Raw genomic sequence first — 143,452 nt, 5'->3', positions numbered from 1 at the left:
ATTTTATTGAATAATTTTATTTTAAATATGAATATAAATTATAATATACGTTTTATATAAAATTTTTAAAAAGTTTACTACAGCATGGTTAGAAACTGAAAAATTTTTTTTTAAAAAAATTGTTAAATGTTTTTTATAAATTAAAAAAAATCATAATATTTCTTCTTTTAAAGCCAATTACAAAATTATTGAATCAAAATACAAAAAAAAATAAATTAAATTATTTATTACCAATATTATTGTTTCTGCAAATAAGTGTTAAAATTTATGGTATATATCCTACTCTTAGTAAGGGCCGGTCACCGGCCCTAGGGTATGACTCTAGTTTAAGCATAATTTCGTGATTATAATGATTACAACTTTTATCTTTTCTTCCAAAGCAAGAAAAAAAAAATAAAATAATTTCATATAAGTTTATATTATCAAGTTATTTAATATTCACTATTTACTATATTATCTAAAATGGAATATAATGATAGTGAAACAACTGAAACATCCAACTCTGAGAGTAGCTCTTTTAACAGTGAATATGAAGAAAATGAAACGTCCAAAAAAATTGCTGAACTTAAACAAGAAATTGCAAAACTAGAAAATACTAACAAAATAAAACAGAAAAAAAAAAAAAATTATTAACATTAAATCAACCAAAAATATCAGAAGCCAAATCATCTGATAGTAAATTAGCAATGAAAATAAAAAAAGGATCGTTAAATTGAAAAAATAATACAACAAAAATGAAAAAAAGATTATAAATCAAAAAAGTGATACTGCCGAATTCTCTAGCAATGAGCCTGAACAGGTAAAATTAACTAAAACATTACATATTTACATACATATTTTTTGGGTTTATTACTGATTATTACTGTATTTATTTTTATTGCACGTCATATAGCCAATTTCAAAAGGAAAATATAAACACCAAAACATTTCTTCTTATCTTCATATACCAAAAGAATTTGGCATGGTTATATGGTATTGTAATGTTTATAATTGTATTTTTTTTTAAAAAAAATTGTTCTCTAAAAATTGCAGGAGTTTATGAGACTTTTAGTAGCTGAAAAGCTCTATCCTTTATGCCCTACTACTGAATATCATGATATGCCTCTTAGTGAAATTAATAAATGTATTGATAGGGTAAATAATTAGCATGAATTTATTAGTTTGATTTTTTTTTAACTTAATGTTTATTTTTTATTTGTTTAATTTCGAAAAAAATCCATCTTTTCCAGAACTGTAAGTGATTGGGAAGAACGTGAGATGATCCGTCGGCATATTAATTATAAGCGTAAGTCATATGTTTAATTTTTAAATCGATCAGCAGAATTGTTTAACAATACTCTTTTTTTAAACATATAGGATCAACTCTTAGTGATAAAACTCAAAAGACACTTAAATCTCGTAAACCAAATGGAAATAGCAAAAGATTTAAGAGAAAAGTGGTTGAATCTAACGATGAAATCAATGAAGAAGAACAACAAACAAGCGGATCAACTTTATCAACAAAAAATTGTGGTAATTTTTAAATATTATATGAATTTTTTTTTGTAAATTAATCAATGAATTATATAATATTTCGAAATTATAGTATTATTACTGTAGAATGCCATTATTGGAATTTAACAGCTCAAATATAAAAAGTTTGGAAGAACTTAATAATGAACCTTCACAAAGTAAGTATAAATTATAATGCATTTTATAGATTCTTAACAAATAATTAACTAATAATTATATTATATATTGAAAGCAGTTGATAGAGTAATACAACAAAAAAGTGATGTAGAACAAGAAACTGATCAAGAAGTTTCACAAGTTAAAGATCATGGTAACAAGCATAAAGCAACACATAATAATGAAAAACAAAAAGAAACTTCTCAAGTAATACGTTCTAGTTGCAAGTGTAACGTAATACAACAAAAAGGTGATGAAGAACGAGAAACTGATGAACATGAAGATGATCAAGAGGCTCCTCAAGTAAAACATTGTGGTCGCAAGCATAAAACAACACAAAAATTACATAATATAAAAAGCAAGAAGAAATCCTTCAAGTAAGACGTTCTAATCGTAAATGTAATATAACACAACAAAAAAATGATGATAATAAACAAGAATATAATAAGAAGCAACATAAAAAATAGTTTTATTAATTATTTTTAGTATAGTACTATATTATCAATATTTTATAGCAAAATTAATACATATTTAATATATTATTCTTACAAAAATCTAATAAATAATATACGAATTTATTTCAAATGCTAAATAAAAATTCTACATATTTATCACAAATTTCGTATAAATGGATGCTCATAATTGTATTAAATTCATTATACTAACATATTTTACATTTTTTATACAAAAACTTGATAGAAACTTTTTACTGGGCTTGTCAATGTTAATAACCGTAGCTCAAAATAAATTATATGAATCTCTAAAGATGAAATCTATTCTGACTGTAATTTTCTTCATATTTAGTAGTTAGTACCACATTTACTGTTAAATTTAAATTTGTATATCTGTATTTTTTTTGAAATTAATAAAACATGTATTAATTAATAATTTAATTCAGATTGGGGATGGAATCGGTTCAAATGAGTTAACTCGAGTCGATTCTGGAACTGATTATAAATTCAAAGATTCTAAGTCTCCCGGATTTAGACCTACTTTTAACCATAAAAACCATTCTCACGATTTCAAGAACTGACTCAAGAACTGACTCAAGTCACTGTCATCAGTCAAGCTTTTGACGATCACATACCAACTTCGTTTAAAGGCCAATCAAAATTTTCTAATTGATCATAGATTTGATCATATTTTATTTAAGAGCTTAATTTGGGAACCGTATTAGAACCACAAACTGATTTCCATCCCTAATTCAAATTGAATGTATTTAATTGGAAAAAACGAATTTGAAAACATTTAAATTTATTTAATTCGATTTTCTGTCCATAATCAATTTAAATTTTAATATTCTCTTTATTAAATGATTTAATCAGAGAAGTTGAGATATATTTTTATTTTTATTTTTATTTAACAGTAATAGTTAGCGAATACAAATTTTATAAACATATCAAAAATGAAAAAGTAAAATAAAAAAATGAACTAAACTATCAGAAGAATCTACTTCAACGGTGGGGCAATTAAATACGAAACTATTAAAGATATAACCAACTACACCTAAAAATCATTTCTTTAATTAACCCACTACCTCCCATACACTAGCCGAAACTTGGTAAGTTGAAGCCCGCCCTGCAGAAGAAAGTAAAATTGACCCTATAAAATTATATAAATCAAACTACTAAAATCTACGATGGCGCTACGAAGTAAGATTAGTATAGAACTCTATTATATTTTTACCAAAATAAATGTAATTCCTAACACTATCTAAAGAATCATAATGAATAATATTATTATTACTACTATTATTACTAGGTAGAAGTTGAGATATATTAAAACAATAAAAAGATATTATTGGGCGTTTTTTATAAAACTAGTAACGATTTTGTTGATCATTTTTGTTGATCATTTATTTTAAATTTATTATAAATTTTGTCATGAGATTTTCTATGGAAATCATTTCTCAATTTGTTATTAAAACACCTGCTGAATTGCCTCGAAATTGAAAATCATTTCCCTTTTTATAAAAAAATTTCCTTTTTGGTAAAAAACTCTCAGATTAATCTTATATAACTTTATGTAAATGTCAATGACAATGTCAATGTCAGTGACAATGTCAATGTCAATGTCAATGTCAATGTCAATGTCAATGTCAATGACAATGACAATGAAAAAAACTTCTAATGCCAACTTTTCGCAAAAACTCTTCCTGTGCCACTAAAAGTCCCTGTTAAATTGTTGCATCATTCAATATTTGCATAATTTCATTTTTTTGTTGATCATTAAAATTTCATAAAATATTGCAAAAAAATAAAAAAATTGTAAAAAAAATGTTTCAGCGTTTTTTCATATAATATTATTAAAAAAAATGCCAAAAACTTTTTTTTTGCATTACTATTAAGAAAAAAACGTTTTGGAATTTTTCCATATAAAATTATAAAAAAAATAACGCAAAAACGTTTTTTCTTCATTTTTTATTTTTTTAACAAAAAATGTCAAGACTGACGTTTTTAATTAAAAAAACCAATATTTTTTTGATTTTTAATCACAAAAATGTCAAAGTCTGACGTTTTTAATTAAAAAAATCATTTTTTTTTGATTTTTTAATAACAAAAACGTCAAGTCTGACGTTTTTAATTAAAAAAAACCAATATTTTTTTGATTTTCATTTTTTAATCACAAAAATGTCAAGTCTGAATTTTTTAATTAAAAAAATCATTTTTTTGATTTTTTAATAACAAAAATGTCAAGACTGACGTTTTTAATTAAAAAAACCAATATTTTTTTGATTTTTAATCACAAAAATGTCAAAGTCTGACGTTTTTAATTAAAAAAATCATTTTTTTTGATTTTTTAATTACAAAAACATCAAGTCTGACATTTTTAATCAAAAAAATCATTTTTTTTGATTTTTTTAATTACAAAAACGTCAAGTCTGACATTTTTAATTAAAAAAAACAATATTTTTTTGATTTTTAATTACAAAATGCCAAGTCTGACGTTTTTAATTAAAAAAAACCAATATTTTTTTGATTTTTAATCACAAAAATGTCAAAGTCTGACGTTTTTAATTAAAAAAATCATTTTTTTTTTGATTTTTTAATAACAAAAACGTCAAGTTTGACGTTTTTAATTAAAAAAAACCAATATTTTTTTGATTTTTATTTTTTAATCACAAAAATGTCAAGTCTGACGTTTTTTAATTAAAAAAATCATTTTTTTGATTTTTTAATAACAAAAATGTCAAGTCTGACGTTTTTAATCAAAAAAATCATTTTTTTTTGATTTTTTAATTACAATAATGTCAAGTCTAACGTTTTTAATCAAAAAAATCATTTTTTTTGATTTTTTAATTACAAAAACATCAAGTCTGACATTTTTAATCAAAAAATCATTTTTTTTGATTTTTTAATTACAAAAACGTCAAGTCTGACATTTTTAATTAAAAAAAACAATATTTTTTTGATTTTTAATTACAAAATGCCAAGTCTGACATTTTTAATTAAAAAAACCAATATTTTTTTGATTTTTAATCACAAAAATGTCAAAGTCTGACGTTTTTAATTAAAAAAATCATTTTTTTTTTGATTTTTTAATAACAAAAACGTCAAGTTTGACGTTTTTAATTAAAAAAAAACCAATATTTTTTTGATTTTTATTTTTTAATCACAAAAATGTCAAGTCTGACGTTTTTTAATTAAAAAAATCATTTTTTTGATTTTTTAATAACAAAAATGTCAAGTCTGACGTTTTTAATTAAAAAAATCATTTTTTTTTGATTTTTTAATTACAATAATGTCAAGTCTAACGTTTTTAATCAAAAAAATCATTTTTTTTGATTTTTTAATTACAAAAACATCAAGTCTGACATTTTTAATCAAAAAAATCATTTTTTTTGATTTTTTAATTACAAAAACGTCAAGTCTGACATTTTTAATTAAAAAAAACAATATTTTTTTGATTTTTAATTACAAAATGCCAAGTCTGACATTTTTAATTAAAAAAACCAATATTTTTTTGATTTTTAATCACAAAAACGTCAAGTCTGACGTTTTTAATTAAAAAAATCATTTTTTTGATTTTTTAATTACAAAAACGTCGAGTCTGACGTTTTTAATTAAAAAATCATTTTTTTTTGATTTTTTAATTACAAAAACGTCAAGTCTGACGTTTTTAACTAAAAAAATCAATTTTTTTGATTTTTAATTACAAAATTGTCAAATCTAACGTAAAAAATAATTTTTTGAATCATAAAAATGTCAAATCTGACGTTTTTAATTAAAAAATCATTTTTTTTTATTTTTAATCACAAAAATGTCATGTCTGACGTTTTTAACTAAAAAAATCATTTTTTTTTTTGATTTTTTAATTAAAAAACGTCAAGTCTGACGTTTTTTAACTAAAAAAGTCATTTTTTTGATTTTTTAATTACAAAAACGTCAAATCTGACATTTTTAATTAAAAAAATCATTTTTTTTATTTTTAATCACAAAAATGTCATGTCTGACGTTTTTTAACTAAAAAAGTCATTTTTTTTTGATTTTTTAATTACAAAAACGTCAAGTCTGACGTTTTTTAACTGAAAAAGTCATTTTTTTTGACTTTTTAATTACAAAAACGTCAAGTCTGACGTTTTTTAACTGAAAAAGTCATTTTTTTTGATTTTTTAATTACAATAACGTCAAGCCTGACATTTTTTAACTAAAAAAGTCATTTTTTTGATTTTTTAATTACAAAAACGTCAAGCCTGACGTTTTTTAACTAAAAAAGTCATTTTTTTGATTTTTTAATTACAAAAACGTCAAGCCTGACATTTTTTAACTAAAAAAGTCATTTTTTTGATTTTTTAATTACAAAAACGTCAAGCCTGACGTTTTTTAACTAAAAAAGTCATTTTTTTTGATTTTTTAATTACAAAAACGTCAAGCCTGACGTTTTTCAACTAAAAAAGTCATTTTTTTTGATTTTTTAATTACAAAAACGTCAAGCCTGACGTTTTTCAACTAAAAAAGTCATTTTTTTGATTTTTTAATTACAAAAACGTCAAGCCTGACGTTTTTCAACTAAAAAAGTCATTTTTTTGATTTTTTAATTACAAAAACGTCAAGTCTGACATTTTTTAACTAAAAAAATCATTTTTTTTTATTTTTAATCACAAAAATGTCATGTCTGACGTAGAGGTTAGAACCGGAATCGGTTATCGGATTTATAACCGGGTTTAACCGATTCGAAATTTAACCGGTTTACGATTCAGTTAACCGGTTATATTCAAACCGGTTTAAACCGATTAACCGGTTATTTCAAACCGATCAAAACTGATTTTTAATTTTTGTGAATGGTGACATGCCTCCACCTGATCTATTTATCCCCAATCAACTAATACAATTTCAGTTAATGAAATTTTAGAATTTTTTTTTTTGATTAATAATTTTAAATTTTTCGTTTTTTTTTTCAAACTGAAAAAAAAATTTTCTTCCTTTCTTCTTTCGGTTTAGTTTTTTTTCAAACCGAAAAATTTGTTTTTTCTCATTCTTTTCCCGTTTAGGTTTAATTTTTTTTCCCAAACTGAAAAATATTTTTTTTTTGAATTATTGTCCTTTTTTTTCAGAATTTTTTTCGGTACTTATTTTTTTTTAGATTCCTTTTTTTTTGGAAATTTCCCTTTTTTTGAACCGATTCCTTTCTTTATCCTTTTTCTTTCCCCCAAATTTATTTTCAATTTTTTTTTCTTTCAATTTTTTTTATAACAACATGTAGGAAAGATGATTAAGATTTTCAAGTTTGATTTTCAAATTCATAAAAATCAAAAAAAATTGATATTTTTACAATATTTTACAATTAATTAATTAAAGAAATTATTGATTTAATAATAGACTATTGTAACCAAATCCATATTCGAAATTCTCTAAATAATCACCAGATTTTTGAATAAAAATTTTAATTCAAATGGTTTAGTTAAATTGATAATTTATTGAATAAAATGAGTATCAAAAGAATAATAATAAATGAAATGAACAGATTTCTAATATATTTGATTGTTCAAATATTTTTCCTAAGTTGATTATAAGTTTAAAATTGACGTAATATAAAATAATAAGAAATAATTATAAAATTTATAATTAATTAATAAAATATTTGAAACTTTATAGTGCTGGCCCGAATTACGAAATTTAAATCACGTGACTGCGGCTAAATAGTTTAGCCACCGGGTAAGTTATGTTACACAAAATTTTATTATAGATATTTGTGTCCCACAAAATTTCGAACTGTGTTACACAAGGGATGTAATTCCGGCCGGAATTATAACTTGGCAGGATTTATGCCGATCACATTTAATTCTGGCCAGAATTATCAAATATATACGAATCGGTTATTCGGTTTCAATCGGGTTTTGCGAAATCGGTTTGAAACGGATTGAACCGGTTGCGCCCGTTTTAAATTCGGTTTTCGAAAATAGAACCGGTTCTAAACTCTAGTCTGACGTTTTTAACTAAAAAAAACATTTTTTTGATTTTTTAATTACAAAAACGTCGAGTCTGACATTTTTAATTAATAAAATCATTTTTTTTTGATTTTTTAATTACAAAAATGCCAAGTCTTACGTTTTTAACCAAAAAAATCAATTTTTTTGATTTTTAATCAAATCTAACGTAAAAAATGATTTTTTAATCATAAAAACGTCAAGTCTGACGTTTTTAATAAAAAAATCAATTTTTTTTATATTTAATTATAAAAACGTTTGATGACCCGACCCAAAATTTTCGAGTCAATCTGACAGTATAATGATTATAACTCACTAATAATTACCAAGTTACTCTAGTTAGCTAATAATATTATTTTATTATAAGCATATATTCCCCACCCCTAAAATATTAGCTAATATATGTCACTGCACTTAAAGTAAACAAGTCGTTTTTTTTTTAAATTAATAAAAAATAATTATAATTTATAGGTTACTAATAATGTCATTTAATTCAAGCAGATTTTCTGTTTCTTTTCTTATAAAATACTTGTCCTCAAAAGCTTCTGGAACATTATTCATGTGAAATGGCAATAAATGATCCATTTTAGGAAAATAAATTCGGTTTTCATGGTTATTTCCTTCAGTAGATTTAGTAAATCTAACATAATCTATTTGCTATTATAAATAAAATAATAATGTTATTATAACAATATATATATTTCATATTATAAATATTGATTGTGGAAATATATAAATAAAATATCATACTATATCAATAGAATCCTTCTTTGTCTCAATTGAAAATTGTATCCATTTTGATCCATACAAGTATATAGAGAAAAATGACATATATTCAATCCAACCTAATCCTTCAAGTTCCAATATATCCTCATATTTTAATAAATATTCCTTTTTCTCATAGATCTAATTTGAATGATATAATTAGTTAATGAATATACAGTATAGCAAGTCAAATAATTAAACTTACATTTCTTTCAATTATAAATTTTATAAAAACATCTGGTGAATTTATTTTTTTGACATTTATTTTCCAAACTATATTATTGTAATAACAGTTGATGCGAGATGTTATATCATCAAAATACAATCTGGGTAAACTTAAATGGTTATCTTTAAAAGATAATACCAATCCCGACGTACTTAGAATTTTGAAGATACTATTAGTAATTTCTTTATTAAACAATTTAAATTACTATAATATTATAAATATATTTACCTGTTTATATTACTTTCATGAAATTGATAATTATTGACCAAATTATGAAGATTTGAAATAAAATAAACATTATGTTCTATAAGTAATTCATTAAATTAGAATATATAGTTATTTTTAAAAAACAATAAACAATAAACTTTAAATGTAAGTTTACCTTTAAACATGTAAATATTAAATTTATCATTATATCCAAGTTCAACAAAATCAGAAAAATAATCTTCACACAAGTAAGACCAAAAATCGGAATATTTTTTTAATAGATAAACAAATGAAATATCATCATTTAACTCAAATAGTCTATTTAAATCTAATTTTGCTTCATAATAATCTTTTAATTCAATATATATTTTACACCTCATAAAAAGTAATGATTTATCATGATAAATATTAGTGGATCGATTAATTTTAGTAATAAGTTCATGGTAGTTTGATAACCACTTTAGATCATAATCAACTTTGGAAATTTGGGAGAGATAATCTCTTGAATCTTTCAAATACATTTTTTCTAAATCATTATTAGGATATAATTCAATGCATTTTTTAAATGCTATCATAGAATTACTAATATCTTCCATCATATAATATATTAATCCTTTACAATAATATGCTAAAATATTTGAAGTATCCATTTGTATTATATTATTAAAATTTAATAAAGCATTATCATATTCTTGAAGGATGTAATATGTAACAGCTCTCTTAGTTAAATTATGAACATTTTCTGGATCTATACTATCTACCTTTGTAAACCATATTATAGCATTATCATACTCCTCAATTTTACTCAGAATTTCTCCATAATAACATAAAATTAATGAATCTTTCTCATTAATACTGAGCAATTTATCCAGCATCTTTAGAGTATCCAAGTATCTTCCTTGCTTTTCATAAATATAAGCACAATACTTAAGACATAAATAATTAGTAGAATCATTTTGTAACACAATATCAAAATTTTTTAAAGCAACCTTGTTATTATTAATATTGTGATAACTAATTCCAAGTACCATATATATATTATTTATTTTAGCCTTATAATTTATTGAAGACTTTAAATCTCTTATTGCATCATAATAATTGCATTGTCTAAAATGAATTTCTCCTCGAATATACCAAACAATTGACTTTTTTCCTTTCAATTTAATAGCTTCATTTATATATAAATGTGCTTGTTTATAATCATTAAGACATCTATAAGTATAAGCTAAAATACATTTCATAGAATAACTTGCTGGAAAAGTTTTAAGAAATTCTTTACACCAATGTTCAGCATTTTTATAATTTCTTACATCTAATTCTTTAATAGCACTTTGATATAGTATAGAATGTTGTTTTTTTGAATTTCTAATTTGAAATATTGATTTTAATGACATATTTGCTTTTAAAATTTTCTTTTTCTTAGTTAACATAAGATCAACTTCTGAATCACCTGAATCACTATTATACTGTTTATACGTTGAATCATCAATTTCAATAATATGTCCAGCTTCAAAAAATTGTGGATATAAAATTTTATAAATAGTATTTTGTGATAAATACTTTATTTCATTATCTTCAATATTAACTCGACATTTAGGACATTTTTTTTGTTTTAATCTTTTTAAATTATTAAATGATATTATATGTTGACATTTTAAAATACATAATTGATCTGTTGGTTCATGATCAATTGAACAAGTCATTTCATTTGCAACAATTTCTAAAATATTAATCGATTCTGATATTTGCTTATTTGTTGATGAAAGTATATTTTGATTTCCTATTCCCTTCTCTTTTACTTTTTCTTTTCCCTTTCCTCTTAAATTATCATTATATAATAGATTAAAATCATCATAACACTTGTTTTTAACAAATGTTAATAAATTTTGAAATTTTTCCGATGAACCAATTGTTGAATTATTTTCATTTAATTTTTGAATGTATTGACCAAAATCAACTTCAATTATTGAAAACATTTGATTATTAAATTTATATAAATGAAATAATATTTCAATTGCTTTAAATTGAATAAAACTACTTGGAGCTCTATTAAGTGATTCAATTGCCAAATAATAACAAAGACCATGTGTGGATTTTTGAGTAGATTTTTGTATAAGATTTTGTGCAAGATCTAATATTCCAAACCATAAAGTATGTGGTAAAGCGAGAGGTTCATTTCCAGCAAGATCATTTATGAAACTTCCAGTATTTCTTAAAATTTTAACAAGTTTATTTGATACTTCATCAAATTTAGATTGAGAATCTAAAATAGAATTATCGGCAACATCATTCCATTCTTTTTCCAAATAACTCTAAAAATATTCCATTAATATCATTTCTTGAAATTTTTTACTAACACTTTCAGACCAGTTGAATAGATTATATTGTATTATTAACATAATTCTCCAATTTACATAATAATTCGCTACCGGATATTTAAAATTTAATCCTTTATGTAATTGAGTAAGCATTGATAAAGTTGAACAATTATCATTTGGAAGAGTAACACCCGTTGCCATTGATAAAACACCGGGTGTAATATTTAATGCAGCTTTAAGTAAATCTTTAGTTCTTCGTACAATTTCTTGAAACCAAGTTTCATCATCACGCAAACTATGTAAAGTATCTCGCAAATGAATTAATAAGAAGTCAATATTATAATTTCGCTTATTAACAAAATTTTCATCATCTTTATCATGCTGCTGTAATCGATTGAATTGGTTGAAACTAGATCTATAATTATTATAAATTCCTTCTTGCATTACTTGAGTTGTTTTTTTATGAATATCTGCAAATTTTGCTAAAGAATTATAAACTTTATCTCGAAGTTCTTTACTTAAACGCATTGGCGTAACACAAATTTTTTCCAATACTGCCACCCAGGTACGTATGTGTAACTCTAATCTAGCAACACTCCGTTTTTCATAATAATCAAAAGATGTTGGATCTGCAAATGAAATTAAAGAATTGCGAAGAACTTCAGGTAAAAACTGGTTTAGTGGATTTTCGAAAAGTAGTTTAAGAGCAAAGAGATATTTTAATTTAGTTAAATCTTTAGTAAGTACTTCCACTTTTTCATTAGGAGTAATATATCCATCTTCTTCTAATTCTAGAAGGATAGAATTGTTGGACGCGAATTCATTATTTTCAAAGTTATTAAATAAGGAACTTTCGCTCTATAGTCATAATGTAAAATAAGTTTAAACGACCTTGGTTTATCAAAAATATTAAAATTTCATACATTTTTTACTCACCTGGATTGAATTTCTTTCCATTGTTTTTTTCATTAAAAAACAGAGTAGTACAAAAAAAATGAAAATGAAATTAACTTTAACTGTATTTATATAGAGCTTTCGATTACCTAGTTGTATTACTTATTTAAAAGACGTATGTGACGATTGTAATGTACAACCAACATATGAAACGCGAGTATGAATGAGGATCATCATCAGTGTACTGTACCAAGAATTGTTTGTTTTAAAGATAGTAAAAACCGCCAATATATTTAATATTATACACCACAATCGGTAAGGAAAGGCCGGAAATGACGTTATTTCTGGCCCCCTATAACTTTATTTAAAACGTACTAACCTCTAAAGGTAATTGATCTTCAAAAATTAAAATTAGTTTTTCCTAAAAATGATGGTCTGAAAATAGAAATTTTCAATTAAGTTTGAAGTTAAATTTAGATGATGTGCAAATAGTAAACTTATTGACGATCATTTATGAAAATAGCGATAATGGAGGTAATTATTGCTTTACTAATCAAATAATTAAGTATCCATATATAAATGTAATGTATTTCTTATTGGAAATAAAGGAATAAGAATGGGTCACACTTTATATACAGTATAAACATATCAGCATATTTACAGTATTAATAATTGTAGAATTTGAGATAATCGAAATAAGTTGGTTTAAAAATATGAAAATTATTAATAAATCTCTAGTTTTAATTAAAAATTTATTTTTAATAGAAAATTTCTTGGATTTTATTTCTTTATTTTTATTTTAAAGAATGTAAAAAATATTCTAATTATTTCACTTAACAAAAAAAAAAAAATTAATTAAAAATTTCAAATTAAAATTTCACAGAAGAAAATTATCGAGCCTTTCAAAGAAATAATCATCATTAAACATTGTTCTTGTTATAAGTATTACATCGAACCTTTCATATTACAAAAAATTACAATATAGGCGACTTAAATTTTATGTTCGCAATTATCCCAATTACCTAAAGGCCAGATACTTGCTAAATTATTGGATGGTTAGCATGGCGTATTTTACATCGAAAAAATGTCGGCTAGTATTTAATTTTGATAATGACAAAATTATTTATGGGTATTTTTTTTTTAAGACAAAAAAATTTGGTTTAAAAATTATTTTTTTATTTCTTTATTTGGAATCTTATATCATTTATTTTTTCTTCAAACGGATAATAATAAAAATTATAATACTTCAAAAAATTATCAAGTCATTTTACGTTTCTAGTTTTGGTTAAATTTGTTAAAATAGGCGTAATATTTGGTATTCCTTATATTTATTTTTTTTTTAGTGTCCAGCAATATATAAATAGGTCATAGGAAATTAGCAAAAATTTACTATTAACTCTACGCATTTTTCAGGGCCGGAATTATGATAATGTCAATCACCTACTAAAATAAATAATAAAAATTCTGACCAACATTATTGAAATTATCTAAAAAAGGAAAGATTTTCATGGGTTATTCTACGCGTTTATTTCTGGAAGTTTGCAGTTGATTAGCCGAGTTTATAAATGTCCGAGAATCTTCGTTTACTTATATTCCGATCTCATATAGATAGCCTCCAAATTCCCCATGAAGTAAATAATACTTATTTTGATTACTTAAATCATTTAAATCTTATCCATTTTTATTTATAAATTATATTATTTAAAAATCATTAAAGATATTGGTTGGTATTGCAACATTATTTAAAAAAACAATAACCAGAAAAAAGATTTGAATTTGCGTGATGCCCTTTAAATCTTATCCATTTTATTTATGACGATTAAAGTTACGTAATTTATTTAAATCTTTTTTTGTTCACCTACTGTATATGACATATATTAACGACATACTATTGTAAAAGCATTATAAAATTTTTTGCTTTGTATTAGTTTTTTGTTAAAAAAAGTTCCATGATATTTTTTTTCTAGAACAATAAGGAATTATTTAACGAAATTGGACTTAATCACTTTAGTTCATTTTTCTATTAGGTAGGATGTTCCTGCTGTTGTAAAATAAAGAAAAGAGTTGATTAATATTCGTTATATCTAATAAGTATCCCCGTATCCTCTTAATTCATTAATAAATCGTTTAAAATGATATATAAAATTGCTTATACCCTTACAAATATTCAAAAGGTAACATATTTCAGTTAACCAAAAGTACTATTATATTAATAATTATTAGTTAACATTTAAATAACCCTTACAAGTTATTTTCAGTTAAAAAAGAATATAAAGTGAAAATAAAGTAAATGAAAAAACAAAATTAAGTAGAGTTGAACATGATGACAAAAATAAATAAATAAATAAACAAATAAATAAACAATTGTGATTTTACTGTATTTTATTTTATTTTATTTTATTCCAAGAAAAATGGTCAGTGTGACTGACTATGTGTAGAGACATTACATGAGGTATAAATACATAGTAAAGAAACTAACTATAATCAATTAATAACCGCTCGTCCCATACAAGGTCCATCCTTTGTAATGAACTATGCTGCTAAGCTAACATCCAAAAAGTACAAGAGTATGTCCATTCATAGTTATTACAGTAGTATATTAAGAAAAAATTTTAATCATTATGTATATCGGTAGTCAAGGTATACCGGTAGTCAAGATCAGCCTGTATAACAATCTTTTTTTCTATTACATCATTCAAATTTTTTTTTTTTCAATAAAGTTTATATAATAAAACATATTTTTTATTCGATAAAACATAAAAAAGTTTAAGAGTTAATGGGTATATTTTTATGAAGCCGGTATTTCGATGTTTTTCAAACTTAGGATGTGCTGGGATTGTTTGTAAAAAAAGTAAAAGCCAATTTAATTATGCAATAGGGGTATGATGGTAAATTATCTTGCATATATTAACATTTTAACGATCAAATTATTGGAATTTTCTCACTCGAGGAACTTATTTTCATTATGGAGGACAAGCAGCATAAAATACCGTAGTCTTTGCCCAATCAAACAGCTTGAAAGTGCATACGAGACGAATAAGACTAAGACTATAAGAGGAAGCGAAAACGGATTAATGATGATTTTGATTATCTCTATGGCCCGGTGCTATATCGAAAGGCAGTAAGTTGCCTTACACCATCGAATTCACCGATGATACATTTGAAGGGTGTGAAGAAGGTTTTGAGATACGGGTGTTCATTAAGATAAAGCTCCCGAGAGTAAGAGGGTGTGAAAAAATAATCGTGCATATTAGTCTCCCTCCAAAAGAAACAACGTGTCTATCTTTTCAAAAATAGGAGTAATAAATAGAGCGTCATCATGTTTAATAGGCTGCGCCATGTAATTAACTGCGTAACTTCGTTGTTCTGCGACATATACATTTTTTTTTTCTTTTCTTCGGCCGAGGGGGGACAAAAAATAAAGAATAAAGTGTAATTTTGCTTTTAATGTAATAAATATCACTCACAGATCGATTCTTTCATTGTAGCATAGTATTAACGTAAGATTGGTATGAATCAGTCTCCAACCAATTGACAAGCTCATTATATTCGAACATACCCTTTGGATCTCTGGTGTGCTTGTTAATAACTACTAGTATATGATTTTTGTCCATACGCTCTATGCTTGTCAAAATCCGTCAATGGTGTGTATTGCGTCGGATTAATTGTGTACAATCCCATAGTCTTGCGACGATTGTTTCTTGATGATTCGTCCCCGTCCTACATATAGCCACAGAAACTATGCTAAATTCAATTTTCCCACATGATTACCTACACTTGAGTACAGGGTAAATGTCACTTCGCCGCAACTAAGAAACGAATAATCAAGAAAAAATAATCATGAACATTATATTTATTATTTAAACTTTTTTTCTTCATATTGAAAGTCACGAGACTTCTCTAATTGGAGCGCCCCGTGATCGTAACATTCCTATCATACGAATAATTTCTTGGCTAAACTTTTATCCGATGTCACGTGATAAGATTCTGAAAAATTTGGCCAGAATTATAAAATAGTTTTGGACATCGATCTCGTTTCGACCAGAGTTTCGTTTCAGATTTCGGAACTTTCGGATTCGGCCATTTCATTGCAGCAAAGTTTCGGATATTATTAACTGGAATGAGTTTCTAACCAATTGAGATTCTCGTTATAGTTGTTAAATATACCTTGAGATCACACTGGCGTGTTCGTTAATAACGAATTATACATCATATTTGTTAGTTCATGAATTTCACATTTGACAAAATAAAAAGTTGAATTTGAAAAATAAACAACAAAATCAGTAGCTTTAATTACACAAAACCAGTTACAGTTACAATAAATGTTAACATATGTTTGAGAATGTAAAAGAACGTAAAAGAGTGTAAAAGTTGTAAAGCTACATGCTATAGTTCCTTAGGTATTATTCATGGCAATTATGATACTCCCTCGCCAATGTATCATGCAAACTCTTCAAGCTATTTGAGGTTATCCCTCCATTATTTTTATGAAATTGATAACTAGGACATTCGATCAGTATTTCGTATACGTAATTTTTATTAGTTGTTGGATCAAGTTTATAAGTTACAGTATATCACGGATACAGACATCAAGCATTTTCTGTTGACCTGCTTGATTTTTTTGCTTGTAACACTTATCTTTCTTCTCATTCGGAATTCCATTGTATTCGTTTAATTGAACATCAACGTCTTCTTCCCAGTAGTAATAACAGGATTGATATCCCAAAAGACGATCGTAATCGGTAATTATTTCAAATGGCAATTCAGCAAGATATTGTGGTTGGCAAAATAACCGCGAGTACGAGATGCGCTTTTAATACAATTTCGGCAACTATAAACCCCATAGGCCCAATAAGTCTTTACATGTCCGGTCCTTTTCATGCAAAATTGACATTTCTTTTCTAGAACACACCGGATATAGAGAATTTCATTAATTTTTTTGGGGTTTGGTAAAAACGGCATAAATTTAGACCTAGAAAACTTCCAGATCTAAATAAAGAGAATTTGAGTATTAAAAAAGAAACAAAAGGAACAAAAGGAACATAGAACCAAGGAGAAAATTTAACTAACTTCTTTTGTCGTTTCGTTTTCAAGATAATAGAGTATGTCACGATAATTGTGACATGTACGAGAAAGATTCAAGAGATCAGCAGGGTGAAGATATTTACAAATCGCAATAAAGAGTTCAGTTGGTATCATGGTCGACCATCAATCCGGATCGAAGCACTAGCCAAGACGCTATCAAGATTATCCGGCCACTTTGTCTTGGCAAAATTATGCCGATCATGACATAATAATATGATGTAATCAATACATTGATTTGTCATGAGAAACATATCCCAAAACTTCATATTTTCTAGAACTTTCTAAAAAAAATATGAAGCCACTTACCCTAAAATCGCGTGACGCTATTGCTTATGGATAAACATGCTAAAGAGTTGGGATGTGAGAAAACAGCTATTAATGATATACTTAAACGCCTTCATGAACCACAATCCTTAACACCAAAAAACAATCCGGACGTCCACCGCTTCTTAATTCACCAGCTCAGTAAGAACTTAAAGATTTTGTTCAAGAAAATGGTGAAAACTGCCGACTTTGCACAAAAAAGCTTGCTACAGTATGGACAGCGCGTACAGAACAACCCATTTCTGTTATTACTATACGCTGTAACCTTAAGAAAATTAGGCTAACTGCTTGTATACCTCGTAAAAAACTTGCACTGTCAGAAGCACATCGTCAGGCTCATCTTGAATGGGCCCATGCACGTGAAAATTGGAGGGAAGGAAATGGAGACATGTTATTTTCAGATGCATGACGTAGTTGACGTACCGAATAACATAATGCCGGCTGGTATTATCCAAAAAGGTTATTCTACAAAAGTTTATTTGAAAATTTTACAAGTAAATTTGGTACTATTAAAATATAATATGATTTTTAAAAATGATTTTATTTTTTCCTTAAATTTAGCTTTATTATTGATCGCTATTATAAATAAATGATTACAATATAACCTAGTATGCGTTAATCTCTAAACTTAATAATGTCTCCACTTATTAAATTTAGGCTGCTGGGCGGGGTAGAAACTTTGACTTAGTCTTTATTATATTGCCATTTTGTGTCCTAAATACCTATCAATATTTTATATTAGTAATAATTATATTCCAATTTTTTCTTAGTCTATTATTTCTGATAACGTCAATTGAAAATTAGTCTCAATCTTGATTCTCGACAGATTCCTTTAGATGTCCAGCCGCCAATTCTATTCTGTTTTCAGATCATCACCTATTCTATGATCATTAATGATAATCATCATCCCTGCCACGAAATCATGTACTTTGCAATTTTTGTAGTATTAAGGTACAAAAGAAATTGACGTTTTGAGCTGTAGCTCAAGTGTTCGCTCAAGATTATACTGTTTTGTTCAGTAATAAGATCCAAAAGTAAATAGTGCTAGTTGTTAAATTAAGAACTGAAAAAATACAGCAGATCAGTAAATTACAAGAATTGGTTTATTTGTATTAGTAAGGCCCTAATATAGACTGGTAGAGAAGATACAGTATCGACAGTATAACTTTCACCAAAACGATAGGTTTTTATTAAATTTCAAAAATTGTCATAGTAGGTACGACTTTTTAATTCCCCTTTATTTATTTTTGATGGCGTACTAATATTGTGATATCCGAAATAATTTACCGTATTTATTGATTTCATTCGTCATAAAATAGCCGGGATGTTCCCATTTTCAGATTGACGGTCGTGTGATATAACGATATGTGCTGTCCCTACAAAAAAAAGAAAGAAAGCGTCCGGAAATTGTGACGAAAAGCGAAATTCCGGAATGAGGATAAATTCTAGACAAATTTCGGAATTCCTTTTTAATAGGATAATGTATGGCAAGCCAGAGCAGACAAATCTACGCCTATTTTCAACAAAATTTACCGCTTGTTTATGCGACATTTAGCATTTAATAAACTCATGATTTAGTGTATCACAAAATATTTACTATTTTAAGAATCTGGACTATTACACAACACAAGAAATAAGTAAATTTCTTGTTTGGTAATATAGAAAAAGGTAATGAAAATTTCGATGTATAAATTACCCGCATAATAAGTGTGAGAATAAGCGGTTATCATGTTGAAATAGGCGCAGATTTGTCTGCTCTGGATGTGGATGGTAACCATGTGAAATTATAAATCGGACCTGGTCTAGACCTTTCCTAATATGGTAAAAGGTTACGATATTGAATTATTTGTACTTATTATTATTAAAATTACTAGAAAGATTCATAATTTTTTTATCATTATAGATCTTTTTTCAAACAATATGAAGAAATCTTCGGTAACGTAGCATTAAATTCCATAGTACAATTTAGATAATAAAATTATTGAATATCTAATTAAAAAAAGGCAATGGTAATGAAAAAAAAATTTCTTTATATGGACGCGCACCAATTTTTTCCTTAAATCTGTTAACGAATCGGATTTTCTCCTGACATTTACTATATTACAAAATTCCTTAATTTTATTTCCAAAAAAAGTTTTGGAAGAATAAGAATTCTAGGAGAATGTCTGTGCTACTCCTTTAATATTTTTTGATTACTTGATTTATCAATTTCAATGCGTACCAAATAATAGTATGTCGATCAGCTGATCAACATTTAATTGCACGAATTGTAAACAATATGGATGATTATAAAATTACTTTTAAGTTAACGTTAATGATTCAATAACATTCTATCAGCTTATAACAATGTAACAATGACGATCAATATATGGTATTAGCATTATCATGAGACGAATGTTAATAAGCAAATATAAACAATGATATGGGTTTTCGCCACGAAATTTCAACGCCTTTATGTGTCCCGTTCCTAAAAAAAAAATCTTCGATAACGGAAAATCTCGGAATTATTAACTTATAAATACCGTATGATCGTTCCTAAATTTTTTTTTTTTTCATTCACCTTTAACACATAATTTCGTTCTTCTACTAATACTATTTAAATTTTAAATTTAAAACACTGCTTTTACCATGGTTCCTTTTCGACAAGAACTTGTTAACGATGCAATTAAGAATGCATTCACATTAATTGATCCTGTCATTAATAATAACAACAACACAGAGGAAAAACATAATTTTTTGCGACAAACTATCCTTGCTAACAAATCCCTTACAAATGAAGAAAAATCAGAAGCAACGAGAATATTAAATATAAGACGTGACCGGGACAGAATTCTTTTTATTAATAATGAAAGAAAAGAAATTTGTGAAAATTGTAAATTAGAACGTTTATGTGCAATGTATTGTGAAAATTGCATTCGAATTCATTTAGAAGCAAATTTTTCAAATTGGACATCTGGAAATAATGACGTCGATAATTTAATACAAATATGTCAAAGAAAATCGATAGCTCCACATATGGTAGTTGAATGGATTCCATACAATAATTTAAAGAACATCAAATATTTAAAAAAAGGTGGATGCAGTGATGTTTATACGGCAGATTGGATTGATGGGAGATATATCGAATGGGATTTCCAACAACAAGAATTAATAAGATTTGGTACACATGAAGTAATACTTAAAAGTTTAGTAAATCTTGCTAATAGAAGTTGGTTAGAAGAGGTATGTAAATTTAAAAATCATAATACATAAGATTAAAATGAAATAAATAATAAATATATTTAATTATATTTTGTAGGCTGAATCACATTTAACTATTGGTTCTAGATGGGTAGATATTGTTACATGTTATGGTATAACTCTAGATCCATTAAATAATGATTACATGCTCGTATTGCATAAAATGGATAATGATTTAAGGACTTATTTACGACAAAATCATAATCGATTGACATGGAAAGAAAGAATTCAAATTATTATATATATAGTAGGCGCGCTATATAGGATTAATATTGAAAATGCCATTTATAGAGATTTACATTCCGGAAACATATTATATTATAAAGAATTTGATACTTGGTATATTTGCGATCTTGGATTTTGTGGACCAGCCAATAGAACATTAAATTGTGTTTATGGAAATCTTCCTTACATAGCACCTGAAGTTCTATCTGAAAAAGGATACACATCTGCATCTGATATTTATAGTATTGCAATGATTATGTGGGAAGTTTCTTCTGGTCAACCACCTTTTTGTAATTCAAACCATGATTATCAACTTGCATTGGACGTTGTTAATGGTGAGAGACCAAAATCAGTACCAGGAGTTCCTATAAAATACAAAGAATTAATGGAACAATGTTGGGATGCTATTCCAGAAAAGAGACCTGATATTGGTACAGTTTTAGATAGAATGAAAGAAATAAGAAAAACGTATTATCAAAATATGCCAGAAGATAAATTTGATAAAAATATAAATCCCATCACCGATTTTTTTAATAACTTATCGATTAATAGTTTAAAAATAAATGAAATCGATGGTACAAGTAAGATTTACCAATTTAAAAATTTACCTGAACCGAGAAATGCAACAGAAGGTATGATGTTATTGTTTTAACATAAAATAATGAATAATTTTAATAACTTTATTTTTATTCAAATATTTTAAATAGAGGAACAAGAAAGTACAGTATATAAATAAACATATAATTATTTTATCAATAATGTAAATCCTAATTTATTTTTCAACTTTAAAAGTATTCCATAGTAGAATTTATAGCTACAACATTCCTGATAATAGTAAGTATTAATTTAATTGTTTGATTAAAACATTTATTAATTGTTATTTTATATATAGTTAATGACTTTAGTAATCAGAGCAGCGGTATGTCAAAAAAATTATCAAAAGTATTTAAATGGTTACGAGAAAGTTCAAGGAACAGTAAGTAAATTTATACAATTGCAATAGTACAATGACAAAAAAAATTTTTTTTATTAATTTGCTTTATATAATAATCTTGTAGTTATTCAGCTTAATTTTAAAAAAGACGTAATACAACGACATATTGATGGTATATAATATTTTAAATGTTGTAAAATGTTTCAATTATATTATACTAATACCACTCTAATTACTTTAAAATAGATGAGATTGACTCTTATAATAATCCAAACCTTCATTCAGAGGAACAAGATAAATTAGAAATTTCTGATGGTAAATTAATTTAAATATTATTTTAATTAAATTTTTATAATTAAATTCTAATTTTATAATCTTTATTACATTCTTTATTAGATTTTTTATTAGACAGATTTTAATATTCTTTATGTTATAAATTTTATGTAGCAATATTTATTTTATCATTATTATTTACCATTTATAATTATTTAATCACTTAGATTTGAATAACAGATTATTGCAAAATCATTTCATTTTAAAATCAAGTAATTGAAAAAAGTAAAGTATATAAAATTTTAGTCTTTAGTTTTATTTCTTTATCTTTGTGATTTAAAAAAAATGATAATCCAAAAAAAAGAAAAAACATTCTCAATTTATCATTATTTACTAAGAATTAATTAAATAATAATACATTTATATATTTATGACTTCTTTCTTAAAAATAAAAAAATTCCATAACTTTATTATAAAGTTTATATATTATATTAAAAAAAACTAATCACTATTATTTTTGCCAGTAATAAAAAATATCCAATAGTATGAAATATAATTACAGCCAATAATATTATTTGGGCATTGTTAAATCTCACCGCTGGTGATTTTCACCGCACCAGCATTAACAAATATTAATGGGCGGAGTTTTATGACATTTTAATTCTGCCCAAAATTCTACCCTAATTCTAGTTACCTTCATCTCCATCAAGAAAAACCGCAAGACTGAAATTTATGAAACATTAGGGAAGCTTACCAAAGGATCCATGAAGAATGTGACACTTTCTTGCAGGTAACAAAGAGGTTCAACACTAGCGGTTCAGGATTATTAGAACAAGATGAATTTATGAAAATAGATGGAGTAAATGAAAATGGTATTAATTTAGAAATTACTTCTCAGTTCTCATCATTTGAACTCAATGTTGCTTTTATAATATTTCTCAATCAATAATCTTTTAATTTAAGTAATCTATTTCTTTTATGAATTTTTCTAACTATCACCGGGGCGATGATCACTGGTGACTGAAACTATGACGATCGACCAGCATTAAAAAAATATAGTGCCGGTAAAAATTGATAATTCTGGCCAATGGTGATCACCCCCGGTGATTAATCTTCTTTTATTAAAATCTTTGATATTGCATATTTTAATATTTTTTATAACCTCGCATTTCTTTTATAACCTCCAAAGATTCTCTAATTTCTTTCCTTAATACTTTAATATTCTATCTAACAACCTTGTTCCTTGTTGTTTAAATCTTTAAAATATTTTACAACTTCAATCATATCCTGTTTATTACATCGTTCTATTGTTCTACAATTCCATATTGTTTTCATCATTTTATCTTTCCCAATTTCTCCGAATAACTCATAAATTTTTACTGCATTTCTTGTACTTTCTTTTACATTATCTCTCTCTTTTCCTTTTCTCTTATGTCCTAACATCTCATCATATAATTTCTCTCTCACATCCTTTTCAACCTTATAACTCCTTCTTGGATATTTACGTAATCCTTCTTTTAACCTTTCTTTGAATTCTTCTCCTATATCATAATAATCTTCTCTTACTTTTCCTTTATATACTTGTATTCTAACATATAACTGCCTTAATGATAATTTGTTCCCACTTTCACTCATACTAAGATAATCTTCCGTTATTTCTCTTTCACTATTCAATTCTTCTATTAACTTTTGTACTTTATTATTCCTTACTATCGTATTATTATTATGTGGTAGTAAAAGTATCAATAGCAGAATTAATAGAAATATGTGATGATAATGGAAAATAAAGGAATAAAAAATATTCAATATTAAGGAAAGAATGGCTAAATAATATCTAAGTAAGAACTAAGGTTAAAAATGAGAGAATTATGATGCTAAAGGAAAAGATGTTTACTAAAGGAAATAGAAGTTACATTTATAGAATTTAAAGAAATTATGGATTGGTACAGTAGAGAATATTAATAAAAGAAATATTTTACAGAATAAAAGGAGAAAATCCAAGAGCTTGGACGGATAAAGTAAAAAAAAAAATTAAAATAAAATAATATTTGTTAATAAAAGGAATTGAAGATGATGAAAGAATATTTAAAATTGTGAAAACATACTTATTAATGTATTAAAAATGATTTGAAACTGAAGGAATTTGTATTATAGATGAGAATAAAAATGAAATTGAGTGATTAATAAGGTTAACTTTTAGAATAATAAGGAACATTCAGATAATAGAGGTGAAAAATAGGAAAGATATATTAGTAGAAATCAAAGGACAAAATAATTGTTTGAAATGATGTTAAACTAGCAGTAAAATGTCAAGGAGAATTTATATGCTAAAGAAATTGTATTATGGAATTATAAATTAAAGTTATAAAATAAAAGAAGTTGTATGTTAAAAGAAATTAATAAAAAGATAAATAAAGAGTGATATTAACAATTGAATGCTCGTTAATATATAAATAAGTGAAATATATAAATAAAAAGAAATTTGAGAAAAGGAATTATTTGAAAAAGGATAATAAGAAATTGATGTTGTAAAAATAATATATAAGAAGATTATTCTTGTGAATTGGAAAATAATTTGAAAATGGCTGATATATATGACATATTGGAAGTAATTAAAAATAAACATGAATTAGAAAGACATATTGAGCGAAGAGAAGAATATCAGATGGATCCTTCATGTCTGAAATGTTATAGTATTGATAAAGAAAAAGAACCTGAATAGTTCAAGAAATTTTGGAAAATTTATCAGAAAGTAATCCCTATAAAAAAATTGGATACGTTTTTATAAAGTTTTATACGATTTTTTTTCCTTAGAAATAATGTATCATGAAAGGATATATACAGAAAAATGCACAATTCAGTATCACTAAAAATATGGTTTGGATACAGAATTTACATGGGATTCGTATGGAATTTACATGATTTGATCACAGATTTTATCATGAAATTTATATGATTTGGTACTGAATTTACCATTTATATTACAGTTTATTATAGTCGTATTTACGTTAATTTAATTCTACTTTATTAAATTAAATAAAAATTAAAAGTTAAACAAAGAAAAAATGTTTTTTAAAAAAAGGAAAGGGTGGTGAGTGGGAAATAAAAGAATAAAGTCAAAAAAAAAAATTTTTTTAAGGAGTGATAAAAAAAATTTTTTTTTAAAGGAGAGTGACAAAAAAAAAATTTCTTTTTAAAGGGAGGTGACGAAAAAAGAAGAAAGAAAAATTTTTTAAAATAAAAAAAAATAAAATAAAAAAAAACAAAAGAAAGGAAAGACAGAAAGGAAGATCAAAGTAATTGTTAAGGGTTTATATAAAAAACAAAAAACGTATCATAAGAAAAGGAGAGATCTACAATAATTATTATTCAACAATCAATGATTAAAAAAAAAAAATAAACAAAAACCCCTATAACAAAACAATAAACAATCATGTAATCTCATGTTATGATACAAGATTTTTGTAAAATCATCTTCTAAAAATATATTAAGTTTAAAAATTCTGTATACATACTGCATGATTAATTTTTTCCATATACATTTCATATACATTAGTTTTTTTAAAAATATTCAAAAATGAATTGCTTATTAAATATATGGAATTTGTATATGGAAGCTATAGAAACGTACATAAAATATATACAAAATATATCCTTTCTGTATATATATTTCTTATAGGGGATGATTCAGAAAAGATTGGAGAAATTTTAAGTTAAGGAAAACATGAAGATTGGAATGAAATACTAAAGATTTTGAAGAAAATGAAACTTGAAAACAAAGTTGAAAATGTTATAGAATTATTTGATTATAACTTACAAAAATTATTTTAAGAAAATATAATGAATATGGCAACTAAAGCACAAATAAGAAGAATATTAGAAAATGCTTTAGGATTAATAGCTAATGCATTGGATAATGCATTAGAAAAAGAACAAAAAATAGCAGACAGAATTGAAGTTGCAGGAAATGAGACTGAAATAGTAAATATGCTAATGTTTTACAGAAAAGAAGATGAAGATATCAATGATTAGATTGAAATAGCATTCACAGTGATAAAAAAGGCAGTAGGAGCCAATAGTACGAGATAAGTGGCATATACAGCAACTTGTTTGAGGGTGCAGTAGCACAATAATATAATAAAATGAAAGAGGCAAATGTTGGCCATTTAGTAAATTGGACAGATGAAGATAATGATAATAATTTAAAAGATAGAATTAAAAAAAGATTTACTAGAGAAGATATTAGAGGAGAAAAATGATAGAATTGGCAGGAATTAAATAAAGAGTAAATGAAAGTATTGAAGAATATACCAAAAGATTTAGAGCAGTATTAAGAATTACAACTAGAGGTTATATATTAAATGATGTATACCAAGTAAATTATTTCATTTAAAGATTAGAACCTATATTAGGATATCAAGTTAGGGGATTAAATCCAGAGAATTTAAATGATGCAATTGATAAAGCAAGAAAGAAAGAAGCCAAAAGCAAATTATTGAGGAAAACAATTGGTTTGAATATAGGACAAATTGGACAAAAGAAAAGTATGGAAGATATTTTGAAAGAGGAAATGAATAAATATAAAAAAGTAAAGTAAACCTAGTTATTAATTAGTGGATTTAAAAGAATAGAAGTATATATGATGCAAATGAATGGAAATAATAGAAGGCTAATGAGAAATAATAATGGTCAAAGAAATAATAATGTTAGTTGGAATGAAATGACTTGTTTTACATGTGGAAAATAAGGATATACTTCTAAAATTTGTAGAAAAAATCAAGGAAGATCATATGGAGGAAATAATCAAGTTAATGGAGGAAATAATAGGAAACCATACAGAGAAAGCAATTAAGTTAACTATATAGATGAAGAATATTATGATAATGTGTATAATATTTATAATGTAAAATACAATGAGTACAATAACTATGATAACTATAATGATGAAACATGAGGAATATAACAATTATGAATTAGATAATAATGAAGGTATAGAAGAAATGATATGTATCCAGCACCACCTAGAAGAAACAAAAGAAATAAAGACAGAGTTATAAATAATGAAAGAATTAGAAGAAGAAATGAACAATAGCAAGGATAACAACAGAAAGCATAAGGAATAAAAAGAGGTTTCACTTAAGAGCAATTATGAAAAGCTCAAGAAACTAGGAGAAATAATAATAGATGTCATAATTGTAGACAATAAGGGCATTTTACTAGAGAATATACAAATGAAAAAGCAAAATTGAACTGAAAAATACCTAATGTTGAAGAGTTTAAACCAGTAAAGAATTTATAAATTTGAATGTACCAATTACTTTGAGACAGTACTTTAATGAAACCAAATACAAAAAAGAAGTTGAAAGATGGTTTAAAATATTGATTACACTTGGAAGAATTAAAAAATATTAATCAAAAAGAAAAAAAATCATGAGACAAGATGTAATATAATAATTGAGAGAAAAATAATAAGAGTATTAATACGGGAGCAGAACCTTCAGTAAAATAAATGAATTGAGAAAAGAATTAAATATACTAATAACAAGAAAAAGTAGTGTTGTACTAACAATAGCAAATAGGAAAAATATAACTTATTAGGAATAGTAGAGATTAAAATAAAAATCAATGAAAAATTTAGAGATACCTTTAGAATTTGAAGTGATTTGATTCAAAAAGAAAAGATTTGATACTAGGAACTGATTTGTTAAAATATGGGATAATAAATATGAAAGAAGGTTTGTTAACAATAGAATTAAATGATGAGATATATGAAATACCAATTGATTGAAAGAAAAATGTTGAGTTTGAAGAATCAGAAAGCAAATTTAATGAAGGTTCAAAGGATACAAAAGATATGAATAATGATTTTAATGAAGAATCAGAGAGTGAAGATGAATATAAAGAATTTGAGAAAGAAGAACTACTCTCAAGTATAGAGGAAGCTCAAAAGAAAAAGAAAAATAAGATATGAATAATGATTTTAATGAAGAATCAGAGAGTGAAGATGAATATAAAGAATTTGAGAAAGAAGAACTACTCTCAAGTATAGAGGAAGCTCAAAAGAAAAAGAAAAATAAAGTAAAATAAATAGCCTTGGCTTTCTAAAAGAAAGAGAGATGATAAAAATGCCAAATAAAAGTAAAGAAAAAAGATTTGAAAAGAAAATATGTTTAGAGAAAATAAATAATGAGAAAAAAAATGTTTAAAAATTTAATAAGAAAATATAAAGATATATTTGAATATGATAAAGAAAAATTAGAAAAAGTAAATACAATAAGTATAAAATAATAATTGAAGGAAATTAAGAATTAATATTACAGAAAAGATATAAATAAAGAAACTGATGAAAAAGGAAAATTTATAAAGAAAGAGATTGAACAATTATTAAAATGGAAAAAATAAGAAAATCATGAAATCCTTAGGGATCACCAGTAATATTAGCAAGAAAGAAAGGTGGTAATTATAGATTCTGCATTAATTATAAAAAGTTAAATAGCGTAACAAAAACAGATAGATTTTCATTACCACAAATAGATGAATTATTAGAAAAATTCAGAAAGGGAAATTGGTTTACAAGTTTATATTTAGCAGTAGGATATTATCAAGTAGAAATTGCAGAAGATAAAAAGGAACAACATTTATATGTTTACAAGAATTATTTGAATATAATGTTATACCATTTGGTTTAAAGAATGCACCAGAAACATTTCAAAGATTAATAGATAAAATATTAGAAGAATATATTGAAGAATTTGTTACAGTATATTTAGATGATATAATGATTTATTCAAGAGATTTTAAAGAACATATAGAACATATTGATAAAGTATTAAACAAATTAAGAGAAAATAATATAATTGTGAAATTGAAGAAATGCCAGTTTAGATTAAAAAATATAAACTTTTTAGAATATATAATAGGAAAAGATGGTTTATAACCAGATGAAAGAAAATTGAGAAGTTAAAAAGCATAAAGAAACCAGTAACTGTTACAGAAGTAAGATTATTTTTAGAATTATGTTCATATTATAAAAGGTTTATAAAAGATTTTTCAAAGATAGCAAAACTATTACATAATCTGACTAAATTTATATTAATAACTGATTAATCTAAAATAGGATTAGGAGTAGTATTAGCTCAAATGAATGAAGAAAACAAAGAAACTGTAATAGTGTATGCAATAAGCACAGTCAGAGCAGAAAAGAATTACTCACCAATAGAATTAAAATGTTTGGCAGTATTTTGAGGGATAAAATATTTTCAGAAATATCTAGTAGTAATAACAAATCATACAGTATTAAAAGGATTAACAGGAAAAAAACAAACAAAAAAAAGAATAGGATGAGTAATGAAATTACAACAATTTGATTTTAAAATAGTTCATAGAAGTGAAAAGAAAATTAAGAATGCAGATGCATTATCAAGACTAAGATTTGAAGAAAAAGTTATAAAAAGTGACATTGAAAATGAAAATCAAGAAATAATAAAAATGGATTATAATAAAAGGAAATCAAAATATATTAAGTTTAAAAGTCAATAGTATAATATCAAAAGATTTAAAGGAAGATAGGATGAAATAAGATATTTCACTGATAAAAAAACAATACTTCTAAATTTAAAAGAAAAGATAGAAAAAGAACTGTTAAAAAAATTAAAAAGAGAAAATAAACTGCAAGTTATTATTATTGATAAAGTAGGTAGTGTAAAAAAATCTATGATAATAGAAAATGATAAAAGTAATATTTAATACATTTAAAAGAAGAAAAAATGATAATAAAAGATTCAAAGAACCTTTAAAAGAATATGAATGGTTATTCAAAAAATAAGTTGCTAAAAAAATTAATAGAAGGATAGTTGAATTTACTGATAAAGATATTATAATATTAGACAAATCGCTGTATTGTGAGTATTTTTATTAAATAACTAAAAGTTTTAATAGAAGATATATCAGTTTATATAGAAATTATAAAATGGAAAGAGAAATATTTAAATATAAAGATATCATAGATAATGCAATAGTAATTTTCTTGGAGAATAAAGAATGTTGGAAAAATTAGAATTAATATTAATACTATCATATATATGTAAGTGCATAATTCCTAAATTCAGGTCAGTTTATATGTTAAAATTATACACCCATACTGTACATTAAGAAAGCCTTTTTAAAACAATAAAATTATATAGATAATTTTAGCCAGAATTATAATGTAATTTTTAAATAACTAGATCATTTATTATTCAATATTGAAATAATTCAAATAATACATGACCAGTCATTTAAGAACATTTGAATTACTAACCATTAATTACTTATAAATCATAGATTAATTAATATTTTAAATTAAGAAATAAATTGAAAATATATTAAGAAAATTTTTGCATTTTTTTATAAAAATGAAATTTATTAAAAAAAATAAGAAATATATTCAAACTAAGCAAAATAAAAAGTTAATTCATATAATAACAATTTATATAATAAAAAAATTATAATTTAAATTGTACCAAATGGCAAAATGACAAAATGGCAAATAGTGGTGATAACATTATAAACTTTTTTTAATTTTTTTAAAAAAACGTTATCGTATATTAATATTTCTTTTTTTTCTTTTATAAAATTTGATTACCATTATAAAATTTTACTTTTTAAAGGAAATATTATATTAATACCTTTTTTTTATTTTATAAGTTTCAGAATAGGTTTATAGTAAATTTCATAATATATCATTACAAAATTATTTTTTAAAGAAATTATTCTAATATTTTCTTTTATTTTATAGATCTAAATAAATAAAATAGTAAATTTCATAATATTTTATTTTATTATAAAACTTAGTTTTTTTATTAAAAAAGGTTTATTTATTTATTTTTTATAAAAATTTCAGATTTAACTTAAATATTAGATTTCTAAGTAAATTTATTTTAAGACAAAATTTTGAAACTTTATTTAAAAAAAATATTAAGCTTTTTTTCTTTTGATAAAGAAATTAACTCAAAAAAAAATATTTTAAATATTTCTTTAATTTATTTTTTAATAAGAATTTTTTTTTCTTTTAATAATAAACTATTACTATCAGTTTTTTTTTCTTTTATAGGAAATTCTTTGATTATTCAAGATTTCTTATCTAAAATTATTGATATTTATAATTAAAAAGTATAACTTATATAGAAAAAATTTATTTTTATATATAAAAATGATATGCTGATTATTTGCAAAAAAATAATGTAATTTTTGACCAAAAAAAAAAAATTTTTTTAAATAAAACTTAATATAAGTTTTATATAATTTTTAAAATTATAATTTATAAGTAATTTTGCCTACTTTATAAGTTTATTTAATTTATAAATATTATTTTTAATATTTTTGATAATTTATAACTTATAAATAAAAAAAATTATTTAAACTAGTATATTAAAAAAAAAAAGCCTGGTTTCTTATTAATAAATAGAAATCAGTTATTTAAAGTAATAAAAACTATTTTACAATATTTAAAAATAATAGTTTAGATTTAAAGAATTTCTAAAATACTACTTATGTCCAAGTAGTTATAATTAATAATATCTTATTATATTATATAATACTGTACTATTTTACTATATATTTCTTAAAGAATCACCGGAGGTGATGATCACCGGTGACTGAAATTATGATGATCGACCAGTATTAAAAAAATAAAGTGCCGGTAAAAATTGATAATTCTGGCCAACGGTGATGATCACTCCCGTTGATTTGAAGTAAAAAACTTAAAAGTTATATCTTTTTTTACTGAAAATTTTTTCAGTCTTATTAAAGTAAGATCCTTAAAGAAACCTTAATTTTAAATAAGGTAAAATTTATGGTAAAGTTAAAAGTAATAATTTTACTATATTATATAAAAAATTATTTTAATAAATTAAATTTTAATATTAAGGAATAAGATTTTATTTTATGTAATTTTGGATAATAATAAATAATATTACCATAATAGAATTATTATTTTTCTAAAATTACATTTAATTCTGACCAAAATTGCAGAATAGATTAAATCTTAATTTAATTATCAGGAATTAAATAATGTACATATGCCAAAATATAGTTTTTGCACTATACCAATATGCCTAAATTCCAGACATATGTTAAACAACAAAATGATTAATGATGTAATGAGTTTATTAATGATTGTATATGTGCAGTATGTAAATAATTAATATATAATAAAGATTTGGTAATCTATATTAAAAAAATTAATACATTACAGTTTAATAAAAAAATTATATATATATAAATAGTTTGGAATTTGAGAGTGGTTTGGGATTTGGGATTTTGGCAATCAATAAATGCTGAGAACAGAAATATTTTGACGCAGGTCTTGGCACTCGAGTTTAGTGTCACGATAAGAGATGTGTACGCGCATCTGACACTTTCGTTTGTATTCATAAGTAAAAGGATTAAGAAGTACAGTACTAATAAGACGCCCACAAATTGCCACCCACACAAAACTAACTACGACAATACTTGTAGTTGTGTTAAATATGGTATTAGACGGTTTCGTTAAAGGATTTTAATTGAATGATGACACTAATAAATTTTGTGCAGTATAATACGTTAATCAAAGTCTATAGAATTTATACTCTTTATACATATGAAAACTTCTTACCATTTTGAATTTCCGGAGGTGTTTCAGTGATGTTGAAGATTTGGTTACGTTTAGTACAAGAAACTGACCGGCTAGCCATATCCGAATTAGGGATTAAAAATGTACGTCTTAAAAGATTAAAAATTCCGTAAAAATATCATTAATGAATTTTTAAATAAATCTTTGTTGTGGCATTTAAGAACAAAAGAAGAAAAATTCCTGATTAACCGAACTATCGGCTTGATCTCCGAGTTAAATAACAATTTAATTGAGATCGCCTGCTCGCCGCAGCCCTTTAGACGTGACAATCGTGACATCATGTTAATATGAGATCACGTTGCATCATAGGATTGATCCGCGTATCACATTTTTTATTTATACTTATTTAAATTTTTTTTTTTGTTATGATTGCTTCTAAAATGAGAATCATCCAGTTACACATTCCTAAAAAGTCTATAAAGTTGTACACTCTTTAACCCCTTTCGGTGAATTTTTTTTTTTTAAGAGTTTATAAATTTATTTCACAAAGAACAATTTTGAGAACGAACTTAAAATAATAAAATGTCATACAGTTATCAAAGACTCAATAAAACTAAAGCAGCACAATCCGTGTTACAAACAGGAGAATTATTACACTTGATCTTTTCAGAGTTTGAACATCAAGATGATTTATTTTCTTGTCTATTGATTAATTCGCTATGGGCAATGGTAAGAACGACTCAGCCACCTTGTTTTGTTATTCTTTTTCTTTGGATCTAGGTTGTTCGAGGGATAAAATTTATGATTTACAATATGTGAATGTTATTGGGAGAATAAGAGGATGATGAAGTCTATTATTTAATCAAAAAATTACGAATTTTTTTTCTCAATTTTTGCATTATTTATAATTATTGATTTTTTTGTGTCACTGACAAATCAGATGTCGTCCACGTGTTCAAATATAATTAACGCTAATATTATTTTAATTCTTAGACGATTGTAAGAATTTTATGGAAAGATCCTGAATGGAAATTTTACGAATCATACAAAAAATGGTTTAGAACTTTGAAATCATCAAATACTACGTTTGATTACGCAAAAATGGTTCAAAGATTAAAATTTTGTCCTCATCCTCGATGCGGGAAAGACAAGTATAATGTTAATGAGCTCAAACATATCGCTAACCATTGTACTAACGTGAAGCATATTGAGTTTTATTGCCTTCATGGTACTTTTGAACCCGTACATGTAGCGATGTTTTTGAAGATCTTGCCGGGGTTGACTTCTTTCAAAACAGAGGCAATTTGGCAGCACGCTTTAGATTCAACTTTAATGCCAATTGCTGAGGGATTTTGTCCCAAATTAACGTCTTTAGAAATTCCTGGAAATGGTGATACTGATAAATGCGCTTGGATTCTTCAACGGATTGGCGAGCACTGTCCAAGGATCAATAGGCTCAAAACCCGTTGGGAAATCAAAGGATTAAAGATGGCACAAATTATTGTCAAATCTTTTCCGAACATTGAAGAATTAACTTGCCGTAGTGTTAACTATGATGGTTTGAGAATTTTATTATCGGGATGTCGAAAGCTAAAATATTTTGATTTTACATTCGCAACGGAACTGAATGATGAGATGGCCGTTTCTATCGCTCATATTTTTCCCCAATTGGAAACTTTCAACTTGAAGATTTTCGGAAAAAATAATTTTCCTCAGTTCATATCATCATGGTCTCAGAATCAAACAAAGCTTCGTGAATTGCATCTTTCATTCGGAGAAGGTCTTAGTGATGAAAGTTTCATTCCAATCACTCAAAATTGTACAAGTTTGGAAGCCATTACTTTGTGGTGGTGTGGTGGATTTACAGATGCGTCTTTTGAAGCACTTGCTTGTAATAGGAATGTCGCCTTGAAGAAGTTGCAATTTTATCATGTAAAAGATTTGAAGGATGACGGATTAATAACAATTGCTGACAATTGTCCAAAATTACAGGAACTACATCTGGTACATTGCGAGAGTTTAACGCAAAATTCTTTAGTTAAAGTTGCTAGAGATTGTAAAAATTTGGTGACGGTTAAAGCCGAATTCTGTAGCAGGAGATATAATTGGCAAATGACGGCAGCTTTTCTTTTTACCCTAGCTAATCGTAATAGAGGGACTCTTGAAGTACTAAAGTTTCATGATAGAAATACTTGTATAACTGATACGGAGTCATACGATAAATATAGATTTGATGGTTATTTGTTTGAAAGGTTAGCAAAGAGATGTCCGAAACTAAAAATTCTGGAGCTTCATACATATCATCAAGAAACAAGTCCTACGGTAAGTTATTGATTATTCCTAACGAGACGTTCTTTTGTGATTTAATATAATATTGACATTATTTCTATTATATTTTTTTCATAAAGTCATTATTCCGTGCATTATTGAAATTCAAAAACCTTGAATCATTAACAATATATCCGGGTGAAGATGCACGACGACAACATTTAGAAAAATTACAAACGCATCGTCGGCTTAAAGACGTAGTGTTTTATTTGGGGAACACTGAAGACATGAAAGCGTATTATCAAGAATTTAGTAGGAAAAATAGAGGGTGTATAGCAGCACAGTTTTGGCCCGGAAATTTCATTACTATGGGTTCACATCAGGTACAGGCGATGTAATTTTGAATTTTATTTATTCATATGTGTATTTTATTACTTTCTTTTAAAAGATTTATTATATTATCTTTATTTTGCAAGAAAATTATTTAAAAGAACTTATTTGAGCTTAAAATATCGTTCACATTCTTCGTCTTGATCAAAAATGAACGTCGGAAAAAAGAAAAGCTCCAATATATTATGCAATTGTTTTATTGAAAAATGAATTTTTCTCTCGTACTGATCTTCATTTAAAATCATTAATCGTTTATAGTTTATTGAGAAAATGTTCTTTTTTGTAGTTTAAAATATGCTCTTAATGGAGTTAGAGAAGTTGTGAGGAAGGATTTAGAAGTTTTATGGATCTCATAAAATTAGCAAATGGGAATGAATAAAAATTTATAGGGATTTAGGGAAAATTGTACGCTATATTAATTTATAATTATTAGTCAACTAATAACATAATGAAGTAATTTTACTAAATTCTTAATTATTGTATATATAAATGTAAATTTGGAGTGGATTTGTTGGGTAAGAATAGAGTTTTTTCAGTGAATTAAATAAAGTTAAATTATGATTCTTGTAAAAAATGTTTTTTAATAAAAATTATTAATATTACATCTTAATTGATTAACCTCTTAAAAAGATACATCTGTAAAATTGGATAGGTTGAATAAAGTAGTTAAAGTACAATCAACTCCCTTCTTAATGCACACTTCAGTCTCAAGTATTAATTATATATTATATAACCTCTAATTATTTACTCTCTATAAATGCATACCTTTCGTATTTTTCAGTTCCAAGGAGGTGCATTTATAGTAGTTAGTTATTTTTTTTTTTTTAAAAAAAAGAAAAAAAAATATTGATAATATATATTTAGTATTTATTTTTAATATTTGCAATATAAAAAAAATATTACTAATTAAATCTTATAACTTTTAAGAAAATACATACTATATATATATATATCCAGTAATATAATTTAGTAAAGCAATAATACTTTTATACTTTCAATATTATTTAATAAAAATCTTGATAAATTTTTATATACTTGTAATATATTATTAAGTATTAAAAAGTATTTAAATTAAAGAAAAAATCATTTATCTGTTATTAATTTAAATTAAATTAGTTTAATACTAATAATTTATACTAATTATTTTACAAAAAATTACTAATTTTATAAAACATTATTATAAATTTAAATAAAGTATTTTTAGTATTTTTGAAATTAATATATTAAAATAATATTGCAAAATAATTATAAAAATATTAAACAATTATTGTGATATTATTTTGAATTATTTTTATAAAACCAGATATAGTATATATAATTACAAAATAATAATAAATATATAATAAAAGTATTTTAATATTTTAATTATATTTAAAACTAATTCAAAAAAAACAACATTTTTAGTTAAATAAGAATAAATTTAATTAAAGTTTAAATATTTATTAAAATTTATTAAATCTATTACAATAATATGCCAAATATTATTTTATTAAGCAATTATAATAAAAAAAATCTTATAAATAAAAAAATCTTTTTAATAAGAAAGATTTTTTATAAAAAATTTTATTAAAATTTTTTTTAAAATTTTTTTAATAATATTAATTTATTATCATAATATTAAAAAAAAGATTAAAATTTTAATATTTCAACAAAATTAATTAAAATTTAACTAAATAAGAAAATCTTATAAATTATATAAAAATTATATTAGTATTTAATTATAAAAAAATAATTTTTATTACAAATAATTTAATTCTTTATTAGTTCTAATAAAGTTTTAAATATACTGCAAAAAAAATAAAAATAAAATAAATTCTTATTAATAAATTTTTTTAATTATTATAGTGGTTGTCAACATTTGAAATTTTATTTATAACTTATTTTTTAAAGTACTTTGTTAAAATATAATAATTGCCATATAAGTAGCAAAATTTTTTTTGCCATATTATATAGAATTCTTGTAGATTTTCATGGAATTTTGTAAAATCCATAAAAATTACATGAAAACTAGTCCAAAATTTTATGTTTTTATTATTGCTACTTATTAAAATTATCCCACTTTAACACATAATAAGGACCTTGAAACATATATAAAAAGGTAAGGTGACCTTCGAACTTTTACTAATAGCTGTACGCAAGGATTTTCTATAAGTTTAGTATGCAAAATTATCTCCTTACTTTGGATAATTATAAAAAATACGCAAATTAATTTTCTAACCACAAATAATCATGTGATTTACATATTGTTTTATTGATCAAACCACGTTTATCAGAAAATTATTTTTTAAAAAAAAATTTAATAACTTTATATATCACATAATTATATAAATGTATTTATTAATGCACAAGCATTATGCATTTTTTAGCACTATATAAAGTTTTTTTGCACTAATGGTTATTTATATTTATTTTTATTTATTTCAATGAAATATATATATATATGATCAGTCAAATTACTAAAAATACGCAAAATAAACCCTTACTTAAACAAAAACCTGTTAAAAATATGCATTTTAATAGTCTGACCGTGGCTAAAAAATCTTCAGGTTGTATGCAAATCAATACCTAATTCCATAAAATTTCTCTATGCTGGCAACATAATTATGCACCTTACCCCTACATATATATTTCAGAGTCCTGCATAATATTAATTAAAATTTTTATTAAATTTTATAAAATAATCTGATAGAAATGTTTAGTATAGTCAAACCTTGATATAGCGAACTCTTGATATGGTGAATTTTTCAGACAACTATAATAAATTTCCCCTTTCTATAATGAATTAACTAATCAAATCTCTTAAAATCTTCACTATAGCCCTATAGTAAAGTTAAGGTTTAAAACCTAGGATTCATTATAACAAGGATTGACTGTACATATTGCTCTATCATTTTATTAGTTTAGTTTTTTCTTTTTATTATTTAATTTACAATTTATAAAAATTTGAAGTCATACAATATTAGTGTGGTTTATAGGTAACAGAGGACCCAGAAATATATATATAGGGGTCAGGTGATGAAAAAAATTTTTTACTATGAGTTGTATGCATTTTTTCAGAGCCAGAATTATGATAATGTCAGTCAGTTACTATAATGGGAAATAAAATTCTGACTGGAATTATCAAAAATTATCTAAAAAAGGAAAGATTTTCATGATTTTTTTAGTTCAAAATACGCAAACTCAAACCTGACCCTTTTATATATATTTCTGGGTCCTGGTAACAGCAGGTAACTCACAAATAAACTTTAAATATTAAAGTAAAAATACATTTTATGACATAACTTTGTCAATATTAAAGCTAGAAATGTGATTTTAATATCATTAAAATCCTCTCATTGAGATAAATTCGATGATATAAATTTTAATAAAATCAAATCACTGGTTGTGTTAAAAACAGGGGTATGTAGGATAACAAAATTTTGAAAATACCCCTGTAATACACAACTTTTGAAAAATTTTAATATAAACTTTATGCAAATTCAAATATGAGTTTGTAAGAGGATCTTCGTAACTCTTTCTCCGTTCCCCTCTTTGGGGTAAAATAATTAAAACAAATTTAAATATTTTTCTTCATCTTTATAGGGTTTCTTGGCAGTTACCTGAGACAAATTTTTCTCCTTCCTTTTATTTACTTTTGTTTAATATTATTTTATTTGATAATATTGAGTGGTTATGCATCTCGACAAAGGTTTACATGAAGAAGATTCTGACGATGACAAGGATGACCCTTGCCTTATCTTCTGGCTTATTTCTCTTCAAGTTCAATATAATAATGACCTTCCTTACGTCAGAAAATATCTTTTATTCCATAGAGCTCGTTATGAGCCCTTTATTAACACTCCTTTTTGGAATACTTAATCGTTACCTACTCGGAATTTTATTTCTGAAGTATATACTGAAAAAATGGATATTCAGTTTACTCTCTACGAAAGATCGACTTCTGATTATCCTGTTACACCAATCAGCCCATCTACAGCTCTTTTTGTTGATCACTCATTTGAGAGTCCCCTTCCTGCCAATCTGAGTTCCCATGATGTAAATCATTTGGATAGCTCCCTTGAAAATACGGGTTCTTCAGATAATTTTTTTGGTGATATTATTACTCCGACTATTAATTGGAATAATTATCTTGATCCCAATGTTAATGAAGATGAATTAATTGAGGATGACCTAAAAATGGATGAATTTTTGGACTCAGTGTATGCTGCATTTGGTCTTCCTTCGGTTTTATCAACTATTTCTTCTTCTTCTTTCTCGGTTTTAGTTTCTTATGATGATACGAGTTTGATATTTTTATCCGATTCGGATGATGAATTTTCAGATTCTGATGATGAATCTTCTTTCCTGCCTTTTGATGATGAAACTTTATTGTATTATGAAACTGAATGGATAGAGTTATTTTTCCGTTCAGTTTGTTTTTCCTTTATTCCGCTTTATTTACGGCCTCCCTTTATTAATTTGGATTTGACTGAAATCTCTTCGAAACAACTTCCTGCTTCTTTGCCTCCGCTCTCCTTCCTCGACTTAAGGGTCACTCATGGACGTTGGTTATTTTGGAAACTTTTTGTACGATTTTCAGGTTTTGGAGCGGTCTTAGTTCCTCCTTCTTTTTCGTCTGCAGATTTTAAATTTTATGATAGACTGTATCGTCTTCATCCTTCCATTTATGATCAAATAGCTCGCTTTACGTGTTTATTTGAAATATATGCTGGACTTTTTGTACTTACTTGCAGAATATGTGGTTTTCTGCACAGTATTTATATAGTGTCATTTTCTTTTAAAATTCTTTTTATAGCTAATATGCGTTACTCTTCCTTAGCCAATGTGCTTCCTTCCTCGCTATAAATTTGTGACTCTAGCCTTTCTAGGATTTTATTATCTGCTGGAGTCATTAGAGTAGTTGAACAGTCCTCGTTTGAACTTATATATTAGCCTTCGTTGTCGTGGGTTGAGATTGTTTAGACTTGGGTAGTTGACTTGAAATTTTGCTATTTGTGGTTTAAAGTTGGAGTATACAATTTAGGAATTTATAGTTTAGTTTTCTTCTCTATATGTACTTTTTTGTGCGACTATTTCATTTTTGTTTTTTCTTATGTTTGTTATCTCTTATATATTTTGAGTGCGCATAAAAATTAATAAACTTTAACTGTTAGTACTATCAAATATGAGTTGTAAGGGTTGATCACCCTATCTCAGTGGTATGTGACTGAGACCTTCATTAAGCCTGAGTATGGTGAAGTCACAGGTTCAATTCTGCCGATCACGGAAATAAAACGAATTTTACTGCAGACGCTACTACCAATAGCGTGAAGGTACAGGGATTAGTTGGATTGGATTGCATCTTAGTATATTAGTATGTACGGTAACGGCCGCATATTTCAACAAAGAGCCTCAATGTCCTTTCCACGTTTCCTAAGAGGTCATTGGTATGTTTGGAGTCCTGTCTTGATGGTCACTGCTTGCATACCATCGGAAAGGTGTCTTGTCTTGGTAGCCACTGGTAAGAACTATGCCACTGGGGGTGTGGCTAGCTTTACTGCGTGAAGTTAGTTGTGCTAGATGGGTACCTTAGATGGTAAAGTCAGGTTGCAATGTCTTTATGGTAGTTTACTTTCTAATAGGTTTAGATCAGCCTGTATGTTCCTGAACAGATGGTATTGGGATAAGGTATGGGGTTCGATTCCCCACCATACTCAGCTCCTGGTTGGTGATCCTTGGTGGTATGGTAGCCACTATAAAAGGTGAGCCTGGAAATTCCTTGAGGTTTCCTGTCCTGGTAGTCACGGTTTGTGTTGTTAGTTCTTCACAGCTACCACTGAGGGGTTCACAACTATACCATCGGTGGTAGGTAATCACGGGCTGTAGTGGCCTTTGAGTGAGACCTAGTACCTAATATGGTGGTATGGAAGGGTTCTAGATGGTTGCCTGATATCACGAAAGCCACCACTGTACCATTAGCTGAGGAACTCGTGAATAAATATACTGGCTAGAGGCTACTTTACAGTGGGTGAATGGTTAGTAGGGAAGGCCACATGGAGTTGGGTCTTGGCCCAAGATAGTTTCAGGACGTGTTATACAGATCCCGTATAGGTAGTGTAGTATCATAAAAATGGTGCTACCCCTGTGGGAATGTGACATGTGCGATGGGGTCCTTCTTAGGATGACCATTCCTTCCAGAGTATAATCACAGGTCAAAAAGTGAAAAATCAGGCACCAATCGGTCATCAATCAGGTAGCTGATTGGTGCCTGATTGGTGACCGATTGGTGCCTGATTGGCATTTTCGCCAAATACTGTCACCAATCAGGTAGTTTGCTAACTTTTGATCCAGTGATCAGAAAAGGATGAAATATAGCTCATTGGAATCGTTTCAACATGACGAATCTAATGGTAGTAAAATCTCATTTCTAGGATTAATACTTGATGAGAAATTAAGTAAAATATAAAAATAAAAATGTATCATTTATATTTTATTTAATTTTTTATTAACTATTAATCCTAGAGATGCGTTTTTACTACCATTAAATTCGTCTTGTTAAGACGATTCCAATGAGCTATGTTTCATTCTTTTCTGATCACTGGATCAAAAGTTAGCAAACTGCCTGATTGGTGACAGTATTTGGCGAAAATGCCAATCAGTCACCATCGGTCACCAATCAGGTACCTGATTGGTGACCGATTGGTGACTGATTGATACCTGATTTTTCACTTTTTGACCTGTGAATAATATATCTTCAAATATGAGTCGTAATAATATTGTTCAGGATTCTGTAATAACCACCATACTATTTTTAATTTAATGCAATTCTTTTAATTATGTAACTAAATAAGAATCCTAAAAAATACATATAGAGATTATAAATAACTAGCAAGATTTTGGCCTAAAATAAACAACTTTTTAGAATCAAAATAAGATCCAAAAGATTACTAAATCCTGTATAACTAAAATTTTAAAATGCAATATTTTAGTTAATATTACATCTAAAAAGATAAATTATATATCAAAATATTTATCTTATTAAGATAAATTTTAAAAAAAAGATTATTAAATCTAATTATTAAATTTAAAAATAGCAAAATTTGAAGCTAAAATCTATGTATAACTTTATATATTTAAAATAGAAATTAATTATAAAGTTTATACAAATTCAGATTTGAGTTTTTTTAATAATTTTCAAAGTTTCACTAGAATTATAATAATGCCAATTAGTATCAAAAAAAGACAATAAAATTTAAGCCAATATTATTTAAAAAAGTTAAGATTTTTATGAAAATTTAGTTTTTTTAAGTAAACTCAAATATAGCCTTTTTATATATTTTTAGGATTTTACTAAATATAAATCTAATTTAATTTTTCCGATTTCTTCTATTTTTTTCAATTATTTCTAATAAAAATTTCTTATTATCGCCGTTTTCGAATTACTGTGATCAGGTGATGTCGATCATTTATAATTAAAAAATACTGAAAACACCGAAAATAACCGAAAACAACCTAAAAATAAGCCAAAACACATGCAAATATTCCTTGTAAAATTTTCTAAATAATTATTGGTCAATTTTTTATAAAACTGGTCATTTACTTAATATAGTAATTAGTAAATAGATTATATAATACTTACGCGAAAAAGAAGTTGAAGTAATTTTTCGCGTTTGGAGTTATTTAAATGGCGGAAAATTTAACTTGCAATTACCTTCCCGGTATTTGTTATATATGTCAAAAGTGTTTGCGTTGTTTCAAACTTCCACAAGAAAATCCGTGCAAGTGTCAGAAAGATAAAATATCAAGAGTTAAAAAACCACTGCATGGACAACAAATATATCAACGTGCTTATACTACAAACCAAATTTTTCCAAAACTCAATAATTTTTTACTAGATATAAATACTAAATTTGGTTACAATAATAATTTTGAAAAAAACTTTTCCTATACTACTTGCAGTGCTTGTAATAGTAAACTTCAACGATTAAAAACTAGTGATAAAAAATCTCAACTAAAAAGTAACAAAAAAAGCAATAGGAAAGCTCAGATAAACAATGAAGAAATCATTTCAATAGATGATTTGCCAACAGAAAATAGTAAAAGAAAAGTGGGAAGTTATAATAATAAGAAAGAAAACGAAAAAGACAATGATAATGAAATAGAAGATGAAGGAGACGATGATAAAGATTTTAATAATAAAGATGATGATTATTATGACAAAGATAGTGATGTTAATGATGAAAACTATGAAGAAGACGATGATAATGGAGATTATGATGAAGAAAGTGATAATGACAATAAAAAATATGAAGAAGTTGATATTATTGAGGAAATAAAAATACAATTAGTTGTAAAAAATAATAATATAAAAATCCCTACAGCAAAAACTCTAACTATTCGGCCTGCTAGTTATAAAAATTTTACAGAAAAAATAAATTTAGCAACTAAAAAAATTCTAGAAAAAGAAACAAAATCAAAATACAGTTATACTATTTCGTATAAAGCTGTAAATGCACGTGGACCATCAAATACACTTGAAGATAAATTGGATTTTCAGGAATTTATTAGTGAATATCAAAAGGTAACATTAACTGGGAAAAAAATGTCAGTGATAGTGGTAGTAATTGTGAAGAATAACGTGACAGAAAAAAAAAATAGGAAACATAAAAAGGTAAAGTATTTTATGTATAATGCGAGATAATAGGCAAAAATATTTAACATTTATAATTTTTTAGCATTCTGATGATAATATTAGATCATCTTCTGAAGAAATTGAAATACAAACCAAAAAGAAAAAGAAATCTCGTTCACTAAGAGAAGATGATTTATCAAAAGAGGAGAAAAGAAGATCTGAAGTCATTGCTGATTTGGTTGAAATGTATAAATGTGATTTACATTCTACTCCATGTTTTATTCAAGATGGTCGGCATTTGCAGCTTAATCCTTCTAGATTACAACTTTGGGCTCGTGAAATTGTATGTAAAGTATGCTTTTTTATAAATTCAAATGAAAAATGATACCTACTAATTATTAATTTTGTTTAGATAAACAAAGGAACAACCTATGATATTCCTCCATCTTATCCAGTATTTGATATGAAATCAAGTGTATTTATCAATAAAAATAATTCTGCAACGCAAATGCAAAATAGTCAAACATCCAATACGCCTACTCCTATTTTTATTCAATTACCAAGTCAAGTTTATCAAAATCCGACAAATACTCATTTGGAATTACCTTCATCAAGCAAATTACCATCAATTGGTGAGTTTCTTAATAACTTAGACCTGAAATATAATTGTAATAATATATATGCTAAATTTGAAGATGCATTTCTTGAAGAAGAAATTACAGTTAATGCTATAAAAGATTTAACAGATGAGCAATTGCAAAAGTTAGGCGTGGTGAAAATTGGATGGCAAAAAAATATTAAACAAGCAGCGCAACAATATTGACCTAATGTATTTTGATTATCATATAATATAATAAAGATAATATTTCAAATATAAATTCTTGTTCCAGTTTTTTATTTTATTATTCTAAATTGGTTATATTTCTATTTTTTTTTATTCTAAATTGATTATCAAATATAAATTGATGCTTCAAAAAATGCTTGTGCCATTTGAGACGTTATTTGACTACATGCAACTAATAATGCATGTATAGGATCATTATAAGCTTCCATAAAATCACGATTACGCCTGATCCATGATTTGATAGTTGAAAATGCAGTTTCGATAGGATTGAAATCAGGTGAATATGGTGGAAGAAAAACAACATGGCATCCTAATCCTCTTAATAGTGCTATTAATTCATCGTCATGGTGTATTTTTGCATTATCCATAATAATTACACTATTATTATCTGGATATGGGTTCATTATTGGTACCTAAAGATAAATTTATCAATTAGAATATAAAATAAATAAATAAATAAACTTGTATAATTATTATTTACCACTTGATCAAGAACAAAATCAACAAATCTTTTTCTATCACATGCTCCTTCAAATATATCAACAGCAACAAATCCTTCTAATGTAAGAGCAGGTAAAATTGTATATCTTTTTCCTCGTACAAACACAACTTTTTTATGTGCGCGTATATTGCGAGGAGAATATCCATATAATCTTGATAGACTCCTCTCATCTTTAGCACTTTCATCAAGGAAAATCAACTGGTTTGGGGTGTAATGTTCACCAATAACACCTAAATAATGTGCACGTATAATATCATTTCTTTCCAGTGCTGCCTTATGTAACTGTATTGAATAAAAAATAAATATTTATTTCAAAAATTCATAATATAAATAAATTACTTACTTTTTTTCGAGTAATTCCCATGTATTGAAGTGAACGCCAAAGAGCTGCAATAGATGCTCTTTTTCCAGTTAGACACTCCATTTCATATACTAATTCGTCCAAATACCAGTCTGCTTTTTCTGCTACAAGATTTCTAAGTACAGCCATATCTGCTCTACTAAATAGTTTTCTACGACCAGGAATACCTTTGAAAGGATTTTTAACACATGCCCAACGGTTATATCTCCTTATTATCTTATTTACAAAACCCTTACTCACGTATAATGTATTAGCAATATCTGCAGTAGAAAATCTATCAATGTGAAGATAAATAATACGCCAGCATAAATCTTCGCTAAATTCTTGAGGCATGTTTGAGGTCTTTTAGCAAAAAAAAAATATATTTATTATGGTTTTTGTCTGTAAATATTTTGAAATCGGATAGAAGGGTTGGAGCCGATTAGGAATCAGTTAAAATCGGTCTCTAAGTTACTTGTAAAAACACGAAGCGAATAGCAAAAAAATACAACGAATGTGATACAATAATGGCTTAACACTACGTAGATCAAATTTACACAATTTTATATGTATAACGTGATCAATTTTTTTTTGAAATTCTGGAAATCAATTTTTTTTATTAAAATTAAAAAATTGCCGATCACAGTAATTCGAAAACGGCGATAAATTTATTTTTGTAAATTTTTTATGATTTTATAAACTTTTTATAACAAATTATATACTTATAAGATTATAAATATAATATTTAGTTATTTACCAAATAAAAGTTAGTTATCAAGTTTATATGAGGTTTTACAGGACCCTGAAATATACATAAAAGGGTCAGGTCAGAGTTTGCGTATAATGAGTCAAAAAAATCATGTAGATCATTCCTTTTATGGATAATCCCAGCCAAAATAATATTTCCTAATTTAGATAATGGCTGAAATTATCGTAATTCCGGCCCTGAAAGAATGCGTATTTTGGACTACTTCTGGATCTGACCTCTATATATATATTTCAGGGTCCTGGTTTTACAGATTTCTTCTAATTTTTTTTTATGCAAAAGTTGTTTTAAAAGTTATATTTTTAAATAAAAATTTTATTTTTATTTAATTATATAAAAATAAATAAATGTTAATTAAGTATTTTTTATTAATATTTTAATAAATTTAAGTTTTATTAAGTAAACTATATATTTTATATATTTATAATACTTTGATTTAGTTCATCAGAAATATTTACTGGTTAAGTGAGATATTTTAGAAGTTTATATTTATGAATATATAAACTAACTACCATAATAAAATATTGATCCCTATGAGGATAAATAAAAAAAAAAAGATAATAATAATACTTTAATTAGTATTAACCGAACAGGTTATATAAATGTTATAAAAAGATAAAAAAAATTATTTATTTACTGCAATACTACTGCAATATATGTGATATTTTAATAAAAAGATATATGCACAAATTATTCAATAATAGCAAAATATCAAAAAATATAATAATTCTTTATATCTTTTCATCTTCTTTATTTTACTATTTGCTAAATTCTTTTTTTTTTTGGTAAAGAATTTATTATAGATATTTTATAAATAAATAGAATCTAACTAACAAGTTTGAACAGGTTGCAAATAATATTTTTAAAGTCTTCTACTACTGCATTTTACAGTATGAATGCCATCAACAGCTAATTTGGCAGTATTAAACATAGCCAGATGAAAATAAACTATCTATATATAATAAATACGATAATTGTATTTATAAGAGAATTGCCAATAAACCAAAATTATTTGATAGCAAAAAAGAAATAATAAAATTATTGGAAATAGTAGAGTTTCTTTTACAAGAAGAATAAGTTAGTCCAGATGATATGATTAACAATTTTAGAAATGAAAAAACAATAAAAGTAAAATAGAAAAAATGTAATACATTACTTATCTACTTATCTGATCAGGATCCCAAACAATACTAATACAACTATCAACAGTCATACTTTATGCGCACTCAAAACATATACAAGAGATAACAAACATAAGAAAAGTCAAAAATGAAATAGTCGCACGAAAAAGTACATATACAACTATCATTTGAGAGTTTATATTAAAATTTTTCAAAAGTTGTGTATTACAGGGGTATTTTCAAAATTTCGTTATCCTACATACCCCTGTTTTTAACACAACTAGTGATTAGATTTTAATAAAATTTATATCATTAGATTCGTCTCAATGAGAGGATTCTAATGATAGTAAAATCAAATTCTTAGCTTTAATATTAACAGAGTTATATTATAAAATGTATTTTTATTTCAGTACTTATTAAAGTTTACTTGTGAGTTATATTAGTATTATTCGGGATTCTATCTGACCTATCTGAAAAAAGAAAGGTGTTAAAAACTAAAGAATTGGTTCAATTTGCATTAGTAAATTTAGTTATACTGGTTTAGTAAGACCCCGGACATCTCTTATAGAATTTACAACTGACTTTTTGCCAAAAAAGACCCAATTTGCTCTTTTATTATTTTCCATTTTTTGCGATTATCTCAGTATCCAGTGATCTGATTCATGCGGATTTTTTTATTTTGTAGAGCTCAATGAGAGCTACAAAACAAAAGAAAGTTTGTACAAATTGGACCACTGGATGCTGAGATAATCGCAAAAAAATTGATTTTTTTTTTGTAAAATTTAGGTCAATCTGCGAAAAAGTTGCCACTGAGTTGTATATGTAATGTTTGGGGTCCTGGTTTAGTTCTAGAAAAAATAATTTTGTGAAAACTATTTAAAGATGGTACAAGTTTATCTAGTAGTATTATAATAACTGATATCATATAAGAAGTATAAGCAAATGTTAATACAATGCAAATCTGAAATTATTTTGTCAAATAAATTAAAGCTTTATATATCTTTTAAATTATGATTTATACTAGATAATTTTGATTGTTCTACAAATTTACTTAATACCTTAAGAAAAATTATAAAATATTATTTTAATATTTTTGACAATTTATGGCTTTAAAGGATAAAGAATATTAAATTTTACCTAAGGTAAAAAATATTTTCACCTTTTATCAGTTATGAAATTATGAAAAATTTTTTTTTTAATGATTAAATTAAAAGGTTATTGATTATATTAATTTTTAATATTTGTTTTTCTTTTAGAATTTATCACATTTTTTTTTCATTAATTTAAAAAACTTTTTTTACTAAATTAAAATAAGAAGATAATTTTCTTATTAAGATTAATTACTTTTTTAAGAATATTATAAATAGTGATGCAAATTTGTATATATCATAAAATTATTATTAAAAAAAAAATATTATAAAAAAAAAAGGGTATTGCTAAATATCACCAGTGGTGATCGTCACTACACCACTTAATTCTGGCCGAAAATTATAATTTTGGCCAGAGTTAAAAAACACATCGTAAATTTTTTTTTCAAAAATTTCAATTTAAATAATAAATGTATAAAACAAACCTGAGTAGATAGATACTAATCACACTAAAATTTTGAAAATTTGACTAAAAAAAATCTTTTTTAAAACAAAAAATTTTATTTTACTTATAAAATCAAACCTTCCTATTTTTCTTAAAAACTATTTATATTATAATTAGAATAATATCTCAGTCAAAAATTTTGAAAATTCAAAAAATAATTTACATGTGGTAACGATCACCACTGGTGATATTTAGCAATACCCAAAAAAAAAATTAAAAAAAATTATTATAAAAAAAAAAATTATTATTAAAAAAAAATATTATTAAAAAAAAATTATTATTAGGCCAAACAAATTAAATTTTATGTTTCTTATTTTTAAAATCACATGATTTGACATAAAAGGCCAGATTTTTTTTTTATTTTTATATATGTAAATCAATTTTATTGATCCAAATTATTTCTATTTGTGCAATAAAATGGGATGTACAATATATTTATAAAGTTATTGGATGTTCTGTAATCTTTTCATTTAATTGTTAATAAAAATGTACAAAAAAATGTGATAAAACCACATTTCACAAATTCCACAGTTGTTTAAAAAATGAGTGTAATCAACATATTATAAAAAGAGGTCTAAAATAAATATATAGATAGATGATCCATTCATTTAATGCCATGGATAATGAATATACAATTGAACAATTTTATAATGATTTACTATTAAATATTTTGCCTGAAGAAAATCGGGAGTTAGAAGTTAAAGCTTTTTTAGGAAAACATGTTAATAGTGTTTCTAATGGGTGGTTTTAGATTGTTCAATTGCTAATGCTACAAAAAATTTTGGTCAATACATTGAATTCCGATTGCAAGATATACCAAGACAATCATTAGTTAAAAAAAATGCTTTTAATATTTTATTACAAGAATCAAATTAGCGTTATTTACTGATAATGAAGGAAAATGGTAATGAAAAAAAATGTATGATTTTTGATTTTATTGATTATCTTCAAGAAAATAATGCAGGATGGGTTGAAAAAGATGTAGTTGAAAGTCTTGGACAAGAATTTGTTAAATATGTAACAGAAGCAATCTGGTATATTGATATGTGTGGTGTTAAAAAACTTAAAAATTGAGGATATAGCATTTCCAAACAATTGGATAATTTTTTTAAATGTGCTAATCCAGTAAAATACAAAAAAAAAGACCCGATTTTGATAAAGATATATTAAATGAGTATATTGGAAATTTGATACCCTATAAAGAAGCAAAATGATTTAACAAACCTTCATTTAATTGGTTCAAAGAAATATTTATTGAATTTTTAGATTCTTTAGTATCATATGTATTATATTTAGATAATCAAACAAAGATTATAAATGAAAATCACATCCTGGATAAATCAATTCATTCTATTGCAGATTCTGGAACTACTATCATTTATAATACTAATAAGTTTCATCTAAGTGATGTTATAAATAAATATGAAACATTAGTTAATGTTTTGCAAGAATTAGAATATTGGATTCTGTTAGATTAGTATTCTGCATGAATCAAATTTCTCCTCTGAAATTCGATTTGATTCAGATTCAATTCAAACTCGATTTGACCTCTAAAAATTATTATCTCAGGATCTAGTGATCCAATTTTGATGATCTTTTTTTTTAATCAATAGGTCTCATTGTATTGATCAAAATAAAAAAAGATCATTGAAAATGAATTGCTAGATTAAAGTTATTTGCAAAATACGTTTTTATTATTTGAAAGCAATCAGGGTCACACCATGTCATGAATCAATTCGTGCAGAACACTACATTATCCTACGTAAGTAATTAATAATTTACTAAAATTAATTCAATAAAAAATTAATATACAATTAATTTGTAGAAAACGATATGTTTATATATCTTAATGGTTTTGAAAAAGCATTTCCTTTTAAAGTTAATCGTTATTCTTTTAATTCTGGCAATAATACATTTAATGTCACTTGGATATGAAAGGTTGATATACATGTAACAGCAGAATCAGAAATAATGAATGAATTACGAAAGATTATTTCCAATCTTAAAGAATTTGTACCATAATACCAGGACCCCGGATATCTAATATAAAGGTCATAATGGACTTTTGGCCAAAACACCCTTTTTGCTAAAACTCAAAAAATTGTTTTTTGTAAATATCTCAGCATCCAGTGATTCAATTTTAATGAATTATTTTTTATTTTGTAGCCCTCATTTAGCTCTACAATTTAAAAAAATGTTCATCAAAATTGGACTACTAGATGCTGAGATATTTACAAAAAACGATTTTTTGAGCCCCTGAAAATGGGCCAATCTGCCGAAAGTGTGACTTATGACCTGTTTTGGAGATATCCGGGGTCCTATAATACCTTTTCAGAAAACAAAAATATGCATTTATTAATATAAATACAGTAAAAAAATTAATTTTTCGAAATATTTATAAGACACTTTTACAAGATAACACTGCAGCAAATTGTGAAAATGAGGCAGAAGTTGTAGTGTTTCAACCCATTTACCCGCAATTTATATCCATGGATGGATATCTGCTATTTACGGTTATCCAGATAGGATTTTTTAAACGAATATGGATGATAAATGAATATAAATGAGAGGATTGAAGGTTATCTGTAACAGATTATCTAGATTATTTGTATCATTAACAGATTATCCTTTAATTTTGTTAGACCTTCAGTTTTTTGACCACTTGGCTTCAAAAACAATAGTTAAGTTAACTTTTTTTATTTCTTTTTTTTGTTACTTTTTTTTTGTTTTTTTCACTAATTTTGTTTTTCTTCTTTAAATCGTTTGATTTTTCAGCCACTTAAATTTTGGAGACATCGTAGTAAATTTCCATATATTTAGATTATTAAAGAATATCCAGATGGACTGTTAAGATGTCTGGATAATCTTTAATTTGTCACTATGAATATCTGGATTGTATTTTATTAGACGAATTAGTTTGATGGGTGATAAATATTAAACAGATCAGATTGAATTTTCTGCAGTTGAAATACTAAAAAGTTGATTTTTGTATAATAAGAGCATTACAATTTAGTAATCCAAAAATTGTAATTGATTTGCATGAATTAAATCTTAGTCAGTTAGAAAAGTATAATGTTTTCTGGAAATATTGTCAAAAATTTCTGGATGGTACCATAAAAAATTCAGTAGATTCTTTATTAGCTGTTGATGAATGATGCCATGACACAATTGTTTATCTAGCAAAAGCAATATTAGTAAAAGATTTACACAATCAAATTGCTGCAATTTATCCAGAAAATACACCACATAGCAGAAACTTATGATTTTAAGACAACACTTTCACTATGATGTAACAGGTCCCCGCCTACTATTAAGATAGGTCACCCTGTGGCCTAAGGTAAGGTTTACATATAAAACTCTTTGAAGATCCTACTATAAAAGGAAATTTTATGTTACATTATTATGATTTTTTTTCCTTTTTAGTCAATTAACCAATAGAATTTAAGCAAATCCTAAGGTAAGGTTTCATATGAAAGTGAAATTTCTACCGGTAACATATCTTAGTAGTAGGCGGGGTCCTGATGTAACATCATGGTTGTAATAATGTGACAATGCATTTTACATTAATGCAAAGTTACAATACACTCACGATGCTGTGACAGTGTTGTTAGGTATATCGTAATGATACTGTGAATTTAAATTTTTCAATGTTATAAAACGGTAAACTATTTTAATATTAATAAATTTCAGAATTGTCAAAAACATAGTTATAATACTTGTAATTGCATAGTGATAATATTGAAACTGTATTAAAACCGTGTGATACACTGATACTATGCTAAATTATCATTAAATAATCATTAGTAATTATATAAAAAACAATGTTTACTGAATAATATATGAATTACTTTATTAATTTAAACATAAATTTAACCATCTTTTAACATTAAATGTACATAATTAAATGTAAATATACAGATAATTGATTTAACAATTTTATGTAAATTTGAAATTACAATGAAATAAGTATAACATTTATTATAAAATGACTTGTACAGAGACTTTTATACATGTATTAAACAAAAACATAAATATAGAATCATAAACTTCGTAGCCACGCTCAATTAAGGCAATGTATTACTAGACCTACACTAAAGATGACTTTAGCAAGGCTTTCTTTGTGATTTTAAAGAAATTTCATACACTTTGCCAGCTGGTGAGTTAGCTTATGACTTCTAACCTCAAATCAGTTTATATTTTGTCTAATTTTTATTGAAATGCATAATTACACCAAGTCCAAAGAGTTGAAGAACAAACCATCTGAAAAAAGTAAGATGAATATTAGTACTATTTATTAAAAGAAAAATCAAAGAAAAGAGTTAAATATCTTACAAAATTCGCGTTGTCACCCCCATCTGCTACCCGGCGGTAAACAAAATTCCCTACTTCTATTATATGTACTCTCGGCGAAACATTAATATTTTTGCTTGGTTTAGTTTTACATCTTTAACTTGATTTTCACCCATTTCTAAGTCACACATGGACTTCTTAATATACATTAGCCACACTTGGGCTCTAAAGTCACTGGTCTCGGACTTTCTTAATATACAAGCCACACTTGGGCTTCTCAATAAACCACACTCGGGTTTCTCAAAATAATACGAGTCACACTTGGGACTCCTTAATTCTTTATATTCATATTCATTCCATCATTTTAATACTTATTTAACATTAATTAAAACTTAGGTGAACCATAAGTATATTCGAAATAACTTTAATAATTAACATTTTTACAAACATTTATGAACCCTTTACCCATATGATTGTGTACATTCCGACTAACCGAACTATTATGTTCATGCGTTTCTCATATATCAAATGGTAAAGGAATTCATTATTTAACATACTTTTTCATCATAAGAAAACAGTATAAAAGAGTCGATAATCATTAATTAATGGGTAAAAAGTACTTTATTTATATTTTGATCTTCATAAAATTCACAACTAACTAAATTACCTAAAATTCAAAATCCTCACTGGCGACTGTGGAATTCCATTCCCATTCCACTCCTATTTTAACAAACTTTCTTATTCTTTCTTTTTCTTACTTCTTATCTAATATTTTATGTTATGTGTTATCTTTTATGTACTATCTTTTATGTACTATCTTTTATGTACTATCTTTCTAATATACTATTTTCAATATGCTATCTTTTTAATACACTATTTTTAATATGCTATTTATATACTATTTTATATGTTATCTTTTCTATCTTTTAAATATTACATCATAAAGAAATAATTTATAACCCATCTTTTATGGCTGTGCTATCTTTTCTTTAAAATAACATAATCTTTCAAATATTATATCATAAAGAAATAATCCATCTTTTGTGGCTGTGCTATCTTTTTGTATCATCTTTTTATATTATCTTTTATATTATCTTTTCATATTATCCCATAATCTATCTTTTGTGGCTTATAGTTACTCCTCCTAATTATTCCTATTGATGAACTTGATAAACTGGTTGCTAAGCTGCATCGATCGACCTTCCTGATTAATCTATTGGTTTATCGTTAATCATTTATCCTTTCCGGCTAATTATTTATCCGATCATGTGACTTCCTACCATGTAATCTTCTATTCGATATATTATTTATCTATTCCATTAAGTCCAATATCCATGGTTACAATGTATTTCATGTATTGAATGTAATAAGCCAAGAGTTTTATATTCTAACAAGTTAACATTAAACATGGCAGGGAGCTATAGTCATAGTATAATTAGAACTGTAATAATTCTGACTTTTTTTTTAATTAAGTTGGTTTATACTACCATACAGTATCATAATTATTATGATAAATAGTTTTTAAGATTTAAAGAGAATTTCTAAATTTTAACTGGTGGAAAAATTACTGGTAGATCATGTGATTGTGTATTAAATATTCATGTGATTTATTATGATGATGCAATTTCATTTGGCTCGCTTCGCTCGCCGGGCTTTTCTAGCCAAACCATAACTTTCACTTTATTTGCAAAATTTTTGATTATATTTAACATATCTATAAAAAAAAATGAGAAATTACTCTTAACTAGCTATTAACATAATTTTTTTCTCATTTGGTAAAGGATGATCATTTTCGGTTTATTTTGCTTGTTAATCATTTTTGGCTTAGTTATTTCACTTGTTAATCATTTTAAGGTTAATTATCTTGATTGTTGTTTATTTTTTGGTTTAAAAATAAAAAAATATATATATCAGAATATGTGATTAACTTTAAATAACAATACAGAAAGATTGTTTATTACTTGATAAAGCATTTATTTAATATTTACTATCATCATTTTTGGAATTACGGCTCTGGAAAAAAATTTTTCATGATTATATTGTAATAAAACAATTCTACTATCCGATTGTTGATCATTTTTAGTTCTGGAAAATTATGATAACTGAATATCATAATAATAAGACAATGATAATGAAATTTTACCATTTAGTTGTTGTTTATTGTTTTGTTTCAAAATAAAAAATTACTTGATATAACATTTATTTAATTTTATCATCCAATTGTTGAGAAAAAAAAATTTTATGATAACATTATAATAAAACAACAATCTTATTATCTGATTGTTAATCATTTTTAGAATTACTACCCTGAAAAAATTTTCATGATAGCATTATAACTAAAGTTGCCTGCCAAAACTCTACAGGCTATTGTCGAAATGTCGAAACTAAAACCTGTAGAAATGCCGAAATGCCGAAATAGTTTCGACATGTCAAAATTGTCAAAACCTAAAAATATTACGTTTCACGTAATAACTCGGCGTCCAATGATCGTAGAAAGATGCACCATAGCTCGTTGGAATCGTCTCATAACGACGAGTCGAATGGTGGTTAGATCGTCTTTCTACGATCACTGGATGCCGAGATATTGAGCGAAACGTCAAAAATCAGCATTTTGTATTTTGCGATACTGCGCCATTTGACGTTTCACTTAATAACTCGGCATCCAATGATCGTAGAAAGATGCACCATAGCTCGTTGGAATCGTCTCATATCGACGAGTCGAATGGTGGTTAAATCATCTTTCTACGATCATTGGATGCCGAGTTATTAAGTGAAACGTCAAATGGCGCAGTATCGCAAAATACAAAATGCTGATTTTTGACGTTTCGCTCAATATCTCGGCATCCAGTGATCGTAGAAAGACGATTAGCAACCATTCGACTCGTCGTTATGAGACGATTCCAACGAGCTATGGTGCATCTTTCTACGATCACTGGATGCCGAGTTATTAAGTGAAACGTCAAATGGCGCAGTATCGCAAAATACAAAATGCCGATTTTTGACGTTTCGCTTAATATCTCGGCATCCAGTGATCGTAGAAAGACGATTTAGCCACCATTCGACTCGTCGTTATGAGACGATTCCAACGAGCTATGGTGCATCTTTCTACGATCATTGGATGCCGAGTTATTAAGTGAAACGTCAAATGGCGCAGTATCGCAAAATACAAAATGCCGATTTTTGACGTTTCACTTAATATCTCGGCATCCAGTGATCGTAGAAAGACGATTTAGCCACCATTCGACTCGTCGTTATGAGACGATTCCAACGAGCTATGGTGCATCTTTCTACGATCATTGGATGCCGAGTTATTAAGTGAAACGTCAAATGGCGCAGTATCGCAAAATACAAAATGCCGATTTTTGACGTTTCGCTTAATATCTCGGCATCCAGTGATCGTAGAAAGACGATTTAGCCACCATTCGACTCGTCGTTATGAGACGATTCCAACGAGCTATAGTGCATCTTTCTATGATCATTGGACGCGGAGTTATTACGTGAAATGTAATATTTTTAGGTTTCGACAATTTTGACATGTCAAAATAGTTTTGACAATTTTGACATGCCGAAACTCCCTAATTTCGGCAGGGAACTTTAATTATAATGATAATGTAATGACGACGATAATGAAAATTTACCATTTGATTATTGTTTATTTTTTGGTTCAAAATAAAAAAAAAATGTATCTATATTTAAATAAGTAATACAAACAAATTGTTTATTTACATAATATTAAAATTTGTCATCCGGTTGTTGATCATTTTTGGCTAACAAAAAAATTATTCAGTTTTCACATGATTTGCTAAAAATTTTATCCCATAATTTTTAAGCAAGAAAGATCATTCTATATAAGTGCAATATCACCCTATGGGTGGGTGGGTGGCGCGTCACGTTATTGTTATGACTTGAAATGATTGACATGTCATGATAGGTTAACGTTAACTTAACGTTAACATAAGATTAGTTTTTGAGTGATTTCCATTTTAAGATGCTGATCCCCCATCTTTGGTATTGATTTGCTGATTATATAAATACATTTCGAATCAAGCTTTTCTATTTTAGTACGATCGGCAACCAACAAATCTTTTAGTGTTTTAAATATAAAGTCAAACAGGAAATAATTCAAAAATTGCATTCTTTTTTAGTGACTGTTAGTTATAGCTGTGGCATTACTTTTGTAGAACTTACAGATTTGTCTATAGTTATAAATTCAAATACAAGCAATATGGAACAAAAATAAGAGGAAACAGTTAGAGAATTGTTTAAGGATATTTTTGTGAATGTAAAGTTAAGATGTCAACATGAAATAGAAAAACCTTATTATTCTGCTAAATGTTTCACAGCAGTATGTTTTAATTGTAGTATTGCTGACATTGAGATATCAAGTAGCAAAGATATTTACCTGTATTGTAGTAAATGTGAGACAGGTCTAGGATTTAAGTGAAAAAGAGGAAAAGGTTTGAAGTTTGGTGGTGAAGAACATCAAAAGAAAAAAAGCCAAAAAGGCTTAAGTGCAAAAATTTTGACCAATAAAAAAATCCATGCAGTTGTATAACAAAATAGTTGTGAAATATAAATGTTAATGTAATCATGTGATGATAATAAAAAAATATTTGCAGTCCCTGATTGAAGTCACACAGCTGGTGATGAGAAACATAAAATTTAATTTGCTTGGCTTTAAAAAAAAATTATTATTAAAAATTAAAGATATAATAATATTTATTTTATAATTTTTTACTTTAAATTATTGGTAATCATCACTATTGGCCAGAATTATCAATTTTACTGGCACTATATTTTTTTAATGCTGGTCGATCATCATAATTTCAGTTACCAGTAATTATCATTCCTGGTAATAGTTAGAAAAATTTTATTTTTTATATTAATAAGTATTTAAAAATTACTGTAATTTCCTAAAAAAAAAATTAAAAAATTATTAATTAAGAAAAAATTTATTTTGAAAATTTTGAAAGTTATCATTTTCTCCTTTCCCTTAAAGAAATATAAAAAAAGAAATAAAAATTTAATAAATATAAACAAAAAAAAATAAAAATTCCCTAATTCTCTTTCCCTTATTTTATTACTTTTTACTAAAGTTTAGGTTGTACTTTTGTCCAGTATTCTTATAAAAAGAAGAAAAAAATGTTAGTTAACATTTCTTTAAAAAAAATTAAAAATTAAATTTTGCAATGCAACATCAGTTTGTTTTAATTTCCATTATCCAAACGTCTGGAACTTACAAAAAGTAAAAGAATAAAAATATTAGTTAACATTTTTTTTAATAAAAAAAATAATAAATTAAGTTTTGCAATATTGCAAAACTTATCAGTTTGTTTCAATTTTCATTATCCAATCCTACAAAAAAAAAGGAAACTTAGAAATGTTTCCTTACAAAAAAAAAATTTTTTTTAAAAGAATTGAAGTATACAATATGCTTTGAAATTTACCAATTTGCCTTCCAAAGTCAAATACTGAAAATCTCTACAAAAAAAATAGGAAACATTAGAAACATTTCCTTATAAAAAATTAAAATTTTTTTTTTTTAAAAAGTTTCAAAGCAAAATACTTTGAAACTTACCCTTTCAGTTTCTTGCTTCCCAAAGTTTAATACTGAAAGATCTACACAAAAAAATAGGAAGAAAATATTAGAAATATTTCCTAAAAGAAATTAAAAAAACAATAAAACTTACCCTTAATTTCCTAGATTTTCAAAATTGAATATTAAGATCTAAAAAAAGAAAGTATAGGAAGCGTTAGAAATGTTTCCTAAAATAAAAAAAAATTATTAAAAGTTTCAAAGCAAATGCTTCAAAACTTACTATTTTGTTAGAAGATTTTGGAAAGAAAAGGGAAAAGTGAAAGGCGAAGGTAAAAGGGAAGGTGAAGAAAGAAGGGAAGAGAAGAGGAGAAAAAGAGAGAAAAGAAAAAGAGGGAAGGTAAGAGAAAGAGGAAAGGGAAAAGGTGAAAGGGAAAGGTGAAAGAAAGAGGGTGAAAGAAAGAAAATTGAGAGTTGTAAGAAAAAAAAAATTAAACTTTTACTGAAAAAGCTTAATTTTTTTGCAGCTGAAGCTGTAGTAATTATTAAGTAATATCACGTGATACACATAATATATAAATAGGGGACTTTTTTTCAAAACTATTTTTTTAATTTAATGATAGATACCTATATATATACATATATATATATCTATCTAATAATGTTACAAAAAGCCCCTTTTCTGTACTATAAAGTACCTATAGAAGGAGAGCCATTGCTGCTCCCTCTGCCTGTTTATAGTGACAAAAAAAGGAGTCTTCAGTAATAAGGTTTAGTATTAAATTAAACAACACATCATAACACATACATTGTTAATATTAACAATGTATTTAATGTTAAATATAAATATTATATAAATATTATAAATTTAATCATGTTTGTGATTTTTGCAAATAATTTTTGACAATTTTAATGTAATTAAGTGTAATACTACATTATCCAGTGTAATTGTAGTATTTTTTTATATTTTTTAGCGCAATTCCACATTTTCTAGCATAATGTTACATTTTCCAGCATAACGTAAAATTTTCTAAAAAATATAATAATTGTAGTACTTTTTAGTGTAATGCTACATTGTCCAGTGTAATTGTGGTATTTTTTGGTGCAATGCTGCATAATCTAGTATAGTGCTACATTTTTTTGTATAATTTAATGTAATATGGAATTTTCCAAAAAATGTGATAATTGGGATGTTTTTTAATGTAATTTGATGAAATGCTACATTTTCCAGTGTAATGCTATATTATTGAGTATTTTCCAAAAAAAAATGTAACATCTTAATATTCTGACAGAAATGAAACATTTGACCAAAAAAACATGAAATTTGCTAAAAAAATGCAACATTTGACAAAAAATATAGAATTTTCATAAAAAATGTAATAATGGTGTAGTTAGCCAAAAAATTCAGCCAAAGGCGCAGTAAATTTTTGGCTAACAACACCCAGCCGAAAAAAATTCATGTTGATCTTGAATATTTTTTGAATATTATATTAGTTCAACATCTACTATTTTTGGCTAGATATTTACGGCTAACTACATTATTATTTTAAAAAAGTGTAGTTAGCCGTAAATATCAAATGTAATACAATAATTTAAGTGGTAACAGGTAATGAAAATCCTGATTGTTCATATTACAATATTTACCATTATTATTTAATGGTAAATATTATGTAATTATTATAATAATAATAATTATATACTTTTCTTGATAATATTAATTTATGTAATACAGAATCGTCAATTATTAAATGGTATTGTTTGGTGTAAAATTGTTTCTTTAAAATGTTTAATTTTAATATTTGCTTGTAAATAATTTTTAAATTCTTTGGTTTTCTTTTTAAAAAGTTAAATACCAGTTTTTATTTTTTTTGATTGATTTGAATTAGTTCTAACAATTCTAATGATCTGCATGGTTAATTATAGCTATCGGAAAATTATATTATAGACGCAGTAAGTATTACTTATATCCTGGCTAATTAGGAATAAGTAAAATTTTACTAGGATCAGATAAATGATCAGCCGATAGGCCGATCATGTTCCGATTTTAAAGTAAAATTTTACTATTCCAATTAGCCAGGATATAATTGATTTATCTCCTGTCATTTACGTAATCAAAGCTTACTAATAGTCTAATAGTCTAATATTGTATAAAAAGCCCCAAATTTAATTTTAAAAGCTTATTTCTCCTTTTCTCTATATTAATATGGCTAGTTTTATGAAAGCTTCTGAATTATTGATTTCAAAAAATAATACTGTTATTTTAGACGAACTAAAAGAAAAGTTAAGTCATATAGAAAATGCACAACTTTCTGAAATATACAAAGAACCTTCAAAATCATCCACTTTTAAAGAAACATATAACCATCCTTGTATAGAAACTTTACAAAAGTATGCTACAGTTGCAAAACCTAAAAATACTCAACAAAATACACGTTTATGGTTTTCTAGATTTGACGAATTTGTAAAAAATACACAACCTGCTATAGATTTACTTACTCTTTATGATAAAAAGGTTATTGCACTACTTTTATGTGAATTTATAATAGTTATAAAAACAAGGGAGAATAAAGAATACAAAGCAAACTCTTTATACAATGGGATATGTGCTATAAATAGGTTCTATCAGGAAATATTTAAAACTAATGAATCATTTAATATATATACATGAAGATCATGAGTTTAGATCTGTACATGATACTTTACATGCTAGAATGATTGAATTAGAAGAAATTAATAATGACGATTATAATGGAGCTGATCCTTTTACTAATGAAGAAATGATCCAAATATTTGAACATCCTGATATGTCAAATAATATGCCAGATGGACTATTAAGAAGGGTCTTTTTATGGGTTGGATGTTGTACAGCACGGAGAGGTGGATCTTACCATAATATTATGGCTGAACATTTTAAAGAACGAGATGATGGTGGATTTAATGTTATAACAATTCACGATAAAACTCATCAAGGTGGGTATTACCATAAAACAAATTCTAATCAACATCCTATACAGTCAACTCTCGTTATAGTCACACATTTGGAACAGTCCATATTTGGTGATTATAAAAAGATGTGACTATATAAAAAATTTCTTATATTAGTATATCATAATTCCGGCCAAAAATTAACATAATTTTGGCCAAAATTATACTTAAAACTTTATTGTATCGTAACTCCTCCAATATTAATCATGGAGAGATGATCTTACCGCCATTAGATTCGTCTCGATGAGATGGTTCTAATGGTATAAAATACATCGAAATCCAATCACTAGATTAATTTCCGAAATTAAAAAAATATTAATGGTTTTTGTGTAATAACTCTGCCAATATTGATCCTAGAGAGACGATCTTACTACCATTCGATTCGTCTTGATGCGAAGAATCTAATGGTATAAAATACATCGAAATCCAATCACTAGATCAATTTCCGAAATTATAAAATATTAAATGGTTTTTAAGTAGTAACTCCGTCAATATTGATCACAGAGAGATGTGCTTACCACCATTCGATTCGTCTTGATGAGGCGATTCCAACGAGCTATTAATCGTCTTTTTACAATCAATAGGTACCAAGAAATTTAGCAAAATGTTAAACAAATAAAAGAATTGTAAATCATTCATTACGAAAATATACTGCTTGGAAATTAAATGACGAGGGATTAGATTCACAAGCAATAATGAACGTAACATTACATCAATCTTTAGCAGGATTAAATGCGTAAGTAACTATTAATTTATTAATTTTATGTTGCTACCAAATTATTAATTTGTCTTGCTTATTAGATATCGAAAACAGAATGAAAAACAAAAGCTAACTATCGCTAAGTTAACCCTCCCAAGTGTTTCTAAGGTATATTGACTATATTGTTATTAACTATTGAAATAATTTTATTTAAATATTATTAATTATTTTGTATATTCTATTTACAAGGATGTGCCAGAAAATTTTAATACAACAGAAAATTCAAACGCGAAAAAATCCAATGCAAAAGAAAACCTTAATGAAGCAGCAATTTCTAATGCTGAGGAAATTGATATATCATCTGAAACAGAAAGGAAACCACTATCTGAAATCCAAAATACAGTTCCTTCAAAACGTAAAAATGACTTACTTTTTAACAATAGTAAACTTAAATTTATTAAATGTAAAAACATTACTATTAATATTACAAAATAAATTATAGTTATTATATGTACTGGAAATGCATAAATAAATATATATGAATTGATCGTCTAGTAGGCATAAATCACTTGCATAACCACGTAAATGATATCGATCAGGGGATAAATTATATTATACTAGACACGGAAAATATTCAATAAAATGGATTTAAATATAATCAAAGATAATTTTTTTTTTAATAAACTTTTTTTCTTTGTTATCAAATTTGCTAAATTTACTGAAATACTTCACTTAATTATGGATTCTATTTCCACTAAACAACTTTTAGCTAAAACTAGATTGCCAAATTACCAAGTTTAAGTGAGATAATGTCTTATGGACAAAAGCATAAAAAAATTCAAATTTTATTTTGTGATCTTTCATATGTAGATGTTTGTATATCTGAGGGTATAGTTATAGATGAAGGTACATGTTTGTTATTACCAGATGAATTTAATGGCTATATATGTGCTGATACAACTGCTGATGGAAATTGCTTATATAATGCAGTATCCTATTTTTTTATTCACAAAAACTCTTTATCAACATAACTTCGTCTATCTACAATATTAGAGTTGATGGCATATGCCGATGAATATCTTGTCTTAGAAGTCTTTGAAAAAGATTATTCGTATTCAGATAGAGCATTTTCAAAAGCAAATAATAAGAGATATCAGCAACCAGAATATAGAAATATTGCACCATTTGTTGCTGAAATTATGGAAATGTGTTGTATAGGAGCATGGAGTCCATTAGGTGCTCTTATGGTTTAGCCTCAGTTAAATATAAATATCACGAAAATATGTAAAAAGCTCTCAACCAAATAAAAAACAAAGGTTAAACGGAATTAAAGATGATGATTCCATTGAACAATGGAAAGAAACAAAAGTATCACTAGAGGATCAAATAATAGCAAATGGATTTGTTGAAGCATTTCAAAAGCGTAAAAATTCTTTTAAAGGTATTACACAACAAATTGCTGCTGATGAAATTTGTGAATTAACTAAATCACAAATTGGATTTGGACAATCAGCTGTTTCTAAAATTATTAAAAGATCTGAATTACCTGCTAATGCATTGACGAGAGATGCTATTAAATTATGGATTGAAAAACAAACTGAAAGTAAGGCATTTGTGGTATGATTAAATTGAATAATAATATAATTAAAATAAATTTTGTTTGAACATTTATTATAGCTTAATAAAGTATAAATGATTATAAAATTTTATATATTTTATAAATTAAATAAGTTAAATATATTAAATATATATAAAATTATCACATTTTGATGTTGCCTCCTTGTCTTGCTGGTTTGCTTTGGTCTCCTGGAATATTATATATTGGTGTTTCTTGTGCTTCTAGTTAGATATTTTCGGCTAACTATACTATTATTTAAAAAAGTGTAGTTAGACGAAAATATTCAGCCGAAAATAGTAGATGTTGAACCAATAGATATTCAATAAAATATTCTAGATCAACATGAATTTTTTTCGGCTGGGTGTTGTTAGCCGAAAATTTACTGCGCCTTCGGCTGAATTTTTCAGCTAACTACACCATTATAAAAATGTACCATTTGCCAGAAAATTAGAATATTTGACAAAATTTGATTTTAATTGACAATGTTATAACAATGTTGTGAAATGTTACAATAATATTACATTTGAGGTGTAATGTAGCATATTCCCAAATTTTCATAAAATTTGCAGCATTTTTCACAATTTTCCACCATTTTTCAGAAAAATGTGAAATTTGCATTTTTTGAAATTTGGACAATGGTACTCCTTTGACTTGTGAAAGTCCATTACTTTTTTTATACCACAAATTACCATTGTGCAATACATGTAACTGCAGTATGTTGTATAATATTACAAAAGCAATCAATTTTTCATTCACACTAATGATATCAATCTACAAGCATCAAACCCAATTTTAATCACCTAATTGGAATATATCTCATATTTATCTTCTCTCTTAATTGACAATTCCCAAAAGATATCATTTCCAAATATTTTAGAAGATTATGACAACTCCTTAAAAGCAAACTAATGGCACTTAAAATAGAATTAATTCTATGAAGCACTATACGTTTATACTGATCAAAAGCCTAGGATTAAACCCTGGATCAACCCCTGGATTTATCTAGAGTGAATATATATTTTATTCCAGATTTTCCTATATTTCATTCTGAATCTTTTCATATTTTTTCCTAGATCTGATCCACATTTTATCCTGGATTAATTCCTTAAATTTCACCAAAAATTACATCACATCCAATTATCAAACCCTAGATTAATTCATATTCTATTACATATTTCATCCTGGATTTGATCTATATTTTATCCTGGATTTAATTTATCTTGTATTTTTCCTTAGGCTGATTATATCACAGAAGTTTCTAATTTATATGATCAGATTTTTGTTTATATTTTAGAAAACTTCTCTTATAACTTTAAATGAGATGTTCCTGGAATAAAATATGGATTAATCCATTTTCACCCAGATAAATCCAGGATTTGATACAAGGTTTAAACTAGGGATGGCAATGGTTATGATCATAACTGTTTAACCGACTGTTTAACCACCATTTAACCAACCATTTTAACATTTGACTGACCATTTTTAACCATTTAACCGACCATTTAACCAATTATTTAAGTAAAATGATATTACTGACCATTTAATTGACCATTTAACCAATTTTTAACTGACTATAACTGACCATTTAAACTGCTATAACTGATTATAACTGACCATAACCAACCATAACTGACTGTTGCCATCTCTAGTTTAAACCCAGACTTTTAATTAGTATGGCACTTCATATAATTCTGGTAAAGAAAATAACCAATTACTAAAATTTTTATCCAGTTTAGTGCTAATATACATGTAATCTACCTAGATTTTTTTTCTGTTGCAACTACAATGAATGTAATATTCCTGTGGTATATGCTATGTCAAGAAACCATTGGTGCTGTAATGGATATTAAGCTAAAAAAATCAACCAATATATCTGTCATGATGTTAAGCACATAGCACAACATTCTTGTTTCTATAAAGAACAAATCAAAAACTTCTCACATCTCGTACTCAAAAAAATAAAAAAAACGTTAAAGAAGTACATTCTAACCATTTTGGTGTCAGTTATACTGTTACTGTGCTTAATAAAATCATGATACCCAAAAAAAACCAAACTTATAAAGTCCAGCTATACTACAAAGAATATTCAAATTTGAAATTGATATCTACCAATCTTTGATACAGAAAGAGCAATAAAATCGCCTAATAAGATGTACAATTCAACAAGAACGATTTGATTACAAAATACAACCAAAAGTTCTACATGCTCCCACTGCATGCGAAATATGCTTTCCTAGGTTGAGCGAATATTTCCTGTTTGACGGAAAATAGAAATTGAAAAAATGCAAGAAAAACTGGATCTGATCTGACGTACAAAGAAATGAAACAAATTAATGAAAGGTCTACCCTTGGGTAATCCAGGTGACTCTCAAATATATTATCTTAAAACATATATTAACTTATTTGATTACAAGATCAGATGTAAATTTGGCATCAGCTCACTATAGCTATACAAAAGCTATGGAATTGTGACAATGTACTTAGTTATGATTACTTCCATTTGTATGGAAGAATACAACTCGGTACAAACAAATTTTTTTGCTATGTTATATCTCAACGTGATAACTTGATAATTAATGACCCTACAACATTTTTAGAAGAACTCCTCCACCAGATAATACCTTAAATACTACTGAGAGTGATCAATCTTTCATTTCTGCCCATTCCATGGCCTCAGTTATATATCTGCCAACCCCGGAGCATGACTAATTTCTCCATATAAAAACAATTACAGACCTTTATCAATGCACCATTCTATACCTGAATGTATTTACATATTATATCATTAAATAAAAGAAAAATCGCTTTTCTTCTTCATTGTACCTTAGCTCTTCCATCTCAAAATTTTTTTTTGAAGGGTGGGTCTGATTCAATCTCGTTTTGGATGGGTGTTGTAGTACAAATTCTCATCTATAGGGTAGTTAAGCCTTGGCAGCCCCTAGCTGTATAATAGTTAACTACACTTCTAAATTAAAATAAATAAAATAAAATAAATAATTTCTCCACTAAAAATATTCAAAGATCATAATTTCAATACTTACAATAAATTTGCAAGAGTTTCTCCCTATAAAATTAGTCTAAGTATACCATTAATAATAATTAATGTGGCACGTTTACATTATAAGAAATGGCAAAAGAGTGTTGATGTATTGTACGCTGCGCCTACTGCGCCATCACAGATCAGATGCACCAAATCATATTTAAGAAAAATGCACGTTAGGGATCGTCGAGTAAATCATGTGATTTACGTAATTATGACGTTTAAATTTCGGCAACATTCTCCTGTTAATTAATAATGTATTGGCGGAATTATTTTGAGATACCTTTTACCTAGTATGCTAACTTGGTCTCGGCTAAATTTTTTGGTCGCGGCTAAATTTTCAGTTGTGGCCAAATAAACATGACCATATTTTAAGTTTAGAAGGCATATGAAATTCTGAAAATAATGTGCATATTTTGTATATGCATATGATTTGTATCTAAATTAAACTAGTTGAGGCTTAGATTATTAATCGATGATTGATTTACCGATGAAATTTAAATAGCCTTGCCACCAAAATTTCCTTTTATAGATAATTAATCGGAATTATGAACCGACTTCTGATGGTTTGGGACATTTGTTTTTATCTTATTTTTACCTAATAAATAATTACTTAAAAAACCTAAACATAATTAAGCCACATAACCAGCCTCATTTGGAATACAAATTATTTTTTAAAAAAGTATATAACATGATAATTAATTGGCCGAATTTTCTAAAAAAAGAAAAAAAAAATGCAATCCAATTATCTTAAGGTGTTTGTACTATTTGCAATTGTTTTATGCGTTTATCCCTTGCACACTATAGCAGAAGTAAAACCATTTTTACATGTTGAAGAAAAAGATTATGGATTAGAATCACCACCTCGTGTGTCAAAAATAAAGTCATATGATAATATTATTGCAGTAAGAATTGTTAGAAATGATACAAGTAGATCTGATGCAATGGTTCATTGTAGTTATGATACACTTTTTTTAAGAATTATTTATCCTAATGGAACGGTCATAGAAAAGGATATTAAATTAGAAGGCGTTCAACTATTCAATTATTGTTCTATTAGACCGGGAAAAGAAGATGATCATTTAAGGTATGAAATGATTGAAAAGGATAAAATTCTCGTCGTTTATTATAATTCAATAAATTATATGAAAGTCGAAGGATGGGGAATGTTAATTGATTTTGATGGTAAAGTGTTTGATAGGACACTTATAGGAGTTATTGGATATAAAGATTTTCGTATTTTCAGATTACCACGTGTGCAAATAAGTTTCAATGTTAAAAAAGAAAAAGGATTTATCATAGGTTATAGACCACTTGCAAGTAATAATTTTGAATGGAAACAATATAAAATAGAATCAGATGGAAAATTTACAACTTTGTCTAACGGATTAATTAAATTAGATTCTAGTGCAATCTTTGGACTTAATGCATTAATATCGACAATTGATGAAGGTTACTCTTTTATTTATAAATTAAATGATACATTACCAAATTCAATGTTACGAGATCTAATTGTTGCAGAATTTATAGGTTATAATAAATTTGATACGACTAAAATTTACCTTTATCGAGCAAATTTATTAAATAGAATCCCTCAACCAATATCTTGTAGTATAGAATATGTGGGAGTTGGACATTCTTGTTCCTTACCTATAATGTATAATCAAAGTGATTATAATCTTAAAATTGGATTTTTATCATCCGGAGCAATTATTTCATTAAATATTACACAAATTATTTTTCCTGGTAACAGATTTAAATTTAGAACTTGGAAGTTAAAAAGTTTACTATTTGGTGGTTATATATTACCTGAACGTATAAAAGTAGGTACGGATTCTAGATTATATATTTACGTATTTTCTGTAAATGGTACATTATATAATACTTTAGGTTCAGAACAACCTTTACAAACAAATCCAAATTATGCACTTGAAGTATTACCAAATAACACTCTCTTGATCGCACAAATGGAATATAATAATACTTGGGGATTTAATGCGATTGATATACCTAAACTTACAAATGATAATGGATATTATAATACAAATATAGAGTCAACATTCCCTGAAATTAATTCTACAATACCTTCAGGTATTACGAATACTTCAATTAATTTTTATATACCAGTAACACTATCGGGTGGTAGATTATCAATATTTCAAACAATTGGGGAAAGAAAAATTTTACGTCAATCAACTTCTGGTATCCAATGTATATTAGATAACGATGATAAAAGAGTTATTGTAAATATACTTAACAGTACTCTTAGTAAATCAGGAGGAAATTATTTTATTAAAATTGATAGTAATTTTGTTAAAAGTAGAATTTATGGAGAACCTTTATTAGGGGTAAGAGAAGATACTTGGAATTTCATAATTGAAGATAAAAGATATTTATATACTATTACTAGTTCAACAACTGCCTTACTTAGATTAACTGTAAGAGGGACAAATATAATTAAAAATTCTACTATTGATGAAAAAAAACATTTTGTTAATACTTTATTGGATGAATTAGCTGATGCAGTTCAAATATCACGTGGTCGTCTTAGAAGTATTAAAAATCAAATGGATCCTAATTCAAATGATGGAAGACTTTTGATTAATATAAATATTGAGGAAACTAAAGATCCACATGAAAAAGATGTTAATTCTGTAATACAAGATATAAATTACATGATGTCAAATAATGATCAGACTCCCATTGGATATGGTCAACTTACTAATTTGGACTTTACTTATGGCTTTAATCCTGCTCGTAAGTATTATTATTAATAATAAAATTTTCAATATAATTAATTCGTGGTTCTAAAAAAAAATTATTATTATTATTATTATTTAATAATGCTTAGCGAATTATCTGGAAGAATATGGACCAAGATCATTGATTTCAGTTTCAATTGCAATACCTTTAGTTATTCTTTACTTTCTTGCTAAAAAAAGAGAAAGAAAGGTATTATTAATTAAAAACATTTTTTCATAATATTTTTTTTGTTTTTTTTTTTTGATTAAAATTTCACATTTAAAAAAAAAATTTTTTTTTTAGGGTCAGAATATTGTTATTTTTAAAGTTAGCTTTTTTATTTTTGATTTTGTTATTGATACTCTTTTTATAATTAATAATGCTAATGATGTAAAAAGGTTATATATTCCAAGGTATGATACATATTATATTAAAATAATTAATTTTTTTTATTTATTTATTTATTTTTAATTAAAAGAAATTTTTATAATATTTTTATAGTTTAATATTTTATACTGTTCCAATAGGACTAAATTTGGCATCATCATTTCTAATAATAGCGAAAGAAAATACGAGAAATGAGTTTTTATCGTGGTTTACAGAAAATAATAAACTTGCTAGCATATTTATAATATTGGCAGGGATTGATATTGATATATTAAGTGTTTTATATTCAAATCTGGCGGGGTTTAAATATTTTCAAGCTCCATTATCTGATTCTACTAAATCGATAATATTTTGGATTGCTTTTATAAATATTTTCATTGAAGATATTCCTCAATTTGTCATTCAGGTATTTTAAAATTTTAAAGATTTTTTTTTATATTGGTATATTTAGAATATTAATTTGATTATTTCCCCTCCCTCTCAGATTTTATTTAAAAGGAGATCGATAACATATGATATTATTCCAATTATTACTTTAATCTCTTCAGCGATAACTCTTACAATTAACATTATAAGTCGCTCGCATCAATCTATAAATTATATTCGGGATAAGAGAAGCGAGCGTCGTGTATCCATTCTTGAACTTGATGATTTAGTAGATAATGAACATTATTGATTTTATATACCTAATTTTTATTTAAACCATTTTATTTAATATATTATTTGTTATTTTAATATTTATTATATTTATTAAAAAATTGTTTTGATCCTTTATAAGTTTTTACAATGTACAAATTTTTCATTACAATTTATTGCGAAATTACAAATGTTAGCATAGTCTTCAAGCTAACGATAAATTCTTAAGTTTACCTCGAATTTATGAAAAATTTAACTGGAATTACAACATTTAACTGGTATCGGAACATTTCTCCGAAAACCAATTCGCCGAAAAAATAATCTGGCCTGAGTTTATAAAGTTGACCCTATTTTTCCTTTCGGCGAAATGGTTTTCGGTGAAATGTCCCGTACCCTTTTTAACTAACATACATGATATATCATGTGATCATTCTTAAAGAATCGAGTTACACGAATTCGTGTTCAATCCGAAATTTTAAACCTCTCCAACTATCCATAAAATAAACAAACAAATAAATAAATAAACAAATCCGAAATTTTAAATATATCATAAATTATAAAACTAGGTTATGAAGTAACATTCAGTATTATAAGCAAGGGTAAGGCATAATGACATGGGATAACCCATTTTTATGATTCCGTAATAAATAGTTCTTCACTACGCTCTCGGATAATAAAATCTATTGCAATTTAAGTACCCCGCAAAAGAGGCGTTCAGGTGATGTTTATTACAAACGTTTCAGCCATATTTCCATATCCGGTACATTCAATTAATTAGAGTAATTAATGATCATCGTAATTTTTGTACGACCGATAAGTAAAAATTCTTTTTAAAATGAACATCAATCCTTAAAAATGAAGATAACTTCAAACGTGAAACTTTATATTTTAGAATAAAGTATACTAATTTGTTTTTCTTTAATATATCATCTAATCGCCATTTTTTGACACATTCTTTGTCCGACAACGATTGACCGACAAGTCATTCCGACCGACAAGTCATTTTCCAGGACGTTTTATCAATATATCATTTTTTTTTCAATGACATTATATCGAAATCATTTCCAACGGGAATATATTTCCTACGAAAATGTAACTTGTATTATTAATAATAATAAAATTTTTTCTTTAATTTGAAATAATATTTTGTCAAATAATTATACAAATAATATTGAATTTATAAATTAAACGTTTCAGTTTATATTGATGGCTATTCAATTATTTTTTCATGATAGTTATAAAATTAATTATATAATAAAATTCCATACACGAAAATTTTTCATCCATAAATTCCATGGGAAATTGACTATAAATATATGATGACAAAAATCTTATTAATAAATTTATTTTATTAAAATCAAAACATTTTGGTAAATGATTTTCAATTTTCGATAAAATTTCTTGACAGGAATAATCTTGGAATAATATGTTTTCGAAATTGCCATGTCGGAAAATCAAATATGGATGTTGAAAAATTGCTAACGTAAACTTAAGGAGTTAAAAACTGATGATCAGACTATTGATCTACTAATTTTGAATTACTACGAATATGTAAAGATCTACGAATTAACCTTTAGAAGCGCTAACCCGGATGATCCTATCAGACTTTTTTAAGACATAGTATGAAGTCCATATTATTCATAGACGTATTGAAGTATATCAGATATAAGACTTGATAATGCCAATATCATTTTAATTTATTGTCATATTAATCTAATAAAATATTCATTGCGAAAATTGTAAATTTAAATTTAACAAAAGAGGAAAAAATCCAATATACCATTTTATAATTAAAGCTTATATAAAATAACCATAATATATATACATACAGTATATATATATATATATATATATTTTATATACTTTTTTTTTCTTTTTTTCTTTTTCTTTCTTCTTTATCGAGTTAATCCTAATAATTTTTGGGTTACGTACTTAATAATAAATACGGATCATTGTGTCATTATTGAACGTAATATACCCCCAAAAAAATGTGGAAAATGCGATCAATTTCACGAAATCTTTTTATTAAAGTATTTACATTGATTATAATTATTTTATGCATATATCCTTTAAATACGAAAGCACAAATAAGAAAAATTTCATATACTGAAGTTATAGATTATGGAGGCGTACCACCTCATGTGTGGGATGCAAGGACATACGATGATGGTACGGTAGTAGTAAGAATAATTGGAAATTGCAGTTATGAAATGTTTTCTTTAAGAATCATTAATACCGATGGAACGATCGTTATTAAAGATATTAAGTTAGAGGGAGTTCAACAATTTAATTATTGCTTTAAATATAAAAATAATAATGATATTATAAAATATGAATTAATAAGGAAGAATCAAATTTTAGTCCTTTATTATAATGCAACAGATGTTGATGATGTCAATACATACGAAGAATATGGTATTATAATCGATTTTGATGGTAAAATATATGATAAAACATCTTTTGGAAAATTTAAATTTACAGATCAAGTTGAAGTGGAATTAAATATTGATAGAGAAAAAGGATTCATTGTTGTAAAATATTCAGAAGATGAAGCGAGTACGTGGCAACAATATAAAGTTGATTCGGATGGAAAATTTATAGCGTTAGCTAAAGGAGTGATTGATAATAATGTCACAATCGATAATTCTGCAATTTTTCCTACTGTTGATGGAGATTACGCTATTGCATATTATGAAGATTTAACAAATAATAATAATAATAATAGTATTAATGCAATAAAAGCAATAGATTCGTTAGCACCAAAAGGTGAATTATTTGTCGAACTTATAGGTTATAATAAAAATGGTTCAACAACTTTTTTACTTTATCAGAATCAATACTCTGAATTAATATATTCATCAGTATTTTGCGGTTTTAATTACGTGAGAGTTGGTCAAACTTGTTCTTTGATAACCACCAAATCTCGGAATGGAAATTATAATATTAAGATAAACTTCTTATCATCTGGTTCAATTGTTTTGTCTAGTAATATTCATTATAATTTTCCAGTAATTAGTAATATGACTATAGTATTACGTAATTTACCATTTGGTGGTTATTTAGTTTCAAGTAGTACGAAAGCTCAAAATTTTCTATATATTTTTTTATTTACTGAAAATGGTACAAGTATATCTTTACAATCTAATATAGTGGGTAATTATTTAATATTACCAAATAATACTGTTTTGTTCTCCAGGATTGGAATGAATAGTAATTCTTATAATTCTTGGAATTTCGATGTGATTGACGTTCCTAAATCTGTAGATGATAACGGATATTTAAATGCAAATATAATATCAACATATCCTGAGATTAATTCTTCAGTAGGTTTAGGTATTAATAATATTTCAATTAATTATAATCATCCAATAGAATTATCAGATGGTAGATTATTAATATATCAACTATTAGACGATCAAACAATTTTATTACGTCAAAATATATCTTGTACTGATGATAATTCAAAATGCAAGATATTTAATAATAATAAAAATGTTATCATACAAATATTTAGGTTTACTTTTGGTATAAGTGGAAATTACTTTATCAAAATTGAAAACAATTTTGTTAAGGATATAACTTATAAAGAACCTTTATTAGGCGTTGGGGCACATATTTGGAAATTTAATTTTATAAATGAAAAAGAATATGATATTACTCGTTCAACATCTGGTTTAGTTCGATTAACCGTACCTGGAACAAAATATTTTCAAAATTTATCAATTAGTGATCAAGATCAATTTGTTGATCAATTATTGAATGATATAGCTGAAACGGTTCAAATACAATTATCTCGTCTAAGTAAAAGTAATGTAAACCAAATTGATCCCAGTTCAAATCAAAAACAGCTTTTGATCTCTATATTTATTGAGGAAACTAAAAATCAAGATGAAAAAGACGTTAACACTATAATAAGAGATATTAATGACGCAATTATATATAAAGATCAAACTCTTATTGGAATGGGTGATTCTACCACATATTTGGACTCCAATTATGGTTTTGTCCCTGCACGTAAGTATTAAAATTGTTATATTTCAGTCATGATTAATTAACATATGATTTATTTGTTTTAAAAAATTTTTTGAATTGAAATATTTAGCAAATTATTGGCAAGAATATAAGTTCAAATTATTGGGTATAATAATATCTGTGATAATATTAGTCGTTCTTTTCGTTCTTGCTTATTTAAGAGAGAGAGAGGTATTTCTAATTAAAATCTTGAAATTTAATTTAATTTTTTACTTTTTTAATTTAAATTTTTTATATTTAAAACCTATTAATTCTTTTAGGGTCGTAATTTTGCTATTTTTAAAGTCGCCATATTTATTTTTGATTTTATTGTGGATATTCTTTTTTTAGTAAATAATTCTAAAGACATACCACGTCTCTACATCCCAAGGTACAATATATTAATATCAAAGAAAAATATCAAAATAAACCTATATAATTAATTAATATTCTTTAATTTTTTGCAACAGCTTAATATTCTTTACATTACCAGTAGGATTTAATATAATAATGGCGTTTGTAATAATTTCAGGGGAAAACATGAGACCAGAATTTTTTCATTGGTTTACGAAAAATTTTAGACTTGCAAGTGTATTTACAGTATTATCAGGGGCCAATGTTGAAATCTTAAGTATTTTAGGATCAAACTTGGCGGGATTAAAAATCTTTCAAGCTCCATTTTCCAATTCCGCTAAATCAATAATATTTTGGGGTGGTATTACGAACATTTTTATTGAAGATATTCCTCAAGTAATCATTCAGGTAATTGCAATTTTTTTAAGATTATTATAATCTATTATTTTTTTTATATTTGACGGTATACTAATTTAATCTTTTATTTTTTTTTTAGATATTATTTGAATTTAATTCAATAACATATGACATTATTCCAAAATTAACTTTATATACTTCAGTTATAAATCTTACAATTAATATTGTAGGAAGATTATATCAAGTTGTAAGTTATATTCGAAATAGAAGGCATTTACATTTCTTTTAGCAAATATGTATTTTTTCAAGAGATGTATTTTTATATGTAATTATAAATTAGCAATTTAAGATGTTTATTTAAAATCTTATTATATATTATATAAATAGATAAGTATTTATTAAGAAAGTTTTATACTTTATTATTAGAAATTATATTGTAAGAAAATCATAAATAAATTAGTATAATTTTATTAACTGTTAAGTTTATAAATTAAAAATTATCTTTTTTTTAACACTGAAAAAAAATCTTTAAACTAAGTATTATTGGATATGTAAAAGTATCATTGCCTGAATTTAACTGAAGTATGTTAAAAAATTATATAACTGAGAGGGTAATTTTAACGCTCACCCCAGGTGAAAATCACCTGGTCATATGATTTTTAAAATTTATACATGTAAAGTAAAACTGATTTTTTAATAAATTATAAATTAAAAATTTTTCTCTTTACTTTATTAAAGCATTATAAAATTTGATAGCTAAAATGTTGACCAAAATGGTGAAATTATATTCTTAGCAAGAAAAATTCGAAAATTAGTACCATTATGAAAAATACGGATATCTTTGCAAACATAATACCTACACTCATGAAAATTAAAATGTAAGTGTTTTCCACCTTGCTGAACAATTTTCACTTAATAAAGAAAGTCGATTTCATTTGAGTAAAGTAGTGAAATTACGTTCTGAATTTAATAAACAAAAAATGAAAAATTCGAAAATTATTGCCATTACGTAAACGCGAATATCTCTACAAGTATTATACCTACGCTCATGAATTTTAAGATATAAGTAGTTTCGACATCGGTGAACAACTTTTACATAATAAAGGAAGTCGATTTCATTTGACTAAAGTAGTGAAATTACGCTCTGAAATTAACAAACGGAAAACGAAAAATTCAAAAATTATTGTTATTATAAAAAACATGAATATTTCCACAAGTATTATACCTACGCTTATGATATTCAAGATATAAGTAGTTTCGACATAGCTGAACAACTTTCACTTAATAAAGAAAGTTGATTTCATTTGACTAAAGTGACGAAATTACGCTCTGAAGTTAGAAAATATAATACGAAAGAAATTTAGAAATAAATATACTATGAATTGTATAAAATACCTGTATCTTCACAAGATATAAGTAACAAAACTGAGTCAAAGTGTTTAATATGTGTTAATAACAAAGCTTTTAAAATTTTTTTTAGAAAAGAAATTTTTTTTTTTTTATAATCATAACGTGATAAATAAATAAATAAATAATTGTGAAATGTAACACAAATCAAGGGGGTGAATTTCACCTAAGGTGATTAAAATTAAAAAATAACCTAGGGTGAATTTTAAATTAATTCTATAATTATTATTAAATATATAATATAAAATAAAGGAAAAGAGAAAAAAAAAGTTCAAATAGTATAGAACATATGTTTGTTAATTAAGATATTAAGATTATAAAAAATGTATATATATTATAACAAATGTAAATTTTTAATATTTCAAAACTGAATCATCTTTTTCATTTTCATTTTTTTCATCATTAATAGCAATAGAAGTCTCTTTACTATCTTTTGTAATAGCAGCCATTTCAGGTTCTGGTATTGAAATATTAATAGGAGATGATGATGGTGGTAAAGTATGTTTAATTGAATTTCTTAATTTAGTTCTATGTAAACTATTAGGAGATGTATTCCTTGAATAAAAGAATAATGCAGGTTCACCATTATCTAATGAACCTTTTTGAACTTTGTAAAATGCTTGCAATTTACGATTACGACTCGATGATTGAATTAATTCTCTATTGTCCCATCTTGATTTTGATAACATTAATGTAACAACTGTAGTAAAAAGGGCGAAATATGAAAGAGCTGTACTGACAAGGAATAAACGACATCTCGTTTGTCCATCAAATGTGGTTATCTTATATGGAATCGCACCTAAACTACAATTTAATCCATAACCGAAAATGGCGGGTGTTATATTCAAAAAACCTATTTATTATAAAAAAAAAAATTTATTATTAGAAGGATGTAACTCAAAAAAATAATAATTTATATAACAATTTTGTCATCGAAATCATGTTTCTATAATGTTGATCAGGGAGTTGACGGGGTTGTAATGACCAGCATGTAACACAATTATTGGATAGGGGTCACCCCTTCATAGTGACGTATATTTGCTCTCAGGTCTTATGAAAACAAAATATATTTTCGGGATTTTGCCTGTCGGATTTTAAGTTTCGGGATTTCATACCATGCCCGTCTGAATAAAGCCGATTAATTTCAATGATTTTTTAAATCTTAACGTAGTTTCATAAACAATTTAAAATTATATTACAAGATATTTAATTTTAGTGTTTGATTTTATAGTTATCATGTTAAATTATACTAATTTATCCTATTTGTAAAAAAAAAAATTTTACTAAAATTATCACAATTATTAATCAAATTCGAAATCATTAAAATACAAAATTTCTCTTTGAAAGAAAATTTGTATCATGACAGCGTGACGTTCGCTGTAGGGTTGGTTCGGTCCCGGCAAAGACCGGTCCTGTATCGGTCTTGGGACCGGTCTTCACGGTCTTCAGTCCGATATAGAATTTATCTTCTAATATAAAAATGATAAATTATATATTATTAATAGTTTTCATTTCGAAATATCAAAATTTTCATATTTTGGTATTTTGTAATATCAATATCATTTGATTCCTCAATGATGCTTAAGTACGAGGAATAATAATTTTATTTTTATTTCCGGTTGCAATTTTTTTTTTTGACAGTCGTAAAGGGTTTAAAATTCTATCCAGTATTTTTACTCTTAAACTTTGGGATTTTATTTGGGTCATACTTAGTTTACAATCATACAATGACAACAAAGGTATCTGGTAATAATAATAATGTCATAATTTTTAGTGCGACCTGTATTTCATTATCTCGTTGACCAACAATACCGCTGTTATAAATATAAACAAGACAATTTTAAAAAATTTAAGGACCGGTCGGTCAAAAGACCGGTTCGGTCCGGTCCTGGCTGAAAGATCGGTCTTTTTGGAACCGTACCGGATTGGACCGTATCAATCTAACCCTACCGTTCGGTTCGCTTCGGACATTTAACGGTCACTGTTACCTAGTATATTTTTAAATAAATGATATAATACAGTAATAATAATTTTGGTTTTATGTGTTAGATGTTAAATATAGTAATTAAAAGAATATTAGATTAAACATTAATATAGTGAATGCATTGAATTTTACTCGCACAATTTATTTTTTTTTTCGTGTAACTTTTTTTGCAATTTTTTAAAAAATGACGAAATTTGTTTATCATTTGATTCGTTTAAAGAAATAAATAAATTATTTTTTTTGTACAAAAATTCTTGTATAACTAAATGAAAGAAACTATAATTCAATATATAATGCTTTTACCGGGGGGAAGATTTCACTATCATGTGACTTTTTATCTATTTCTTGTAATTTATATTATTCTTGGCGAAAAAAGAAAAATTCAAAAAAAAAGTTTATTAATTGTGATTCTTAACAAATAAATAATAAAGCTTAATAAAGATTTCATAACATTTGCTAGCACGCCCTGTGATATTAATGTATTAAAATGTTCTATTTGTTTAATTAAATTCTTATGACGAAGATCTCTATATTATTTAATTCTCGTGTAGTTTAAAAATTAATTATTTTGATTTATTTTGTATTAAAAAGATTAAATTTTTGATACTTCCTTCCATAGAATCTAATTTTCCAGAAAATTCTTTTTCCATTGATTGAATTTTTCCTTGCAATATTCTAGTTTCATCTTGATCATCATCTTGAATAATATTAATTGGTTTAGTAGTTGAAAATTTTGTTAATATTTTTTCTCTATCTTCATCAATAAACCAACATAAGGATAGTGGAACTTCTTGTTCTTTTGAAGCAATAGAATCCGTTTCAGAATAATAAAGTTCTAGATAATTATATTCTCCCCCATTGTCGCTATCATCACCATTATTATCATCATCATCCCATGGATTTTTGTCATCAACCTTGGACAAGAAATTTTCATGATGCTTTCTAGCTTTCTCGGATTTTCTTAACCATTCTTCAATATAATCAGATTTTCCGATATAATAAATATATCGAGGATTTCCTCTTTTACTTCCAAGTGGCTTTTCGATCGTTTCATAATCTTCGATCAATTCCGCTCGATATTCTAATACGGCATGTCTACCAATTTCTTTCGCATCTTCATATGCACCACTAATATATATATAAAATATTATAAGTTTATTTTTTTTTGTAATTTATAAACATAACATTTTTAATAAAAAACTTACGTCATGATCGCGATCAACATATTTTGTAAAATTGTAACGAGAAGGATACTACCAATAATAGAATAAACATCTACTGGCCAAAAATTCCACTGTTCTAATTGATCCCAACGACCACCTGTCCAAAAGAAAACTGATTCCACAGATTTACCAAAATTTGAGTAAAAATTATCCGATATGCTATTCACATCAATAACTTGTTCCACTTTATATGGTAATGGTTCCTTATTCTCATCAGTCCCATCAGTATTATCAGTGATTTGAAAGGAGGAACCATCAGGTTTAATACCTATGGTTTCAGTACTATTAAGTAAAACAAACCTATTATAAAAAAAAATTAAAATTTTATGAAGTTTTAGTAAAAATATCGATCAATAGAATTATGTTGAGTTACTTATTTTAACATCTTACTCACATAGCATGACCAAATCCGAGGACAACCACTAGGATAAAGATTAAGAAAGGCATAATTTGCTTAAAGATATTGACGATAATATAAATGTAAGCTCCAGATCTTTCAAAATATCGCAACAACTATTTTTATAAAAAAATTTAATATTAAATATTTATACGTTATGTATATTAAATATTCATTCAAAATCTTACCAAAAAAAGTTCCAACCACATTACTAAAACTGCAAACGAAACAAGAATAGTAACAATTTGACTTTGAGTTGTATATTTAACATCATTTTCTTCTTCTGGGGAAAATGCGGCACTAATTTCATAGTACAAACTTATACTAGTTATCACTAATGGAAAAATGACTGAAAACAAGTCAAAAAAATTGTAAAGTCCAAAATATCTTCTCCATCCCTCATATTTTAATTGAATTCTTTCAGTATTCAATAAATAAAATCCCAACCAATAAAATAAAACAAGAGCAATGATTAACCCCACAAAGTCAAAACCTCCTTCTACTTGTTCTATTTGAATTGCACCATTTAACAATGCAAAAATTATTGCAAATGCAAGGTATATAAGTCCATGTCTTAAGAAATGATTTCTTGCTGCGTTCCATTTAAAGTCAATTACTGCGGCCATTGATGGATTATCATAAATTTCTGCACTATTGTCTTCTCTTATCATTCTCAAGAATGGACTCAAGTGATTCTTTTTTTTAATCACATGACCACGAGGCCAAAATAATAATTTTAAAAATCTGAGAGGAATCTTCCAGTATTCTTCTCGTTTATCTTCAAATTTCTCGGGATATACGGTAAAATCTGGAAGTGGCACCATGTAAACCTGATTAATAAGTGAAGAACTATTGGTAGATATTGTTTTGTTCACTATATCTGAAAAAATCTTCCCTCCACTAAAAAAATAAAAAATGATTAGAAATAAAATAATTGTATTTGTTTGTGACACAATCAGTTATTAATTATATTAATATTTACCTTTGTTTCCCCTGAACAAATGATTTTTGTAAGAAATTATTACGTTCTTCTTTCTTCTTGATGAGACCCAAATTTACGTTTAATGCATGAACATCTTTGTGATTACTTTTATTCATGTCACTATCACGAATTTTAGATTGATCCAAGTAAACTTCACTAGCACCAAAACAAGGTTTTTGAAATAATTCTTTAACATAGAATTCTAAATTATATTCATAAAGGATTGGAATCGCTTTAGCAACAGTAAACATCCAATTTGAAGATTTTAAAGCATTATTTGAATAATAATCTAATAAATATTTAACTATAATCGTATCTTTACGATAACCTCCTTTTGTACATACGATAGCGGTTTCAAGATCGGTCTCTTTTATGAGTTGTCCACCCCAAGAATTACATCTTGGAATATGCAAATGATTATTTTTCCCATCAGATATAGAAAATAAAATATTTTTAATGATATACGTGCAGTTACCGCGAATTAAATTTGCCATAATATCAAAACGTATATCCAACATTCTCCATAAACCAAAACTTTTAGTCAAATATTTTTTAATGATGCGTTCAGTTTGTTGAACCAAATCATCAAATTGATGTTGTCTTTTTGGATCTAAAGGTTGATCTTTTTTCTCGTTAAAAAATTCTAATGCTTGACAAGCATGTACTGGACAATTGACTTTTTCAGGCCATTCAAGTATAATTTTTTCTCCAGGTTCGGAAAGAGAATTTCTAGAAGGAATATATAATATTAATGAGAATTCTTTATGACCAATTTCCAAAGATTGAATTTGCATTGGTCCATTAGAATTATTCGTCCAAATATATTCAAGAACTCTCGTAGATGATGAAAATGATAGTTTTGAAGATGATGTTTCACTTTTTCTTTTATGCCATACTTGAACGGTGGATTCTCCAATAAATAATTGAATGGTTTTATTATCATCAAGATAAACCGAAGTACGTTCATAATTTTTATTTAATATCCAAGGTTCAGGAGTCCTAATGATAATTCTATTTTCGAATTTAGAGCCCAAATAATTTCCAGAAGAATCGTAAATTGAATGATAATTTGTGGTATTATTAGTTGCTACGGCAGTTGGTGAGAAAGAATTAGACTTATTAAGTCGAATGATGTTTTTCGTATTACAATTTATAGGATCTATTAATTTAACTATTTCTGAATCATCTAATAAAGAAGTAATATTTCCATAATCTGTAATTGTAATAAGATATCCTGAAGAATTGGCCAACTTTTGATGATGTTCACATTTATCGGGAAATAATGAAAAAGTATCATTGATTTTTCTAACACAATTATCAGTACTACTAAATAAATCCCAAACTACAATAATAGGAGTAATAACAGTTTCTGAAGTATCTTCTTTATATCTTTCTTCTTCAATAACGATCAATAATTTTTCATCATTCTTAACAAAATCAAAAAAAAGGATTTGAATATTCGTTTCCTTAAATATTTTTGTTGTAACTTCCAAACCATTCTCCATTAAATAAATGGTAATACTATTTGCACCACGACAATAAGCAAATAAAGATTCATTATTTGAAATAGCAAAACAAGAATAACCTCTTCCTAATACTGAAGCAGCGGTTTCTTCGGATTTTTGAAAAGTGTTTTCTAATAAACCTGTTTTCAAATTATACATTTCAACAGTTTGTATTTTATCTTTATAACTTTCTACTACAAAACGACCTTTCACAATATTTTGTTGAATAAAAAAACTAGAAATTTCATTACTTGATAATTTACTGGGTAAATAAAAATGTTCAACGGTTTTATCAGAAAAGAATTTAAACCAACCCTGATCATAATTTTCATTTACCATAAGGTTCATTTTTTCATGATGAATAGATAATCTTGAAATCCCATAAGCATTTATAAGAATCAAATCTGTCTTGTCACAAACTGAGCTGTCATCATCCAAGAATTTAATTATACCGCCCATATCATTAATTGCAGAAGAAATTCTTGCTTGTCTTGCAACAGAAATAACCCAAGTATGCTTAATAGTTGAATCAGCATTATTGACGTCATCATCAAAGCAAGAGACGGCAATTAACACATCAGTTGTTTTATCAGGCAAAGTAATTTCATTAGACACAGTTAAACTCCATATTACAGCAGGAGCATCAGCATTTTTAAAATTATTATAATTCAATGTATATAATTTTGAAATATTATCGGATTGACATAATTTTAATTGATAAGTTGTGGTATTTAACGTTACTATCTGAGTACCATCTGGACTTATAGCAATATATTGATGACCATTATATATATTCTTTTTGTTATTAAACTTTGATTCGAAAGAAGCGATCGACCTAGTCTCCGCTTTTTCTTCGTCGCTAAATAAATGCGATGGTGTTTGATTAATTTTCTGGAATGCTAACATGATTTTATACACTACACGTTATATGTTATGTCTTATATGTATTCAAAAAAAAAAAATGATTTTATATTAATCCTTTCAAAGGATTAATTGGAAAATAAGGTAAAAGGAAATTTTATTCTAAAAAAAAAATTTATTTTTTTTTACTTTTTTGATTTTTTGATTTTTTCATGAAAATTCTTTATTTATATAGTTATTAAACTAATAATATAACCTTATTTTTATATAATTTGTAACATATCACACAAAAATATCGTTCATATGTACGTGAAGGAACATTTCTTTTTTAAGGTAATAATTAATGGCGTACAGTGATAAATAACGTAAATAAAAAACGGGCTTAATATGGTAAATCATTATTATATGCAATGTTGTACAAAATCACCTACAAAGAATAAATATTTAATACCAACTTTCCTTTATTGTCTAAATTATTAATCTGAAATTCAATGCAAATGCGAGAGGAAATCAATCATGCATCCGCCATTTGTAATTTCGTAACAAACGGAGATTCCGTGCATAAACAAACAAATGTTTGAAAAATACGATATATTGTATATTTTCAATGTATGCATTATATTACTATCAATTATACTCCGAAACTCCGACCTCTGTCAAGTGATCAGTAACGAATTTTGTAAAGCGAATAAATCCTTTGATTTAATGAATATCGATTTCAATTAATATTATAATTGATCCCGTTTTGAGCTAACAAATTTAAAGAATTTTAAAGTTTGAATTTTATTTTGAATTCTTACATTAAATTATTAAAATTGTAATAATTAAATTAGTTACTGATCGCTTGACAGATTCGGAGTTTCGGAGTATGGCTGATTAGGTACTACAATGTATAGTATTATCTATATTATCTTCAGTTATTCTATCAGTGAAACTTTTATCTCCGGGGTAATACCTGCAGATTCTAAAACCAACATTTTTTTTTTAAAAAAAAAAATGCTTATTTTATATTAAATTTTTTATTTTTATTTTCATTTTAACCATTTTAACCTCTAATTGTATCACCCTTAATGTTTCATGCTATAAAAAGACATTTTAACTTGTTAATTTTTTTTACAAGTTTTTTACGTCTTTTGCACAAATGTTTTTTACAAGTTTTTTAAGTTTTTAAGTTTTTTGAACTTAATAATTTTCTTCGTTCTTCGTTTAAAAATGTTAATTAAATTTCACTATCGATTGTTATTAAAATTTATAAATATTCTCCCACTTGAGTTTTCCGATAGATTAAAATTAAATTAAATCAGAAAATGTTAGCTGAATTTAACTTGTGGGGAATTATGGAATATAATTTCATTTTTTTTTTATTTTTTTTTTATTTTTAGAATTTGAAATACTGCAATGTGTCGATCAATAATGTAACGATATTCCTTAAAAATTTAACAATTCAGTCAAAGAATTTTTTCGTCTCACATAATTTGTTACTGTACTGATTTGTTTGTATTACACATTTGCATTTCGATTTAAAAAACAGATCTTTTTCGGAGTTTCGGAGTTATTTTCTTAGTATTAACTAAGTTTAACAACAATAGCAATAATCATAACAATAAGTATTATTTAAATAACGGTAAGAAAATAAAAAAAATTAAATAAATTAAGTCGAAAAAGAAGTTTTTTTTTATTTTTAAAAGAAATCTTTAAAATTAATAAGTCTTAATACTTTTTCATTTTTCTTTCTTATTTTGGAAAAAAAGATTTGTTTTTGTTTAAAATTCAGTTTATAATTTCTTTGTTTAATATGATAATTAAAATGTTTTCATTATTAAAAATGTATTAAATAAATAAAAATGGTATTAAATGACTAATTATGATTTATGATGTACCCCTAATAATTTCGGAGATAAAACTAAGAGAAAGAAAAGTTGATGAATATTTATTTTCGTTATTAATATCGTATAAAATTTGCACACCAAAAGGAATTATTTTTAAATGTAATTTTTTTTTCATAACATATGCTTGACGGTGAACTTAGGCGATGACATTCCTTGTGATTGGTTGTTATACTAATTTGCTATCCTGAATAGGAAGGAGAAATTTACTAATTTAGTTAGTTTTTATGCGCTAAGTATTTTATATTATAAAATATATTATTATATTATAAAAAATATTGATATTGATATTGATATTGAGTTAATTCGATCATGATCTGCGGCATGATCTGAATCAGCTGCAATTTGCGGTTGCATGAGTGTTTAAATTGTTTATTGTATTTTTATTGGTAATTTGGTAAAAAAAAAAAAAATTAGTAATAAATTCAGAATAAATTGTTTATTGTATATCTTTGGTAATTTGGCAAAAAAAATTTAAAATTAATAATAAATCCAGAATAAAATTCTGATTGGAATTTATATTATATAATTATTTATATTTATTTATTTCTAAAGGGTTTTGAGTTCTATTGTTTAATTGTTAAAATAGAAAAATAATCCACGCCAAATAACTAAAAAACTAGTTTTTTTGCTCAATATTTAAAATCGGTGGATGATCATTTATAAACGTACACGTGATTCTGATGGCTAATTGAATCTAACTTTAATTTCAAACGCCAATTAATCACACTAACTGAAATTGTATTTAAAATCATTCCGAAGTTTATTGGAAATATTTAACATAAAAAAATTCCGATCGTATTAGAATTGATCGTTGAGATCATTCTCGAACTTACCAAATTTGTCACATAAAATGAAATTGTGGTTATACTTTTGTTCAAAAACAATCTGACGCCAAATGTTTTGAACAATCTCTCTATCTTACGCTAATTCTATGAATTCAAAAACATAATTTTAAATGATTTTTTGCGAATTATTTATTTTTAACCAAAATTTATAGGTTTAAAAAGTAATCTCATATAAACTAAAAAAAAATTTATATAATACTACTAATTCAATGTGGAAAGTGTAGCAAATGGCGTATAATCTATTCAAAATCAAAGTTATCTTCACATGGAAGTACAGATTTTAGATGAAATTCAATATACATGTGGGATATTTCTTACGAAATATCTATCTCTAAAGGTATAAATATACGAAGCTCTCATAGCACAAATGATTCTTTTAGAAAAATTATTTTCTAGTCCTGTCGTCGTCTGGTAATCCATGGACATACCAAGAGGCAATAGCGGAACATGGAGGTGAAGTTCACTTATTTTCGCCTTTGATATTATCATCCTTTGAGCCATGACTTTTAGAGACTTCGGAGTGTGCGCGCTACAATACTTGACCACACGAGTCGGATCGTCAAAAAGTACATGATAGAAATAATGACGTAATATACCAATACCAATACCAATACAAATCCAAGGGATTTGCAGATCCATTTTGGTATCACGTAATTTAGCATTTGCATTTGTATTCGTTGTTAGCTTCAGATTCAGTTCGAATAATTCATACAAAATAAACAATTGATAAAAACTTTAGAGTTTAAGACTCTAAGAAAAATAACTGAATATAGCTTTTTATCAAAAATTTGCAGGATAGGAATCGATATTGTTCGAAAATGTTCGCAATAACCCACTACCAATTATCAACAACTTTGGGTATTCCAATTAGTAACCCAATATTTAATTCAATTTAAGACATAAAATTTTACATACCCCAATAAATAGAAGAAAAGAACCATCATTTAAAGGTTGGAAACCTAACTTGTGATCCTGAAACCAGATGATGCAAAATATCACACCCGTGACATTCAACTCAGAGGACTACCTGCGCCTTTGGCACACTCAAAAAAAAACAGAATTTCTGAAATAAGAAGAGCCGCAGCACAAAAACGATGGGCTGGACATAAAAAGAAGGAACGAGCTAAAAGATGAACACCGGAACATCGAGCTCTATAAATAATATAAAAACCACTTAATCACTCAACTACTAACCAAAATCAATCTGGTTTCAGGATCACTTAAGTAATCTTTAAATGAAGGTTCTTTTCTTCTATTTATTGGGTTATATAAAAATTTGTCCTAAATTGTTCTCCTTTCTCATCATCTCCTGCTATTATTAGATCATCAAGATAAACTTTGAACCAAAGGTTCTAATTTAATCTTCACAAATACATTGTCAACATATCTTTGCCATTGTGAAGGCGCGTTAACAATACCAAAAGGCATTCACGTCCATTCAAATTGAAATGTGTAACGAAGGCTGTCTTTGGGCGATCTTCTTTTCGTACCTGTCAATTCCGATTGTAGTCGTAATGGTCCCCATTCAATAATCACTCTTCTACACCATTTTGATTATGGTTTAAATATATCATGTCAATTTCGACCTCTTTTTCAGGCCATTTTTGGTTTAGCGCTTTAAAAACGCTTTCTGAAACATATGATTTATTTGAAATGGAATTTAACTTCGACGAATTCTTATCTCAACAATTATTGTCAAAGTCAATAAATACTCTAACATGCAATAGTTCCACTAAAATTCCATATTGTTCAAGTGGATTGATTAAAGAAGCACTTTGTTTTAACTATGGGGCAGAATGTGAAAAAAATAATTATGGAGAATATTTTCCATATCAAGTAAACGGAAAAATGTTTAAATTACTATTCGTAATAAATAGCTTGAATCACGTGATAAATTTTTTTATATATTTGAGCGAATTACCCGGCCGGGTACGTGCGAACCGTGAATATAAATTTGCGTGCTCGCAATTTTGGGATAATCAGCACCGCGGATTTCCATATTAAGATAGTTCCTGATAGTATAATTCAAATCGCTACTGTATGATGTAACGGAGTTATGATATCAATAACTAGGAAGTAGGAACCGTTATCAAATCCAAAGCGCAGTTATCATTGCGCATCATCACGTACCGGATACGAATAATATATATATTCCTTCGTTACACTTCGGAATAACAAATTGAATAAATCGAAATATATTATATTAAATGGGCACTTAGTAACTAGTACCGTATTCAAATATTGTAATCCATTGTAAATAGCGTAAAATAAAAATAAAAAAATAACAATACTTGCGTAACACAATTGTAAGTATTTACTGTACGATTTTTGAAAACCAGCCGTGCAATACTCCAACGTACTTATTTTGTATTATACTATATATTATTGAGCCATTAGATTACGTGCATAACTGATTTTATAAATGAACCCGCCAACTTGAGGTTGATAAGTTTGGGTAGAAGTACCTTACTATGTCCGAAATAAATACTGCGGAATACTTTTATGCGTAATTTAATAACCAATAACTGTATCACAATTAAGTACTTTGTATGGAAATAAACATGATGACCTGAATCTGAGTTTGATATTCGATGCATTTGATAGATCCAGATGTAAATATTGGTAATATAAATGAACCATATGGCTCATAAGTCATTAAAAAAGTTTTAAAAGTTTGATACTATTATGTAATATGAGCCATAGTTATTTCTAAATATAGATATATTAGCCATTAATTACATCAGTTGAGTAGATTAATAGCAATATTCATAATAGACTAATTTTGACTCATCATGTGATGAGTAAAAGGGGATAAAATCAGATCACGCATTTTCTGGGACTCGCCTCTCTCTATTCTTAGGACTTCGTTATTTTCTTTGGGACTTTTTACTTCCCCTTTTCGGACGTCTCTCTTTTCTTTAGGAGAACTTATTAAATTCCCATGCAACTCTCGAACTTTTTATTTTTAAATTAAAAAAAAAATTTCTTTTTTCCCAATTTTTTTTGTAATCTTTTCGCGTAGTACCTTTCGTATGCTTCCAAAAGAAAGGCCTAGAACGAATAATAGCAAAAAGAAGAGAACAAAGAAGGGAACCACTAAGTCAGCATGATAAGAATGATAAGTTATGGTTCAGTGGCGGAGCTGTACTGATGGTGCTTAAAGTTGACCGTAGACACTCCCACTTGTATTCTTAACGAAATTTTTTATTATCCCTGATATTAGGTGAGTTATTGTGTTTTGAGCTTTAATTACAATGAAGGCTTTTTTACGATTTAGTTCATGGGTCTGCTCACGTATATATATGTCTAAGGTTTTCCAAATATATTTATTTGTCGGGATTCTCTGTGAGTCTAGATGAAATCTGGTATATATGCCTGAGTAAGCGTGGATGAGCGTTCTGATAATAGCCTAGTAATTCAATAACTTATTTATCTGAGTGATCATAGGATAACCTTTTTATTTCTATTTATAGATCATTATTGATGGTTCATTTTCCCTGTCTTAAAGGATACTGTAGACGTTTCTATTTTCTTTGGGACTTCTTACTCTCTTTTCTTTAGGAGAACTTATTAAATTCACACGCAACTCTCAAACTTTTTACTTTAAGTTATGGTTCGATCAGTGGCGGAGCTGTACTGATGGACATGGCTTGTGCTTAAAGTTGACTGTAGACACTCTCACTTGTATTCTTAACGAAATTTATTTATTATCCCTGATATTAAGTGAGTTATTGTGTTTTGAGCTTTAATTACAATGAAGGCTTTTTTCATGGGTCTGCTCACGTATGTATATGTCTAAGGTTTTCCAAATATATTTATTTGTCGGGATTCTCTGTGAGTCTAGATGAAATCTGGTATATATGCCTGAGTAAGCGTGGATGAGCGTTCTGATAATAGCCTAGTAATTCAATAACTCATTTATCTGAGTGATCATAGGATAACCTTTTTATTTCTATTTATAGATCATTATTGATGGTTCATCTTCCCTGTCTTAAAGGATACTGTAGACGTCATGGATGAAGTTGGTACAAGCGATGAAGCTATACCACATAATTTACTTTCTTCCCTTCCTTTTTGGGCTGCTTCAGCAGTTTACATTTCACAGCTAGAACGTCTTACAGGCCAACGTATACAAGACTTGAGCTTCTCTCTTTTTCACTAGGACTTCAGTTTGGGTTGGTAAGTATCATTTTATGTTCTTACAAGAGAAAGAAATTCATGTGTACATGGCTCTGTTTGCTAGGCAAAATTATATTTTGCTAATGACCAGCTGTAGCCTGAGGTTCTATAGTTGAGTGATTTATGATGAATATTGTGGCAATGTTCAGTGAAGATATTTCATATATTTATTGTATTTAGATTTTAATTTATTTTATACTATAAGTGATTAATGTTATTTATTTGTTAGATTTATTTAATAGTATTTAGTGAAGATTTCATTTATTTGTATTTGTTATTTGTATATAATGTATTAGTGTATATAAATTCACAACTATAGCTCGTGACTGTAGGAGGTACCTCTATGCACCTTGCTCTTTTGCATGATAGTACTTTCTCATAGGGTTTATATGTTTGTCATCATACTAATCCTTTTATATTTTTTCAGTATTATCAACCAAAAATTTGTAAAATTCAAATATATAAGTTTAGTGGATTAGGACAATTAATGATGTATGTAAATTTCAATAAAGTTAATAGATTTTCCCATAATAATGAAATCATTAAGCTACATTAGCTAAAATACATGAGTATAAAGTTGAAAAAATCATTCCAAAGAAAGTTAAATGTTAATTCGAATAAATCTCCTAAACATGATGTACTGTATACTGTAATAAAGAGAGAAAAAGAGTATTGTCCCACGATTGTACATACCAGTAATTATCCGGTATTTTATAATTAATGATCATTATGTATCAGGCAAACAGGCACTCAGACCGAATAATTATTAATTATCATCACAGTAAGGTGATGGCCGACTGGTCAAAATTATAATTGGTCAAAGTTAAATGCCGTTCTACTACATTGAATCAAACTTTCCATTTTTTTTTTAAAACCTAAGAAAATCTTCTTATAGTCATAACTAGCGTGGAATTAAGTATCAAAGTTGGCACATTCATAAATGTGACTTGAAATGTAAATTCGTTTTTTATCGTAGGATAGAAAACAAGTCCTACATTTTCCCTATTTTATTATTTGTACCTTGTAACGCAAAGGTTATTTAAGTAAAATAATTATTTTATTTTTATATATGTACTCCGTGAAGTTCCCATACAAAGATCTTCAAAACACTTACAACAAATACTCTTTTTCGGTAACGATCTACTCATACGTTTAAGGAAATACTTTTGGTGAAATTTTATTAATCATTTAACATTTAATCATTAATCATTAATCATTAATCATTAATCATTAGTCATTAGTCATTAACCATTATTGAGTAGAGTAGCAGCCCACCCTACCACCTTGCGAACTTGGGTCTTAAAAGGTAATCAATAAGCCCCAGCGACGACTAAATTTAACCAAATTCACAGCCACAATAAAATTGTTTATTATTAAGGAAATATTGAGGCTTAACGAACTGCAGTTATTTATTATTAAAAAAAAAAATTACGATCTACTTGTACGTTTAAGGAATAATTTAATGAAAATCCTAAATAATAATAAAAAATAAATAATTGTGAAAAAAAAATAAAAAAAAATTTTCATTACGAAAATGATTTGAAAAAAGGTAATCAATAAGCCCCCAGCGGCTAATTTAACAAATTCGCAGCCACAATAAAATTGTTTATTATTTAGGGCTTAAGAAAAAAAAATTTGCGATCTACTTGGAATAATTTGGTGAAAATCCTAATTAATAATAATAATAAATTTTTTTTTTTACGAAAATGAATTTATTTATTACATGTCAATTAACGTTCATTTACTGATCACCGTACTTGTTTTGGAATTTTGGCCGTATGTATTTATTACTACCACTAAAGTTACAGGTACAAAGATCGTACTTGTAATAATACAAGCGTGATTATTATAAGGGTGTTCAAATTGTGCCCATCTGATAATTAAGATAAAGAAGCTGAAATAGGTCTACTAAAAATCTAAAATTTTTACATCCGCAAATCAATCTTATGTCTCACATGACGAATAATAAAAATTCTTTAAAAAATTGATTTTTTATATTTGTGATGAATAATAATTTCATTTATATACTATATAATAATTAATAATAGTGCTCCGCAAAATTCGGGTCTAACCCGGATAATTCAACCCGAGTGAATTTTAAATCGGGTCGGTACTAACAATTTTAATAACCCGTGACCCGCATGACCCGACCCGTCAGGTTGGGTCATTCATTTCCTTGACTCGAGTTTTGACCCTGGATGATCATTAAAATCACTAATCACATATCAATTACGCGTTAATATTGATTATGTTTATATAATTTTGTTAGATGAATGAGGTAGTATATGCTCACTTAGCGAAAATTGCTAGAGACACCTTGCAATTACGGGTATGTGTATGAATTATTATTTTAATTATTAACATTACATTAACTAATAAGTTGATTTTGATGATTAATAAAACAACCAGCATTCCAGTAGTTTCCGGTGGAACCGATTTGATAGCTGCAAAAAGATGTAATCTTAAAGCAGATACAATTATAGCATGCATGTGTTTAAAGTCCTGGCAGACGTAAAGTATAGTAAAATTTCTGTTAAAGCAAGTGATATAATTTCAATTTTATAGTTCAAATATAAAGCAATAAATAAACAGGAATTTAAGATATCTTTAAATTCGTGCTTAGCTTTAGTTTTAATAACAAAAAGTTGTGTGACCTATATGATCATTTTGTAGATCAATTACCTTGCGTTATTGAAAAAATTATATTTGAAAAATATTTTTGATATATTTCTAAGCATACAGTATATTATCCAATGAAAATTTCGGGTCTAACCCGGGTTATTCGAATTAAATATACTCGGGTCAGGTTAAAATCGGATCATTTCTATTTTTGCCGGGTCGAGTCGGATATATTCTCCAAACCCGACCGAATCCGACCCGGTAGGAGCACTAATTAATAAAATTGTCAAACTTATTTTATTTATGTAATAAAAATTTATTTGATATTATACGTTTATTTTATTTTATTCTTTTTTTAAACATGCAAAAAAATTGCTACTGAAACTTGTTAATTATAGAACTCTTTTACCATTCCTTTTACAATAATAAATTTATTCTTCACAATTTTTTAAATTTTTCTTACAAATGGATCAAATTCTAAATGGTTCATTCATTTCATCGAATTCAGCTAAATCGAAATCAGATAAATCAATCGTAACATCTTAACTTGATAACAACAATCATACCTGTACGGTTGCCACTGGATATAACGAATCTCCATTCAGGAGGAGGTTTAGTTCGGTATATAGTGAATTCGTTATATAATATACTGAACTTCTGGGAAATTTGAGCGCTGACCAGAATTATAATTTCGTTTGACAAAAATTTTTTGAAAAAATTACTGATAATCCCGGCCGGCACTATAAATTTGGCCTGGATTAGTATATAGTCACATGACTATTCGTTATATTCCAGCGAAATTATTTATAAAAAATCGGTTCTGGAAATTCCGGTTCGGTATAACGAGATTTCAGTACAAACAAGTTCGCTATAACCAGTGGCGACTGATCGTACCGTACCTTTCGTATTGTAACGATTTACTATGTATTCCTTATCATTCTTCTTTAACATTGCCGGATGATTTATTTAAAGACCTACCGTGCAATAAAGCCAGTATTTAATTTGCACAGAATTTAACTACTAAATAAGTTGCTATGCAACACATATATATCAAATATTCCATTTTCTATCGTCTCTGACTATAGTCATATTGTCACGTGATATCATGATTGGTCGTTACCATTCATTGCCTGCCATTTTTTCTTTTCCCATCTCTACTATTTCTCACATTTCTATTACATATTTGCGTTTTATCTTTCTTTCTTTGCTATACATTTGCACATTTTAATCGGCATTTTTTTTTTAAATCCCTTTATCTTTACCTAATCTTATTACAACTTTTACAACAACTTCCTGTTATACACTGTATATTGTATTGTTTCTTGTAATAATTAAATATATACCTCAGGGCACAAACAAAATAACGATTTTAATGATAACCGAATGAATTTATTAATATGTATAACAAGACTCAATTATTTTAGCTCATCGTTCAATAGTACTACTTTCTGTATTCATTGTATTCCAAATAATTAGGGATTGGAACCGGTTAAGGCGGTTAACCGGTTAAGACCTCTCAAAAAACGGTTAGCCGGTTAATTTAACCGGTTAAATTAACCGACTAATTAACCGGCTAACTTAACCGGTTAAAATACAGATCATCCTAAATTAGTAATTCCTAGCCAACTTCTAACTTTAACTTTACTAGCATTAACTTTAATTTTGCCCACCCTAATAGATTCGATGATAAACCTGCAATCTTATATTTTAATATAATATATTGTATATGATATTTATAATTTAACATTATTTATGTTAAAATATTCTAAAGTTATAACCTTGATTTATGCAGAAATCAGCATATGATCGGGTATAGTATTTTAAATAAGAAAAAATGCAAAAATTTGAATACTACAGTGGCCATCAGAATTGGAATGGAATTTCGGATAGAACTAAAAATATAATTAAAAAACTTTTCAACTTAATGCTGATACCGGTGACCACTGCATGACTGGGTAGTAAGTAATTACAATATACTGTATGTAATTTTTTACTAATGTATACATTTTAATATAAATATTTACCAGAAATTACTCTTAAATAATACTATTTAGTTAAAAACACAAAAATTTATCTTTAAACGCGCGTTAAAATACAAAAAATAGGACTCTAAACACACGTTAAAATATAAAATTTATATATTAACCGGTTATTAACCGGTTAGCCTCATTACAAATTAACCGGTTAATTAACCGATTAATTAACCGACTATTAACCGGTTAGACGCTCTAATTAACCGGTTATTAACCGGTTAAGCTTTTTTTTGACGGTTCCAATCCCTACAAATAATTATGATATATTGTGGCAGATTTAGGAAATTAAGCAAAAACCCTGCTGCGCCCTCGGGAATTTAATTGTTTATCCTTTTATCATGCAAGTTTATTAAAATATGTCATATTCAAAATCCTAAAAGAAAATAATAATAAAGAAGTTTACCATTCTAACATTCTATCCTAATCAGTGCCATATACCAAAGCACGTTGGCGTCAAATTTAGCTTCACCAAAATGAACCAAATTAAAATTATTATCTTTATACTGGGAGATTTCAAAGTATACACGGGGTGTGTGAAGTGTGAACTCGTATGTACAATCACGTGATCCCGAGTTTGCATTATACGCGTTTATGATTTATCGATCCGAAATAAATTTAATAGTTCCGAAATTAAACGTGATTTAGCCGACATAAATATATTAATTCCGAAATCAACCGCTTAATGTTTTATCCTTACCCTTACTCTACCCTAAGTAACTCCTTTAAACGTAAATTCACTATGCCACACCTCTTACTCACAATATTTTGTTAATTATTTCTATACTTCTTCGAAAATAAAAAAGGGAGAAAGAGAAGGAAAAAAGAAGAAAGGAAAGGTCGTGATAAAAAAGCAAACTACTAACGTTGATCTTAATTTAAATAAAATCCACTCCAAGTGACCGGTGATAAAAGTATGGTAATCAAAAAAATATATGATAAAAATTTATATATAGTTATTTTTAGCTTTTTACTTTATCAACATATGATTATTGATTTAATTTAGTGTTTCCGTCAACCGCAGCATCAAGTTACATGTGATTATTAGTCCATTTGTAACTATAGATGAAAACAGCTTAAAATGAGCCGACTGGCATGGTAAATAAATAGCCAATAGAAATTATGATTTTTTTATAAACTATTGGCAGTAATTGGCTAATTTATTATGTTTATTTATAGATTTTAGGATTTTTAGTCATGCTGAGTCGACTCGAATCGATTCTGGAACTGATCCTAAATTCAAAAGATTCTGAATCTCCTGAGTTCAAAACTACTTTTGCCATAAAAACCGATTCAAGAGAAATCGATGATCACAGACCAGCTATTGTGGCCAATCAAAATTTTTCTAATTGATCGTCAAATTTTAATGCACGAAGCACATTTTTTATTTATGAGAGCCGCCAATGAGCCTCCCCATTTGTAATTTAAATTATATAATGTTACACATTAATGTTACCAGGGTGGGAAAGATCTCACCAATTATTCATATATGAGTAAAAAATTATCCAAAATTTTTTTTGTTATTTAGAATTTATTTTTAAAAATGAATTATTTAAGAAAAAAATAAATATTTACAATAAAATAATTGGTAATTTGAATTAAAAACTACAGTATTTATTTACATTTTAAAATAATGAATTTTACATTTGACATTTTAAATGTTCCAAACTGAATATAATCTTTAAGAGTTTAAGTATTTCAACCTTTGAAATCATTCATTATTTAAAACATAATAGTTTATTTAAATAGATATATACTATAAATATTATTGTTATACTTATATATATAATAATATTATTTTGAAAGTTTGTACTAAAACTTGTAAATAAATGTTTAAAAGTGTATTTATACTAGTTAGAATATTTTATCTTTTTTAAAAAAAATTGGTAATTTTTGACACACTACTGAATATTATTGGTTGAAGCATTTGTGTTAATTAGATTAAATTGTGGCTGTTTTCTTCAAAAATAAAATTACAATAAAGTCACGAAAATACTTTATTTAAATACTTTTTTTCAAACTTGTTTACAAAACTAAATGAATCCAATATTATTCAAAAATTCAATGATCATCAGCTACTACTATATATAGTACTTATTTCCAACGCTGTAGAGTGTAAATAATTTCTTGATGCCGTGGTAAAGCAATTTACCTTCATTCCTTCAGATTTAATAAGGATTGGAATCGATTCTAATTTTAAGAATCGATTCTAGAATCGACTAATCGCGATTAATCGAATCTCAAGATTCGATTTAAAAATTCGATTTTCGGTTTCGATTAATCGATTCTAATTCGATATTATGTACCATAAAAATCATGACATTTGGGGTGTCACAATTTTGATGATCACGGAAAATCGAATTTTTTTTATTCTTTTAATATTTACATCACCACCGCTGGTTAATTCTGGCTAGTCAATTTGACCTTGAAAATGGCCAATTTGGCCTTGAAGTAGCTAATAATCATGAATTTTCATTAAATAGGCCAAATCGACCACTTTCTAAGTCAAATTGACCACTTTAACCATTAGAAATAGTTTCGCTTTAAGCAAAGGCATTTATGCAGTAACGTTACACAAATTTTGACTACGTACTATTTACATATAAATGCGTGTATTCCCTATTGGTTGGTATAAGTTTTTGAAAACTTTTTTTCTAGGTTACACGAAATTAATTCCGGCCGAGCCTTAATGCCGGTCGGAATTATAATTTTATTTAATCGTTGAACTCTTAAAAATTTTTTATATTATTTTAGGCCAAACATCAATGAAAACGATTGACTAGGATCATAAAAGGTCATAAGAATGAAAAATTGTTTAGCCACCAGATTCGATTTTTTTCATGCGATTTTCGATTAATCGATTTTCCGATTAATTCAACTATCGCAGAATCGATTCCAATCCCTACTTCAGAAAACCATAATAAAGTAAATAGAGAAAGGTAAAAGCTTGTATTTAAAATTTATTATTGAAAACTAAATGTTATGATTTCTATTTATCATAAGATGAAGTTTGATGAAAATAAAAAAAACTCAGCAAAAATCAAGAAACGACAATTGCAGCAAAAATAGTCATCTTAATAACTTTATTTATTAGAGTACCAAAAACGAATTTTTATCTTATCTTATCTGCTGTAATTTTGTTCATATAATACCTTTTTAGAACTATTTTTAATAATTGTTTATTTACAACTTTTTTAAACTCTTGGCAAATGGCAAATAATTATTAAAGCTTTTACAAATAAAAAATAATTACACATTATTACAAAAATTAATTATAATAATCGTTTCTACATTTTTAATTGTCCGAAGCGTATGCGTAGGACACTTCCATTCTACTGCAAACCATGCATATGTTGTCTGTCCGCACGCGTGAATGACCAATAAAATTACGTGTAACACTTTTTGTTTATGTCCCTGATTAAAAATTTTTTACGGCATTTAAAAAATTAAAAATTTTACATACTTTTTAATTTATAATTCATTTTTTTTAAAAATAGAAATAAATAAAAAAAATTAAAACAATTTATTTCACAGTGTGATTTCATTGTAATATTATACCATTTTTGATTTTTATGAGCAAGTGATTTATGACGCTTCGGACGCATCAATGGTTACCGTTTCCTCGTCTTATAATAAGACATTAGGACTGTTCATTTTTTGATCATTCGGGTTTTTGATTGATCTTAGATTGACTCAAAAATCTTGGTTGGTTATCCTGGGTGATCAACAAGGGATTATCCGGAGATGCCCTGGAGCCTGGATGTTAAAAAATTACTCCCGATGATCATAGCATTCAGCGATCTCCGGTAACACCCGAAAATATTCCGCCAAGCATCAGGATCAAGGGACCTAATTGCAGTGCCGATCATTTATTCCGTAAAAAAATTAAAAATTCAATGATCATCACATCAAGGGTATAAAGTATCCAGGATACATAGGATCAATACCCTAGATCTATTAGGGTGGATGCATCTACCCGGGATTTTTGATTAGTACGGTGCTTCATACCAGGGTAACTAAGGATTTATTTAGGGTGATCACCCTGTAATTTTGAATAGTATGGCGTTTCATATATGTTGTACCCCGTTCAGAGATCTAAATTTTTATTGGTCGCAATTTAATTAGAATGGTGAACAGTTAACGGTTTTTGTAATTAAAAACTCGAACAAGTAGAAATGAACAGGCCTATTAACTTCTACTAGTTATTATGAAGGACTTCAAAGGATTTATATTATTAGTGGTTTTTTTTTTATAAAACTTGCATACATCACCGAACACTGTTGGTGTTTAACCTCCGGATATATAACAAACATGTAGTGTATAATTGAAACTTTTCGGTCACTGTCTTTATATTATATTTTTTTTAACGTAAAAAAGCATTGGACAGTGAAGTAATGAATTTCAAAGTAAAAGTAAATTTCGCAATACTGTATAGTTGAACAAGTATTTTTTTTTTGCAAGTCGGTAAAGTCCTAAACTGTAGATTTATTTATATACACAATTTAAAGCTTTTGAATATGTTTTTTTTTTATCAATTAAAGAAAAAGTAATTTTATAGTATTTAGAAATAAAAATAATTTAATGAATAAATATGATTACAAACAAATACTTCTTGATTATTGGTTATAATAATATATAACAATAAAAAAGTAATAAGATACTAGTTAAAATAGTATATTGTCTTAAATTAAAGTATCTACAATAAAATTTTCAAATGTTTAATCCGATGGAATATCAGAAAAAAAAATTTATTATATGATATATGACATCATTACACGATTGTTTTTTTTTTTAAAAAAAAATTAATAATTATAAATTACATTGTTTAATTCATTATTAATAAACAATCTATTTTATAAAGATAGAAATTGTTTAGCCGAATAAAGTTTTCTAGAAAAAAAAAAAAGATTTCTACGTAACTTATAATTTACTAGTTTCAAATTATAATTTCGGAAGTTTCGGATAATGTTTGAACTTATTCCAGAATTCATTTTCCCGAAACACTCAAACAACACTATGCCCATTTTTTTACCCTTTGATAATAAATATGCCAAGTTTTTCTTTTATTTAATGTAGTGATACCAGATGCTAAAAATTATGTCAGCTGGCTGAAACGCAAATATTATTAAGCGCGAATACTATTAAATAGTTTAGCCGATTAGCTGCAACCGTTTCTAACATGATTCTGAAGACATCACTAGAATTCCATCGTTATGTGAATGATTGTTTGAACAAAACAAACATTTATTAATTCATAAGTCTAAAATAAAATGTCTACATATTATATCGGAATTTTCCGAGTGTCGTATATTACTAACCTTATTACATTCATTAATTACTTATTTTCATTCGTCAAAACGAAAATAAAATTTGGGTAACAAAATTAATAAAATACAAATTACAATTTATTGCCTAAGTAAATATTTTTACAAATTTATTTGAATCGGATTGGATTATCATGAATACCCGGTCGATCGACTCGATACAAGTTTTTTACGAATAAGGATAGGATTGAAGCAATTCAAAAGAAAAAAAAAATTAGAATTTTGTGAACGAAATATTATATTTTAAAATGAGACAGATTTCTTGATAAAGGGGTTATATTAAAATTAAATGATTTCTACTTAATTTTATATATAAAATATTTTATTACCCGATTTACGTTAATAAAGGAAATTTAATAAAATTTTTAATTATTTTACATAATAAAACTACTTTAAAAGTCACTAAGTGCACCAATGAAAAATCATTAATTATGCAAATTATTTCAACATGCATGTTTCGAAAGTTTATTATTATCTTTTATTCTCAAAACGTGCAGATCTATTATTTTTTTTATTTTGTGAAATACTGCTTACTCATGCATAAGATGCATCACAACGCCCATCAATGATACACATGGAAACTCAACTCAATCAGGAATTATCGAATCGAATAGGAAAAACTTCCGCATTATTTGGAAAATAGTGAATAATATTTGGATGATATAATCATAATTTAAACAAAAGCGAAATTTTTTTACCGTTTATTCCTTTTGTTTTTTCTTAAATAGGACATCGGACACGTTCCGATATGTGCTCCTATTTAAAATTAACTCAATTGGAATAAACTTTAAGCAGTGCCTGTCTATAAATAATTATGCACTCCTGTCCTGCCCGTTATTACCTAATGGATTACTGCGTATATTTTGAGCAAAATACGTAATTATTTCATACTCGTAAAAGATGTTTCATTATAAATGTATTTTTTAAATCTTTTGATTGATGCATCCTTTCTCTATTGTTTAACAATATATCCCGTAAACCTATCAATAACTTGTACTAAAATAGCTAACAAAATACTTTTCTAAATATCGAATACGTTATTCTTTCTACGAATTCGAATCCACTTCGATTTGTTTTAGAATGAATCATTTAAAATTGGTGCGGAAAAACAATTCATAATTTATAGGCTTCTATGATACTGCGCAGGATTCAAATATAATATAAAAGCAGCTACAATTCAACCTACTTGCAAAATGAGTCTAAGAATTAAGATATATAAGATATAAGATTTGAATATGTTTTTACATATTATAATATATGCAATTATAATGAAATAAAATATGGTTAGTTAATTTCACAATCTCAATAATTATTTTTTTTCTATGTTGTATACTAATTAGTAACAATTCGCTTCGTATTTTTATAGTAATAATTTCGAATTTTTCCCCGAATGTTATTTTCGGAAACATTCGTCTCATCGTAAAATAAAGTCCGTTAAATAATATTAATGTTTTTTCGTAATTTAAAATATTTATACTCAATTCGTAATCACTTTTACCTTCTTTCTTTTTTTATTTTTTTTATTACTTTTTTAATTATTTCTTTTCTTTCTTTAATATTAATTAGATTTTTATCTTTTTATTATTTTTATAAATTTTGTTTGCTAAAACGTATTACAATTTATTGTTTTATTTCGTAATTTTTATTTTCAATTTGTTACGCATTATTTTTAAATTTCGTTTATTATTTATTTCTTTCATTTCGGTTAAGGAAATTTTTTGATCGAATAAATTCACAAAATAAAATTTTTTTATCGTTTAATTAATTAAAAATAATGTTATGCTTTCTCTGTGCGATTGTTGTATTTGTCAGTTAATATTATATAAATTATTTGAATTTAAATAACAAACAATTAGTTTATAATCTTAAATACTAACAAGCGTGTTACGACTTACGACTGTTACGTGTTATCGTTATTAATTCTTGTACTATTTGTAATACATGGACGAGAAAAAATGAGATTATATTTATTTTTGGTGCAAATAATATTTTTAATATATATGATTAATTTTTTTAACATTCTTTTTCAAAATGACATAACTTTTATAATCAAAGCTTTAAAAGTTATATTAGAAATGTAATATTATAAAAACATTCAAGAACAATTATATTTTAAAACACCAAAATTGATTTTAAACTTTTTTTTTTTCGTCATCCCTTATTTAATATTATCTATTAATATTTTCTTCCATACATTGCTTTGTAATCATTTTATCATAATTTATATATTATGTATTAATGTATTATACTAAAAGTGCAAAGATTGGTTTATATACTATGTATTAATATAATTAACTACCTTTTCATACTCAATAAAATTCTTCAAATGTAAAAAAAAATCACATTTTAGTCTTAAAATCAACTATATATTATCAATTGTAAATATAAATAAAATAAGGTTTCTGATTAATAATTTTTATACGATATTTTTTATTGTATAATATATATATAATATATTTAATTGTATATACCAATATTAGAAATTTGTGTAACATCAATAAAGATATTTAGACAATAAGAAAAAAAGAGGGAAAAGAACTTTCTTAGTTAAGATTTTAGGTACCTTATGATCATAAAAACGGTTTTTTATTGATTTAGCCAAATGTAGCAAAAGTTAATTATGCAAGTAGATGAGCCGAGCGGATCAGCAGTTACGTATGTAATCAAATTCTTCGGAATAAGCCGAGATATAATAATAAACTAATTATAAGGTTTGATGCTAAAAAAAAAAGAGGAGTTAAGTCTTTGACAATTTTTTCTCCTTTTTTTTTTTATCATTAAACATATTAATAATCTAAATAAAATATAAATGTGTACTGTATAAGAGACGTGCAACGTATTTTTAATTTTTATATACTGTAACATGATTATTGTCTGAAATGTAATTGGAGGACACTTCCGTTTAATCTCATATACATTGTAGGGTTGGATCGGTTCAGTCTGGTCCCAGTCTTTCAGCCAGGATCGACACAGACTTTTGACCATTCATTGGACTGGCGGTATAAAGTTTTCATTTTATAATCGAGTGGTTGATCATTGATCAGCAAGACAGGTCGCACTCATTAATTTACTATTTGTAATCTACGCCGTCATTTCACATCAGAGAAAAATGATTGCAAATCTATTTTAATTCGATCTGGTATCCTTTCTCCTTCTGCTTATGTTTCTAGATTATTACATTCCTATTTAACACTAAATATTTATTTAGTGTACCATTTATTTCGTGATTATTGCTTAATGAAAGTTTTAAATTTACCTGTTAAAAATTTATTGGTTCAAGGAAAATTGCAAACATTATGGGTGTATTAGGTTCTTTTGATGTTGGTGCTTTATTATATGAATATCTTATAATTGCAAATTTTAATATTTGAACAGGTGAACAATTCTTTCTTTATGACTCATGATGTAATATTTATCTTATGAGAAGCTGTATTTAATAGTAATAAGAGTAAAAAATGAGGATATGATGATTGGAAAATTTTTTAAAATGGGTCATTATTATTAATTATTTATCAATTTGATATTATTTCTTGCACTTTCGAAACTTTCAATAAGAAAATTTTGATTTTTCTGATATTTCATCTATTTCCAGACATTTTGTTAAATATTATATGAAATTTTGGATTATTTTCAAATATTTATAATTTTTTTTTTATTACTTTTTTTTACAAAATAAAATTTATTATGGGTCGTAATATACCTTGTAATTTGATTTGGTCAATTTTAATAATAAATTTACGTTTAAAAGTCATTTCTTTTACTGTATAATTTGAGAATATTTATAATTTCGATTTTCATTCAAATGGGATTTAAACAATCATTGAATTCTTTAATAAGAACATAGTATAAAATAATAAGAAACGAAAACCTATCTATTGTTCCAAGAAATCACATTTTAAAACGAAAAATAAATAATTGTAGCGAAGAAAATAACGTATTTAATATGAAAAAAAAAAATGATCATCTTTTTGTCTTGTATTCAAAACTGGAAAGGGATCAAAAAAAATAGACTAAAAAAAAAGTATAAATAAAAAAGCAACACATTTTTATTAAACATTATTTCTAAATTTATTTTACTTTAGACGAGATGAATACATCGTCAGATATTGATCGCTATGACAAAAAGACATAATATAAGTACAAATCTAGACTAGATATACGAAATCCAACCGGCGGACTCACCCTTCGTTAGCGATATAGGGTGGCCCAACAAAGTTGGTACCACCCTACGTCCATCTCTAACCTTCCCTTAGGGAGTATCGTCATTGCTCCCAGTCTACACTACCTCATTCGAGGCTCCTGATGTAAATTGGTAATATTATTTCTCTAGACAAAAAGTATAACAAAAACATACCTCATATAATTTAATCACGTGAAGAGTTGCTTGCGTAACAATTCACGAATTTTACAAAATATTAATAAAAATCCGCAACCGCCTTTAGATCCTGGTAGGATACGAGCACTTTTATTTTTTATCCGACGTAAAGTGAACAAGTGCGCACCTTTTGTATTCAATTATTTTAATCGGTTTTATTGCAATTTTACAATATTTTAACTAATTTCACAATAGATTTATGTACTGAACAACAAAATTTGTCATATCAACTGTTTCATTGTAGTACTATGTATCTTTTATATTGACAATAATTAGTATTAAATGTAATTATTATATTTCTAATATAAATTACTTATGCCCTTTACTGCCTAATATTTCATTATCATAATATTAGCCAATTTCTGCTAAATATCATTCATTAAAACCATATAATTATTGAAATTTCAAATAATTTATTATAATAAGTACAGTAATAACGTTAAAACTAACATCATAAAAGTAATAGATAATAACCATAATAATAATTGACTCTTTAATCTCAAATTAATCTAGTGCTCCGCAAAATTCGGGTCTAACCCGGATAATTCAACCCGAGTGAATTTTAAATCGGGTCGGTACTAACAATTTTAATAACCCGTGACCCGCATGACCCGACCCGTCGGGTCGGGTCATTCATTTCCTTGACTCGAGTTTTGACCTGAATTAGACCCGGATGATCATTAAAATCACTAATCACATATCAATTACGCGTTAATATTGATTATGTTTATATAATTTTGTTAGATGAATGAGGTAGTATATGCTCACCTAGCGAAAATTGCTAGAGACACCTTGCAATTACGGGTATGTGTATGAATTATTATTTTAATTATTAACATTACATTAACTAATAAGTTGATTTTGATGATTAATAAAGCAACCAGCATTCCAGTAGTTTCCGGTGGAACCGATTTGATAGCTGCAAAAAGATGTAATCTTAAAGCAGATACAATTATAGCATGCATGTGTTTAAAGTCCTGGCAGACGTAAAGTATAGTCAAATTTCTGTTAAAACAAGTGATATAATTTCGATTTTATAGTTCAAATATAAAGCAATAAATAAACAGGAATTTAAGATATCTTTAAATTCGTGCTTAGCTTTAGTTTTAATAACAAAAAGTTGTGTGACCTATATGATCATCTTGTAGATCAATTACCTTGCGTTATTGAAAAAATTATATTTGAAAAAATATTTTTGATATATTACTAAGCATACAGTATATTATCCAATGAAAATTTCGGGTCTAACCCAGGTTATTCGAATTAAATATACTCGGGTCAGGTTAAAATCGGATCATTTCTATTTTTGCCGGGTCGAGTCGGATATATTCTCCAAACCCGACCGAATCCGACCCGGTAGGAGCACTAAATTAATCCAATTCAACCTCATCACCAGATTTAACTTCTTTATTACAGTATTATTGCCAAAATGTTTTTTAATTATATTACTAATATAATACCCATATTCTACTATAACAACTAATAAAGATAACATTATTTGTAAATTGTAATAAAAGCAAAATTTTATGTGAAGTGGTAATATTTATGGCATACAAAATCTATTTATTATTAAAAAAAAAATAAAGAAATTAATTCACTAAACAATTTATTCTAAACACTTTATAAAGATATAAATGCTTAAAGCTATCTTTGATTACATATAATGAATGTGATATCGTTTACAATATCAATAATAATTAGTGCCACTTTAAATACAATTCTATTGTTTCCCTAAATAATCAAATATAAATTTTAATATCTGATATGCAATAAATAATTATTTGATATAATTAATATAAATAATAAGTACCTCTTTATATCTATATGATTATTAAAATTTAAATATTCTTTATGAAATCTTCAAAATTGATCTTAATTTCTTCCCTTAGAATAAAAAAAGGATATTTATTATTTAAAATATTTCGTCAAGCTTTTACTTATAACTAAAAAAATTTTACTCGTTTTTGAAATCCATAATCCTTGTTAATATCAAGATATGTTATAATATTTTTATCAGCTTTAACTAAAGATTCTAAAAACATCTTTTGAACTTTTTTTATTAAATTATTTTCATTTGAAGGAATAAATATTAAAAGTAATTCTGAACTTAATTCAAAATATTTTTAATTTTATGTATTTTTGAATGATCTAATGGAATACATTTTGCAAGTTCAATTGTCTGTCATATTTGTAAAAAATTCTTTCTGCTTATTTATATTTTTTAAATTTTTAAATTCGTTAGTTCCTTCTAAATTCAATCATTCAATCGTAACCTTTCAGTTATCATCTAAATTAATCATTGCATTTACAAAAACAGCAGGTGCTTCCAAACTATTATTAAAAATGCTAGATATTCCTGACACTATACAAAATTTTGATAGTACTGAAAATTTAGATGATTTGGACGATTTACGAGGTAAAATCTAAGTCAATATGTCCAATCATGTCTTTTCAAGTATGATGTAATTATTATTCAAGAACTAATAATTTAAGTTAACCGAATTTCGTGGTTTTATATTTAATAATATTATTTTTTTTAATTTATCAACCAGATCAAAATAATAATGAATTAATAAATAAAAATGAATTGAATAATGGTCAAATGATCCAATTTCTATTGATCCAATTATTTTGGATATTACAAATCAGGATCCATCAAATAATTCTCATGAAATTTTACAGGGATAAAGAGAATTAAAGAATATCAAATTGGAGATCTGATAAGAGTTGCTGTTCCAAAAATTGATTATTGATTTCCCGCTTTGCCATGTAAAATTATAGAAAAACTGAAAATAATAAAATTTATTATACTGCTAATGAATTAGAGCCACTTGGAACAGCAACCTTTCCTGAACCTGAATTAGATAAAATTCCATCCAGTAAAATATAACGAAAAAAATGTCACGAAAAATCACGTGATATTTTCATTACCGGTTTTCATAAGTATCTGGAACCGCACGTGCAACATGATACGGCTTAAAAAAACATAAAAAAAACACACAAACAAACCTAAACTAATCCTAATCTAATATGACTAACTAAATTTACTAAATAGGAACTAAAAAAAGAGAAGCTTCGCGCTAAGCCTAGAAAATTGCAAGTAAACTAGTGTGTAGGTTGACCTCTTCCCTAACATTTAGTCCCCATACACGAACCATGATCAGAAAACCTTCTTTAATTTTTTTCTCAAAAATTTTATTCTTGTTACTGCAGATATGGCTGATCCTTCCTCAGATAAATTTGCTGCCGAATTTGTCCCACCTCGTTACCTATTCCCACTACATTCTTCTCTCTCTGACATTGTTCTACAAAAACCAAAAAATTATGTGATGTCCCCAAGGAAGAAGACTAGCGGTTGGCCCTCCATGGTCATACTCCACTCCAGTGTTCTTGTTCCTCAAACACCACGCTGATATCCAATCTTGAAAAAAATAATTCAAATTCCTCAAAAATCTATACTGGACCTTAGGAAACCTTTTATTTGTTTCTCGAAAATTTGTTTCTCATGCAAGCATGGGACTAGAGAATAAGGTTCCTTTCGTCATCATTACACACGTAACTACTGCGGATATGGCTGATCCCTTGGATAAATTTGTTACCGCAATTTTGTCCCACAATAAATCACCCATTTCTCAACATTCCTATTGTTTCCTCGCTGAATTTTCCATTACTATTTTGGATCCATCCGCTTGCTAAACTTTCTCTGTGCTGAATGATACACTCCACTATCCAAAGGTCAGTTTCTTTGTATTTTTTCAAGTCTCTGTTATCGCCTTCTGAAAACGTTTTGTTGGAGCAACACCTCACCCTACTTGGCCATTTTTGGGTCACTACCATATATACTGACAGCGAGAAATAACTTTTTGGTCGAAAAACTTGAAAACTTCTGACGAACTTCCACTAAATTTTATATCAAAATGTTCGTAAAGGACTGCATAAGCAGTTGGTAATGGTGAAATTAGTGTTCCAAAAGGGTCGGGTCAAACCCGGGTCATTTGACCTGACCCGTGTTTAAAATCTGAATCGGGTTTATCATTATTTGACACGAGTTTTATATTCAACCCGACTCGTCAGGTCAGGGTCACACCTTTGCTTGACCCAGGTTAACCCGAGTTGACCCGGGTTTAATCAGATATTTATATTTAAAATATTTACAAAATGTTTACGTTACATGATTTTAATTTCTTAACTTTATTTGTGTATAAAAATGAGTGAGGCTGAGAAATTAACTCTTGGAAAGCGAACTTATTTAAGAAGTCTAGAAAAGTATTTAACCCTTGAGCAGATCGAAATTAAGATGTTCTACTATGATGGAAGGTATATGCTTAATAATATTAGTATCATATAATTTATTAGATTTTATTAATTCGTTATGAAAATATATACCGTAGTTAAATAGAGTATTCACAATTTCACACCTAGCAGCAATGGCAAGAGATTATCTTGTAATCATTGAATAATATTAAAATTGGTTAAATTTTTTTTACCCGTAATTGCAAGTATTCCAGTTGAAGATCTTTTCTGGAGGAACTGGCAATCTAAAATAAAATTTTAAAATAAAACTAAGTTGTGCAACGTAAATATAATTGTTTTTGCTGAACATTTGAAAATTTTATTTGGACCTGGGTTATCCGGGAGTTAAACTATATCGGGTCAGGTCAGAGGTCAGGTTATATAAATATTAACCTGGATATTTGTACGGGTTGGTTTTTATACTCAGGTCGAGTTCGAATACATCCTTAAACCAAACCCGATTCGACCCTTTCGGAACACTAGGTGAAATGCGTAAAAAACTGACTTCCCATAAAGCACCTTTGAACCCTTCTGCCTTTTGTTTCGTCCCAAAATTTGTGGACTGAATGATCAGCGGGGAGAGTTCCCCATTTATATTGCTTTTCTTTAATTAATCAAAAAAAAAATTTATATGATACATATTATATTGATAACTAGTTAAATTTGTTTAACATCCTTTTACTCTCGCATAATTTTGTACTCCTCTTATTCCCTTACATTAAAATTTTAAGTTACTTTACTCAATTATGCTAAAATTTAATCACTCTCTTACTTTTGTTCATTAAAATTTCGTCTCTTTTACTTAAGGGTAGGGTTCCTTTATACGAAATCTATGTTGATCATTTATTAATATCACGTGATGCTGAAATCGAAAGAAAACTCAGTTAATTGCAAAAAAAATTAATATTTCATTAACTACCTAATAAATTTTATTAAATTTATATTCAAAAAGAATGTAGATAACCACTCCAATAATTTAAAAAAATTTCAATCACTTATTAATATTTTTAAATAATATATGTAGGTTAATTTTTTTTGGGTATTGCTAAATATCACCAGTGGTGATCATCACCACATGTAAAATATTTTTTGAATTTTCAAAAATTTTTGACTTAGATATTATTCTAATTATAATATGAATATCATTACTATATGTAAATTTATGGGCAGAACAAGTTTGCCTTAGATTATAAAGGCTGTTGTTTAGATAGTTTTTGAGAAAAATAGGAAAGTTTGATTTTATAAGCAAAATACAATTTTTTGTTTTAAAAAAGATTTTTTTTAGTCAAATTTTCAAAATTTTAGTGTGATTAGTATCTACTCAGGTTTGTTTTACACATTTATTATTTAAATTGAAATTTTTGAAAAAAAATTTACGATGTGTTTTTTAACTCTGGCCAAAATTATAATTTTCGGCCAGAATTAAGTGGTGTGGTCACGATCACCACTGGTGATATTTAGCAATAACCATTTTTTTAAAAAAAAATTAGTAACGCGTTTATTTATTTATTAATCATTTTTCAGAAAAGATTACATAAACATTAAAACACTTAGAAAGCAAATTAAATAAAATTAATTTACCCTCTATAACTAAAGTATTCGAACAAATACTATCTACTAATATTTATCTAATCTAAAAAACACTAAACTAATTTTATAGTAATTATTTTATTTTTCGTTACTAATTTAATATTTTGTTCTCTATTTTTGTATTTTTCACTAATTTTTAATTTTTTTCTTTGATTTTCTATACTTTTATCTCCGCACTTCATATCCCTATCTATAAATTTTCTAACTCTTTTATCCAATTTTTTAATACCTAAACTTAGTTCTATCTCATTAACTTCATTACACATTTTGTTCCAAAACTCTTTCTTTAACGCATTGAAACAAAAACTCCAAAGCTCGTTAATAACTTCTTTCTCATCTTTATCTTTGATAACGTATTAAATTTTCGATTATAAACTCCTCTAATCAATTCCCAATATTTCTCTTTTCCAAGTAAAACTTCTGATTTTTCGTATAAAATTTTTAAAAAACTAAAATTTATGTTCTGTAAAAATTTGATTTTTTCATGCTTTTCTTCCTTCAATAAACTTTCTTCAAATTTACTAATCGAAAGTTCCAAAACTTCTTTTATCGTTAATTCATTAGTCTCACAGATCCATAAATGGTCCCAATCTTCCACACCATTCTTGCACCTAATACATTGATCTGTTTCTATCTTGTTTACATCTCTTTTATATAACACCTCATACGTTGGTAAATCCTTTAAAAAATTTTTAATTTTATATGAACGCTCCCATACATCATCTTTCTCAATTTCCCATGATGTATAAATATTTCTATTACTAATAAACTGTAATGTTTTATTCCAATCGAATTCATCCTTATAATTATAATAAAAGAGATCTTCCACCTTACTACTGTTAAGCATTTCATTTTTCCAAATTAATTCAGAACACTTTTTACGCCACGCTCTAAGCCCTCCTGAAATTAAAATTTTCTTCCAATAAAGATTAAATTCATCAAATGACATTACCTCATCTATAAATTTCATCTTATACGACTTAGAATCCATCATCGCTTTATTATTTACTAATTCCTCTCTTAACTTTAACCTTATTTTATCTAAACTAGATAAAATCAAAAATTCATTTTCTATTCATTTTTTCCATATAATTTTCTAAAAAAGCTAATTCCAAATATAACTCTTCGTCTAATTTCCTTCTATTACTACTATTTTTAAATTTTTCTAATAATCTAAGCACATAACTATTAACTCCTAATCCAACGTCACTTCCTCTATCAATTATTAATATTCCCAAAATAATACCTCTTATAATAGCTTTAAACTCATTTTCAAGATTATCGTCATATCTTACACTAAATTTCAGTTCTTCCTTATCGCTATTATAATTTTTCCTAATTAAAATATCTAATATATATTCATAACTTCTTTTACCATTCTCTTCCATCCTATTTCTTATTTTTATATTTTCCACTAATAAAAATATTTCTTCTCTCCTCATACCCTTTTTTCTTCTTCTATTAAACTATTTTTTAAAAATTTAATAAAATTTTCATCAGTCTCTATTAATTTATCGATTAAATCAATTCTCCAATTATAAAATTCATCATTTATATCATATTCCACGTATTCTCTTATTATTTCATTTTTCTTGATAATATTCCTTAAGGACTCATAAGGTTTTAAAAATTGTTTTTCTACTCTTTTTTTAATAATTCTACTTTTTTGATTATTTATATAAATTAAACAAAAACCATTCTCATCTTCTTTATTATTCTGCTTACTTACATTCTTTTCGCATCCACTGCATTTCACTAACTCAGGCGAGTTGTCAAGATCTACTATATCACTATTAGCAACCATATGATATCCTAATCTTTTATATTTTTTACTTCTTTGACTTCTTTTTATCTATCCCAAAAATTGGCATTCCTTGATCGTTATTCTAAGAAATTATCTCATTTTTACCTATCTTCTCTTCCTCGTCAAATAACTTCAGATGTATCTCTTTTAAATTTTTCTCTCCACACAAATATTTATCTTTAACTCTTCTCGTCATTTGATCTTCAATTACTTTCTCTTTCTATTTTTTTAAACAATCCTGGTATTTTTCCTCTTAAATTTTAATATATGTAGGTTATAAGTTGTGACCCGTTATAACAACCCGTTATAACAAAAGATTTATTATGTATAATAAAAGTATATTATGTTTGCGTTTATAAGTTTTTATTTTTTTCGTTAAAAAAAAATGGGATCCGTACAAAATCCCGAATGTCAAAATCCAGAATGGTTTGAAATCCCGAAAAATTGGCCAGCATTAAGCATAATGCTGCCTGGTTCGGGATTTTCGGGATTTTGACATTCGGAATTTTGTACCAGACCCAAAAAAAATGCCTCAGATTGTAACTGACGATCGTTAAATAAATTGTATCATACATTGAGGCACAACATATATGCAGTGGTTGTAATCAACATTTTGCATATAATACATTTTGCATAAATATTATTACCATATTTATTTATACTAATAAAGACGTAATAATAGTAAAAAAAGATATTACTTTATCTTTTCCAATTAGAGAAAATTTTAATATAGTAATGGGCCAATGTATTGGCAAAGGTAAAGCATATGGCATAAACATATAATATAAATTAGAATTATTCAAAATTTTTAAAATAAACTTGCAATAAAATAAAACTAGTTTTGTGTAATACCAAGAAACCTGAAGGTAAATATAATACAAAACAAAGATGAAATATTAAGATTTTTATTTATTAAAAAAATTTAATTGTAAATAATCAAATATAATTAAACCAAATTTGCAATATAACAAAACTAGTTTCAAGTAATAATATTGAAGGATTTGAAGAAAGTGGTGCTAGAGTATTTGAGGGGAGTGGCATTGAAGAATTTGAAAGGAGTAGCATTGAGGAATTTGAAGTAAGTGGTACCAAGGAATCTAAAGGTATATCAAACAAGCTGAAATATTAAATTTTTATTTATAAACAATTCGAATACTATCAATAATTATACCTTATATTTTGATGTTAAATTTTTAGCTAGTAAGTTAATATAATGAATTACTCATTATTTTATTGTATACCATATAACTAAATAATTTATTTAATAGTTAATAATACTATACTAGTTGGTAAAGTTATCAGTTATTTAATCTTCAATTCTTTGCTTTATTTATTTTACATTCAAATAACTAAACTCTTTATTTAAATAACTATTTAATAATTAATTATACTACAGATGGTAAATTACAGTATATATATTATATTTATTTGTTTGATATTTTATATAATTCAACTAATTATATTCTTAATTTAAATAACTAGATTGTAAGTAATATATAGTATAACTTGCAGTAAATACTTTTATATTATATTTATATCAAACTAATTAATAATTAATAATACTATAGGGTGTAAGTTATATGGTATTTATATTTATATTATTCATATAATTTAAACTAATTAATTTCTTTATTTAAAAAATTATTAAATAATATAGGGAGTAAATTATTTATTTAATCCTATTATTACTTATTTATATAATATTTACATATAATTTAAACTAACTAATTTCTTTATTTAAAAAATTATTAAATAATATAGAGAGTAAGTTAATTATTTAATTCTATTATTACTTATTATATAATATTTACATATAATTTAAACTAACTAATTTCTTTATTTAAAAAATTATTAAATAATATAGAGAGTAAGTTAATTATTTAATTCTATTATTACTTATTTATATAATATTTACATATAATTTAACTTCTTTATTTAAAAAATTATTTTGTAATTTATTTTAGTTGGTAAGCCATAAGTTATTTATTATTACTTATTTATATAATATTCACATATAATTTAAACTAATTAATTTCTTTATTTAATAGATCGTAAGTTATAAGTTATTTATTTAATCCTATTATTACTTATTTATATAATATTTACATATAATTTAAACTAACTAATTTCTTTATTTAAAAATTACTTTGTAATTTATTTTAGTTGGTAAGTCATAAATTATTTATTTAATTCTATTAGTACTTATTTATATAATATTTACATATAATTTAAACTAACTAATTTCTTTATTTAAAAAATTATTAAATAATGTAGAGAGTAAGTTAATTATTTAATTCTATTATTACTTATTTATAATATTTACATATAATTTAAACTAACCAATTTCTTTATTTAATAGGTAGTAAGTTATAAGTTATTTATTTAATTCTATCATTACTTATTTATATAATATTTACATATAATTTAAACTAACTAATTTCTTTATTTAAAAAATTATTAAATAATGTAGAGAGTAAGTTAATTATTTAATTCTATTATTACTTATTTATATAATATTTACATATAATTTAAACTAACTAATTTCTTTATTTAAAAAATTATTAAATATTATAGGAGGTAAGTTATTTATTTAATTCTATTATTACTTATTTATATAATATTTACATATAATTTAAACTAACTAATTACTTTATTTAATAGATTGTAAGTTATAAGTTATTTATTTAATTCTATTATTACTTATTTATATAATATTTACATATAATCTAAACTAACTAATTTCTTTATTTAAAAAATTATTAAATAATATAGGGGGTAAGTTATTTATTTAATTCTATTATTACTTATTTATATAATATTTACATATAATTTAAACTAATTAATTTCTTTATTTAATAGATCGTAAGTTATAAGTTATTTATTTAATTCTATTATTACTTATTTATATAATATTTACATATAATTTAAACTAACTAATTTCTTTATTTAAAAAATTATTAAATAATATAGGGGGTAAGTTATTTATTTAATACTATTATTACTTATTGTTATAATATTTACATATAATTTAAACTATCTAATTTTTTTATTTAATAGATCGTAAGTTATAAGTTGTTTATTTAATTCTATTATTACTTTATATGGTTAAAATATTTACATATAATTTAAACTATCTAATTTCTTTATTTAAAAAATTAAGGGTGTAAGTTATTTATTTAATTCTATTATTACTTATTGTTATAATATTTACATATAATTTAAACTAATGAACTTCTTTATTTAAAAAATTATTTTGTAATTTATTTTAGTTGGTAAGCCATAAGTTATTTATTTAATTCTATTATTACTTATTTATATAATATTCACATATAATTTAAACTAATTTCTTTATTTAAAAATTATTAAATAATATAGAGAGTAAGTTATTTATTTAATTCTATTATTACTTATTTATATAATATTCACATATAATTTAAACTAATGAACTTCTTTATTTAAAAAATTATTTTGTAATTTATTTTAGTTGGTAAGCCATAAGTTATTTAATTAATTCTATTATTACTTATTTATAAAATATTTATATATAATTTAAACTAACTAATTTCTTTATTTAATAGATTGTAAGTTATAAGTTATTTATTTAATCCTATTATTACTTATTTATATAATATTTACGTGTAATTTAAACTAACTAATTTCTTTATTTAAAAAATTATTAAATATTATAGGGTGTAAGTTATTTATTTAATCCTATTATTACTTATTTATATAATATTTACATATAATTTAAACTAATTAATTTCTTTATTTAAAACTAATTAATATAGTGAGTAAGTATTTATTTAATTCTATTATTACTTATTTATATAATATTTACATATAATTTAAATTAACTAATTTCTTTATTTAATAGATTGTAAGTTATAAATATTTATTTAATTTTAATTTCTTTATTTAAAAAATTATTTTGTAATTTATTTTAGTTGGTAAGTTATAAGTGATTTATTTAATTCTATTATTACTTATTTATATAATATTTACATACAATTTAAACTAACTAATTTCTTTATTTAATAGATTGTAAGTTATAAGTTATTTATTTAATTCTATTATTACTTATTTATATAATATTTACATATAATCTAAACTAACTAATTTCTTTATTTAATAGATTGTAAGTTATAAGTTAGTTATTTAATTCTATTATTACTTATTTATATAATATTTACATATAATTTAAACTAACTAATTTCTTTATTTAATAGGTCGTAAGTTATAAGTTATTTATTTAATTCTATTATTACTTATTTATATAATATTTACATATAATTTAAACTAAATAATTTCTTTATTTAAAATTACTTTGTAATTTATTTTAGTTGGTAAGTCATAAGTTATTTATTTAATTCTATTATTACTTATTTATATAATATTTACATATAATTTGAACTAACTAATTTCTTCATTTAAAAAATTATTAAATAATATAGGGGGTAAGTTATTTATTTAATTCTTTTATTACTTATTTATATAATATTTACCTATAATTTAAACTAACTAATTTCTTTATTTAATAGATGGTAAGTTATAAGTTAGTTATTTAATTCTATTATTACTTATTTATATAATATTTACATATAGTTTAAACTAACTAATATCTTTATATAAAAAATTATCATTAAATAATATAGAAAGTAAGTTATTTATTTAATTCTATTATTACTTATTTATATAATATTTACCTATAATTTAAACTAACTAATTTCTTTATAAATTATTTATGATATAGCTTGTAAGATATTTATATTTCTATTATTATCTATTTTATATAATATTTACATATAATTTAAACTAAATAATTTCTTTATTTAATAGATCGTAAGTTATAAGTTATTTATTTAATTCTATTATTACTTATTTATATAATATTTACCTATAATTTAAAAATTATTAAATAATATAGGGTGTAAGTTATTTATTTAATTTATTTAATTCTTTTATTACTTATTTATATAATATTTACATATAATTTAAACTAACTAATTTCTTTATTTAAATAATATAGGGTGTAAGTTATTTATTTAATTCTATTATTATTATTACTTATTTATATAATATTTACATATAATTTAAACTAACTAATTTTTTTATTTAATAGATGGTAAGTTATAAGTTATTTATTTAATCTTATTTATATAATATTTACATATAATTTAAACTAACTAATTTCTTTATTTAAAAAATTATTATTAAATAATATAGAGAGTAAGTTATTTATTTAATACTATTATTACTTATTTATATAATATTTACATATAATTTAAACCATAAACTAATTTCTTTATTTAATAGATTGTAAGTTATAAGTTATTTATTTAATTCTATTATTAATTTATTTATATAATATTTACATATAATTTAAACTAACTAATTTCTTTATTTAAAAAATTATTAAATAATATAGGGGGTAAGTTATTTATTTAATTCTATCATTACTTGTTTATATAATATTTACATATAATTTAAACTAACAAATTTCTTTATTTAAAAACTATTAAATAATATAGAGGGTAAGTTATTTATTTAGTTCTATTATTACTTATTTATATAATATTTACATATAATTTAAACTAATTAATTTCTTTATTTAAAAAAATTATTAAATAATATAGAGAGTAAGTTATTTATTTAATTCTATTATTACTTATTTATATAATATTCACATATAATTTAAACTAACTAATTTCTTTATTTAAAAAATTATTAAATATTATAGGGTGTAAGTTATTTATCTAATTCTATTATTACTTATTTATATAATATTTATATATAATTTAAACTAACTAATTTCTTTATAAATTATTTATGATATAGCTTGTAAGATATTTATATTTCTATTATTATTTATTTTATATAATATTTATTTGTTAACTGAATTCATTTAAAACATATCTGTTAATTTAGTTGGTAAGTTGTAAATTATAAGTTATTATATATATTTATCCAAAAACTAAGATTTATATTATGTTAAATTTTTATTTAAATTTTAGAGTAAGTAATAATTTATTTAGTATAATTATAATATAAGCTATAATATAATTTTAACTATTTAAATTTATAGATTTGGAAAAAGTGAAAATGCAATTATGGATGATTTTATTTTTAAAAATAGATTAAGATGGATTCCTTATAACAAATTTAACAACGTTGCATATCTTAATGAAGGAGGATTTGGTACTATATATAAAGCTACTTGGTTAAAGAATAATATAAGGAAAGAAGTAATTCTTAAATGCCATAAAAATTTGAATGAAAATTTAAATGAATTTTTAAAAGAAGTATGATAATATATTATTTTCTATTTTTAATTTAAAATAAGATTTATTTATATTGATAAATTATTATTTTTTTTATAGTGGGAATATCATAAAAGTGTTTTAAGTTCGAGTGATGTTATAGATTTTTATGGATTTACAGAAGATCCAAATACTTCAAAATATATGGTAGTAATGGATTATGCAAATAAAGGTAATTTAAGAGAAAATTTAACAAGAATAGTTGAAAAGAAATGGGATCAAAAATTATTTATGTTGTACAAAATTATTTCTGGACTTAGTATGATACATGAAAAAGACCTTATTCATTGTGATTTTCATGATGGCAATATTTTAAATCATAATGATGATAATAATGATAAAATTTTTATTAGTGATTTAGGATTATGTCAACCTGTAAAATCATTTTTGAAAAAGTATGATATTTATGGTGTCATAACATTTATTGCTCCTGAAGTTTTAAGAGGCAAATCTTATACCCCAGCTAGTGATATATATAGTTTTTCTATGATTATGTGGGAACTTACATCTGGAATACCACCATTTAATAATAGAGCACATGATATTCAACTTAGTTTAAGTATTTGTAAAGGTGAACGTCCTGAAATTGTTGAAAATACTCCACAATGTTATGTGGATTTAATGAAAAATGTTGGAATGAAGATCCATCAGAAAGACCATCTTCTAAAGAAGTATTAAATATTATTAGAAAATGGATTTTTCCTCCTTTTGGTGAGGAAATTGAAGAATTTAATGAAGAATTAAAATGCAATATTATGGAATTTATAAATGCACCAATTGGGCATAACAATCTAGCTACAAAATCTCATCCTAAAGCATGTTATACAAGTCGCTTACTTGATTTTACTAGTAAAAAATTGAATGAAATTCTTGAAAGTGAAGATTCACAAGCATATGATTGTGTAATTAGAGATTCAAGGTCATTAGGTATGTACACAGTAAAATTTGATAAACCGGATCTATCGGTTCCACTAAAAATATCCGGTTTATCAGGTTTATCGGGATATCCAGTATAGCGAAAAAATTTCGATATATTGGAAATCTATTATACTGGATTTTTTTAAAGAATTCATGCTAATAAAATTAATATACACTATATTTTAATTTTTCATCTTAGTTTTAAGTTGAAAATGAATATAAAATATTTTTAATTGAATATATAAGTAATTTATAACTTCGGCCGGAATTAAGATTTTTATAATTCTGGCCAAAATTAAGATTTACTGCATCACGTTACTTAAATTTTATTGGTTAATGATCACGTGATCCGGTTTATCGAATATCGAGCTTTTACTAGTAAACTCCTATAATATATAAAAAATTAATCTTGCAAAATTATTTATGTAAATTAATTTATTTATTTAATTATTTAGATGAAAATACCAGTAAAAAGTCAAATAAAATTCTTGAAAGTGAAGGTTCACAAGCTAGTGTAAAAGCGAATGAAATGCTAGCAAGTGAAGATTTGAATGATTATATAATTAAAGATTTGGAGTCATTAGGTATGTGCTATGATATATAAAAAAATTAATTTTGTAAATTAATTAACTTTATTTATTTAATTATTTATATATTAAAACAGATGAAAATTAACCGATTGTTTGTATTTTTAAAAAAGGATTTATATTTTTTTAAGTAATAATATTTGATATTATGCATTCAACAGAAATTGTTCTTGATTTTATTCTTTTTGGATTTATTTAAACACTAAGGTTAGAGTACTAGTAAAATATTTTACAAGATTCTTAGTTTGTAATTTAAATAATTCCTTTTTTTTATATTTTATTATTCTTTTAAGAATTATTTAAACACTAAGGCTAGAGTAGTAAATATTTTATAATTTCTTAGTTTGTAATTTAAATAAATCTTTTTTATTTATAACTTTTAAATTATTAAATGTAAATTATCAAAATAATAATAAGTACAAAACCATTTCTAATATTTCTAATATATAAAATTAAAAATAAATAATGTAAAATTTTTTATACTCATTTCAAGAGTTGATTATATTTTAATATATATTGTTGACTTTATTCTTAATATGATTTACTGTAAATATTTTGGGACAAAGGTACTACACCAAAGATAACTGCTGGTTTATATGACACATAAGTTATTAAGTTATTACTCTTGATAAACTAAAGTCTATTGACTTTATTTTACTTGATTTACAAGTACATTTTGTGCATACTATAAATGAATATATAATTTATTGCTTAGTATAATCGAATTAAAAAAAGCAAATGTACAGTACAATAAATTATTAGGTTACCAAATCACATTGAATAATTTCCTTATTATGCAAACATTTTACAGTATTTGCAAGTTGGAGTTCCAATTTATATTACAATTCCATTTGAGTTTATTAAAAGTCTCTTTTAATAGGATTGTAAATGTAACATATCAGAGATGACTTTGCTTTTTATTAATGAAATAGAAAGTAATAATGAACCTACTAATGAATCATTGAAAATTTTTGATACTGATGACTTTGACAATAAAAATATGGTATTAGAACCTTCGTTAAAATTTATGTAGGCCAAGTCTTTCAAACATGGGTTGATGCAGAAACTTTTCTAAATGAATATGCATTACAAAAAGGATTCAGCTTTAGAAGAAGACTTGCTGAAGTTCCTGTTGAATATAGTATAAAGGTTGTACGTAAAATTAGTTGGGAATGCAGCTGCGCTGGTAAATATCATCCTAAAAAAATTATATATCCTCGTAACCATCAGTCAAAATGTACTAATGAGTAGATGGAAACCTTCCTAAAAAAATCTTCTGCTATTATTTTTATAACAGTTGTTGATTTACATAACCATTCAATAACACCTTTAGGCTTTACTATCAATTAATAATGATGATATGGTGCAATTTGTTGATTTTTGTGTTACACATGGTACAACTGGAGCACGAAATATAGGATGCCTTTTAAAGGAAATTTCCAGGAAGAAAAATTTATCAGAAAATTTATATAATGTCATCCAAAATGCCAAGAAAAAACTTACTCCTAATATTAATTTGGATGCGTCTGATCTTTTGCAACATTTGTATAATCTTAAAACTAAAAGCGAAAATTGATGGCCCTGAACATAGATTATGTTGCATTATTTGGTTGTTCCTGAACAACAACAATATATTTGGACAAGATTTCATGATATAATCTTTTTTGAAGTTTTTTTGGACGCTTCATATGCTTAATAAATGTCAAATATACAGATTCAGATCCAGCAATAACAAATGCAATAATGGCAGAATTTTCAAGTTCTGTACACTGTTTATGTATCTTTTATTTAGACTTAAATTTAAAAAAAAATTGAGAAGATGGGAGCAACTCAATTTCAGGACTCTTGAAAAGATTTTTATACATAAATACAATGGTTATTGAAATCTTTGAAAAATGGTTTGAATCTTTTAAGATGAAATATACAGCTGCTAGCAGTTATATTAAACGCCAACTAGAACCTTAAAAACAAAATGGGCTAAATAACCAATTTACTGCAGGAGCTAATAGCACACAGCATGTTGAAAGTTTAAATAGTGTGATACATGATTAGTATGTAAAAGCAAACTCATCTTTAATTAATCTTTTTAAAGAAATTCAAGATATTTTAATAAAGAATCAGAATATGTTCATATGGAAGAATATAAAAATTAAATACCAGCTATTGGTCTCGTTACTATACCGAAAACATATTTTAAAACATTAGAAGCTATTGTTGATGAATATCTCCTAATACCAACAAAAATCTCTGTTTGTAAATAAATGCAAGAATGTTTCTTTTATGATGCATTTAAACTTACCTCACAGATTGGAATTCAATTATGCAAGTAATTACTATATATTTTGTGTAAAATACTGTATAATAATACACTTATAAATATTCTTTTTTTTTATTTAAATACATACTACAGATGATGATGTACAACAATCATCAGGAAGTTTTTAGGTGGGTCAGTCCATATAATTCCATGTGGGTTTTCTCAGAAATACGTGGAATTCCACACATTCCTAATATCCTACATGGATCCACACTAAATTTCGTGGACTTATGCCAAAAATACCACATGTTTCATCACAGAGTATTCGGAAAATATTGAAACTATTTAGATTTCCACATATTTCCACAGTATTTGATATGGATTTTCATGTGGATTTTAAATGGAAAAAAATTCCTGATGATTGTCAAGTGATATTTTACAGACAATTGAAATATCAAAGATTGTTGAAATTGGCATCTAGCTTTTCTTGTAGTAAAAAAATCAATTTGTAGTTTTAAAGGCAGGTGTACTTGTAGGGTCCTTTGTAATATGCAATTACACATGGCTATCCATACATGCTGTCATTTTTACAAAATTCTTTGAACTTCTCCTAATGCAAAATGGCATATATCAACTCAGTGGTATAAAGATGACAAACTAAAAAATAATGATTTAGTTCAGCAAGCACCAATTTCTTTATGTATAGAGTCATCTTCAGATAATGTTAGTATTATTCAATTTTGAATATTAAAATATATTCGTGGTAATGAATAATAATATACACTAGTTTTTTAAAAGATTAATGATAATAATAGACAAAAATATGGGCGTGTATAATGAAGGAAGTATTGATATTGCTATAAGGCTATAAGTATAAATTCATATGATGAATTAATAATTGGACTATTTCAGGGATTTCTTTCAAGTAAACAATCAATTGATACCAATCATGTTATTTCTACTTGGGAAGGGAGACCTCCTAGCAGAGCAAAAAGTACTATAGAAGTTCAATATTCACAATTTCACATGCAAAGAAAAGAAAATTGTTATTAAATATTGATAATATTCAACCATATAATGAAGATTACAACCAAATAGAGAAAAAGACACTAGAAAACAATGTCAAAAATGTATTCAAAGAGGTCATAACCAAGTAACCTGTAACCTGGTATTTAGTAATGTGAATAATGAGAATAGAAGATAGATACAGAATGTATGGTAGATTAGTGATGAGATCCCCTGATTCCCTCTTTCATCAATATAAAGAGTTGCCACATCAAATCGGCATTCTCATGGACGATCGAATGAATAAATGAATGAACGAACAATTATGATCAACAAATAATATGGGTGCTTTGCAGCAGAAAGGGACGAAACTACTAAAAAAATTCAAATTTTCTTTTATATGCCAAAAATATTCTAAATGCTATAATTTGTTCAGATTTTATATTAACTCATTTTTTATTTTTTTTAGTAGTTTCGTCTCTTTCTACTGCAAAGCGCCCATATATTCAACAAACAACATTCTTGGTTCACATAAAATAAATCACGTTAGTAATACAAAACATCAAATGATATAAAATAAATTTAACTTCTCTAAATTTTCCCCATATTTCATCTTTTTATTAACATTTTTAAACTTTGATAACTCTCGCTATGAAATATATACTTATTTCAACTTCAAAACTTTGATAATTCTCCTTATGAAAGTGTATATTTATTTCTTCTTGTGATTATCATTTTATATAATTAAAATTAATTAAGCAAACATTAATCAAAGTTTAGGGTGAACCGAATAAAGGGCTATCAGGTGATTTTCAATCACCTGATAGCCCTATGTTTTTCCATCGATTCCGCTTTGAATAGAATCTGGCAGGCCTATATGAAATTTAACCGATTTTTGGCGTAAATCAGGGATAAATAACATGGCTATCGGATTAGAGAATATCGGGTAAGTTCAATGCCAAAACCAGGAGGAATCTAAGCATCCCGATATGACTATAATATTCCGATAAATCAGGTGTATATCATTTGAATATCAGTTTTAAATCGTATATTGATAAAATCACGAAAATTTAATTTAAATAAATATAGTATTTTATTTTACAATTAAATATTGCATGTAATATTGTTCTATTTAAATTATAATAAATAAATTGCTACATTATATTCAACTTATGTTATTACAAATACGAAGTAGTAAGTTTAAATCTTGCTTGATTCCGATTTATTTATTTCATTTATATTATAGAATCTACTTGAAAAAAAATTAAAATAATTATTAATAAACTAATTATTATAAAATATTAACGAACAAATAAAAAACTTACTTGGTAAAATAAAAAATATTTATTATTCGGACTGGTAGGAAGATGAAATAGCCCATTCCGGAGCATTACGAGGTGGCTTGGAATTATCTATGTACATTTGATCGTCGTACCATCGTTTCCTTACTATTTTTAAGTTCTGAGTGGCTTCACCTACTTCATCAGCGTGTTGCAAGAGAATCCGCAACTAAAAAGTTTAATTATGTAAGTAATTGAAAAAAAATACAATGTAATAATTCAGCATATATCTCACCCTTTGCGATCTTCACTTCTTATCGTATACATGAAGAACGTGATTCGTATTTTCGTTCCTAGATGGACGAATCTTCATGTTTTTCTCTTCTTGAGCTTATGTGAAAGGAAAAAATGATATCGTAAAGTGTTAGTATTTCAATGATAGTAGCAACTATTATACGCAGAAAACACAAACCTTCTTCTTCGTCTGTTTCCGAAACTTCGTCCAAATGGTAATTTGAATCATTAATGATTTCTCTTAAATCCTTGATCAAATTGCTAAATTCTAAATCCGTGAGCATTTGATCTTTGGTATCTATCATACGCTTCAATCCTCTTTGACGTCTTTCCTTTTTCTTTGCAACAAAAATAATATAAATACATAAAATGTTAAATAGATATTCTGCAAATTTGAGACGTCTTATATCTTACTAACTTGATGATGATATTCAATAAAGAGCGCCATCATCCTATTTCAAACCTAAAGTAAAGTTGTACTTACATCTTTCCTTCTACTGTTTATACCCGTTCTTTGTCTGTTTGCTTTTTGTTTCTGAGGATTCAATGACAAAATGTAGGTGTCTCTTTGGTGACGATGATAATTCTGAAGAACTTTCTTCAATCCCGTGTCAGTGTAGTGAAATCTTTCGCCAAGCACTTTCTTTATAGCCGGAATTACATTTTGAACCACATATATCTCGATGTCAGTCCACCGATTCTTATAGTCTAACTGTAAAGAGGCATCCAAGCTTTTTAATATGTTGACAACATCATCCTATTATAGATAGAAGAGAAGTAAGTTAAGTAAATTACTTAAAAAACTACACAACTTGAGCGCAATAATACAAATACTGACCCGGAAAACTTTTTTGTAATCTTTATTCATAGGTTCTAAATTATTCCGAGCTTTTTTGATACTTGCTGAAGTATCAGGTGATGCAGAAGGTATTCTTGTTCGACTTCTATTCCTGTGAAGTTCTTCGATTTTGTCTGTCAATTCCATCACAATTGAACGTAACTCTGTAATTTCTGATTTAAATAAAATTAATGTTAATTATTTTCAAATTTTTTCATTATAAAATTCATTCATACACAATTTCTTTTTTATAATAAATTACCTTCTTGATTTCGAATTTCTCTACTCTCATTCCTTTTGCGCCTTTTCTCCCTTCCATAACCTCCACTCACGTCTCTTTCTCTTTCTCGTTCCCTATTGTAGCGTTCTCCACTCACGTCTCTTTCTCTTTCTCGTTCCCTATTGTAGCGTTCTCCACTCACGTCTCTTTCCCTTTCTCGTTCCCTATTGTAGCGTTCTTCTAATGAAGGAGGATTACGCGGAGTTCGGCTTCTGCCTCTCTCATGTACCAACTTTTCTTTTTCATGCGAGCTACCCCCGCTGTACAATGGCTCTTTTCTGTTGTATATCGTCCTTCCTCTTCATTGAAACGGACTTTCCCTGATAAATTCTTCTCCGGAATTTTGCATACTGATAAATAAAAAAAAAAAGTAAAAATGTAAATCGATAATTTTTTTTAATTAAATGAAAGTAAAATTGATATTTTTTTAAATTAAATGAAAATAAAATCGATATTTTTTTTAAATTAAATGAAAATAAAATCGATATTTTTTTTTTTTAATTAAACAAACAAATATTACCTGTATCTAGAATTTCTCATGATAAGGAGTGACTGCGTGAGAGAAAGAATTACAATACAATTAGGATAATCCGTAGACTATTTATATACTAAAATTAAGCTTTTTGGTTGGATTAGATAATACACAAACGATTAAATCAATTATTACTTATGATCTTTCGTATGTTTGTTATTATATCAAAATTATCTATTCAGTAATAAAATTTCAATTAAATAATGTCTTATATCAATAATAAAAATACTCCTTCATATGTTCGTCCTCCTAGAACGCGAAAATTTGTACAATGTTATTGTCCAAGTTGTAAAGGAAAACTGGTAGATCCTAGAACCAAAAAAAGTCATTATGCTAAAAAAGATAGGATCGTACCTCAAAGAGAAGCTATTAGAAATTCTGAATCAAAAAATCAACCTATTGATCCAATACCTCCTTTGGGAGAATTTATGGAAACAAATGATGATGACGATCCACAAGAAAACTATCAATTCTTAGTTAGAAAAATGTTACCAGTATTTCAAAAAAACATAAAATCTACGATTTCGGTTCCAGAAGTAACTAATGAACTATTCTCTGATGATGATGAAGGAGATGATAATGATGATGGTGGTGATGACAACGATGGTGATAATGTATCTGAAGAGGAAAACGAACAAAACTCTGATGATGATACTTTAGGATATTCATCAGATGATTCTGAATTGAATTTTGACGCTCCAGAATTGGAATTAGAAGATGATCTTAAGTACCCGAAAGAAGGATTAGATGACACCTTTTCTTGGATCATTATATGGATCTTGAAGTACCAAGAGAGATTTCGTCTACCTAATGTGGCTACGAATTCTCTTTTTAAGTTTTTCCGCTATGTTCTCATGAATATAAACAAAAACTTATTTTTGACGTTTCCTACATCTCTCTATATGGCACACAAGAATCTTGGTATTTGCGCGCATCTAACAAAATATGCGGCTTGCGAAAAGTGTTGCAAATTGTATAGAATTGCCGATGTGTCTAGTAACAGTCCTGATATTACGCCTAAATTCACAGATTGTGTGTTCCAAGAGTTTCCTAACCACCCAATGAGTAATAAAAGAGAGATCTGCGGAAATCCTTTATATAAACTTGTCCCTACGAAGAACGGTATAATCAAAAAACCAGCATTGATATTTCCCACAATTAGCTTGAAACATCAATTATATCTTTTGTTCAAGCGAAAAGGCTTTGAAGAAGCTTGCAGAAAGTGGGTTAACCGTCCCTCTGATCCAGAAATTCTTGCCGATATATATGATGGAAGGATATGGAAATCTTTTAAAGACGAAAATGGGTCAACCTTCTTTCAGCAAGACTTAGCAGATACCAATCTTGGAATAATGCTTAACATAGATTGGTTTCAACCGTTTGAAAATTCCCAATATAGCACCGGAGCAATTTATGCTATCATTTGCAACTTACCCAGGAATAAACGATTTAAACCATCTAATATATTAACGTTGGCATTAATCCCAGAACCAAATGAACCATCATTACATCGCCTAAACCACTACCTTGCTCCTCTGGTCGACCAGTTAATTGAATTATGGTATGGTATTGATCTATCAGAAACTTTTGAACATTCCGACGGAAAAACAATTAAGGCCGCTGTGATATGTTGTTCTTGTGACATACCTGCCGCAAGAAAGCTTTGTGGACATATATCTGCAAGAATTGCATGTTATAGGTATCTCAAACATGCCAATTACGATGACAGGAATCAGCCGAATTTTGGAGGACTTGATGATATGAATAACTGGTTTGTAGAAAGAGATGTTGAAGAAATTAAGAACAATACTTTTGCATGGAAACAGTGTAAAACAGAAGAACAACGACGGAACTATGTATCAGTAACATTGGTACGATGGTCTGAAATGTATCGCCTACCCTACTTTAATCCTATACGATTTTTAGTCATAGATCCTATGCACTGTCTTTTCCTTGGAATTGCAAAATGGATCGTGACGAGACTTTGGATTGAAAAAGGAAAGTTAACGCCACAAAATCTCTCACTTATGCAAAAGAGGGCCAGCAATATCCAGGTGCCAGTAGACATTGGTAGGATTCCAAGTAAAATATCAACAGGCGAAGGCTTTTCTGGCTTTTCTGCCGATCAGTGGAAAACATTCATGTTAATATTTGCCATACCTATTACTTGGGATCTTTTAAACGAAGCAGACCAGAGAATTTTGGTAAACTTCGTGCGTGTGTGTAGTATTTTAGTGTGTAGAATAGTATCAATAAGTGGTCTTAAAGAAGCTCATACACGTTTGGTAGAAATGGTAAAGGATATAGAGAGAGAATACGGGCCTAAAAAAATAACACCAAACCTGCACTTGTGCTTGCATCTATGTGAATGCTCTTTGGACTATGGACCCTTGTACGCTTTTTGGTGTTTCTCAACGGAGCGTATGAATGGCTTATTGGGTGGGTAAATTATAGAATAAAAATGATCAATTTTCACACCCCTTTATTTTTTATAACACAAATTTATTTTTAGGATCGTTTCACAACAGTCATAGGAAGATCGAAATTGAGCTTATGAAAATTATTCAACATAATGCTCTTTTAGATGAATTAACATCCCATGCCGACCAAAATCCTCACCTTCAGGAAGTTCTTATAATATTAAAACCTAGAGATTCGGTCGGAAGCCTTTCAATGTATGATGAATATACTGACGAAGATTATAAAGCATTTCGCTTGTTATCAACTACAATTGAAGAAGGCGCAGCTTTCGGTTTTGAAATATTTCCAGGCTCCTTTTTAGGTCCATCAAAAAAAGATGTATTGCTTACGCAAGATATTTATTTATTATTAACAGAATTTTATTGTAATGTTTATGAAAAAGATTTTGTTGCATTGTCGCACATTCATAATGCTCCAGAACATTCTATTCCTGTTCTTCCAAAAGTCAACCAGTTTAGCAGATTAAAAATCGGAACGGAGATATTTGGTTCAGTATTGTCCTATCGACATGCCAAATCAGCAAAAATTTTGGCACAGTTTATTCTGAATGATGATACTATTGAAACATTTCCCGGCCAGGTTCAATTTTTTTTTGAACACACTGTTTACTTGCAAGAGGGCCCCAGAACGCATTATTTAGCTTTTGTGAGATGGTATAAGCCAGCCGAAAATCGTAAAACAAGATTTTATTTTAAAATTGATGATGATGCTAATTCATGTAATATTGAATTATGGAGTGATAAATTTTATGAGATGGGAAGAGATTGTATCATTCCTATACATAATATTTTATGTAGATTTGTTTCAGGAACTTTTGAAGTAGGGCAAAGAAATCCGAAAAAGTATATGGCAGTTATTCCAATAAATAGGAAATTTCATATTTAATTTTATATACGTTTGTTGTTTAACAATTTCGTAATTTTTTATTTTCATAATGCTAGATAGTTTTTACTTTTATTTTGCAAAATACACTAATATAATCTCATATAAATATAATAAATTTATGTTTACAAAATATTTTGCTCCAAAAATAATATACAACTCGTATCAGATTTTGATAGGTTTCCGATTGTTGATATACATATCAAATATACCTTTATGGAATCTATCGGGTTATTAATAATCTACCGATTTAGCTTCGAAATTGACCCCAAAGGATTCCACTATTTCCTCGTAGTGGTGGAAGTCGCAGATAAACAAGTCGATGCAGAACCCCTAAAGGATAAGACTGCAAATAGGGTTCTAAACGGGTTTGTCAAAATCTACAGAAGAAATCGTTGCCTGGTCCCTATATTAACACATCGGCATTATATCATATGTCAATAAGTATACTGAATCTTACCTTATATGTTTATTGTCTATCGGCAAATTTCAATTTTCCGATATAACCTGATATTTATCCGATTTTAATATACCCGATACCTCTTTATTCGACCTGTGCATATTACCTTTTATTAATATTATACTTTATTAACAAATAATTAAATTGAGTTACTCTGAACTACGGAATTCCTATTGAATTCCACTCCTATTTATACTTTTACAAATTTGATTTTCTTTCTATTTTATGTACTATTTTATGTGCTATCTTTTATGTGTTATTCTTTCTTTCATCTTTCTAATCTGTTATCTTTCTGTTCCATTTTCTAATATGTTATTCTTTCATCTTTCTAATATTATTTTATGTATTTTTATTTTACATGTTCTTTTAATTCGCTATCTTTCCATTTTATGTGTTATTCTTATAATCTATCTTTTATGTTATATTATTTACATTGATCAAAGGATCAAAATGTAAATTATTATATAAACCCCAACTTTTTGACTTAGTATTGGAAGTTCCTTTCAATTCATTTTACATTTTTCTTTTAGTTTCTTTTAATTCTTTTTAATAAAAACAATTTTTCTAATTATTATAATTATTTTATAATGTTCTGATGAAATTTTATGATTATCTGTTATATTATTTTATATTTAATAAATAATTGTGTTATAATGACATATTCTTATATATTAAAGAATAAACCTTTTATTAAATTATAAATTTTATGACTTTATGAAAGAGACTAAATTCTTGTGGTGACAGAGTGGCAGAAGCTGTCATTACACTGGTCACAACAAGATCTATGAAATTAAACATTCAAGAAGTTTCCTTTTCGAGGTTATAAATCCTAGAATGTGCACCAATGATATTCACTTAAAGATTTACACAAATGATTATCACATAAATACCACCCCGATTAGATTTAAATTCACGAGCAAAGTTCTGAATTATAAATACCAAATTAGCAAAATGCTCACGCATTTTTTTACCTCTTAAAGAGTTTTACCAAGACGTATCCAACAAAAGTATTTTGACTTAATCCATGCTAAATTATTGGACCGTATTAAGATTATCAGGTCACATGTTACAAGTACTTCTTAACGGAACTACTTTACAAAAACATTTTTTAATTTCTCATACAAACGTCATCATTTTTATTTTGGGATCTATATTAGGGATTGGAATCGATTCCCATTATTAGAATCGATTCTAAAATTGATTAATTGTGATTAAATCATTTTGCAAATACCAATTTTTTTTATACTATTTATAAAAACACATCCACGTGATTACAAAATTACTGTGATCGATGAACAAATTTCCTTTTTTGGAAACTTGTACAACCTTGTGCGATAGCAACTTGAATTTTATTGGGAGATAAAATTTCCTTTTTAGGAGGTCATCTAAAGCGGAGCAGAGTCACGTGACTTAACCAATTATTACAAGCCACAAGCCACGATGTCAAAAAAATTTTTCCATGAAAAATTTTTTTTTTAAAAAAACCATAAAAATTTCACAAAAAAATCATGAAATTTTCATGAAAAATAACAAAAAAGCAAATTTTTTGAAAAACCATTGAAATTTCAAAAAATACCATGAAAAAAAAACATGAAAAAAACGAAAAAAACCAAATTTCAAAAAAATAAATAAACCAAATTTTCACGAATATTTTATTATAATTATTTAAATTGTATGATAATAGGATTTAAAGAGACTTCTAATGTAGAAATAAAAGCCTCTGTTCTCTCAGCATTTAATACCCCCTCTTCAACACTCCAGTATCTATCGCAGACTCTTTCAGTCAATTCGAACACAGTAAGTTTCCGACTTTTGGCTTTTTTTTGTTGTTCTGTTTGTACAAACTCTATCACTAATTCACGATATTCATATACTTCAAACCCGCTCTCCTCAAATATTTTCTGAAACATTCTCCATACATCAGTAGTTAATAATTTCACGTCTCCATACATATGTTCGTGAAAAATATGTTTGCACGGTAACAAGTATTGATTGTAAAACAAACAGTGACAATCAAGTGAAGTCAAACCCGGTGCACCTTTACCTTTCTCCAATCTATCCATTATGGCACAGGCCTCTTTAATAAGTAAATGTTGAAATGGTAAGGGGAATTTGTGAATCTCCTTGATAATATCCTTTTCTACACCATAAGCTGATACTTTTTTAACATGAAAGTCAAAGGTGGCACTTTTGGAATCGGATTGTTTTTTACAATCAATGGCAACGATATTATGGATGGCACCTAAAATGAATGAATAAACAAAAAGTGAGTGTCTGAGTGAGTTAATAAGAGTAAATCGGCAAACGTTACATAGAAAATTCGTGTTAGTATGTAATTACCTTTAGTATGGAAAAGAAGAAAAAAATTGCAAATTTTATAGATTCAAGCATCAAAATAAGAGGCGGAAAGGTGGAAAAAACAATAAAAAAGTAGAATTTTACCAATTAAACCATGTAAGGATGATGTTTTCCTTTTCAATTCACTGTGGTAAGATTCTAACGGATTTGTGGAGGTGACTTGCAAAAGCAAAGGGAAATGTTGGCACGCCCACAATGCCCATTGTTGTGTATTTCTCATGTAATTCCTTCTAATATAATTCTGAATAGTAGGAACAGGACAGTTGTTAATAGCTTCTTGAATCAGTTTTTTGCAACCGATCTTTGTCCTTTTATGCATTGCCGCGATCATAACATCACAGATTTTTTTTCATGAATTTTTGACATCCACATCCGCATAATATGTACAACACAAAGTAATACTTTGCACTCTTGCTCACCAGCGTTTACACCAGGAAAAACAATTTTAACACTTTTAAACTCAACACTACTTTGATCAGATAGGATGTAGCGGAAAGTCCAACGGCAATAGCTGCAAATTTTTATAAAGCTTCTGCAACAGTGTCACTATCCTCACTGCTCACAAAAAAGTGCGCACCTATATTCCAGCATCCGTAAGTGTCGTGAACGTACAGTGTAAATAGACGCCAATCATATCTATTTGTTTTATGGGTGGAATCAATTAGAGTCAACCATCCATGATTCTCAAGTTTCTCAAGTTGCTCAGGGTGTGCAAAAACAATGCCCTTAGTAGATCGTTGGTGGACATGATAAATTTCAACTTGATATCCTTACTCTTTTAAATACGATACTGATTGTGAAATATCTAACTTTAAATCAGAATTGCCAACAAGATGAACTTCCATAGGTCCACGAACTTTATACTTAATGTTCGTTACTTCCTTGCACTGTGCACTTGCATCAAGACCTAATTCAATCGTTGTATATTCTTTAATGGTAGCAGTAATTGCCAGAGGCGAATAATTTTTGACTGCTTCTTTTTCCACTAAAGTTCGAATAATTTGAGGACGTTTAAGCCTATTGACATCTAACAATGAGTGTGTATGGTTGGAAGAGTCTTTATAACATCCAACTTTAACTATTTTCAACGAGACTAACCATTCAACTTTAATTTTAGCATGACATAATCCAGATGGTCTTGTCTTCGTTATTCAGCATTTTTCATTAGAAATATTTTCTTTTTGTCGTGTACTAGAGTCTAGATGCTTTGTAAAACGGCAGGTAAAAATCTTCCAAAAGTTTCCATTTACTTGTTTATATGAAGTCCATTGTGTCCATATATTTGAAACTAATGGCCACCAAATTTCATCAAAATCCTCCATTTGAACTTCCAAAGAGCAATTTACATCAAAAAGGAGATTCTGCTTTTCTTCTGAAGTGATATTTGTCATTTGCGTGGCAACCAAAGTGGTAGCGGAAGTATTAACCAAAGAGACAGACATGACAACAAAAAAGATGGAAAAAATGTTTAACTTAACTATTAATTTATAAGTTTAATATTAGTAAAAAAAAAAGGACTAAATAAAAAAACTTACAAAAAAAACAAAAAAAAATATTTACAATATTTTTTTGAAATACATGAACTTAATATGAAAATAGTACGATGCTATTCATAAAATGAACAAAAGGACGAGGGAAAAGGTTTACATGATTTGTAAATCCTAAGGCTTGAAAGAAAGAAAGAGCCTGACAAAAAAATTTTTTTTAAAAAAAAATAAATAAATAAACAGCCGTGTGGCGGTGCAAATACGTGGCGTATCACGTGACTCTGCTCCGCTTTAGACGTCCCCCTTTTAGGAAGTTTGTGTTCAGTCACGTGATTCGCGGCCGGAATTATGAATTTGGCTAAAATTAAGGGATCCGCCCTTGTAAACTATTATGAACAAATAATAATTTACGGTCATTAATTAACGAAACTGCGCCACAATAAGTAGATTCGATTTTTATTCGAGATTCGATTTAAAATCGATTCTTATCGATTTTCGATAGTTTCGATTTTAATCGAATCTTTTCCGATCCCTAATCTATATTCCGTGTGGGGTCATTTGCACGAATGAATTTTTGCCCATTCTTAATAATGAATGTACTATTCCTTCTCCTTTTGTTATGTCTAATCATCGACGTGCATGCGTCACTCATCAAAAAAAAATTTTTCATCAATTACATCTAAAATCTCTTTCTCTTAAAAATAACAATAATAATATATCCCCTACAAACAACAAAATCACACACGCAAATAATCTTTTCTCCGCTTGGAATACTCTTCAAGAAAAACGTGTTTATTCTAAACGTTTAGGGATTGAATACACGTTTAAATATCAAGCGAACGGATCAAAAAATGTGCTTTTGCACGGTAATCATTTTATGTATAGAAAAAGATTAGATAACTTTAAACACAATTACAGTCACAATCCACGTATGAGAAAAAGACAAGAAACGCGTTTTAAACGTCATTGTCGAAGAATTTTCAGAACCAACAAATCTAACCCTATTACTTCTCTAGATGATCGATTGGTAGCTGGGAAACGTTATCATTTTCTCTTTTTACAATCACAATTTGTCAACAAACCTATCAAACACCTCAAATACAACAAAAAATCATATTTGCCGAATCCTCAAGATTACAAATTTCGTGTTCCATTTTTTTCGTTTAGTTCATCAACTCGTGGTCGTATTATTTGCAACGTGGTTGAGAATACTTCCACTATTGATGATTCAGCTACCGGATCTTTATCAACAGTACCAGAGACAGATACTAATTTAGAATCTTCAGCAACTTCATCATTCCTTACAGTCAATAATTTTGATCCTTTACCTTCAACTGTTACAATTCCGTACGTTTGATTATTAGTAAATAGCGGTGCGTATATATTCCTATAACTATAACCTTGTTATCTCTCGTATTACTTATTGGAAAAGCGATCCCAATTTTTTTTTCAAAGGTGAAATTGTCAATTAAAGAACGAAGTAAAAGTGTTTGTAAATGATGAAATATTTTAACGTTTCACTAAAAGAAAAGAAACGTGATATTAAAAACGTTTTATTAAAAGAAATAAATTATTTCCGATTTCTATCAAATCCATGCATCCAGGCCGTCTAAAAAAAAGAAAAAACCGAAACGTAACGTTAGCAAACGTTTCGTTAAGCTAAACTCCGTGTACAGCAGGCTACAACAAACGAACGGTTCATCAAAGGAGTATCGAACAGCTACACTTCCTAGATTATATAACCAAATAGTTATTTAGAATCTCCACTCGTGCCGTAGCAGCGACACAACGAACGAACAGTCCATCAGAGGGACACCTAACAGCTGCACCCCTTGTTGTGATGATAAAAGTTCATAATTATGGAGAGACTTATCCTGAAGCAGCACCGCACCCACGATACAACTTGCTTTCCAGTCGAAAAAAGATCGAGAACATTCCTAATTTCCGAGTTATCTGAACTGTTATCAATAATATCACGGATACTTTTGAAGAGTTTGTCAGAGGCTTATTGTAAGTTTTACTGGGTCGTCTTTGTAAGTGCTAATCCAATTTTTATGGTTTTGAATAATATTCTAGGTAGTGATCCGATCCGTGAACGAATAATCCGTAAGCTCTTTCACAAATCCGGATTTGTGATCCGTAAAATCCGGATAAATCATAATGAATCGGGATTTATCCGTGATGGATAATTATTTATATATAAAACACACCAGCTGTGATAAATTGTCTCTAAAGAGAAAAAAAAATCATTCATTAAATATTTAAATCACCCAATTCTATAAAGTAAATGATTTTTTGACAATGGTACGGTAAATTATTAATTCGTCCAATCAAGATCTGCCATGAGTCATCTGATAAAAAAAAGAATAGGGGACGAAATCCGCAAAGCTATTCATGGATATCCGCACATCTGTGATTTCTTATCCGCCACCTAAAACTACTATCCGAATATCCTCCACGGATCGGTCCTCTAATTCCAGGCTACAACATCGGTTTCCTCAAATTAAAATTATTTAATTTTTGTTACCATTGACGTTCCAAAGTTCCAGAATGTTCAGGATTGTCAAGTTTATCACTTGTTTTACATACAAGAAATTGATTTGCGAAATTTAATATCTTTAAAGAATTTTTTTAACGAAGACCTTTTGCTACCTTTTGAATATTTGCACACTAGCCCCAACTATATAATAAAGAATCAATTTTTGTCTGACTCTGAAATTATATAAAAATGTATTCGGCATTATCATCTCCATATTTCTCTACTGCCCTGAATATAACACCGAATATAATTAAGAGCAAAGATATTTAAAAGTACGCGATTTTTGAAAAATATGTCACTCGTGTGGTCGTGTCACACTCCCGCTCCCGCTAACTCTCACTACACCTCAATTTTAAACGACTATCGATCCTTTTTGATGGGTTGTTGAGAGTTTGAATGGATTTCTCCTACGTATAATAATAAAATTTATTTATTTTACAAGTCTACTTGTACAATACATGGATTAACATTATCAAATATTTAATTTATTAAATATTTTAAATAATAAAATCAACAATAATTAATAAAATATGTACATAATTCCTCATTTTTAAAAATATACATTATTAAATAAATTAAAATAATAAGATATCAACAAATACCAATTTGACCATTATTTAATAATTTTACGTGACAATTTTCTTACCGTAAACCCTCGTATATTTACAATACATTTGATATGTCCTAGTTTCGTCAAGAAAACCTTCGATTAATCTTTCCGTTTCCCATTTTGACAGTCTCATATGTTTTGCTAAAACATCTTTCATTCCATACAAAGAATAATAAGCATTTAATCCGTGTAATTCACCTATAAATATATAGAACGTTAACGTAACTTGATGTGATACTTAATGAGAATAAATGAATACTTACCAATTTTACCATTTAAAGGACTTAATGGTATCATTACATCCTCTTGTTGAATGTGTCTTAATTTATGTTTCGCAAGAAATTCATGTAAACGATTACACATGAGTGGATTCATAGATCTATTTCGTAATATCTTTTCCACTAAAATATGAAAATATTGTATTAAAATCTTTAAATTTTTACATCACATTTTTATATAATCAAATTCTTACGTACTTGAATAAAAAATTCTTCGAGAAATAGGACCCATATTATGAAAAATAACTTCTCCTTCACATAATTCCAAATAACCATTAGGTTTAAGTAAATCAATGGATTCTTTTATAATTTGCTCATATTGTGATTCATTAAAACAAAGTACCATACTTCTCATAAATATATAATCGAAAGAATTTGGATAAAATGGTATTCCATCCAATACATTATGATATATGAATCTTGTATTAAATGGGAGGATTGCTGGTACAATGGATGATTCTATTTCTATTCCTGTGAATTTCGATTTTTTATAATCCGAGCTCATGTCAAATATCCATGTACCTGGACCCGATCTTTCAATAAAAAATTAAACAACGTTATTAATATTATTTTTTTTTACATTATATTAAAAAAAAAGACAAATGTGATTATATTTAGTTTAATCATTTACCCGATGTCCAACACTTCAATACCACGTTCCAAATCTTTAGAAATTGGTGCAGAATAATTTGTGTTATTAAAACAACTTTTGATTATATGGTGTAACTTTTGAATTCTATCTACTTGCACCTCGTCGACTTTCACTAAATAATTTACCGATCCTGAGTTACCCATGTATATATATATATATATTATAATTTTTTTTTTTTTGTTAGAAAATTAGTTAAAAAAATTAATTCGTAAATTTTTTTTTTTTTTTGAAAAAATTTTTGAGAATCGTAAAAAAGAAAATCCTGGCCACTTGTTTCTTATAAACAAATAAATCCCTTGGCATAAAAAAAAAATAATAATTAAAATTATTTGTGACACCTTAAACAAAAATAAAATTCTATTTCTGTTATTTACTCTATGAATAAGTAACTATAAATGTATGAATGAAATCTTATCGAAAAAAATTTTTTTATTTGTTTACACTTGTTTTTACTTGTTTTTTTTTTGCCTTTTTAGTTTATTTAATAACAATCAAATAAATTAAATGGTCAATTTTTCGTTACCGATGACGATATATTTTCGTCAGCTGACGAGAAACAGATTCCCCCATTGTCAAAAAAAAAAATTCATCCTTAAAAAATTATAAATAAAGTTTGATTACATGGTTACACCAAACATTTACATATTTACATATGTAACGTATTTAAAAAGAGATATATTTTTTTTTTATTGTTTTGAAAATTATAAAATACATAAATAATGTACGTTCTCCTAATTAGTAGATCTAACCAAATTAATTTTCCCCCCATGCCCCCCGACTCCGGCAAATCAAAATCATAAAAAATTTTTTTTTCGAAAGTTCTTACGAAACTAAAGAGGAAAAGCGCAACGATTTCGTATTACATGATTTAATACTTTTTTACCCCTATGATATACAACATTTTTTACCTAAAACGGGTTCTAACCTTACAAAGGTGATTATAAGTCTTATGAAAATATGAAAATGTAACACAAGAAAGAGCCAATAAAGGTTAAACCGTTGAAATTCGAATGACAGGAATTTCTTTCTCTTTTCTGTATATATAAACATATATATGTATAGAAAACAAGAAAATAAAAAAAAATAATCATGTCAAAATCGTCTCAAAAAATATTTTTAACGACAGATATTCTTTATACGATTTTTAGTAATCTTAAAAGACAGGATGATATTTATTCGTTATTGACGGTTCACTCAATATGGACTGAGGTGATTTTTTTTTTATAAATATCATAATATCATAATAATTTTTTTCATAACTATTATATTATTTTTTTTCTTACAATTATCGTATTGATTTTTTCTAAACTTTTAATATAACAATTTTTTTTTTCGTTAGATTTTAATAAAGAATTTATGGAAATCACCTTTATGGACTTCGACAAAATCCTTCGCATGTTTTATTAAAACTCTTCAATGTCCTACTCCTTATTTTCCTTACTCTACATTAATTCGTAACCTTTCATTCACACCACATAAAAATCGAGATCCACCTTCATTCACACAAAAAGATATTTTATTTCTTGCCAAAATATGTACGAATTTAACGAACCTTACAGTATCATGGATGCAAGATCCATTCAATTCTCATACATTCTCCCAATTTTTAATAAATTCCCCTAATTTAAAATCAATCGTTGCGCCAAGTTGTACTATAGAATGGCTTACCAACGCATTGAATCCTATTATAACGAATCGTTCCGTAAGATCATTATATCATATTGAATTAAAAAATTGGTCATATGAAACATTAGAAACTACCGTATTATTAAAAAAGATTTCTTTAAATTGTAAAAATATTAAATCTATTTCAGCTCCTTTATTAATAACTAAAGATATAGCTTCTATAATAATTTCTTCATACCCTCAATTAGAAAAATTTAGATGTCATTCAATAACAAATGATGGATTAAAGATTTTGGTCAAAGGATTAAGAAATTTAAAAGAATTAACATTAGCATTTGATAATGAAGATCAAGATATAAATGATGAAAATACTTTTCATTACGCAAAAGATTTTTCTATATTAGAAAAATTTATTCTTACTATAGGTTATGATTCAAATTTTCCAAAATTTTTTAATATATTTTCTTCATATCAAAAAAATCTTAAAGAATTAGAATTAATTCATTGTTTTGGTTTAAGGGATGATTCTTTTATACCTATAGTAAAACATTGTAATTCTTTAGAATCTATTAAATTAAAATGGTGTTCTCAATTAACAGATTCATCTTATATCGCTTTAGCTGAAGGAAGAAATCAAAATTTAAAAAAATTATTCATATTTAGAAGTGAGATCACTGATATTGGTTTAACTCATATTTCAGAAAATTGTTCAAATCTTGAAATAATGGATTTAGAAAATTGTAAATGGATTACATTAAATAGTTTGGTGATGATAATCAGGAATTGTAAGAAATTAAGAAAATTAAGGGGAAGTTTACCAGAAAGTATTGCCGTTGGTATAATTTATGAAATTATTAAAAATGGTAAGAATTATTATTTGGAAGAATTGAAATTTAGGGAATCAAGTTATAGATATCCTATTGATGAAAATGTTGAAGAATTTAATGATGATGATGATGACGATGACGATGATGATGATGACGACGATGATGATGATGATAATGATGATAACAATAATAGTAATGGTAACGGTAACAACAATATTGGTAACGATAACAATACTAATATCTCATCTATCTCATCTATCTCATCAAGATCAGTATCAGCAAATAATATTGAAGATATGATTGAAAGTATGGTTATTAGTGCTAATCAATTTTTAGATGATTTTAAAAATGAAATAATTAATTTATTAAACGAGATAACGAATACTTTTATGATTAATAATGATCTGATTGATTTGGAAAGGAGAAATGTTTTGAAGAAAAATCTTAGATTAAGAAAAAAATTTAATGAAAAATTATTACAAGAATTATCAAAATCTTGTCCTAATTTAAGAAAATTAATGATTAGAAATAGTAAAATTGAAAATATAACTGGTGATGTAAGTAATTTTTTATTATATCTTTGTATTTTTTATATAAAATTTGTATAATTTATTGATTCCCCCCTTTTTATTTATTTATTGTTAGAAATTGATTAATATTTTACATAACTTTGAAAATCTTGAAAAGTTATGTATGATCCCTTCTAATTTACATAGAAATCATATTAAACAATTGGAAAAACATTCAAGATTAAAAGAAGTTTTACTCATTGGTGGTTGTACTGAAAAAGCTGAACGTTATATTGAAGAAAATAGAAACAGAAAATTGTTTATAAAGATTATGCATACTTACGGATTCTTGCGTTTCTGATACCCTGATGAAAGCAATCTATATAGTGATGATTATTACACTCTAGAATATAGATAGAACAGATTTTTTTTTTCTTTAGTTTATAATTAAATAAACGTATTAACGAATTACACGAATCAGTCATTTTTTTCTAATCAATAAATTACTATTTTACGCTAACGATTTTACGATAATTACCTCACGTCATAAAAATCAGCCAATAAGATTATATAAATTAATCACGTGACCACTCGGGAAAAAAAAAACTTTACTTTTTTAAATTGATAAAATCAGCCGAGTATGATCAAATGAAAATTGACATTTAGTATTGTTTATGTCAAAGAAGATCGTAACTTAAAAAATTATATTAAAGCGTGGCATACCACTAAAATATTTTTACTCTTTGGGATCAATTAGAGTTACACCGTATTATGAATCAATTTATGCAGAACACTAACCATATTTTTCACCTAAATGATAAAATAATTAGAAGATATATAAAAAATTAATTAATTAAAAT

General features: G+C 26.3%; 24 protein-coding genes across 25 annotated transcripts; 13 read left to right on the top strand and 11 right to left on the bottom strand.

The window, feature by feature from the left end:
- Nucleotides 1-1,038: 1,038 nt before the first annotated feature.
- On the top strand, nt 1,039-2,049 carry OCT59_018973 (uncharacterized protein; the record flags this gene model as incomplete). Its single annotated transcript, XM_066135728.1, has 4 exons — nt 1,039-1,134; nt 1,357-1,512; nt 1,586-1,670; nt 1,745-2,049. 4 exons carry the CDS (start codon nt 1,039-1,041, stop codon nt 2,047-2,049), a joined length of 642 nt encoding a protein of 213 aa, XP_066004991.1.
- A 6,511-nt stretch (nt 2,050-8,560) lies between these two features.
- Nucleotides 8,561-12,568, bottom strand: OCT59_018972 (uncharacterized protein; the record flags this gene model as incomplete). Its single annotated transcript, XM_066135727.1, has 7 exons — nt 8,561-8,752; nt 8,846-9,001; nt 9,066-9,237; nt 9,315-9,390; nt 9,469-11,605; nt 11,723-12,469; nt 12,548-12,568. The coding sequence occupies 7 exons, from the start codon at nt 12,566-12,568 to the stop codon at nt 8,561-8,563; spliced, it is 3,501 nt and encodes a 1,166-aa protein (XP_066004990.1).
- Nucleotides 12,569-23,813: 11,245 nt separating this feature from the next.
- OCT59_018971 (uncharacterized protein) lies at nt 23,814-24,221 on the bottom strand (the record flags this gene model as incomplete). Its single annotated transcript, XM_025329217.2, has 1 exon — nt 23,814-24,221. One exon carries the CDS (start codon nt 24,219-24,221, stop codon nt 23,814-23,816), a length of 408 nt encoding a protein of 135 aa, XP_025176018.2.
- Nucleotides 24,222-33,759: 9,538 nt separating this feature from the next.
- OCT59_018970 (uncharacterized protein) lies at nt 33,760-36,139 on the top strand (the record flags this gene model as incomplete). Of its 2 annotated transcripts, none has more annotated exons than XM_066135726.1 (4): nt 33,760-33,906; nt 34,171-35,499; nt 35,586-35,828; nt 36,122-36,139. In XM_066135726.1, the coding sequence occupies 4 exons, from the start codon at nt 33,760-33,762 to the stop codon at nt 36,137-36,139; spliced, it is 1,737 nt and encodes a 578-aa protein (XP_066004989.1). The 2 variants fall into 2 exon arrangements, with proteins under 2 accessions (XP_066004989.1, XP_066004988.1); XM_066135725.1 differs by lacking the exon at nt 36,122-36,139 and adding an exon at nt 35,922-35,933.
- Nucleotides 36,140-39,738: 3,599 nt separating this feature from the next.
- On the top strand, nt 39,739-40,680 carry OCT59_018969 (uncharacterized protein; the record flags this gene model as incomplete). Its single annotated transcript, XM_066135724.1, has 1 exon — nt 39,739-40,680. One exon carries the CDS (start codon nt 39,739-39,741, stop codon nt 40,678-40,680), a length of 942 nt encoding a protein of 313 aa, XP_066004987.1.
- Nucleotides 40,681-43,498: 2,818 nt separating this feature from the next.
- On the top strand, nt 43,499-45,269 carry OCT59_018968 (uncharacterized protein; the record flags this gene model as incomplete). Its single annotated transcript, XM_066135723.1, has 3 exons — nt 43,499-44,395; nt 44,550-44,789; nt 44,859-45,269. 3 exons carry the CDS (start codon nt 43,499-43,501, stop codon nt 45,267-45,269), a joined length of 1,548 nt encoding a protein of 515 aa, XP_066004986.1.
- Nucleotides 45,270-45,370: 101 nt separating this feature from the next.
- On the bottom strand, nt 45,371-46,486 carry OCT59_018967 (uncharacterized protein; the record flags this gene model as incomplete). Its single annotated transcript, XM_066135722.1, has 4 exons — nt 45,371-45,385; nt 45,668-45,703; nt 45,772-46,074; nt 46,136-46,486. The coding sequence occupies 4 exons, from the start codon at nt 46,484-46,486 to the stop codon at nt 45,371-45,373; spliced, it is 705 nt and encodes a 234-aa protein (XP_066004985.1).
- A 4,017-nt stretch (nt 46,487-50,503) lies between these two features.
- OCT59_018966 (uncharacterized protein) lies at nt 50,504-51,090 on the top strand (the record flags this gene model as incomplete). Its single annotated transcript, XM_025326461.2, has 2 exons — nt 50,504-50,663; nt 50,879-51,090. 2 exons carry the CDS (start codon nt 50,504-50,506, stop codon nt 51,088-51,090), a joined length of 372 nt encoding a protein of 123 aa, XP_025176013.2.
- A 12,842-nt stretch (nt 51,091-63,932) lies between these two features.
- OCT59_018965 (uncharacterized protein) lies at nt 63,933-64,746 on the top strand (the record flags this gene model as incomplete). The annotated part of the gene is made up of 3 exons (XM_066135721.1): nt 63,933-64,029; nt 64,177-64,330; nt 64,416-64,746. The coding sequence occupies 3 exons, from the start codon at nt 63,933-63,935 to the stop codon at nt 64,744-64,746; spliced, it is 582 nt and encodes a 193-aa protein (XP_066004984.1).
- A 3,769-nt stretch (nt 64,747-68,515) lies between these two features.
- OCT59_018964 (uncharacterized protein) lies at nt 68,516-71,684 on the top strand (the record flags this gene model as incomplete). The annotated part of the gene is made up of 5 exons (XM_025330464.2): nt 68,516-70,538; nt 70,633-70,733; nt 70,827-70,936; nt 71,025-71,316; nt 71,395-71,684. The coding sequence occupies 5 exons, from the start codon at nt 68,516-68,518 to the stop codon at nt 71,584-71,586; spliced, it is 2,718 nt and encodes a 905-aa protein (XP_025176011.2). The 3' UTR covers nt 71,587-71,684.
- A 1,850-nt stretch (nt 71,685-73,534) lies between these two features.
- On the top strand, nt 73,535-76,557 carry OCT59_018963 (uncharacterized protein; the record flags this gene model as incomplete). Its single annotated transcript, XM_066135720.1, has 5 exons — nt 73,535-75,560; nt 75,649-75,749; nt 75,839-75,948; nt 76,028-76,319; nt 76,408-76,557. The coding sequence occupies 5 exons, from the start codon at nt 73,535-73,537 to the stop codon at nt 76,555-76,557; spliced, it is 2,679 nt and encodes an 892-aa protein (XP_066004983.1).
- A 992-nt stretch (nt 76,558-77,549) lies between these two features.
- OCT59_018962 (uncharacterized protein) lies at nt 77,550-78,364 on the bottom strand (the record flags this gene model as incomplete). Its single annotated transcript, XM_066135718.1, has 3 exons — nt 77,550-77,576; nt 77,664-77,693; nt 78,044-78,364. 3 exons carry the CDS (start codon nt 78,362-78,364, stop codon nt 77,550-77,552), a joined length of 378 nt encoding a protein of 125 aa, XP_066004982.1.
- A 1,657-nt stretch (nt 78,365-80,021) lies between these two features.
- Nucleotides 80,022-84,672, bottom strand: OCT59_018961 (uncharacterized protein; the record flags this gene model as incomplete). Its single annotated transcript, XM_025318488.2, has 5 exons — nt 80,022-80,787; nt 80,865-81,182; nt 81,277-81,395; nt 81,468-82,179; nt 82,262-84,672. The coding sequence occupies 5 exons, from the start codon at nt 84,670-84,672 to the stop codon at nt 80,223-80,225; spliced, it is 4,125 nt and encodes a 1,374-aa protein (XP_025176009.2). The 3' UTR covers nt 80,022-80,222.
- Nucleotides 84,673-87,418: 2,746 nt separating this feature from the next.
- Nucleotides 87,419-88,124, bottom strand: OCT59_018960 (uncharacterized protein). The gene has a single exon (XM_066135717.1). The coding sequence runs from the start codon at nt 87,998-88,000 to the stop codon at nt 87,653-87,655; it is 348 nt and encodes a 115-aa protein (XP_066004981.1). The 5' UTR covers nt 88,001-88,124; the 3' UTR covers nt 87,419-87,652.
- A 3,249-nt stretch (nt 88,125-91,373) lies between these two features.
- OCT59_018959 (uncharacterized protein) lies at nt 91,374-92,096 on the top strand (the record flags this gene model as incomplete). The annotated part of the gene is made up of 3 exons (XM_066135716.1): nt 91,374-91,473; nt 91,524-91,540; nt 91,968-92,096. The coding sequence occupies 3 exons, from the start codon at nt 91,374-91,376 to the stop codon at nt 92,094-92,096; spliced, it is 246 nt and encodes an 81-aa protein (XP_066004980.1).
- A 19,961-nt stretch (nt 92,097-112,057) lies between these two features.
- OCT59_018958 (uncharacterized protein) lies at nt 112,058-112,762 on the bottom strand (the record flags this gene model as incomplete). Its single annotated transcript, XM_066135715.1, has 1 exon — nt 112,058-112,762. The coding sequence occupies one exon, from the start codon at nt 112,760-112,762 to the stop codon at nt 112,058-112,060; it is 705 nt and encodes a 234-aa protein (XP_066004979.1).
- Nucleotides 112,763-112,835: 73 nt separating this feature from the next.
- OCT59_018957 (uncharacterized protein) lies at nt 112,836-113,159 on the bottom strand (the record flags this gene model as incomplete). Its single annotated transcript, XM_066135714.1, has 1 exon — nt 112,836-113,159. One exon carries the CDS (start codon nt 113,157-113,159, stop codon nt 112,836-112,838), a length of 324 nt encoding a protein of 107 aa, XP_066004978.1.
- A 50-nt stretch (nt 113,160-113,209) lies between these two features.
- Nucleotides 113,210-113,575, bottom strand: OCT59_018956 (uncharacterized protein; the record flags this gene model as incomplete). The annotated part of the gene is made up of 1 exon (XM_025326460.2): nt 113,210-113,575. The coding sequence occupies one exon, from the start codon at nt 113,573-113,575 to the stop codon at nt 113,210-113,212; it is 366 nt and encodes a 121-aa protein (XP_025176004.2).
- Nucleotides 113,576-119,682: 6,107 nt separating this feature from the next.
- Nucleotides 119,683-121,485, top strand: OCT59_018955 (uncharacterized protein; the record flags this gene model as incomplete). Its single annotated transcript, XM_066135713.1, has 5 exons — nt 119,683-119,874; nt 119,953-120,064; nt 120,535-120,819; nt 121,266-121,394; nt 121,475-121,485. 5 exons carry the CDS (start codon nt 119,683-119,685, stop codon nt 121,483-121,485), a joined length of 729 nt encoding a protein of 242 aa, XP_066004977.1.
- Nucleotides 121,486-122,301: 816 nt separating this feature from the next.
- OCT59_018954 (uncharacterized protein) lies at nt 122,302-122,973 on the top strand (the record flags this gene model as incomplete). The annotated part of the gene is made up of 3 exons (XM_066135712.1): nt 122,302-122,332; nt 122,431-122,549; nt 122,731-122,973. The coding sequence occupies 3 exons, from the start codon at nt 122,302-122,304 to the stop codon at nt 122,971-122,973; spliced, it is 393 nt and encodes a 130-aa protein (XP_066004976.1).
- A 3,033-nt stretch (nt 122,974-126,006) lies between these two features.
- Nucleotides 126,007-127,891, bottom strand: OCT59_018953 (uncharacterized protein; the record flags this gene model as incomplete). The annotated part of the gene is made up of 7 exons (XM_066135711.1): nt 126,007-126,168; nt 126,265-126,329; nt 126,412-126,571; nt 126,718-126,990; nt 127,072-127,244; nt 127,334-127,611; nt 127,872-127,891. The coding sequence occupies 7 exons, from the start codon at nt 127,889-127,891 to the stop codon at nt 126,007-126,009; spliced, it is 1,131 nt and encodes a 376-aa protein (XP_066004975.1).
- Nucleotides 127,892-128,086: 195 nt separating this feature from the next.
- On the top strand, nt 128,087-129,090 carry OCT59_018952 (uncharacterized protein; the record flags this gene model as incomplete). The annotated part of the gene is made up of 2 exons (XM_066135709.1): nt 128,087-129,005; nt 129,077-129,090. The coding sequence occupies 2 exons, from the start codon at nt 128,087-128,089 to the stop codon at nt 129,088-129,090; spliced, it is 933 nt and encodes a 310-aa protein (XP_066004974.1).
- Nucleotides 129,091-138,450: 9,360 nt separating this feature from the next.
- OCT59_018951 (uncharacterized protein) lies at nt 138,451-139,773 on the bottom strand (the record flags this gene model as incomplete). Its single annotated transcript, XM_025318481.2, has 5 exons — nt 138,451-138,497; nt 138,737-138,898; nt 138,964-139,101; nt 139,177-139,511; nt 139,610-139,773. The coding sequence occupies 5 exons, from the start codon at nt 139,771-139,773 to the stop codon at nt 138,451-138,453; spliced, it is 846 nt and encodes a 281-aa protein (XP_025175998.2).
- A 942-nt stretch (nt 139,774-140,715) lies between these two features.
- Nucleotides 140,716-143,071, top strand: OCT59_018950 (uncharacterized protein). The gene is made up of 3 exons (XM_066135708.1): nt 140,716-140,839; nt 140,970-142,640; nt 142,729-143,071. Exons 1-3 carry the CDS (start codon nt 140,720-140,722, stop codon nt 142,951-142,953), a joined length of 2,016 nt encoding a protein of 671 aa, XP_066004973.1. The 5' UTR covers nt 140,716-140,719; the 3' UTR covers nt 142,954-143,071.
- Nucleotides 143,072-143,452: the final 381 nt, after the last annotated feature.

Source organism: Rhizophagus irregularis, chromosome 28, assembly GCF_026210795.1.
Source record: "Rhizophagus irregularis chromosome 28, complete sequence".
Lineage (NCBI taxonomy): Eukaryota > Fungi > Glomeromycota > Glomeromycetes > Glomerales > Glomeraceae > Rhizophagus > Rhizophagus irregularis.
This window is presented reverse-complemented; position numbering and strand designations above follow the sequence as displayed.

What these genes read in the sequence shown, in the direction of transcription:
- OCT59_018950 (XM_066135708.1), top strand. Translation starts at nt 140,720, where the DNA reads ATGTCAAAATCGTCTCAAAAAATATTTTTAACGACAGATATTCTTTAT. An exon ending in TTCACTCAATATGGACTGAG is followed by an intron (nt 140,840 to 140,969) that starts GTGATTTTTTTT and finishes TTTTTTCGTTAG; the next exon opens with ATTTTAATAAAGAATTTATG. An exon ending in TTGAAAATATAACTGGTGAT is followed by an intron (nt 142,641 to 142,728) that starts GTAAGTAATTTT and finishes ATTTATTGTTAG; the next exon opens with AAATTGATTAATATTTTACA.
- OCT59_018960 (XM_066135717.1), bottom strand. Translation starts at nt 88,000, where the DNA reads ATGGATCTGCAAATCCCTTGGATTTGTATTGGTATTGGTATTGGTATA.